The following is a 119,351-nucleotide window of genomic DNA, read 5'->3' as shown; positions in this document are numbered from 1 at the left end:
TATTTAATGCTTGGCGGCGCGCCTTTGCATTGAAAGGCGAGAAATAAACACAATGAATTGACTACATTTAGATGCATGTACTTGTATACTTTCTGACAAATCCCCGATGCCCTGTCAGTGTTGAAGAAGAACTCAAACAATAATTGAATTAAATAAAAAAAAAAAGGAAAAAGAATACTTAAGGGTGCAACTTTGGGATTAAAAAGGCATAAAGATCTTGGCAGTGCATTTCTGCCACATTTGAATTCACACTGTTTGCCTGTAACTTCATGCTAATGATCAAAGTTGGGGGGGGGGGGGGGGGGGGGATTCTCCTGAGTGCAAGTTATGAAGATGAGATGAGGAGAGAGGGAACGGGAGAGGGAGAGAGAAACTGCTTTGCTGCCCTGCTTTGAACACTTTTACACTTTCCAACAAGCTTTGTTTTTTAATTGGCTGAAATTAATCTTAGGGATGTAGATGCCTGATTTGCATTCATTAAAACCCAACCAAAAGAAGTCATGCTTAATTCCAATCAAATTTGCTTAATTATGCATGGCGAGATATTCCCAAATGAGCTGTGGATTTTTGTTAGACCCTTTTTTTTTGTTTCCTATAGCAAATAAAATGTAATGAAGCTGTCTTTTTGTGTTTTACTGAATGTTGAGGAGCATACGAGGAGCACCTTGAGCCTGGGCTGAAAACAATATTACTGCTAAAGTAATTATAAGAATCTGCATTTTTCATTGTTAATTGTGGATGTCAGCATCATTAATTTTAATTTACGGCAGGCAATAAAATTAAGAATACTTTGTGCTGATGTTTTAAATCATGCCTGTGAAGGGGACACATAATGCAACTTAAATCTCAAGTAGATATTGATTGGGGTGGATGGTCTTTTCTATGAATCTTAAATAGGCAGACGCTGGGAATCTGCTTGAGACTTCACTTTTACGAGTTAACTCCGGCAGCGGATAGCACAAGTGCAATACAATTAAAGAAGTGTCAGTTTATGCACACGCGCATGTGTGCGTGGTCTCCCACACACACACACACACACACACACACACACACACACACACACACACACACACACACACACACACACACACACACACACACACACACACACACACACACACACACACACACACCACACACACACACACACACACACACACACACACACACACACAGACACACACTTAATCAGCTAACTGCCTAACAACAGAACGATGTTGAACCAGATAACAGCTCTCATAAAGGAGTGAATGCAATAACAACATAATCTAACCGTGACAAACTTCTTCGGGAGGAATCCAGCATGAGAACACACGTCTCCACCGAGCTACCGTTTCGAGAAAAAAAAGTTTTCCACAGTGCTGGTTTTGACAGTCCTATTAATTAGATCGTCGGACATTGTCAGATTGTTTGTACAGACAGAATGAAAGTCGAATAGAGGAGTTTGAGTCGCGGTACTGTACTGCACGCCGTCTATGGGGGATGACATTATGTGTTTCTGCTCCAACACTTGATTTATAGCTTCATTTGGACCACGCTTGTACGAAACACATCCTGCTGCTGCAGGAGCTTTAGTGCATTGTAGTCTGAAAACAAAGGAAGAATAAAATTGATCTTTCTGGACACACACAAAATCAATGAATGGCTATTTCCTGTTCCATGGCATGTTAGTCCAACTGACTTGCTCAATCCTTGAACTTTCCTTGAGTCCTCTTTGCTGGACAAGAAAGGTCTTGAGAGTTCAGTGGAAACTTGAGATGATGTCATTTCAGATGCTTTGGATCAGAGGATTTTTCTGTCAACTCTATGCCTTGACCCTGAAAAGAGAATGCTGAAAGGGCCTTGGGTTTAGACGCTATCATTTGCTGATTTTAATTGATGAGCTTATTTCATGTTATAATTATCATTTGAATTTTAAAGTAGCCTACTTTTCAATGAACTGGCACTGATGCAACTCTTACAATCGCAGCAGAAACAACACAAAGCTGCCCCCCCCCCCCCCCCCCCCCCCCCCCACACCTTAAATATATGTCTTTACATCATTTGCTTGAAATCCACATGTTTATTCCAGAGGATGTGTTTGTACCTGCGGTACAATGCATCCTGTTCTCCAACAAGGTGATTATATTTCCATCACAAAAAAAAAAAAAAAAACTCTACAGTGACGTTCAATTGTTCTCTTTCAGGCTGGCTGTTAGCCAGCAGCTCCTTCATGACACATGGAGCTACTACTATCAGCTCCCTTCTCCTCTTCCTGCCTGCCTTCCTGCCAGTGACTGAAGCAAGTCACTCTAATGCAACAATGATGGTGATTTCACTCTGCTTATCGAAGCGAGTAAGTACTTAAGCAGCTGCTTGTACTTTGATCCAATTTACTTCCTGAATGTGTGCTTCCTCATGCACAGTAAACAGGCCTGCCTAAGTTGTCATTAGTTCAAAGCCGAAGCAAGTACTTCACATGATTATTGTTTGCTAATTTTCTTTTTTTCTTTTTGTTCCACTCTGTACAGTAGCTCTGTTAACAGAACTGAGTTAATGGTAGTGACAGGCCCTCTAAAAATGGGGCATATTTCCAGTATCAATTTGTATGTTATGGCAATGGCTCTAATTCAATACTGCCGGCAGAGCTTTAGAGGTTGAATAGGGAAGCCATAAGCTGAATACTGCAACCTTTAACATCATTGTGTGTTTGACTCATCTCCAAGGACAGGACAGATAAAAGATGATCAGTAAGAAAATTGATAGCACTGATTTAATAAACATCCTCAAAATGATCTCCGTGACCTGCAGGTAGTGCGACAGTCACTCGTACTTCGCCTGGGTTAAAGAATCAAGTGAGATGATTCATTTGAGTGACTGAGGTAGTTGAGTTTGATGGATCATTCCTAAAAGCATCATTGCTAATCTTCAGCTCCTCTTTTTTAGGTTATTCACAGATCAGTGAGTTTTCCGGCTAATCCTGGACCTGACGCTGCTCTTGTCTGTGTACATGGTATTCATCATACTCTGACAGGGAGAGTCCTTCAGACGACAAATAACCTTCAGAGAGAGGAGGCAGGCAAGCAGTAGGTGTGCAGTTATTTTGGATACATTTCACAGTGGAGTAGGAAAGCTGCATGGGGAGATGTATGGTGTCCTTGTTGGGTGCGAAGAGATGGACCCCTCTCCGTTTCCTAGCATAATCATTCTGAGCCTCAGCCATGCCTTCGACAACTCAATCAGACAGCCCTCTACCTGTAAAGTGGCTGGGTTGATTTGATTGCCATTTTTATTGGATCCCGGTCACATAAATCAAACCAATGGGGACGGCTGTACAGACGTGACCACTCGTCATTCGCTAGTAGCCTTGGAAACATTGTTTCGGGGGCCGCGTGGCTGTCATCGGAGGTAAATCAGGGGTCTGAAGTTTCTCTCCTCCAACACAGGAGCATTGAGTTAAATCATCTTGAAAATTGATGTCACTGTGCCCAAGTGTTTTCACCTATCCCTTCGATAGAGTCCCATCAACTGGTGACAATGTCAGCACTTTCACCCTTCTTTCAAAAAAAGGATGCTTTCTGTCCTCGGGCCTACACGTCTGCTGCGGCTGATAAGAGCCGTTAAAGTTTTGACCTTTTTCATTAAAGATATTTATCTGCTTCCTTAAAATGTAATAAATGTTTTGCTGCTAATCTCAGCAAGCAGTGCCTTTAAACTTTAACTGGCATATATGTGACAAACTTTCTCAAGTAAACTAGTTTGCGACGGTCTCCGTGGAAGCTCGGTTACCGTCAGAACGACAGGGTCCGGCGGTTAGGCCGATCTGGACCGTCACAGTAACATATCCTGTAAAATAAAGGAGAACAGTTATTCTTGGCGGTAAACTCAGAGACCCTGTCTTTGGAAAGTTAATCCATTGTTCACTGCTAAGCACTGTCTGCTGAGCGTTTTGATTCAGTGCGAGGTGATTAAGTCTATCATGTCCACCAGCGCTTACAGTGGGAACATATTAGATTAAATACAGGTAGCTAATTTCCTCCTCTGCATGGGTGAGTGGGAGTATGAATGAAAGTGATGTAAAATTAATTTAGACCTCTAAAATTTTGATCACGCCGAGGCTATTTTGGTTCTCATGATGACAAGTAATAGGAGGTTGTTGCTTTCTAACCTCACAATATTACCGCGTTTGCCTATAGGGCTTTCAGGATCAATTTCATTCAGCATAAATATCACTTGATCTGTAAAACAAATTAGAAATAATAAAAGCCATAAAAATGCACCCAAGCTCTATTGAGATGTCCCTCCTAGCCATGTGTCAAGTCTGAAGACATTAATGATACACGGAGGAGAGAAAATTACCATCTAGGATACGTCCGAACCAGTAAACTGGTAAACAAGCTGGCCGTTAGGAGTGGGGATGATTTGAATCAACAAGGGTGAACAGATATGGATACTCGGCGCATTAGTGTTAATAGGAATAGATTATGGAGGGATTTCGTGGAGTGACCTTCAGTGCACTAATTGAAATAGTATTCCGAGTCAGCAGTGGAGTAATCAACTTAAACACAGAATCATAAATCATCATGAATAGCGCTGTCACAACCAAGCCATTAGCCTCGTGTTTTTTCCCCAGCAACCTCATGAAAATATCTGCCACACCGATCCGTAGGTTAATAGGAACAGAAATGGCATTTAGAGTCTATTTGGATCAAATGTACTGTGAGCTTGAAAGTAGAACTTTGCTAATTTGCAGGTAATGTGAATTGATGTAGTAAGGGTTGAAGATAGTTCAGGCAACGAGTCAACACAATAACTCTGGGACCTTAAAAAAAGAAAAACCCGCAAGAGGTTGATGAAGCCTTGATCATAACGCTGCTTTGTGACAAGTCTTCCCACTATGTGACCAAGAGGCCCAGCGGTGGCTTGATATGTTATCAGGCAGGGGTTAGGTAATCACGTTGGCTTAGCGTGACCTTTGTCTTTTGTTATTAATTATTTCTGACAAAAAAGCAATAAACTCTCGGACTATAAAGCAACATTTGTTCTCTGTAAGAATGTGCAGCCAGCGACTTCAATGACCGTTGGACAATTCATAACAGCACCGCGACTGTGGGTCACACTGCAAGTTCTTCATAACTGCTCCTCAAGTCTGATCCACAAGACGCAAGTTTATTGACTTATTATCATTTAATGCCACATTTATTTCATGTATTGATACAAAGTGCTTTGTCAAAGTTTACAACATCTATATTAATATCAACAAGTGTCCTCGTGGTAAATAGCTTTTTAATTGCAACTAAAGTGAACGAATTAGATACTAAACAGTCGTTTAGCGTCAGTAAAACGTCTTTCACACAACAATACCCAGCAAACTTGTCAGAAATGCTGATAAGAGGGCCGATCCTGAGCGCTTACACTGCATTAATCAAATAGCAGGTCTAATTAAAAGCGCTTTAAACAAAGCTTTTTTTCTAAATGTTGCTCAGGTATGGCAATAATTTTTGATCAGCCAAGCCTGGAAGACAAATAATTAGAACTGCCACAGCGGCCTGATGAGTGATGTCAGCATCTCCGAGTGACCTTCCCCTGCTAATTAATTTTCATTCCAGGGAAAAAAGACCCCGTTGTTGCACATTATTAATTGAGTTCATGAAAAGATGCACCTGATTAATTTTTGTTGATAATACTTGTCATTCTGGCCGCCGTTCGTAATCATTTTATGGGTTTTCATCTTAGTGTTTTTCAAAGTTGATCTAAGTCATCTTTGCTGGAGATTAATTTGTCCAAAGTAGAACTGCCCCGTCCCAAAAGACAGTCGGGCCCCAGTGTATCTCACTTAGACACACTTAGCATAGTAAACGCATGGTTGTTTGGTTTTTTTTTGTGTGTTTTTTTTTCTTTGTTAGCAGTTGTTTGTTTATATTTTCTTCTAACATATTCATAGTGGAGACATTGTGAGAGTAACAATGAATGATTAACCTTAACAATTAATCATTAACTTTTATCACCAAGAATATGTTAAGAGTCTATAAAACTCTCCTACCAACAATTTGTATTCAGAAAAGTTCTCGCACGCAAAAACCTGAAGGAATGATGTTTTATACATGTTTTAAATGTTACAGAACAAGGTATTTAATGCAGTACATAAACGGATGGATGCGTGTGAAAGCACTCAAACGTCAAAACTCGCGAGCAATCAATCTGTCTCAAAGGGCCATTAGTTAGTGTGATAATGACATGTTGTTTTCAGTAATTGAGAGAGCTGCATTTCATCTGTGAAGGAGTGTAATCCTGCCTTCCAATAGCCCCGTCATATACTCTGGGGATGGCAAACTTGAACCAGAAGGACTGAATAGACTCACTGCTGCTTTACTTTAATTGAAAATTTAAAAAAAAAAAAAAAAAAAGATATGTTGTCTGGTAAATTTTCAGGAAGACATAAAAAAGAATATGAGTTAATTTTGAAATGTGTAACATTCACTGCGCTTGTCACAATAATCTGTAAAGATTTGAAAAGTGAATCTACTGCAGTGATAGGTGCAGTTTGTAATCGAGTATTGTCCTGAATTAAAAAAAGAGAAGCGGTCCGGATGGCGAATGGACATTTGCTTTTACTCTTCATGCTCGACATGATCAGTCGCACTCGTCACTTCACTGGAAGGTTCTCGTGCACCACTGAGAGCAAGTTGTGGGTTCAGTATCTTGTATTAGAACCCTTTGCACAAGGAGAGATGGAGGATCGAACCACAAACATTCAGACTGGAAGACCGTCCACCTGCCTCTCTCTTTTTCTTTTTCTTTTTTTAACCATTGATTGCGCCTCTCCAGTGGCGTAATCTGCCCAAACTACAGGCAATAGTTCTGTCTGAGGGTAGAAACCTCAGTCCTTCTCCTTTTTAATCTACAGTACAAACAGTTTCACAATTCCCCCCCCCCCCCCCCCCAAAAAAAAATCATCACTCCATTCATTTAATTTTAGTTTTAAATGTTGCCTCAGTCCATTTTAAATTAGCTTTGGCACAAAGGAGTAAGTTATTCGAACACATAGGGCTTCTCTTTGTTAAACGTGTGCTGTTTCCACAACACACGGTGTCCACGGACAATGACTTCTGGACGTGTTCCTGCAGCCATGCAGTGGTTTCCAGGGCTAATTTATTCCGGTTCTGAAAGTCCTGTTGCCCGAGGGCTGGACGAGCAACAGCATCCAGTCTTGACCTTTAGTCACATCTCTTGTGTCCAAGATTACCTGGAATATCCAGAATGATTTCAGTGACTGTAGATGGAGGGATATTCAAAGTCCTTACAGTTTTACATTGAGGAACATTTTCATCTTGATCATTTCAACACTTTCAAGACACAGACTTGTTTGCCAATGATTGAGTCTCCTCCAGAAGTTACCTCTTAGAAACGCTGCCTCTCTAGAGATATCTTTTATACCCAATAATGTTAATAACTCGAGGGCAACTCACCTAATCAGTTCCCTTTTGTTGCCCCTGCTCCAAAAGTCCAAGTTTTGTGGCACTGCCATTAAATTCATAATAGGCTTACATTTTAATGAAATTGTTAAATGTCAACATCTGCTATGTTCCCGATGTTACGTTCCCAATAAAATATGGGCTAATCATAATTGTGAGTCATTGAAAACTGCTTTTATTTCCATTCGTGACAGGAGCCTAACCTTTCTGGAATTTGAGGTCTCTAAAAAGAAGACATTGTCATAATTAAGGAAATAAAAGAGCTAATTTGGTACCTGCAGTAATAGTAAGATGTCACATTACACTCGACTAATAAAAAGCAATATACTGTTGTGGTTGCCCTGTATCATTTGGTATTAATGAAAATGGCAATAACCATCAACTACAAATACAGTCAACAGCTTGCTAACAAATGTTTTTTAAACATTGTATTTTGTTGAACGTCTAACAGCATTTCAGTAGCTGCGATTCTGCAGATATTCCATCTTTAGTAAAATTACAGGATAAAAGACCCAATAAAATGTGTACTTTATGTGAATGTTAAAAGTAGGGCCTGCCTATAAGGCATTGTACTGTACAGTAATGGTCACACTGGAACATATACTGTGTTTTTGAGTTATTTTTCCTGGTTATATGGTTACTTTAGTAATGTGTCTTTGAATACCATCATCTGGAAAAATGTCATCCTGTTCTCTCTGATACTTTTGCAATGCAGTCTTTCATAATTTGCTTTTCCTTTGAAGAATATATATATATATTCTTTACACAGTCAATTGTGTTCAAACTGTAGCCAGGCAGACCCCCCATAAATACTGAGTAGGGTCCCACCATGCTTGAATTCTTTCCACATTAAATGCTATTCTGACAGACCAGGTATTGTTGCTCGTGTAAAAACCCCTTGAAACATCAATTCATCGTGCCAGGTGGTATTACAAGAAGATATAATTAAACCTCCCATCTGCCAACCAAAATAACCATGAAAGGCCATGCAAAAAAAGAAATTACCTCACATTTATTGTTATAGCGAGTGATTGAATCAGTCATTTACTCATTTTCAGGCAGTAGTATGAAAAAAATATCATGCTAATTCATGTAATTTGCTGCTTTAAAAAAATATGCAGCAAGTTTCTTTGTGGTTTAAAGGTAAATTGGATTTTTTTTAAAGAAGGATTTGGGCTGAAAATGATCACTAAAACAGGCCACAACATCACAGAGGGATTAGTTACAGTTGTAGTTCCATCAGGTTCTAATGAAGCTTGTGAAGCAATAACGTGCCATTCATCCAGCAGGCTGGGAGTGAATGACAACTGTTAGTTCGGTTAATATGTTTTTGTTGATCATATCATTTTCACTCGACATGTTTAGGGAGTTTACGGACCCCAGGTGATTGATGGGTAGTTAGTTCAGAGATTGCTGGATCAGACCACAGGAAAATGTCACAGGTACACCTGGTTGGTAATCTGCATCTGTTCTAAAGACCAAAGCTGGAACGTTTGTTCCAGTTGGTTTTTCAAGAAGCCCAAAAGCACATAGGCAAATACCCAAATGAAACAGTGTCATTATAGGTTTTAATTTTCAACAATTAGATTTAAGTTTGGAAACATAATGAACATTTTTAATTGAATCCCATTACATATTGGACTGAGCCAGTGATACCGGGCTAAACTTTCACTAGATAAAAGTCAATAATATGCATCGTTATGCAGTTAGTGGCTTACTTAACCACATTTGAATTTTCATTTTGAGACTATCCTTCATGGCTACTCAAACATTATATTTATTTTACTCACCATACAGGAAAGCAGAAGTTTCGGTTGATATTTCTGTTTTTTGCTTTGGTGCGGAGGGAAGTTACAGGGCAGCCACTAAAATTGGAATAACACCTGATACACACAAAAAAAAAATACCCAACAACAACATGCAGGCAGCCCATGTGCCTCTGGTCAATCAGCTGATTGGTTAATTTGTGTTTCTTCCTGTGTCAGATGGAGGCGGGGCTAATCCAAACACCTCGACAGGTGAGCGAACCAACGTGACAGTTGTAGATTAATATTTTGGATAAATTACCGACACAATTTCCTAAAACATGAAGAAGTCTCAGTCCAAAACACTGTATAATATTATTATTTTCATTGGAATGTCAACAATCTTTGCAAGTACCTTTAAATAATGACACTGCCTGCACTATTTGTGCCAGAAGCCATTCTGAAATATGATCAAGAGTTTGTCCCCTTCAGTTATAACTGGATAGTTCAATCATTCTTCCACACATGTGACTTGAGCTCCTGGTCGTTTCTATTTAGACTGGAAGAATTTGTTCTTCAATTTTACATTAACAGAAACTAATAGTTAAAATCTACCATGACTGTGTCAAGCTCTTTTGAGGTGCATCAATTGCAGTTTTTTGGAATATTTCTGACATTTGACAAAGAACAGAACTTTACTCATTTTAAGTGGCTGCTGAATTCCCCTTATGTTCCGCATCATAAAACGTAGCTCGGTTTTTATTGACGTTTGCATTTCGTCTCCAATAATGAAAGTCACAGAGGAGTAAAGACGATACACTGAGTATAAGTAATATGTGCACCAATAATTAAGAAAATAATGCAATGATGGCATCGGGTAAACAAAAACAAGGTGATCCGAAAATACAACAATTCCAATTAAAATTGATTAATTTATCTACGAAACCACGATTGGTCTTCCGGAGTACAGAAACAGTTGCATATAAATTAGTCTCAGAATGTACAGTGTATAGTTTGACTCACACAAGTAAAAGATTTCATTTATTGATATTGTCAAGGATGATTAAAAATATGTTTTGAGAACTGAGACTATTCTTGAAGAGGAATTTAAGACAAATCACATATCATAATTAATGTGTATCTAAATCTCCAAAACTTGATCAATCTCTGGAGTTTCTTGTGACATTAGTTTATTTATTGATTTTTTTATTGATTTTTAGATTCTAAATCTGAGTACTGTAATTCAATCCAGGTTTACTTGAACTGAAATTTATGCTTCATTGTGTCATTGTTTTTTATGGAAACAAAAACAGGACAAATCACCTAAAGTTTAAAATATTAATACAACAAGATGTTTATATTGACTTAAACTTTTATTGCAAATCATTCCATGCGCTGTAATTGAAACATTGAGAAAAGAAAATCCACAGTATTTATTTTTAATTCCTTAACTTAAGCACCATAACTATATATTCTTTATCTTTTTATTTCTAGCAAATAGAAACGTTTCTGAGGATGCAGAATCACATCCAAGGATCAGGACTGCGAGAAGGAGAAGGTTCATCCATCGTCATCAGTGGAATTCAAATCTGTTCTCGTGTGGTAAGAGATGCAAACTTTAATTTGTCACATTACTAATTCCCAAAACTGTAAACTCAAGCATGCATTGCATCCCCCCCCCCCCCCCCCCTCCCTTTTTCTTCCTAATGGAAAATACCTTTACAGCCACTAAAGCCTGCTATTGTACGATAAGCTGCAAATGTTGAGAGGTGTCTGGAAATCCATTTAGAATTAATAATACCAAAACCATTCTTGTTAATGAAAATTTGTAATTTATCTGAAGAGGCTCGGAGTCATCTTTGAAATGCAAGATGTCACTGAGCTGGCATAAATGAAGGTTTTAATGGAAATGTTGACAGTGCTGTGGTATTGTTCTTGACAGTAGAAAATGATGTGAATAGCATTGCTTGTCATTGTTGTGAAACTATTAATAGATCTGTAATTATAGTGGGCAAATTGTTGATTTTTATTATTTTTTTTCCTCTGTGGTATTTGATATGCTCAGCACAATGAGGAGATGAATTAGGACTAATAAACAGGTCTCATGATTCTGTCTCTAATTGGAGCATCATTATATCTCTTCCAGAGAGATGCCCACAGCTAAAGCCTTTAACAGCACTATTTCAAACAGGACACAAAGGCCTTAATGAATACTCCTGTGACTTCACACTATCTCTCACAAAGGGAAGCACATATTCTGTTTTTATCTTACACATAGTTTCCTGTAATTGTTGGATTGAGGTGCTAGATCAGCTCTGCTTCCCCTGGAAATAATAATAATTATAGCGAGGTTGTGTTTTAGGTTAAGGAACTAACAGATCATTTGAAGAAGTGAAACTTGAGACGGTGGTGACATCCCCCCTGCATTCATTTGCTTCTGTACAAACCTGCATCGCTTGTCTGTAAATGAAGGGACTGCTGAAAGAACCTCACCGGTATTGGTACACTGTTACGTTAAATGTTTTACAATGCCTTTACATGCATACTTATGCATTACCATTACAACACAATAACGGAAATACATGGAGCAAGTGTAATGCATGCTCAGGGAATGTGTTCAAATCTCCGGGTGCCATTTGCTCCCATCAGTGTGGCTGATAGAGTCATTAGAGAGCTGCTGCGGCTCGGCTCTGGGGTCTCTCTCCTCTAAATGGCTCTGTTGGATGGGTGAACAACCTTCACATGGCTCTGTGGCCTCAGAGCACTTCACTAAAGCTAATAGGTCATAGCTGTAGAGATGGGTGACAAAAGCACAAGTGTTAACAATGGATAATGTGAGAATGGATTGCAGTTATCTGCCACTTTCTCTGTTCCACAATTCAAAGTGTTTTGCATTGCCTCGAGTGAATTTTAAGTGCAAGAAACATTGTTTTTTTTTTCCTATTTCCCCACCGTCTGCAGTCACAGCAAGGTTTGGGAATTTTGACATTATACGAATGACCTCCATGCTAATGGAGCAGCTTCTTCTTTATCTATTAGTGACTAACGTGATCACCCTTTGGATGGCTGCAAAACCAAAAGTGCTGAAATCGTCTAAATGATGAGCTGAAGGATCTTTGGGTTTTTGCATATCACACCTCCTCTATGGCTTTAAGAAAAAGGGTGATGGAGGTCAGCTCAATATGCATATAATTTGTGGTTACATTTGAAGTTTGGGTTTTAAGCTTCTTGATGAAAGAAAGCTATGAATAAATGTAATCTTTTCTCTCACATTTGGTCATTTGCTGAGCGCTTCGAAAAAGTCTTTGTATGCGCTTTCACTATTAACATTCGTCACTACTGTACTTTGAGTTTCATTGTCCTTCTGAAATACCCTGAATGGGCAAAGTGACTTAAAGATACATATTTACGCAATTTGTGTTATCCATCCATCTTCTGTACCTCTTTAGCCAACCTCAGGGTCGCAGAGCACTTCGGCCGATCCCGGATGACTGTGGGTGAATGCTGGGTCCATGCTGGGCAGGTCGCCAGTCCATCACAAGACAAACACAGAAAGAGGGTCACTGGCTCTCAAATTTACACTGACGGGGTCATTTAAAATCACAAAATGGACTCAAATGCATGTTTGTTGGATCGTTGAAGGAAGCCAGAGTCCCCGGGTGTAAACACCAGGAAAACATGCAAACTCGAGAAGGCCCAACTCAAGAAAGAACATTATTATTGTTGAACTCCATGGCTTCAGGCTTCAGACCGAATGAGAAAAGTTTAAGCTCACACCCGGAGAAGAACTTATTTGTTGAGCAAGGCAAAAAAAAAAAAACAACGAGACGAGGGCAGACTGTCAAAGGATTGAACGCCATTCATCTGCTAACCTGTTCAAGGTGTGCCTGGTTGATGTCCCCCTCTTTGGTGGGGAACATATGTCCACAGCAGCTGTGCCACCATGAATAGGCAGTGATTGTGTGCTCGCTAACTGCATTCCTGGGAGCCAGGCCAAGTCTGAGTGGAGTGAGCTGTCCCATTTTTTGATACGAGCGTTCCACCTGATTTACATGTTTCTCTTTCCAGACCAATAGCAGCCATTCACTCAGGCCAAAATAGCACCTGACTCTGAAGATCTAATTTTTCCTCAGACCAAAGATGCTGAAGAGGTGATAGTGGGACATTCCAGATGAAGTGTCACGCAGCAGCTGTGTTACTGTATTTTCCCACTGACACAGTTTTCGAGAGTTGAAGCACAAGGTTCAAGTGTTCCGAGTCTTGTTGTAATGATGTATGATTTGTCCTGGACAGTCCAAGTCGGGTCAAGCTATTTCTGTTTGGTCTGAATGAGAGCAGACGAAAAGTGTTCATCTTTTATTGTGTGTGTGTGTGTGTGTGTGTGTGTGTGTGTGTGTGTGTGTGGGGGGGGGGGGCTGTTCCTGTGGCATCATTTGACGTCGCCAAATGGGTCGGCCAAGTGTAAGGACGGCAAAGAAAATATCAACTCAGAACTTAACAGTAGATGGCAGCGCTGCTCGAGTGTGAGGCATCACTGATGTGAAAGTAGCTACCTTATTGCTGGAGAATCAGCATTAGTCTTCAGGATGCCCGCCGGGGGCTGCAGGCTGTTCTTTTGCCAATATTACTGAAGATCTTGACATTTTCCCGCAGATCTAGAAAACAAAGTAAAGACATTGAAGTTGCTTGCTATGTCAAAATGGAGGGCATGTTTTTTTGGACACTGTATTTTCTGTCAGTGTACATTTTATTTTGAAAATAACAGGAAAAAGGTCTAACTTTGAGTTCCTCAATTGTACTTCTTCTTAAAAATGTTCGGCTCGTGCCAACGAGACAGTTAATCCATCACTGCCTCTTCAATACCATTTGAAACTGACCTGACTAAGAACCTGGATGGTCACACACACACACACACAGACACACACACACACACACACACACACACGCACACACACACACACACACACAGATTCACAAAAGTGACTAATTAACCAATAACGTTGTAATAATGTTTTGAGAAGAAACCAGATTATGTGAAGGAAACAATTCACATGCAAGAAGAACATACTAACTCCACATAGAAAGGCCCCCAGGCCCAAACTTTGGCCCTTCACCTTATGAGGTGTTGCTATAAGACTATGTGAACATTGTATTGGTCATCCAGACCAAGCAAGCTGAGTGGTGAACTAGGTTGGGTTAAACAGCTGTTCTCTGCAACTACAACCTACTTCAGTCAACCAGATCAGCCTGTTAATATCAAAAAATCTATTTCAATGGAGGCAAACAGCGACAGCATAAAAGTAACTAACAAACATGACTTTATGAGACACTTTAATAGAGACATCAAACACGAGCATGTGTGAAATCAAAAGACTCCAGAGATTTCCCAAGTGTTTTAAACTTTTTGAAAGAGATGAGATCTTTTACCTGAAGATCAATCTGTACACTATTCAAATGCTCCTTCAAACATGAAAGAATTTCGCATTCCGATCAATTTTCACTTCAGGAAACAGCAACTGGAAACAGTGAAAGGATCCGAGATTGTTTTGTCAAAAAAGAGAAGATCCACATGAAGGAGGACAGAGTTGGTACCAAAATCCAAGATCCTCTTTTCAAGGTAAAAGGTGACCATGGTGTGCTCGCTTTAGTGAGAATCAGTGTAATAATTGGTGACAGCAAAGAAGAGGACCAGCAGCCACAATTGTTAAAAAAAAATAATAATAAAATCATAAAGTGCAATTACAGATTTTCTCTCATTTTTTTATCTGTTCAGTAATGAATAAATTGTATCTATATCCAAAACAGCCAACGAGAGGTTATACAGTTTATCAGTGGATAAAGTAAACAACAAACAGGATCGTTTCAGCTTGCATGACTTCATCACCCCAAATAATTGCCTTTGGAGACAATAAGCCCGGCAATGTTGAATATTTTATCAATAGATGCAATGATTATTTTGGAATACGGCATTCATCCCCACTACAATGAACTGAAACACACCTGTAATTGTTATCAGACAGTGGCGCAGGAAAGCCGGGCCTGTTAAGGCAATCTAAATGTAAACACTAAAAGGCAGTTGCGAGATGGAAATGTCGCCTCTGCGTGGGCTGATGTCTGATCACAAACAAACAATAGACATCTGCAATATTTCTCCGTCCTATCACCATCCTCCATCCCGCCTGGAACAAGGTCAATAGACGAGCTCCAAATGGGACGCTGATCCCAAAATAACAATTCCCAACTACTAACACCCCCCCCCCCCCACACACACACACACACACACACACAGACACACACATATTTACACACGCACACACACACTCGCTAAAACACAATCACACAATCAAAGCCTTACTGCCTTTCCTTCATTGTTTAATTTCTGCCGGCTATCTTAGATATCTCTGCGGCTGTTCTTATCTTTGACCTTCAGCTTGTTGCTTTGTCGTCACCCCCACCCAACACACGCACGCACTCCACCGCACGCACCCCACCCACCTACCTGCTCCCACCCCCACGCCAGTGTGCTGCGACCTTCAGAGGGGTGTCATTACTCCCTGACCCATTTGACGATCCCCTCATGTGGAATGTGCATATGCCGAATCGCTGTGAATCTGCACAGTATGGGGTGAGGTGAAGTACTTACAGAAATATGACTTGACACGCTTTATCAAATGGGGAAAGATGAAGACGAAACAGCTGCTGGTGCTGTCGTAAGCAATCTGGCCGTGATTGAATAAAAGTGTCAGGAAAAGGGCCGCTTGATGGTCTTTTGTTCTCCCCCATCCAGCTTGATGTTAGTTTGAGCTGTCAGGAGGGAATCACAGCTGGGTGATTTATCAATACTTGGAGTGACCTTGTAGCCACACTGCTGTGTGTGTTTGTGTGTGTGTGTGCGTGCGCGTGTTTGTGTGCATGCGCCCGTGTGTGTGTGTGATCGCTCGCATCCGTGTGTGGCTCTCATGGATTAAAAAGACACAAAGTGGAATATTTTCAAAATAGTTGGCACACATCGACAAAGACTTGGCTTGACTTGGAACAAAATTCTCTCTTCTCTTAAACACAGTAAGTGGATTGTTCTGCCAACACGATAAGGGTATTTTTCTCAACATCAGAGCAGTCAGAGTACCACCAGCAAATGTTTGGGAGAAGTGTGTTCTTTTTAACTCACTCTGCTTTTGAACTTTTTTTCTCTCTCTCTCTCTCTTTTCTGTTTAAATCTCTTTACTTTTTTCCTCTAACCTGTCCACACCAGCTCTTCACCTCACTACTTTCTTTGAGATGTACTTGGACAGCCTGTTTTCACAGCAGCCATTGACTGTCTCTGTTGTGATTAAGCAGATGTTTTATTGCAGACTGGAACAGTCATTACTGCCATAAACCCATCTGTGGAATTGCTTTTTATGCAAATTCACAAAGCATCTGCATAAATAAAGTTCTAATTAATACCTTTCTGCAAACCTCTGCGCTCTTTGATTCCTAAGTGTTCTTAATTGTGTACAAGCAGGTAGACAGTACAAATCAATGCGTACAACATGCGAGGGTTTTGTTCCTCGTGTTCGCCATTTGCATTCTTTAATCATATTTTTTGGTAGCGTGGAGAAGCAAATAAATGTTGTCTTGCAGCGCTTTGCAGATTGATAGATTTTTATACCCATACTGCTGAGCTGTTATTTAAAAGTACTGTATATTTATACATAATTACATTTTGACAACCCAACATGGTTAATTATTGACATGTTGTTGATTAAGAAGGAGCTGAAAGCAATTGCAATCAGGGATAACATTTATGTGAAGTTGCAGCGAGTAGCATTTTTAGCTCCTGTTGTAGGTTACAAGGGAAATAAAACAAAATCTGCTGCTACCGGTTGATTGGGAACTACTGAAGAGTAAAGTTTCCCCGAGAACATTAAGGCTGCTTTATAGATCCCTTTGTTGTGAGGGTGCCAATGGAAGCTCATTAATTTCCCCAGGTTTTTAATGGGGAGTGTTGAACATGTGGCAAGAGTTGTCTTGGTGGGACTCTTATGAGTTGCACTTCTGCGGCTGAAAGGATGCTATACTTGTTAATTGTAAAGGTGTCCTTTTGCTAAGTAATCGTGCACATTTTATTGTTTGGAGAACCGTACAAACCAATTTACTTAAGCAGTGTGTTTGATAATTTATCATTTAGATTATAATTTGCTTATTTTTAATAGGCCATATAATGACAATCTAGTTTGTTTGCTGTAAACTTGCCAATTTTGTTTTTCATCACTATAAAATATATGCAGACGTGATGATTTTAATTTTTTTTTTCTTCATTCATCCCTCTAAACTTAATATCTTTTCAAGTGAGTCACCTCAGTAAGTAGCCTTGCACTACCCCAGCGTGGGTGTGGGTGCTCTCGTGTCCAGTCAATAAAAGGGCCAAAAGGCACTTAAAGAGAACTTGAACTTTCAGCATCTGTGAAATCTGAAGAAGAAAGAGAATGTTGTGAATAAAGAACGACGTTGTCTAATGATTAAAGGAGGCATCTGAGCCATGAGGGAGGAGGAGGAGGAGGAGGAGGAGCTGTCAACGAGGTCATGGAAAAATGAGAAATGGCTTCAGAAAGCATGTTGGGATGAAGGCAGGTTGTTCAGCGTTTAACTTTTATTTCACAGGTTTGAGGACCTTTAAACCAAATAGGTGTGCCGCTTGCTATCGAGCCCCAATATTATATACGTGTGTCAAACAACTGATCATTTTGAGATAACTCACTAGGTGGCAGTGTCACTTTTTAAACACAATAGCTCTGTACACTCCAGTGAAAGGGGCAGATCTCACCTTTAATGTGTGTGAATTTATGCTCGTTTTAAAAGTACTAAGTGTGAGACGTATATAAAGTACTTTTTAACAAATTGTAAGTGTTCACCATTAATATAGACCTCTGAGTGATTGTGTGGCTGCCGTGTGTTGTTTCGGTGCACAAAAGAACTCACACGTGACTCCGGGTGGAGTGTGAATCAAGCTTTGCCATTTAGAATAAGGTGTGGAGACAATATGGGGAGTAACAGGGTGACTATTCAAGTTAAGGAGACTGTATCTATCAAGAGTTATCAGTGGGGAAACAAGCTGTGGTTCTGAGAAAAAGTAGAGAATTGGAAATGAGTCAATACACTAAAAGAAGGGATAGATTGGGGGACCTTTTCTTTTTCTTTTTTTTTTAAACAGAAACACTTCTGCTTGTTTAACCACTTTTTGATTTAAGTCTGCGGCCACTTTTACTTCAAGCGACCATCACCACAGGTAAATAAGCTAAGGAATCATTAGATAGCATCTATTAATGTGATGGAAAGAGTAAAGTGTCGAGAAAAGAGGAACAGCTGAACAAACCAAAAACAACTCGACTCATCTGTCAAGCGTGGTGTCGAATCTGCTCCGATTTGACTGCCGAGACAAGCAGCAGGGAGAAAACAAGAGGTACACGGGGATATGCATGCTCAGATCCCTCCGCATTAATTCAGAGTCACTGAATGAGATTTGAGGGGACTTCACTTAAATCATATATTTTCACCGTTTCAGCAGTCGTGCAGCACTTTATACTGTGTGACACTCATTCACACACCATAGATGCTCAAGGACACTTCGGCGAGATGGGTTATTGTTTTTGAACCACCAAACTTGTGATTGAAGATGGTTAGCCCGACCAATTGAGCTGAAATAGTCAGTGAAGTGAACCTATTTAAAATTGTGGCATTTCAGGTATTATTATTATTATTATTATTATTATTATTATTATTATTATTATTATTATTATTATTATTATTATTATTATTATTATTACTGTTATTACTGTTATTATTATCATTACTATTATATTATTATTATTATTATCATTATTATTGTTGTTATTATTAATATTATTATTGTAGTTGTTATTATTATGCAATCTATTTAACTTCACCTCTTTGAACTTAATTCATTAGCCTGAAGAAGTTGTGTTTCAAAAAGAAGAAATAAGGAGAAGAGCCCATTTCTTTCACAATGCAACGCTGACCAGGACTTCTTACACAGCACAAAAAACAAACACAGGTTATGCTACTCTGTCTCATCAGCTAGTGAGATCTAGCAACTTTTAGCATAATGAATTTAGCAGGGATGCCTTCTCTACACAGTCCATCAGGCCTGCCATCTAGGAGATTAAATTATGTCTGTAAGCATTAAAGCTTTGATGCTGTATTTGGGCGGCGTGCATGCATCCATTTGCAAAATTCTATATAACAAAATTAAAAACATGGACACCTATGGAAAATGGCTTGGCACTAGCACTTAAACCCAACCACTCCAAACAGTCTGCTGACTAATGCATTTCTAATCATTTCTGTGATCAATGTTAGCCACTGTGCAATAAGATTAATCAGCCATATGCAAAGCTAGGATCACCTTGAACGCGGCGAGATGAAAGCAGAAAAAGGAGATAAAAGGGCTGAAAGGAAGTGTTTTGCTATTATGTATGATAAGCACACCATACAGAAATAAGGCACACCTGCATTATTCACGTTTTTCATGCCGTTAGTTCTGTGTGTATTTCGGCAGCATTACACCGTTGTGCTTCCCTCAGCTGTGCTTTGGCATCTGTGCATGGCCATCTCACTGCTGAATAGCTGCCTGATTATTCCAAATCTAAGGGAATATTCAAACAAGGCCGATAATGCATTCTTCCATATGATTCTCCAGAGCTGGGACAGCTGTTCAGCAGCTTTCTGTGCCATGTTCAGAAAAGGACAGATTTCTCCGCTCAATTAATAGGCCCCATTAAAAATCAGCGAGAAGTTTGACAAATGAAGCAGAGATTGAGTTTGTCTAAGGAAGACGGCTGCGAAATAACTATCTCACATAACTAATAAATAGCTGCATGTTAAACAGAATGACTGGCAAATTAATGTTTGACTCCATAACCAGTCGCTACACAGGATATCATTCATTGACCATGTAAGCAAACTGGGCTATTATGCAGACATTTGCCCCCCCCCCCCCCCGAAAGCACACAAAGCTTGCACTATTTGAGGGCGCACCGTTTACATTTCTGGACAAAAACTGTCAGTAAGTTTCTCACAATGCAGTCATAAAAATTAAACAGATTACAAGCGAGTCAATTTCACAAACCAGCCCAACAACACGATAAAACTTTAATGACAAGAATTTGTCAGCTGTATCGGACAGGAGGAATTACTGGAGATCAGTGCCTCTTTGTTCGCCTCGCTTTGGCCACACGGCGATCTGAGAGTGCTGCCGCGATGCCGGCGCCTTGTAAAGTTTTCAACTGGCAGATGAATTCTTTCAGTCTTGGCTTAACCCCTCCTCCCTCCTGCGCTCCTGATTCAGAACAACGGAGAGGTTGTCTGTCCAAGGACACACCTGTAAGGTGCAGACCCTCGACAGGCTTACCTCAGTGGCCTCTCCTGCTGTACTCAAAAGGCAATTATTCCTCTCAGAAGATAGAACACTGTCAACTTCAAACAGGAGACATTCTTTAGGCAGATTAGACTAAAATTATGTTTTATTATTTGGGCCCTGAAGAATGAATTGGACTCTATTTGGCCGTCTTTGTGGTGAAATCTAAGACAGTTTAAATGGCAGAGGTATGTTTGGAGTCAGGGTAATACTCTGGTGTCTTTATGAAAGGGCAACAGAGAGGATCAGATTAGAAGCTGAACAGCGAGAGTCTTTCAGTGCGGCTGTGCTATCATCTCTGTCTTCTTGTCTGTGCCTGTAGAGAGGTTAAATTAAATGGCTGTAATAAATGTTTTGGTCTTGCTGATGTGGTATGGCTGGCTATCAAACGAAAACACTGTGGAGAAACGGCATGGTGGAAGATCAGAGAGAGGAACAAATGGAGGGTGGGAGAACTATGTCAGCACATTACCAACATTAGAAACGGACTTGTTTTCACTTAAACCTCAATTATAATGGTGGCTCCAGAAACAATTATATTGATGAATGCTTTCTAAGTTACTGTAATTAAATTATTCCATTTAATTAACGAATTATATTGAATTTCTCCCCAGAGGACGGCATTAGCCTCATCTGCTGTTTTACAAACAGGAGTACTCTAATGTTGTGTGCTATGGAAATGATTACTAATGCCTAATGAAACTGTGTCAGATCAGATAAATGCTGTACACAGTCAACAAGCCAAGTCTGTAACACAGCCAAACTTGAGACAAAACAATAAAGCCAAAGAACAAATTATTGATTGTATTTTTTCAAGGGCAGGCTTTGTAAAGCTGACATCAAATGGATTATAATGCTGAGTGCCTACTTGATGTTCTAAAGAGAATATAGAATGTCAAACAAAATACGCACTAAGCAAGCATTAAAAAAATAATTGACCTTGTATACATTTATGAGATTGTTTTTAATTTCTAAAGAGAATAACCTGTTGTTTTTCTTAAATATGTACTTGTTTCTTTCATCCAAACACATTAAAATAACAAAGTCTATCTTTCACGAACAGAAACATTAAATATAGGCGTCAATTTATGGTGGGAAAAAAAACCCCATTCAATTGATGTTTGCACGCACAGGCTATTAAAGATAATCACACAATATATGGAATTGAAAGGCACACAAAACAAATCTACTCTGATGGTTCAGCAATATAAAACTGCAGTACGTAAAAGGACAAATGGGACAGAAATTTAACTGCAGCTGACCATTGCCCTCTGGTGGGAGTGCCAAGCACCTGCTTGAAAATGACAAAAAATGGACCAGAACTGAGATTTCTCAGTATTTCCTTGTGGTACCAAAGCCTTTACATTTAACAGCATCTTCAGACAAACGAAAGTAAAGACCTGAATGAATACACACACCAGTGTTACAAATAAATTCTCCTATACGTAACCAGAATTTTTCAGTTTCTCCTCTCTATTATAAAAGGCAGGAGAAGGAGAAGAAATCATGCCTACAGAAGTAATGTGGCGCACGTGTTTATTGTCCTATCCCCTCTTGGCTTGGCCATATTAGTCCATGCGAGAGGAGAGAGGAGTTGTGATGCTGTAAGCACATACCGCGCATTCTCTCTCCTCCACTGTGCAGTTGTTGGGCATATTGTGAGGTTTTAATACGGGGGGATATGGAGGAAGGCTCGGCTCACATTCGCTGTACGGGAAGAGCCACGGCCAAGAATGACAGTTGCTCCTCTTGGAGCTGAGACATACATGGATTTAAATTGCACTTTGAAAGGTCAGCACATGACAGGCAATCAGTCAGCTTCCAATTGGATGATCAGTAGTCATTTAAATATGGTTAGGATTTTTTTTATTTTTTTTTTTACAGTTTGATCAAAAAACTATGAATATGTACAAAATCTTGGGGGAGAGAATATTAGTCAGGCTTTTAAAATGTGGTACCTTTAATATCATGAACATAAATCAAGCAAATAGAAACAATCTGCTTTGATGATGATCTAATTAAAGGATTTTTGAGTGAATTTTTAAGTTTAAAATTTTTTTTGAATTCGAGCCTTGAACACCTGATAAACTGTTTTTACCACAATTATAATAATTAACAAAAAAAAGATTTGTGTTCCGAACTGCATCAATCTTTCTGTCTTCAATTCATTCAAGTGTCATGTGTGATCCTATGTAACCCCAGTGATACTTATTATTGCAACGTGTTCAGTCTTGCCAATGATGGGTGTCGTTGCATCATCTAAATAAGAGGACAAAAAGTGCCAGAAGAGGAAGAAGAAAAATAAAAAGCTGGGAGTGGCCTTAAATGTCACCTCAGGAAGAATTCTTACACACACAGTGTGCTCTTCTTTTCTTTTAATGAAATGTCACTGAGCTTTGTCTCTAACTATGGCACACCCGTGTTTCCAGTTCCAGCATGTTGTGGTGGAACCGTCACTGACATGAGGTATAGGCTGGTTAATACTTCGTATAACCGTGTGGAGGGGAAAAACCTGAACCCTGACAAGTCAATTCAGTTTTGTTAAGCTGCGTTATAAAGCTCCTGCCATTGTGATCTCTGGAGAGCTCGAGCCTGGATTACGAATTCTCTTTTATTGCTGCGCGGAAGCAAAAGAAATAAGAAGCAAAAACATCTCATGTCAAAGTTCCTTCAAGGTCACCTCAACAGGTATGTAAAAATACATCAGTGAAGTAGCAGAGGTGGAGAAAGTACTGGAAGTCTGTGCTGTTACAGGCTGAGATCCTGCTTATCAAAGATTCAATGTACTATTGTTGAAAGAATACTCATGTGCCCATGTATGATTTAATTGTTAACTACAAGTATTTGACTGAGTTTAAGAATCGACATCAACACAGTACTTAAACAATGAAGTCATTTTCTCAGTTAAAAGAATGAATATATTTACCATGAAAATTCCAGTAAATAGGTTTGAGTACATTAATTTGTTGGCATACTCTGTGTGATTTTGAAAGTAGTGAAGTGGATTACATGCTGTAAATCATAGTATACATAAAAACACATACTTGGAAAATATATGCACATTAAAGTGCAACTACCTCAAAGTGTCCCATTGATGTAAATACTTATAATTTAATTATTTTTTTCTTTTGAGTATTTAGTCTTATTAAAAAGTAAGCGCTTGTGCAGATGATCTGTTTCACGTGATCTCCAGAGTTGTGGAGTTTCTTTCAGGTGTGCCTGCACTTTTGGTTCTACTATGATATGCAGTGTTTTGCTTGTAACGCTGAGCTATTTTGATAGAAACTTCCACTGCAGGACTGTATATGTGTGCTGGCTCAGGAATGTTGCCATCAAATATGCAGTCCTGACAGACAGCTGCACCGCAGTGGCGTTTTTAACATGCCACCCCAGGAACCAATGGCCTCGTTTGTCTATTGAAGACTGAAGAAAAACCTGTTGGGAAACAACATGTAATCAGGGTCCATTTCTGAAGTCTTTTGATTTGAAGAGGCCACCACCGCATGCCCTACGTGACCCCGGATACTCACGGATCTGTTTGATCTCGTGGCTCACTTTATTCTAAGGTCTGAGGATAAACTGAGCATTTAAGGCTACGAGCACCGGACGCCCTCATCGTCCGGAGTCGACTCTTTTATCCTGACGCGTTTGGCGTTATTTCTACCCCGAGACGTTCCGCCTCACCAGACTACCACAGGATTCATTACACTAGGTGCATCCGGAGTGCCTGCTCGCCCTGTTTATTTGGTGCCTGTTCCGCCCCGCCCTGCAGACGCACTGGTATCACGCCGTTGCGTAATTTGACAAGCCAGCGCAAAACAGGGAGAATGAGCGTTTGACAGCTGCCTCTTCTACTCGTGCAGATTGTTTTGAAACGAGAGAGAGAGAGAGAGAAAAAAAAAAAGATCACATATGCTAAATCTATTTGATTTTCGGATAGTCGAAGATCTCTGTTTTTATGGCCGCTGCCGTGAGGAATAATGTTTGCGTTGCTCCGGGGCAGGACGCGCAGTTTCTCCGTAAAACCACCGCAACACTGACAGCCGACTGTCTGAGAGCTGAAGATCGTGGACAAGTGCAGTGTAACACTAAGGATGCCATCCCGGGAGCTTCCTCCTTTCACGATTATAATTTGGTAGGGAAGTGCATGCTTTTTGTTGTTGTTGGTTTTTTTTTTTTGTGGCATCTCGCCGTCATGGTGTTTTTACTGATGTCCGCATGTTTGACGCACGGATCTTGAATATTGCTGATCGAAGCAAGAACTTGCAGATTTCTCGAGTGATTATAATCCCAGCAGTCTATTGATCCCAGTCCAGAGTGGCGGGTGAAATCGCGAGCTTTGGATGCATGTGGTGCGATGATGACTTTCATTGACTCAAGGGTGAATTGCTTGGCATGGCCGGGATGTGGAGCGGTGCGCGCCGCTCCACAAACTTGTGAGGAAGATGCGTGGCGCTGCAGGAGCAGCTGGATGTGCTAAATTCAGACGTGTATTTCGAAACAGCCTCAGACTGGAGAGCTCTTTCAGAAGGGCGTCTGCAGATCGTAAAGGGTGGGGGGGGGGGGGGGGGGGGGGGGGGGGGGGGGGGGGGGGGGAGTACATCTTTGATGTGGCAGTGTGTGTACACACAAGCAGGCCCCAAAAAGCATCCTCAAATTTATTCAACCCCCATTTAGGATTGTTATTCTGTCGGCCCTGTCATTTCTTAGCGGGGGAATGGTGGTGAATTCTGATTGTGGCTCTGCATTATTAAGCACTCCTGCATGGTCATTGAAATTAATATTTAAATTAAGATGTGCTGCCACAGTAGGGGGGTGCATGATAAATTCAAGGTGGATCTAGACTCTCCCCTCTTCTTCAAAGTAAGGATCCAAACTTTAAAAAAAAAAAGCATCCATGCGAGAAATCAAGCGTTACCCTGCGGCTGACCTGATGTGTTCTCTCTGCTTTGCTTCGCAGTGCAAGTCAGAGATGGACAGCTACTTGTGTCCACACCAACAGGATGTAGTGAATCCCAAAATGTTGTGCAGGGACGGCGCTCTGCCCCTGGAGCCGCCGTTCACCGAGGACTTCGCCTCCCCTTACAGCGTCAACATGAGCCTGCTCCTGCCTGATGTCACGTACCTGCACCCCGGCCTCTGCAGGACCATGAGACAGATCAAGACAGAGCCGTCTCACCCTCTCATGCATCCCACCTGCCAGAGCAGCGGAGCACCGCCACCACCAGCTCTACCAGAATACCCCGCCGGGGTTTTCAGCGCAGCCGACACGACTAGTTGTAACTTTTTCATCAAGCAGGAGATGCCAGATTTCCAGGACATTCCCCTGTTTCAGCTTTTGAACTCTGACTTGGAGCAGCTCGGCCACGGATCGCAGGTGAACTCCGTCCCCGTCGCTCCGTTAAGCCTCCCCATCGGGAATGTCCACGTGGCCTCCATGCAAAGTTCTGCCAAACAAACAAGCAGCTTGCAGAGCGAGTGTTTTCCATTCAGTCGGCATTTAGGCCAACAACTGAGGTCGACCTACCTGCCACCTTCTCCGCCAAACTCCGAGCCTCCCAGTCCAGACAGGGGCAAGGAGGTCCTTCACAATCTCTCCCCGCCTCCTTCCTACGAAGCCAGCATCGCCTCCAAGTTAACTTTCCAGACCAACAACGCCACTGATCTTGGACAGACATCCAGCGTAGCTTCAATCAAACACCAAGACCAAAATACCCCTGCTGGATTCGCCCCAAGTCCAGGATCCGGACCAGTTCAGACGACACCCAGTATCGGCCCAATGTCCCCAGAGCTGGCTCAGTCTGCTCCGTTGAGGTACAACCGTAGGAATAATCCTGATCTGGAGAGACGAAGGATTCACCATTGTGACGTCCCAGGTGAGACTCCTGTCCAGTCTGCACAACAACAGTAAAGCTCACTTTAACTGTTCATTCAAACGGGAATGTTTTTTTTTTTTTATTTCAATGTACGCACTCAAAATACATGACGATTTTCTTTCTTTCTTTCTTTCTTTTTTTTCTAGGGTGCAAGAAAGTCTACACAAAGTCTTCTCATCTGAAAGCCCATCTACGGACCCACACAGGTAAAGTGTTTGCAGTGGCACTTTTTTTTATTTTTGGGGTGAAAGCAGTCATGTTGCCAGGCAGAAGAAAATGCACTTGGCATGCAGATGCATTCTGTCTGCTGACAGACCTGGCCCACATCTCACTGCTGTCAAATCACATAAACCCTGCAGCTCTTGTAAAGGGGGCAGGGAGACAGACAGGACACAATGTGATTAATGGCTCACAGTTGAGGTGCAGCGTCAGTTTTTTTTGGTTTTTGTTTTTTTTTTCTTCGCCATCAAAACCTATTAATACACCTCATTTAAAATGAATAAAGAAATCTCTTTTGTCCTGATTTGATGTTATTCAATAAGGGGGAATCTATCGCCCCCCCTTAAAAAAAAGAGTGCAATTTTCCTGCCATTTCCTCACTTTGCCTCGTCTTTCTGCTGAAGGTGAGAAGCCGTACCAATGCTCCTGGGAGGGATGTGAGTGGCGCTTCGCTCGTTCTGATGAGCTGACGCGCCATTTCAGGAAACACACCGGCGCAAAGCCTTTCCACTGCACTGTGTGCAGCCGCTGTTTCTCCCGCTCCGACCACCTGGCCCTGCACATGAAGAGACACCAGAGCTAGGGGACGCCCCGCTCAAAAAACATGTCGGCCTTTCATTAAACATGGACAGAGTAGCAGCACTTACATATCTGCAAATAAATTAATCAAAAACTGTGTTGTTTTTTTTATGTTTTTTTTTTTTAACTCACTCAATGCTGACCCACAAATCACTGAATTAAAATTTTTTAATAAAATTGCCTTATTTTCACTCAAAAGAGGGATCAGTCACAAAATAACTGGCCATTGATGCCTGTAAATGAATTTGTGTTCATGTTTTCTTCAGCATGTATTTGAGCAGTTAACTGGAAGGATTTGGCTCGAGCCAGCGAAGGTAACATGGAACGTCATAGTGGAGCCACATCATTAAACCGAGCTCCGAACACGACTTCAACACTGCCAGAGTTATGGTTTACATCACCGCCCATTAAAGTACGTTTTGAGCATTTCACTGATAAACGAGGAAACTGGATACGTGATGATAATGGCATTTATTTGGACAGCTCTGTAAATGTAAGACAGGCCTCAAGCAGGGGCTGGTGTTGAATCCAAATGTCTCTTCTTGTTTTCACTCATTCAAGTTATTATTTCATCCCTGTGGCAACGTCAGGCACCCGGCAGTCTTACAGTAATTTCACAGCGATGAATGCTCGAACATAACGTACAACACTCGGGAACATGACATTACAGCAGAAGGTCAGAGTTATTTTCTCTCTCCTCTCCGTTGCCAAGATGAACAAATCCGAACTTGATCAATCTTTTTTTAGGCCGCAAATGCAATTATTTTTAAAAGCGTAATCCAACTTTTTTTTGGGGGGGGGGAGTGAACACCTGCTCAGAACGTCTGAGAAAATGTTCTTTTTCTTGGTCTATTCAGCACATCGTCAGACACCTTCTGGAAGTGCCTTTAACTTTTGTTTCATTGTCTTTGGATGGCTGAAAACAAACAACAACACAGAACTACTCTGCTGGGATAAAAGTCTTTTATCAGGTCCAATGTGTTTGACTGGCTGTGTGCTGCCTCTCCCTCTTTATTTCCACGACTCGGCAATCTGTACCACATGACCAAAACTCTCCATCGTTTTAAATACGGACATCAACTATTGATTTTTGTAAAGTCTCTGTGTTTCAAGTTGTATATATATATTTTGTATCTGTAATTTAAAGATACAATCAATTGATTGTTTTCTGGGGGTGTATAAAGATTTTAAACTTTTCTTAAAGAATTAGACGGTTTATTTTTATTTTTGTTTGATGAAGTCCAACGAGGATTAAATTATGAAAACATTGTTTGTCTACACTGTTGTAACAGGGAGTGATACTGTTAAAATACAAGACACACACACACACACACACACACACACACACACACACACACACACACACACACACACACACACACACACACACACACACACACACACAAAGGAATATTTTGTGTCCAAGTTAAGAGAAAACATGTAGCCTAAATTGGTGAAAGTGAGCGAAAGTGACCTTCACAGTGCAAATAAAAGTTTGTGTCGAACATTTCCTGGTTCAGTCTCGTTCTTCAAAACGTCACCGTTTTCTTAAAAGCTCTCCAAGTATCGGTGCTGTTGCCTTTTTGTTTTCAGTGAACCTCAGTGGAGGTAGTGGGATTTAGGACGAACAACAAGTTTTAAATCTGAATCATGACTGTAAATTGTAGAATTTCATTTCACGTTGCTTTAGACCAGGGGTGACAAACGCATTTTAGTTCAGGGGCTACAAACAGATCTATTTCACCTTGAGTGGGCCGGACAGGTGAAATAGTGCCATAATAACCTTAAAATGTGAACATTAAAGTTTTTCTTCGTTGTGGTGCAGAGATGTGATGAAAATGTTTCTATTTTTGTAAAACCAATGAAATATTATGGTTAATTACTAAATTCTCAACATAAAGCCTATTTTAATGATAATTTCTGGTGCAAAATACAGTGAAAAGCCCCCCAAAAAACTTCCCTAATATTGGTTTCATTCGGATATTTTTAAAAACTCACCTTGACAGCATGGCTTTGAGACTAATGATCGTTTTCTATCTTTCACGGCAGCATTACTGATACCTCAGTTGTTGTGTCCTTGACTCTTAAAGAAAACTCAGTGTCCAAAACTCAGTGTTTTGTTTGAAGTTGTTACAATCAGCTTGGTGGTTTAGCCGGATTGGAGCCTCTTGTGGCCGGTTTTGGCCCACAGGCCGCATGTTGGACCCCACTGCTTCTTAGAGCCATAATATTAGACCTGTAAGTTACACATATTAAAAAAAAAAGTGAAAAGTGTACGTTATAATGTATGCATTCAAATAAAAACGGAATGTAAATCATTTTTTTCAAACCTCAAACAGTCCATATTTAAACTACAGCAGATGTTGAATGTTAACGTTTAAATATGATGGATATTTTAGCTCATCTTAACTTGCCTTCAAAAAGCCCATTAAAACTCAGTGTTTACGTGAAAGCATGTTCTAACTATCCGCTTTTAATTTCCATTAACTCATCCCGATAATTCCACTGGAAAGTTGACAATTATGCTGATTTTAAAATTTAACGATCGTGAAGCGCCGTCTTGTCACAACGTTTTGTAAATGCCAGGGTAGTGAGGACTTTTCGGAGAGTAACATTTATTTCTTGTTTGATGCAGAATTCTAACTGACCAACAGGACGACATTCAATGTTTGTGGTTTCCAAGAAGAATTTCCCTGTTTAATTCTAACCATGAGACAGTTTTTCCATTTGCTCAGAGATTTCTCCAGATTCATTTGAGGATCTTCTGACAGCAAAATGGAGCTTTCAAAGGTTTAAATAAAAAAATTTGTAAACATTGTACAGAATCTCCATTTGTGGGTTAGGGTTTGTAATCAAGAGGGATTGCTGACGGATCAAAATGAAAAAAACGAAAATAGCAATTTGGAGAAATATTTACAAAGTTTTAATGAAGGCTTGTTGAACATTCACCGTGTTCAGGAAGACTTCTTGTTTGTGTTGTAATGTTGGAAAGCGGCCCTGACATGAGTCACAGTACTGAGGGAACCTGCACAGACCACAGAAGATGTCTCAGCTTGTCCCGGGTGCCGAGGAAGTTACCTTTGGGGACGGCTTTTTATTTACTCTGAGCATTTTTTTCTCTCTCTCTCTCTCTCTCTCTCTCTCTCTCTCTCTCTCTCTCTCTCTCTCTCTCTCTCTCTCTCTCCGATCCACTTTGCGTACTGTACAGCCTGGCCTGACTCAGTACACTGTGTCGCGAGTAATCAATCATGCAGGTGATATACTGCGCTCCAAAATGCTTAGTGAACTGGGAATTGATTGTAATCATCTGAATCCTTTTGCTGGCTGACAGAAACATTCATCCACCGCCGGTTATAATATAGTACCGTACAGGATGTGCAGGGCATTTAACCTGTTCTCATAAAGTGTAATCACACGTGAGGGCATGTCGGGTCTTCAAATACTACTTCCTGCTGGTATTGCATAACAGCAACAACCAATCTTTGTCACTGAAAAGTACTGAACTAATGTTCTTTGAGCAAAAATAAGTAGCTGCTTTAGAAACGCGACTTGTATGTGATGGTGCGTTCATATGAAAGCTGCAGATCTACAACCTTTATGAGCAAAATAAAATGTGTCAAAAGCAGTAAAACCAGTTTACCCTTTAAAATTAATAAAAACATTTATAAAATATTTTTTTCCATATAAATAACTGTCAAAAGGACAGTATAGGCATTTTAATTCCTTTTTAACAATTTTAAGCGTCACGTTGTTGTGACTGTCGGACCGTGAAAATAATCCTCCGGCGGTGCAGGTTAGTGACGTCAGCCGTGGTGAAAAAAACTACACATTTCCGAAAATGGACTACAAAAAGCGCCTTTCTACCACTTTCCCCTGTGGCTCCAACCGCTGATCTCAAATATCTCAAAGTTTGAATTAAAATTTAAAGGCGAAGAGGCTGCCAGGCCCCGAGGAACTAAAGTGAAACGGCTGCCGGGTGAATAAAGAACCAGTCAAACTGAGAATAAGCTGCACAAAAAGTTTACTTTACAACATCCACATAACATTCGTAGTTGGGATATGGGTTTTAGATTATTGATTATTATTAAGTTGTTCAAGGCATATTATTGCATTGGCAAATTAACATGATTTGTGTTGAGTCATCGTGAGTTTCCCTGAACGCTCAGATGAGCGGGTCCCTTTAAATGTTGTCGCTGCAAGGAATTGTGGGGCGGCATGATCTGATCTGGTCTCCTGTAAAGGAAGCATCAGTGTTTTCTAGGATAAAGGAGGTTATAAATGAAGCATTGAGCCTCCTTTCCTTAGCTTATTGAGAATTCCAACGTTCCTTATCATGGCCGCCATTTTAACACTTCTGGGGTGAATGAAAAATGGATAGGGAAGGAGATAGGAGGGACTAGTAGGACGCACCCTGTGTCTCTGTTTGCATCTAAAGGAGAGTAGGCGGATAATTACTTCACAATTAGTGACAACATGTTTTTTTCAAGGATTCTGATTGACTATCATGGCTTCATGCTTCTCGTTACACTGCCCCCTACAGGTTTGGCTGCTCATTGTAGCTCTGAACCAGGAGTCTAGGCAGGTCGGTGTCAATGAAGATTTTTTTTTGGAAACATAAAGGGCTAAAATTTACTTTTTTATGTGTAAACGTAGCCTTAAAATGGATGGGCAAGATGCACGTTTGCAGAAATTATGACGTCATCGGCCATGTCTTCTTCTCCGTTGTTGGTGTATGTCTGTGGCAGAGGTACAGTGCCACCTATAGGTCTGGTGCTACACGGTTTTGTGTCGTTTTCATGGTGTCTTGTGGGCGCAGATATTTCCTGCACCTAAGCATTCTGGATGAGAATTTCTTTTTTAGAATGACGGGGACAAAAAAAGTAAATTTTAGCCCCATTTTGGCAATTTTATCCTTTTTATTTGAAACCCTTTTTAACCAGGAGAAATAAACTTATTTTGAAAATGAGTCTTCAAATGCAATTTAAAAAAAAATGCTTATTTACATAGAACTTTGTGAAAGCTGCAGGGAGCCGTACAGAGGGGCCAAAGATCCAAATGTGGCTGTAGAGACGCAGGTGACTCCCTGTCCTAGAGCTAAAAACGGACACGTTCAGACTGAATGCGTCCACTGGGAAAGTGGGACATTTTGAAGGGATCCCAGAAGTAGGTTTGACATCAGTCAGGATGACATTTATAAATGTTCCTTCTTCACATTCAAATACGTTGCTTCCATCTTATCTTTGAGCATACACATAAAGAAAAATAATGACACTCCATCTCTGCACCTTCGTGAAAATAAACTGCAGTTCGTCACTATAAAGCAGGCGTGTCAGACTTATTTTAGCTTTGGGACCACACGCAGCCCATTTTCATCCCGAGTGGGCCGGACCAGTAGAATATTCACCTACAAATAAAAAACTCCAAATGTTCACATTTAGTGAAGGATGATTGAGTACATAGAAAAGTCTGCATTTATTCAGATATCTTTTCACAAATCCCGAGTTTATAGAATTAAAAAATGACTTTGTTCCTCATTTGAGGGTCCAAATCTGCTGATAAAATGGGCCCACCTGGTCAAACCATGGCGGTAAGACTTGAACAAACACAACTTTAACCACACAGACTGATTACTGAGGTTTGAGGTTGGATACAAATATTTAACACCTACATGGGTTATGAATAGAAAAACATGCATGGGGCCCACTTGAGTAATTCATATGAACTCCACTTGGGCAAACATGGTCATGATCCTTGTTTCTTGTGTTATTTAGTCGTTCTGACACTGTCTGTGGTTTCAGGCTCTTTGATTAGTGTTCTCTGCTCGGATGTGCTTCACCTGGTGGGTAAACAGTGTGTCGGGCCACACCGTCACCGTGATCTCCAATCAGCTCAAAGACTTTCTGATTTTGGTTGTTTGGGTTCGCGATTCTTCGTGCCGGAATAAAACGAGTTTCTGTTCCACCAATGGTGTAGCCTGGCGTCCCGAGTCCTCCTCTGAATAAACCCTAACAAACACAATTACTGTTGTGAATTCCTCTCTGGCTGAAACTGTGCTATCCACTGTGCATACTGTACGATGGAAACAGACAAAACCTGATTTAAAAATTTGTTTGATAGATTTTGTCATTTAAATGCCATCTGGCACGTTGGAACTGATTGGCTGACGGGCCAGTTCAGGCCTGCAGACCACACGTCTGACACTCTTGCTTTATAGCAAACCGGTTTTATTCAGATATATTAACAAGAGAAAACAAATGAACGGCCACGCTGCAAATGTGTATAAATGCAGTGTTAAAATAATTGTACCTCCTGGGCTTCATTTCATCCTTCTCTTGGTTGATGTATTTGACGCTGAGCTTATTTGTCTCTGTGCTGGACCCTGCAGACGGCGGCCATTATTGTCATGTGAATGCTGTTAATGTTGAAAATGGAACATCCAAACTGGTAAAAATCCCAGTTCCCACCTGCAGGGATTGTCTCTTTTTAAGGACGTCTTGAAAAGTCTGCACAAGGTGAAACACTTCTGGGATACATTAGCTGAGCTGTCACCATCGTGACGGTCAAACATCAGCTGATTTTGCCTTGCTGAGTCGATCGGTCATTATCAAATTATTTTCACCAGTGAGCTCAAAGGAACAAGACAGGGTGAGGCAACGACCAAGTAATGAGGAACAAGTTAATTCAAACCAAAGTAATTGTAACTGCGTCAGTAGCAGTGAGTCAGTAGCGCCTTACTTCCCAAACTAGTTGTGCTGCAGTAGCGTGTCGCTGCGAAACCCTGGATATTAGACTTCCTTAAGCACGTAATTCAGGCACCTTTTTCTTTTTCCTATACGTCAACACATCAAAATGAGTGGAACAAGATTTCCGTCATGTTCCCGCCGGGATCAGATGTACTTTGTGTACAAACTACTGTACCGTACATCAGCTACGATTTAAAATGGCTTCGCTAATACCAAGATTAGGTTTCTGAATGCCAGTGAATGCGTGTACAGGACTCGGATGTCTAAAGGACATCGAAACCACATGCCATTCGTCTCAGTCATAGATAGCAACCAGGTCCATCCCCAGTCTGTTACATACAAAATGCAACTTTATTAACCTTCATGCCTCCATTCATATTAATATACATGTATATGTTTGAACTTATTTTAATTTCACAGCTCCATCCATATGAAAAATACAGAGAAAAAGGCAAAACACTGACTGGATACTCAAACAACTCTCGGAGAAAAGAAAAGTGTAACAGAAAAGAAGAGGACACCTGTTTTCTGAAGTTTTGAAAAATACCAGGATTAAAAATTTTGTCTTTTACAGATGTGGAATTCTCTGAGCAGAATCTCCCTTTTTGAAGCAATGCTGAGCAACATCACATTTATTTTCTCAAAACGGTAAGAATGAAAAGATCTGAATATATTTACACTACACTCACTTTACATAAATACAGGAACAACGATTACTGTACGTAATATCAGCAAAACTTGAAACATAGGCATTGGCTTCACTACTTAAAATTTTTCAAAACCAGGAAATCAAAAAAGCAAATGTTACACAGAAAGTAAAATATATATTGAACCGATAGAAAGTGTAGGATCAGTTTTTCATTAACAAAGGCGTCACTGTTCAGGAGGAATCCCAGCCACAGGATCTTTTTTTTGTTTTGTTTCGTCGTGTTGTTTTTCCCTGTGAGTAAGATTCCTCATTATCTTCCGTGGAATCACTATGTCGAATTGATGTGCTGAAGCTGAAACGTCGAGAGGCCCTTGTAACTCAGTTTCATTCCCCTTGGAGGAAGTGACTTATTGCAAGCAAAGTAATAAATGTGTGCTATAAACAGCCTGTTAGAGTGTTATGGGAGGATGCTGCATTTGACACAACGGTATAAGGCTCAGTGCGAGAAAAGAAAAAAAAAAAAAAAACAAAGTTCAACATTAGAGGTCCGACTTGCATATTGGTTTTTTTTTGTTTTTTTTCCTGTGCTTTATCCAAAAATTCATGGTTCCTTTATTTGAAATATCAATTGGAGCACACGTGTTGAAATCGAAACTCTGCACAGAGCAGTTTGTATTACAAGTTTGTGATATGAGGCACTATTCATTATTATTGCATAACTTTGACCCTGGTTACCGTAACAAAATTATGCTTCAAAATGAGGAAAGAGATGCTGAAGGGAAATACAATACACCCTGTCCTACGGAAACACCGTCTTCAAGTCTAATTGAATCGTTTTTTCAAAAACTGGTGTCTTAAGGCATGCAACATCACATACTGAATACAAGAGTACATGTGTTGTTGATATGTGCTTGATCGGGAGAATTTCTTGTCCGGGTATAGCAAAATAGCAACACAGGGAATTGAGTACCTTTATATGGTCAATGTATATAAATAATTTGTAGATTATAGCAACACTGGTTCAGCCTTTGAAATAAAAGAAATGAAAAAAATAAAATAAAATGATTTGATCGTGAATTTTTAACCACAAACCCCCCAAAAAAAGCAAACTGCTATATAACATCACATATGATAATTTACATGATGAAATACCATTAGCCCCATTTCACTGTATATCAAATTAGATAAATTACAGTCTCTGAAAAAAGACTTTACATGTATAAATGTATCTCCGGCATCTACTAATCAAAAGCCCTATTTTTCCAATGTATATACAGGCTGTAAAACTTTGTAATAAGTTTTTTTTTTTTTTTTTTATCTTCACTATCACATATATTACAACATTTCAAAAGATCCTTTTTACAGAAGAGAAAGAGTTATATGCAATGACCAAGTGCCCCTCAATCATAAAATGTTCTAATACATTATATGGTTGATAAAATATGATGATGATTATTTGTTTATAAATTGACATCTGAAATAAAATATTTTTTTTTCCCAAAAAAAAAAAAGAAATCATACTAATAAACAAACAAGGTGCTGATATGCTTTTGCCAAAATGATAATACAACTGGGCATTATGACATGTGCACAAAATAATATACATAAATAATGATTACATACATGACCATGGTGTGTTACGGATCAGTGAGGGCGTCACACACCGGGGACGCACGAGGGGAGATTACTTCATGGGTTTGGCTACTTTACTGAAAGTCAGACTGTTGAATTCAAGTGTGCAGGTGTGTGTGTGTGTGTGTGTGTGTGTGTGTGTGTGTGTGTGTGTGTGTGTGTGTGTGTGTGTGTGTGTGTGTGTGTGTGTGTGTGTGTGTGTGTGTGTGTGTGTGTGTGTATTTCAAGGTACCATAATCAAAAAAGGTTACCGTTTTCTTTTCACTGGCTTGGGTCCAATAAATGCATTTGGCAACACTATCAAATAACATCGGTTGCCCCGGGGCTTCGAGTTTATGTCTGAAGCTTTTACTCGGCATAAAGAGCACTAGAAATATCTGCGGAAAAAAAATAATGTCTGTTCCTGGGACTATAAAAAGATATTTTTTAATTTGAATTTGCTGATTGAGGTTAAGCAATGTTCTCTAAGAGGTTTTTTTTTTTTTTTTTTTGCCAGTACCTGCATTTAAAAATGTACTTTCACTGTGCATACAGAGTTGTGAGCGTGTGTGTGTGCAATTCCTGCATGTTTTAAGAACCAAATCCCCGGTAAGTCAGACCGAAACGCTCGAATATATAATCCAAAAGTGAGAACTGAGTGAGTGAGAGAAGTGGCTTTGTGTGCGTGTGTGTGTGTGTGTGTGTGTGTGTGTGTGTGTGTGTGTGTGTGTGTGTGTGTGTGTGTGTGTGTGTGTGTGTGTGTGTGTGTGTGTGTGTGTGTGTGTGTGTGTGTGTGTGTGTGTGTGTGTGTGTGTGTCAGGCAAACCAAAAATGAAAAATCCGATGGGAGAAAATCAATAGCTGGGACTTGAGAGACTGTGCTGGAGCTCGGGGTTGGGCCTGTCGGGGGGGGGGTGTGTGGTACAGGGGGAGGAGTCAGCCGGGGCGAGAAACTTCTCCTTGGATATTGACATCAGCAAACAGAACAAAGAGGAGATTTGGCGTTTTCTCCTCCTCACTTTGCTCCAGATATATTGCTCTTCTGTTTTGTACCACGATGCCTGGATCAGCCTCGGCCTATGGTCAAGTGCTGCCGTGCTGTGCAAAATACCACAACACACACGGGAAAACAGAGCTGGGTGATTTAAAAACATGACAGATACATTAGGACAGACTGAAAGTGTGAGTCTGTAAAGGTGCCTCTTGTTTTTTTTTTTTTTTTCGTTTTTTTTTTCTTTCACATACTGGAAATCTCCTCTGATTGTTTCAAAGTTCACTGTACATGAGGGGTTGTATTTTTCAAACATGAGCAATAAGCAGGCATTTAAAAGAAAAGATTCAATAAAGAAAACATTGTCTTACAGAAAGTATATTTATCCTTTAAGATTGCACTTTACTGATTGCTAATCACAGCTCAAAATCCACCAAAGATTTCTTCTTTTTAAGAAAACTGTTTTAAGAGGCTCAACATAAAGAATAGCACTGATGAGATTTGTGAATGGATCACAAATGGAGTTTTTTTTTGTTGTTTTTTTTCCTTTGCTGGTGTGATGATGTGAAAGTCCCGTTTCCATCATTCAAAATAAAGCAATTTGATGTGTTGATGATCCAATCTGGTTGCAGCTGTTTGAGTCACTGTTGTTTACTTCTTGCTGGAGATGGAGGGGAAAGTGAAAGTCCAGCCCTCTTGGAGACACTAAGATGGGACGTCTCTGCTCTATCAGCAGACTCCGGGGGGGGGGGGGGGGGGGGGGGGAGAAACCATCCATGATTAAATGGCGCCCTCTGCTGGTCTTCAATCAGACTCACAGGGAGCCACAGCAAAAAAATTCAAAAATCAAAATACTGCCCGTAAACTCCCAACAACGCCTAAATCTTCTTCCTGTGATCCAGTCCAGGTCTAACTTCTTCCTTCTCGTGCATCCATGAGGTCTTTCACATTATGAATGCTGGAAAATCAGCCATTTCAACAATAATGAAAAGAAAGATACCAAAAAAAAAAAAAAGACTGTTGCAATTGCATTTTTTTTTTTTCACTGTCCAAATAAAGAGTGCGAGTTCATCTTAAAAATCAAAGTAACACATTTACGAACAGTGCTGTAAAAGACAGTTCCCTATTATACTCCAAACAATGACAATAAAAGATCCTGCCGTCTTTCCTTCCAACCCAGAGAGGATCCAGAAGTCACCCTGTTTTTGTGCTCCGACAGCCCCTTCGTCCATCCGTCTCCCCCAGCGCCTCGCGAAGGGTGTGTGTGTGTGTGCGTGTGTGTGTGTGTGTGTGTGTGTGTGTGTGTGTGTGTGTGTGTGTGTGTGTGTGTGTGTGTGTGTGTGTGTGTGTGTGTGTGTGTGTGTGTGTGTGTGTGTGTGTGTGTGTCCGGGCCAGCTGAAAAACATTCACAGGGAGATCCCGCTCCCCCGGCTGCCTGTGTGTGTATCAGTGTGTGTTTGTGTGTCCCATTGCCCCCTCTCTCTCTCTCTCTCTCTCTCTCTCTCCCTCCCTCTCTCTCTCTCTCTCTCTCCCCCCCTCTCTCTCTCTTCCTCACCCTCCACCTGCCTCACACCAGCATGTGCCTCCGTCGGTGCAGGGCCAAGTGGTCAGATCTGGAGAAGCTGCGGTCACAGTCTGCACATTTGAAGGGCTTCACCCCCGTGTGTTTTCTGTAATGCCTCGTCAGCTCGTCGGAGCGGGCGAACTTCCAGGTGCAGCCGTCCCAGGTGCACTTGTATGGCTTTTCCCCTGCACAGGAAGACATTTATAGATTTGGGAGAATCGCAGAAACGTGTTTTAGTCTTCAGCGTTTTATCACTTACACACAACATATTCAAATGAACCTATAACATGTATTGACCTCAGTGGACGTGCACACGGTTTATTGCTTTTATGAATTAAATCATCATAACAATCACAACAAATTTGCTTTGAGGGACAATTCCCCTGAAAACAATTACTATTTTGAAGTTAAAACACTTGTATATTGGTGGGTGATTGTCATGAAGCTTTAATCAGCATATCTGAGTATGTTGGGTTTTTTTCCGCCTTAAACACACATTTAATACAAATTATGCATTATATTGTTTTTAAAAAGAGAATGAATAAACATCATATTTTATCATTTAATTATGATTTTCATCATTATTAAAAAATACTCTAGATCCCTTCACCTGCTTTTCTTTTTGTTTCAATTCCATTAAGAGTTTTGTTTGTATTAAAAAAGAAAAAATCACAGTATTGCATAGAAAAAAACATATATTTATGATTAAAAGTGATATTTCTTGTGTTTAATAAAATAGAATGTTGTTTTCAAAAAAGTTTTTTAACTTTCCTCACTTCTGTAATCTGATTACATTGCCCTGTAATACCTGCACTGTGCCTTTAAACTAACCGAATGCTCCCATGATGCATCACTCACAGCTGAAATGGGCGCAAAGTCAGTTTATCTCCTTTTTTTTTCACAACATGACAAAATAATCAAATTAGTTTTTTGTTTTTTTTACATTCATCAGAATTACTAGGACATATCATGTAAAATAAGTAATTAAATGAAAAGTTTCCTCACTGAAATAGTATAAATTAGAAGCATCTCTGGCTGTAATTCACTACATTTCTATAGCCAACACCACCAAACCTGCAAAAACTAAACAATTCTGAGCATCGAAAGTCGGTGGTGAATTCCTTCTACAGTGCAGCACATTTAATATTCCTTAATGTAAAAGAGAGGCGCGTTGTCTGATTCAGGCGCACACTTTCCTTTTTGATTCACTGTAAACGGAGTAATGCATCAGTTCCTATCTGGTAGTAGAGTTTTACAGCTGTGATCTTTACGGTTCACTGTAACACCGACATGAAGCAGAAGATGAATCATCTAAAAAGCCATATGAGGCTGTCGTCACAGTTTCCATGACTAATAATAGAAAGTTTAAATCCACCTTCACATTTCGGCCTTAAAACAAGTCAGGTTGTTGCTTTGTGAGTGTAAACAGGTGAGGCCTTAAAACAAGTCAGGTTGTTGCTTTGTGAGTGTAAACAGGTGATAATAACGACAGAACTGAGGAAATACTGAATAATTCCACCAAGTAAGCACTTTGCGTGTTATAGTATATATGATATGTATAGTATGTTGACAATCACTGTCAGTTTATTAATATCTGGGCTTGTTGAAATCATATTGATTAAGAATGTAAGTGTGTTTAAATAAATGCATATGCAAGGATTAATTGATTCTCAGGTATTAATCACTAAGCAAGTGAAGTAAAATGCTGAAAATGTATAGTACAGAATCATCTTTACCAAAGTTTCAACATCAAACACATGAAATTCTCCTTGGGTTTTTTTTAAATTCATTTTAAAACATTTCATCGTGTTCGTCTGGTGTCAGTGTTTTCGTGTTATGAAACAGGTTAAATTTTAAGTACGCCGGTTCCTCTGTCCAGTGTGTGACTCCGAAGTAATTTTCAGTGTGACCAGAACACACACATCACCAGGGTTACACATTTGCAAGCACATTTCACCGAGTCACACAAACAGGTAAATGTCACCCCACTTAGACTGGAAAAGACAAAAAGGCATAATGCAGTGAAGGCACGCAAACACAGAGGCCCACTGACCTGTATGTGTCCTCCGGTGTGCTTTTAAATGTGAGCTTTTGGTGTACACCTTATTGCAGCCCTCAAAGTCACATCTGTGGATTCTTCTCTTTTTGGAATCGGGGGACTCTGACCTCCGGGGGCGCCGTATGCTGTCAATACTGAACGGGGACATGGAGCTGCAGGGGGGACAGACAGGAACCAACAGAGAGGCGCATTGAGAGACTGTGGAAATGACCCGTCTTATCAGTAGTGGGCCACTTTAAAAAAAAACAACAACAAAAAATAACATATAGCAGTGTGTTTGAAACGTGTTTGATATACAGTATATTCTGTAAACTGGAACAAAACAATCAGATCAACGATGATATAAGGCCAAATTTCTTTGTGACAGAATATTAATTTTATATAAATTACCATATAGATTGGAAAAAAATTTATAAATAAAATCTATTTCAATGACAGGTCATGTATACTGTAATGTAGATTAATGCTAAAGTAAGTTGACATGTATGTAGAGAGTCGATCTTATTTAATTAATTCTGATTGAGTTGAACTCGGGGCTGCACAGGGACGCTGGAGTTCGCAGGACAAGGACCCCGGGTGGAGTTTGCATGTTCTCCCTCTGTCTGCATGGCTTTTCTCAAGATACTCCGCAGTAAGTCAACAGGGTAAAGAAAGTACAAAAACATGCACACGACTTGAACTGGTTGCTCGAAATGACATAACCCGAGAAAAAGGGAATCTGAGGAGAAGTCCTTTCAACTTAATTGAATTTGCGACATCAACAATCCAAATTCAAGCCAGTGTTTTTACAGAAATATATCTAGTATTGGAGTTAAAAAATATTTGTTCAAAATACAAGAAACTGATTTTTTTTTCCCCCCCAGAGCAGGAATAATGTAAGTTATGTGAGCCAAACTGTTTAAATTCACTCACACAACAAAAAAAAACATCTTGTCATCTTCAGTGTTTCATTCAGTATTTCAAAACATTAAATACTACAATACCCATAAGCCATCAGCATTCCCGAGCGCCACAGGGCGATAGAATGAAGACATACAAAGAGGAGAGGGATATTGCTGCATTCGTCCAAGATGAACGATGATCAATCTATTAAACATACACTCCAGTTTAGTCGGAAGAAAAGTTCACTTTCATGTAAAAAAATAAATAAATTAGTTAAAAAAAAAGAACAATCTCACTTGATCAACATAAATAAATTGGTCAAAAAGTAGAATATTCTTTTTATCAGTGTATGTATGATTGTCCCATAATGCACTGGTGTTCAGTCCAAGGTGTTCTGGCGTAAAGCAATAGAGAAAACAAATGTTTAACTAAGTGTTGCAGTGGCTTCGAATGCTGCCTCCTAACAGGAATGCTGCAGTGTTCAGGCCTGGTGACTGCCGGTGCCTTAATCCGGTTGTTCTAAACCTGCTCGGGTTCAGTTTGCACTGAGCGCTTTTCCTTACCCTCCAGAGACATGCATGCTCGTTTAATTGATGATAATGAAGCTGCAAAGGTTAAAGCTCACTGCTAAAAACCATACTTTACTTAATGCGTGCGTCTTTCGACTATTTTTCGATCAATTTACTTTGTAGGGCAACTTCATTAAAAAAAAAAACTAACAACTTTCCTGAAGGATGTAATGAAGCAGCGAAGTAAAGACCACATTCACTGTATTTTGCAAATGTTTGTCCCTCTATTTTATTTGCTTTTTGAGTTCCTCCACTTTGTTAGTTGCACTGAAGCAACAGTGTGTTTTTTGATAATTCTCAACTATAAAAAGTGAATAGAGTATAGACAAGAACAAATCCTACAATTTACACTGTAACCAAGGCTGATTGGGTCAGTGCTTTCTAGGTTTGTTTTATGCTTTTTTTTTTTCTTCAAATCAGCTCTACAGGGTGTTTTAGGAAAATTCCATGCTGCATGTTGGTCAAATCAGTACACATTGCTAGTAGTGTGTGTCGTCCCTTCATACAGAGTTCATCCAAAAACTGTTTGTTTATATGGTATATGAGAAGTACGACTGAGCGGTAAGACTGATAACAAACACAAGATAAGATAAGAAGGGAATTCAGTTATCACAGCAGTTCCACATTGCACAAAAGATACGCTCAACGTAATGAAGAAACATAAGTAATATTATCTATTGTCATCTAATAACTTTAATTATGTTGCGTGCCTATTTACTGTTGGCACTCACTGAAAAAATACTTTAAATGATAAAGGTCAGTACATACGTTTTCTCTGATAGTTTAAAGACATCAATTTAAAGATAAGTAAGGACTTTGGATGGATGGATGGACTTTTCATGTAAGGCGGTAGAACTGCATCCTTACCAGCAGGTGGCAGTGCAACTCTGCTGTAGACAACCTCCGAGGAAGCGGATGAGGTTAGAAGGCTGATATTCTTTTTGCTCCAATATTTTCATCAATCAAACGTTGATGAATAAAGAAGTGTTATTTTCTCCATGTTGTCCAGTGAGGTTAATAAATCCTGAGTTTGTTTGTTTGTTCGTCATCAATTAATCATGACATTTCCTCTCCAATAGGTAATCAATATCAAAGGTGATTGTATAATTTACGTGTGTGTGTGTGTGTGTGTGTGTGTGTGTGTGTGTGTGTGTGTGTGTGTGTGTGTGTGTGTGTGTGTGTGTGTGTGTGTGCGTGTGTGCGTGTGTGTGTGTCATATCTTCAAAAGCAGGTTCACATCTCTTCATCAAATACTCTGTGGTACACAGACATAGAGGAAATGAGCAGAAGCAAAGGGCTGTGGTCCCGGGTCAGCAGTTCACGTCTCACCCGTGATCGTACCAACGGGCACCTTCTCCACAGCGATAAACTCATGACTGCCACACACACACACACACACACACACACACACACACACACACACTCAGCAAACTGGCAAGAAAAGGGCGATACGGCAAGGATGGAAAACAAGAAGCTCTCTGTTGATGAAAACGGAGGAGTAAACACTGTGGGGTGTATCGAACCGAGCTCCGGAGCAGCAGTGACGCTTTCCCCTGTGAGACGCAGGTAAGAGGGTGCAAGAGGGGGGGGAGAGAAAGAGACACTGGAGGAAGTAACAGGCCCTGCCAGACAGTGACTCCCCCCCCCCCCCCCCCCCCCCCCCCCCGCCCACACACACACACACACACACACACACACACACACACACACACACACACACACACACACACACACACACACACACACACACACACACACACACACACACAACCCACATCCTGTCTGTCTCTTACATTTGTTAAAAGCAGACTCAAACACACTTCACACTCCTGATCAAGTCACACACACACACATATAGCTCCACTAGTAGTGTATACACACACACACACACACACACACACACACACACACACACACACACACACACACACACACACACACACACACACACACACACACACACACAGAAAAACACACACAGAAAAACACTCATACATACAGATCACCTGTTACTCTTGGCCTGCCGCCAATCTGAAGCTGTACAGGAAATGAGCGTGGGTCAGATATGAGGTGAACTCTGACTCCCCTCTCATTTCTCTCTTTGTTGTTCTCCCACTATATGTCTCTCGCTCACCAAGCACCGAAAATACCATGCTGCAACGTGATGTCAAAGCAGAGGCATAGGTTAAAAAGATAAATAAAAAATTAGTAATGAGACTGAGGGATTCGGTAATCAAACATGTGTGTACGTGTATGCAAGCATGTGTGTGTGTGTGTGTGTGTGTGTGTGTGTGTGTGTGTGTGTGCGTGTGTGTGTGTGTGCGTGTGTGTGTGTGTGTGTGTGTGTGCGTGTGTGTGTGTGTGTGCGTGTGCGTGTGCGTGTGTGTGGAGCAGAGCCAGTGGAGGCACTCTGACATGGAGCAGAAGACGGGGGTGTTTACGTGAAGTGACTTCATCATTGTGATATAATTTCGGAGTCCAACAGCCTCTAAAACAAAGAACAAGCAGCATCATAAAATATCGGATTCAATGCGATTCACCTGCTTTCCCCACTGCTGGTGATAATCCTGTCGTCACTATGGATCCATTTCAGGAGCTCAGGGACAGATTCCTGCTTTAATCAGTTACGGGTATTTATAGGCATTCGGGGGTTTTCGTAAAAATTCTATAAAGCGAGAAAAACACTGGTCCTGGTCGTTACACGCCTCGACAATCACCATCGAAACAAAGCTTTAACATTGACAGATATCTCAGTCCACTCAGATGACATTTTAATGGGCCCGGCGAGAAAATCACGCCACAAAAGAAAAGTAAGAAAATGCAGTATGAGTAATTGAAATATCACCATAAAAGTGAAAAGCAGGATCGAGAAGTGAATTAAGGCAGCAAGATGAATAAAACGGAACATTTAATTTCTGGGTCTCGGCTGCAAATCTGCGTTAGAAGAACTCAACATGAACGCCATGTGTTGTGGATTACATGGGAAGAACTGAGGATCACAGGAATCGTCGCTTTGAATGACCTCGCATGAAACCTTTTATAGAAATAGAGACGGACAGTCACATTGAGTGACAACCTCCATCTTCTATATCCCTCCATCCAGTGCCGGGCTGCTGAACCCAGCTAACAATGGGTGAAGACGGGGTAAAGCATCACACACATCCACGTCTACGGGGAGTTTAGAGTCAGCAATTAAGCTCAAATGCAGTTTTTGTGGGAGGAAACTGGAGGACATTCAAACACACACAGAGCTCCAGAGCACCAGAGGCAACCGCCCTCCAGTTTAAATGAGACACATTGCCAGCTGAGAGACGACTGCAATATTTTATTTCATCAATTTACTCGGATAATACAAAATATAATTTCCTGGCTATATTAACCCCGAGGAAACCGGAATTTATTTGGATTTTATGCTTAGAGAACGAGTGAGTGCTTCTGCATCTTTTTCCCCCGAGATAACCTTTACTTTTAATATCTGGTAGTATTTCAATATTACTGTGTGTTTTTGAGTTCTATTTATCTCTTTTCTGGACGTTTCTAGATATCGTGAAGGATTTTGTTGTTACGTCTCAATGAGAATGAAGGTAAATAAGTATTTTTAAGGCTTTACTGAATTGTTCATTGTTGGTCTCTCTCTGAAAACATTGATTACATCAAAATATATAAAACTAAGTAATTGAGACATTTTAGGAATCTCCAGGTTGTTAATGTTGAATAAAAATATTTTCATCTTTTGACTGCAGCTAAATACCTTTCCATGATCAAATCTGTCCCGCTCATCTCCAGAGAAGATGCTCAAACGTGAACTTCTACTTATGTCAGCGGAGTGACTGTAAGTAAAAGTTCACAGCTGTTTATACCAGCCAACGTCGGTTCTCGAGATCAGCTGGTTTCAGGCAGGCTTGGACATGCGTATGATAGAAAAGTCTCATTCAGAGGACGAGACCAAAAAAAAAGTTATCAGGTATAAAAAGCACTAACAGTATCTCTTTCTGTCTGTGAGGCCAAAGCTCACTGTGTTGTAGTTTCTGGGTGACAATGAGTGTGTTGTACTTCCTCATGAGAGGCCGGAGGCAAACTCACACTCCCTTGAACCCTGAGTCACCACGGCATTATCGGCGGCATGAAAGAGTCTGTTTGTGTCTCCTAAAAGTAGCAAAGGCAAATAGGAAGTACAGATGAGAACGATTTCAAACAGAGTTGACCTCAGTTTCAGTTCCTTTGTTTCTCTGTTTTTAATCCGCTCTTACATCCACTGCTCGCCACAAATGCGACGGGAGGACGAGGAAGCAGGCGGGGAGCGAGTGTGCATCCCCCTGTAACAGGGATTTCCCACAATACAAATACAATACACATTTCTCTGACGGCACCGGGGTCACAACACTGGTTTCAGCACAATGGTGGCTCTGCCTGCTCAAACAGACCCTGGGCAATAATGGAATTATCAAGACAGTGTGTGTGTGTGTGTGTGTGTGTGTGTGTGTGTGTGTGTGTGTGTGTGTGTGTGTGTGTGTGTGTGTGTGTGTGTGTGTGTGGGACTACCCACTGGGCATTCCTGTACCTGTCCGAAGATACCACCTCTCACCTCGCCCTCCTGCCCTCCCTCCACCTGCTCTGCTCTGTGGCCCCTGGGCCCTGGGGGACCAGCCAGACTTCAGCAGAGACAACCCTTCCAACACAAGCCCCTGCCCCCAGCACACACACACACACACACACACACACACACACACACACACACACACACACACACACACACACACACACACACACACACACACACACACACACACACACACACACACACCTATCTCTCTCACTGCCTTCCTCTTTTTCAATCGCACTCTCCCACAATAGCCTATCCACAGGTCCCCAGGGAAACGCATGAATATGGAGGAGGCTGCCCAAGAAGCACATGATACACACACACACACACACACACACACACACACACACACACACACACACACAGATGCACGCATATACACACACACACTCTCCAACTCTCTCCTTTCACTCATTTATTTATATATGGATACCTGGATTGGAGGCTGCAGGCACTCCCATCCTCCGCCCTTACACTCCTCTGTGGTGCTCTGGATGACTGCTTGTGTAAATGCGCTGCCAAATTATATAAAGCTGTTCCTTCAACACTCACAGTGTACACATTTTAATGAAAAGAAAAGAAATATAGCAACACAGTGGACTGACATGTTTATAAGCCGGCTTCTGTTGCAGTGCAGATGTCCATAGAGTGCATGTGTTTGTGTCAATACAGAATGCACATTCTTCCTCTTCGCGGCCAAACCAGCGTGTAACTCAAGAAGACTACAGACTGCTTTGTTTTTCACAGACAAACATGCAAGTCTGTGTTCCTGTTGACAATGGCTGACCTCCTTCTGGAACCAGCTGTTCTGTCCACTGGGCGGGAACACGTGCATGCATACAGTACAAACAGGCATACACCGGTGGATTAATACTTACAGACTTGCACACATACTTCTTTCACACGCACAGTCGCATGCACAGCGTGCACACTGGAGCACAGCTTCCACACAGCACAGTCTGCACTTTGCACACAGAGACGTGAGTGTGTGGGCAGGCCCTGGCAGGGCATTGCTAAGCCTGGCCGGTGATTTATCTCCATAGTGAAAGCTTGGGCAGTGAAAGGTTGGGTCCTGCCAACCTCTGTTCTCCTCTGACCACCCGGTGCCCACGTGTGGCACTCTGGGGCACGCCTGTCCCTTTCAATAACCTGCACCGAAACCTGAGACCTCCAGTGACTGTGTGTCTGTGTCTACAACATGGCAACCTCTTCCTATTCTACTAAATTAGCATAGGAACATTACTTCTTCTTTTTTTTTATTTATTTTTTTTATTAACAGTTGACAAGTGCCAGTACCAGAACTAATTACCTTAGAAATAAACAAACAGACAAACAACACAATTGTCCACGGTGACAATGTAAGCCGGAGCATTACTGCCAAAACACATGCAAGGAGTTAGGTTTCGTCAGCCTTGTTAATGTTGCTACATCATTAGTAGGATTCTCACAGAGTCCAGGAATATTTTCCTTACAGTTAGTCTAAATAAAAGTCCTTTGGGTATTAACTTGAGTCTGGCCAGGCTGGTAGCTATGACTGTTCTGGGTTTTATGGGCAGCGTAGAAGGAGGACGGGGCAGAGCCAAATGTTTTTCCTCCGTCTGATTTGCTACGTCTGATCATCATACTGTAAGCTGTCATCCACTGGAGGGGAAGTCTTTTCATTGCAACGCAGATGGACTGGCACCACAGGAGTTTGATGTCTGTAGGCCGAGCGGGGCATGAAGTATATGTGAGCCATATGCATACAGGCATATAGATGCACACCCACGCAAACACAACCGAGTGTGTTGGAGCAAAAATGCATAATGTTCAGCTTTACAGCAGGTCTGATAAAAATGCTCTGATGCAGGGAATCAGAACATTTTTGTGGACCTCTGGAAGGTGCAATTGTTCATGATAAACCTACTACTAACACTGGGAATGATAATCAATGAAATGATGAATTGAACAAAAGAAAAACTGCAAAGAAGATGATAAAAACCTAAAAAGAAAAATCTTTAGTGCCCTTGAGCAAGACACTGAACCCCAAGTTGCTCCCAATGGAGGGATTGAGCACCTTGCATGAAAGCCACATCCATTGGTGTGTGAATGTGTGTGTGGGAATGGGTGAATGTGATTAACAATGTAAAGCACGTTGGGATTTATCAAGCTGTGGAAAAGTGCTATAAAAAAGTAAAATCCATTTTGCATTTAAATGGTAATTACCAAATATTTAGTTCAGTCATGATATGAGGAAAAGTTATTAACACAAGAGTTTAATCCCAATATTTACAAATTAAAGAATGTATAGGAAGTTAATACAGTAGCTTGATGGTGCTCTACCCAAAGTTGTTTTTTTGTTTTTTTCAACTAAACTGATATAACTGCTATAAATAGACACACATTTATTTTCTGAGAGCTTTTTATGTCAACGTAGAAAAAGTCAGCACAGACATTTCCCAGACACATGTAGAGATTAGGATACTCACTCTTGAACAGCGCGGGCTATAGACAGCGCAGTGGAGCCGGTCTCATTAACACTGTCCAAGGTCACGTTTGGCAGGTCATCGTCATCACTGTCACTTTTGATCTGCCTTGGTGACAGGCCGTTGGGGTCTGTGTGTGCTGCGAGGATGGGACACAGACATGGGAGTCAGGCACATGACACTGGAGCTGCCGCTGTAAACTTATAAGGCATATCACATTGTGTGTGCTGGAGAGTGTGTCTAATGGTAATCAAATGATTACCTCCTCGTATTAACACTTCATTAATTCCACCCAAAAGGATTTTATAATGTTTTTGCCTCGCCATCAGGAATCTAGCCCCGTCACAAATTGCCATTCATTCATCTCGGTATGTGGTTGTGCCAAGATGTTCTCAGGACTGTCAATCAAACTGAATAAACGACAATGAGCCATGACATCGTATCCAGTAACTGCACACTCACGGAGGAGCAAAGGGACATGAAGTCACCAAAAGTTTTTGTCAGCCTCTAACTATAGAGAAACAAAGCTGGGTGGAGAACTGACTGGTCAGGTGAGTTTGTGTAAAGATAGATTTTGTGACGTCTGAAAGTGCAAGTTCATGCATAAGGGAAACTCTGGCTCAGCACATCTGCAAAATAATTATTTCATTTAAAGACAAACCAGGTACATAAACCACTTAAAAAGAACAGTAAACTGGATTCATTATCGGAATCACAGTCTTTCCTAAAACATTGTTTATGAGCAAATACACTATAGAACTGTGAGTGGATTAATTTTGGTTTCCCAAGATATTCAACTAAGTTTCATCTTCGACACAAGTTGTGGCTATTGTCTTTTGGACAACTCTCCGGATATATTGCCTGAGCCTGCAGCCGTTCTGTCTTTGCTGTCTCCATGGACACAGACTGTGAACATCCTGAACAACTCGAGAAAGGAATAAAAAGATTTATATGAAAACCTGCCGGAGACTCCTTGACAAAGAAAATGTACTTACAACGAACATGGTTTATTAGATAATTCAGTATTTAAGAAAAGTAAATAAAGAATAGGCCATATAGAAGCAACATAGCTATGATCACAGCGCTATTCTTCTTTTTCTGAAGACTGGACACACTGAGATATAACGGTATTTTCCTCTGAGGTCTGCAACATCCCCATCTACTGTAAGCCGGGTGCTTTTATAAGCTATCAGGACTTCACCTCCTCTGCGCTCTCAGCTGAGACTGGGGCCATAATGGCCCATAATAATGGTCTAGAGTTAGGAGCAGACATGGTGTTATTACTGGAGGGAGGGGGTTGGGGGGGGGTGGGGTGTAGAAATAATGCTGCAACTCTGCTGGAGCTTTTGCTTTTAAATGTTTCCATTGTTGCCGTGTAGTAGCAAAATGTAGACTGGCCACCAGCTCGCCTACCCTATGGAAAACCTGTAATTAGCTCGAAATGCATCGTGTGTTGAGAAAGAGGGTATTTTGAACAAGGGACACAAAGGAGGAGTGGTGGAGAGGTGGGCAGAGCACTGGATTTCTTTCTTTCTCTCCTGTTGTTTCCAGTCAAGCCCTGTTTCCATGGTAACCTTCTGCCGGAGACAGGGAGACAGCAGTGAAAGAAAGGGTACCCGCCCTCTCTTAAAGAGGATGGCCAACCTGTTTGTATGTGTTTATGGGTGTGCGCACGCATGGGAGAGTTGGTATGTGTTTGCGTGTTTGAGGACTGGAGTGTTTTTTGTATCTGTGTTAGGAACTTCAATAGGCACACGAAACTTCTCATGGGCGGAAAGTGGTTCAGTTGGAGATTTGCTGAATGTCAACAGCTCTTTCATTTGCCTACCATAGAATAGAAGCAGTGGAAAGAGAAAACGGACACTGATCAGCCATAGCATTATATCCAAGGCAGGCGAAGAGACTAACACTGATGATCTCTTTATTCTGGCACCTGCCAGAGGCCAGGAAATGTTAACAAGCAAGTGGATATTTAGTTCTCAAAGTCGAAGAAAAAGAAGGAAAAAAAAGAAAAAGGAAGCATTTAAAGATTTGATTTAATTTGACAGACCAGATTATAATGGAGAGATGACTGAATCTGAGTTTGCTCCTCTGGGGTTTAGAATGGTTAGTGTCTCACAAAAAATAAATCAGCGATGGTATCATAGGTGACCAAGGTTCATTGAGGGGCACACCTGATACAGGCGCCCTGCTTTGTCCCAAACCGCTGCAGAAAAGTCACCAGAAGTTACTGCTATTTAAGGCACAAAGTTGACGAATTACAAACACAATTTGTTGCACATGTGGCTGCGGATCAGTCAGAGTCCTGCCCAGCCCCATGATAAACAAAACTGGACCACAGGGCAACGAAAGAAGTTAGTCTGGTTTGGTGAATCACGTTTTCTATCATATGGATGGCTGGGTGTGTATGTGTGTCACCTATCTCAGGGAGCCATCGAACCAGGATGTGCAACAAGGAAGAGGCAGGTCAGTGGAAACAGCCTGATTATTTGAACTGCCTTTGGTCCGACAATCTATGTGGGTGCCTATCAGACACAAACCACCTGCCAAAAGCACTGTTGCAGATTGTTTACACGCTTTTCTGCAGGATGGAGTCCTGCCACAGAGCAAAATGGTTGAGGTGATGGTTTGAAGAATACAACAACTAATTTGACGTGAGGCTTTAGGATCAAACTTTCCAGATCTCAATGCAACTGAGTGTTGTTGTTGTTTTTTTTTAATGTGCTGGACCAAAAAGTCAAATCTGTGAAAACCTCACCATGGCTCGATGGGTCAGGCAGGGGTCGCAATGTTATGGCTGATCGGCGGAGATAATGCAGGACTAAGAAACATGCCACGTCCAAACAGAAATATCCATCTTTTTGCACTTTAAGAGCAATCACTCCCTAAATGTTCTGTTTGTCTTCAGGTTGCTATCCCATTAAAAAGTAACTGGATCCACCACACCCAACATTTAGCACTTCTATGCATCCAGTTCCCTTTGTGCTTGGTGCCTTCAGAGTTGGGTAAAACTGTGTCGTGTGTATGTGTTTGTTTAAGTGCCACCCATCTTCAATATTCATCCACGCCCTCTTATGCAAGTCTTGTTTTTCCTGTCCTTCCTTCTTCCTCTCCTCTCACTGGGAGCAGACATGTAGCACTTAAAACACCCATCTCCGAGGACCACCCCACCCATTCCAGAGAACATGCTCTAATTGCACAACTCTATTTGTTTGTTTGTATGCAGGAGACATGCAAAGGTTTGTGAGTAAGCTTAAGAAAGCACCTTTTTTTTTTCTCCTTTCTTTTTTTTTCGCACAGCCAACAGTTGCCCTGTGTGCAGCTCCAACTTGGCTAGAAACACCTACTGTAGGCTCCTTTCCAGTGGTTGGCAGTAAAACCACACCCAGAGAGAAAACCAATAACACAGTCACAGCAAGGCCAGAGAGGTCTAATAGTCAAACTACCCCAGATGTTTGTTCCTTGATAGAGGAAAATATACTTCCACAAGAGTCCATTAGCGGCACAATCTGTAAACCTTATCTTACTCTGAAGGGGGAGCATGGGGAAGCGTGAAGCTATCTCTGAGGGCATGTGCACAGACAGCCTGCCTTCGCAGCACTGTGTCTGCACATTCTTTGACTCAAGACAGTACAGAACATCTGGGTCAACAGTTAACTCCTATACACAGCATGTCACAAGGATGTCTCCTATAGGTTCAGAAGAGTAACGCAGCCAAGTCAAAGCTGCTTAATGTCTGTTTATGTCGCTCATAGTCTTTCATCCAACAAAAAAAAAAAAAAGAAGCTGAACAGCATGAGGTGAAATTATATACAGAAAATTATATAGAAAAAGTAAGGGAAACATTTGGAATTTGTGAGTTTTCTTCAGTGATTGGCTTAAAATGTTGTCTGAGCTACATTGATGTCACAAATATAGACAAACACAAAGTGCCTAACTTTAACAATCATAATATTTCACGTCTTTTTTGAATATATCCAATAAAACATGCACAGTGCACAAAGCTTTTATTTGCCACTTCATTTTCTGTAATGGTTCCCAATGAAAGTTTTATGGCGCTTCATTTTCACCTGTTAGTAACAGCACTGAAGGGCACTGTGATGGCTGGCTAGTTAAAAATATCTGTCTGTTTTAAGTATTTTATGGAGAAGAATTTATTTCTAATGAACAATTTTATAAAAGGTGGAGTCCCGTTCTATGGAGGATGGCCAAATCAATTTGTTTATGCTATAAAACAATAAAAAGAGGACTGTATTTCAAAAAGCTGCATGGAATGTGAATAATAACATGATGCTATAGAGCAATTACTTGAAATCTACATTTTATATACAATATAACAAATATGAGATGTTGAATGTTGAGCAGTTTACTATATTAGGGAAATATTAAAGTCCTTTTAAAATTGAATGGCAGTGATATGGTTAAAATAAACTGCTGAACGAGCATTGTGTAACCATTAAGGTTAATTGGCAACAGGCCAATACCATAAATCTTTTAGAAAGGCATCAATGTTCAAACATAGAGTGTAATGGTTAAGCAATAGGAGGAAGATAAGTTATATAAAAATGTTCCTCAACAAAATAAATTGGAGAGATTTTAAAGATCCCACTACAGTACATTATATCATCAAACCAATTTAGAGGAATTGAATATCTCTTTGTACACATGGGACAAGGTCAAGAGTTAAAGCTGAATCTTGTAATCTGCAGGCCCGGAGGCGCCAAATGATTATGTACTGGAAAATCACAGCTTGGGCTCCGAAACTCTTCCAAAAATCATTGTCTGTTATCACAGATTTTCAAGCAATTTGCAAGTACCACAGTGCTAGTGTTAAAAATGTATCTAAGGACGCCATATGTCTTCTCAAACATTTGACCACACAAACAAGAGACGTTTCATAATAAGCCCGTCTCAACTTTTCTGACATGTTTAACTGTCATCCAATTCATTTTCTTTGTTTTCATGAAACGGTAAAATGTTTTACTGTTATCATCCTATATGCCGCCTGCTCCACTGTGAATGGAGCATCGGTTTATGAGGTTGCAATGCACCCTGTTTTGAACTTTAATAAGATCTGAATTGCAAATTTACACTTGCTCAGTTATTAAATCAGCACAGCTATAGCGTTTCCTCTTGACCGCAATGAAAGAGGTTAAATCTGAATCCCAAAATAGAAAAGAGTTTCCACATGGAGACGGGGTAAGCTGTGAGAGCAGGGACTCACCTTTGCCCTGGCTTTTGGCCTCGTCCAGCAGAGGTAGCATGATGGCGTTGTTGAGGCTGGAGGGTGAACGGACGGCAGTGGTGTACATGAGGGGCAGTGACTGCACCACAACCGGGATGCGATGAACATGGCTGGTTAGCTTCCCTGCTCCTGGCAGGCTCAGAGGACTGGATGGAGGCGGTGGCACAGAGTGCAGGATGTGCAAATAGGGCTGACCTCTCACCCCTGTTCCCGGGGCGACCAGAGGGCCTGGCGTGAGCACCGATGAGGCTGAGGTGATGACCGATGGAGAGGAGGAGGAGGATGACGACGACGATAAAGAGGATGGAGAGAAGGCGGATCTGAGAGGGGACGATGAAGTCGTGGTGGATGAGGAGGAAGGGCGGGGCTTGTTGATTGACAGGTCGACGGGCTCAGTCTGCGTGTGGAAGTGCAGGTCGTGAGCTAGCAGGTCTTCTGGGGGTTCAGGTTTAACTCTGCTGAGGAAGAAGGGGACGCCGTCCATTGCAGAATAAGGGCGCACCTTTGGTAACTGTGGAAGTGAGAGAAACATTGATGTTACGTCTCAGTGATTTAAAAAAAAATACTTCCACACATACATGACACACAGGAAAGATGAAATTAGTTACTGAAACTTGTCCATCCAACTTCTGGAGCTGATCTAAGCTGACGAAGAATTAAAAAAGGTTCACCTTGTTCAAAATAAGTCCTACATGATTATACATGCAACCATCCGTTCATATTTTATACCACTTTATCCTCTATACGAAGGCCGGTTACACCCTGGACAGATCACCAGTCAGTCACACAGCAAACACAGAGAGACAAACAAACACACCCACTCACGTTGTGACCGTGGGGCAATTTATGAGCTGAGGAACCAATTAAGCTTAAATGCATGTTTTCAGGAGGAAACTGGAGTACCTGGACCAGAATAAACCAATGCAGACGGACAAAAAACAAGCAAAGGCCAAACAGAAATGCTCCAAGCCTGAACTCAAACTGAGGAACTGCTCAAAACAAATCTCAAAAATAATATAAAAATGTCAATCCAACCAACCTTTTACATCTTAATGGACACCGAAGTTAATCTCATCCAACTACGGGTGACGGCAGGGTAGACAGGTCACAATCCATCAAAGTGTGAACACACTCACACTCACACATATTGGACATTTGTGAACTGAGCAACCAATCAATCTAAAATGTTTTTGAAAGAAACTAGAGTGCTCGGACCAGAGAAAGCCAACATTATACTACAACCAGTGAATTGTTGAAACCAAATCTAAAAATGTCTTCAGAATTCCAATAATGTGAACTCTCTCCAACCATTCAGCCCTAAAAATGACAAATTGAGGAATTGTCATGAAGGATCATCGCTTTGCTGGAAATATTCAGCTTGAGGAGCAATAATGCGGCGTGATAAAGTTGTGATGACATTTAAACAGAGAGAGAAGAAAGAGGCGGCTAATTTCCGTATGTTCATTCAAGCATTCAACTCCTCCCGTGAACTCCACTCAGCATGATGTCACGAGCAGGAGTAAAGATAATGTCTCTCACACTCGCCTCCTTTCAATCACTCTCTTCTCTTGGCGTGGGTTGCTCTCTCTCCCTCTGTCTCTCTCTCTCTCTCTCTCTCTCTCTCTCTCTCTCTCTCTCTCTCTCGTTTTCCTGTTTTCCATGACTCCCACACAAGCGCAGCTCTCTTGGCTCCCCCTTGTATCTCTCCTAAATCTCTTTTGTGACGGTGGAAAAACATCATATGGGCTCAATTTCCTGACCGTCTCTCTCTGTCTCTCAGCGATGGGCCTCCTAAGGCCAACGCTGGTGGCTCAGAGTATCCCTCAACACGTCTTTCACTTAACGCCGAGCAGACTGTAACACAACCGCCCCGTCTGTCTGCGCAAGTTTCAGGAACCTGTTTACTTGGAAAAGATAATGGAGAACATACACGGGAGAAAAAGGACACTCACCCCCGCTACTATTTGTTTCCACGTACACCCAAACTTTGACCCGCTCCTTCATGTCACTGTCTGTCTCGCGGTGCCAAACTAAGCAAGGCTGAGTGTGATGTGGCTCATTCACGCTCATTGTGTTCAGTGCGACAATGATCCTCACAGTGGAGCCCTTCGGAGTGCGAGTCACAGTTAAGGCCATCGGGGAGCGAGCACATCAGGAGCGCTGCTAATCAAACAGGGGAGGCTCATCAAAGACGCAGGAAAAAAGCTTCGCACACACCAACGGCAGCTGCGAAAAAATGTTCTCCGCTGTGAATATTCACCCTGACTTTTGTTTTTGAGACTCGCATTTCTTTCCTCTTATGTAATGCTGACTGAGAGTCGATCTGTGGTGAATTACGAATGTTTCTGACTGGTTTGAGTGTGTGTGTGCGTGTGTGTGTGTGTGTGTGTGTGTGTGTGTGTGTGTGTGTGTGTGTGTGTGTGTGTGTGGTAGCCCACTATTTTTACTCCAGACTTGTATACTCGTTTTCAGCCTACAGGAAATGTTACGACCCCATGAATCAAATAATGGCTTCATGGTGTTTAACCCTTTCTGAGTAGGAAAACAAACCCTGCCCCATGAAATGTGCCCCATGATGACCCCCGGACCTCAGTGGGGTTCAGCTCGGGGTCGCTGGCATCAGGTCAAGACTCACAATGTGTTAAGGGCTGGTTTATGCCTTACCACCCACCCTGTATTTTCAGTCTTTGTCACACTTCATTTGAGAAACCACTTTTTTCTGGGACGACATTTGATTGAGACTTTTATTTGTGGTACGATACAAATAGCTTTTTTACAGACATCAAACTTTTAATCCTGGTATTTGTGAAAAAAAAAAAAGAGAAAATGAAAAAGAAAAAGATGATCATACTTCTTTTCCTAAGACGGCGATATCATCGCATTTTCGTCATCTAAATTAACTATTTCATTTTATTAGCAGTAAAGCTCAGAGACCCTTCTCCAGAGAGGGATTTACCATTTATAGCTCGTGGTTATAAAGTTATATTAAGCGGAAAAGACTTTGAGGTTTCAATCAAAGAATCAGAGCAACAATGCACATTTCACTTGGAGAACTAATCTCCTTTAATAGAGACACATGTATACAATTAGATCTACTAAAGTCAATAATAGGACAACGTTGAGTCGAAATTGTCATGAGGAGCCAGAGTGACAGTAAGGAGTGTAAGGTAGGGGTCAATTTGTACACCTGTGGAGTCGAGATGTGAGCGAGAAGCAACAAATGAGTTCATAAAAGAGTCGCTGACGGCAAAGCCAAAATGAAACATCCAGTGCTAATCAGCTGATGTGACGTGTGCAAGACCTCTCATCCTGGCTTATTGCTGCAGCCCCGTTTTGATGTGCAAATGAGGAGTTATTTGTCCACTAACACAGAAAAAAACTGAATCTCGGGATGAGGGGGCGCATGACAAGTGTGTGAAGCAGTTTTTGCGATCTGCGTTCACGCAGGATGTGATCAGTTGCAGTAAAACTAAAGTCCGAAACATGATCACGTAACACTTAGCAGCAAAATCTGAGAAAATAGCCTTTGGGTCACATTGCTGCATAAACACAGGGGATTGAACGACTCCCTGACTAGTCTTTTATACCGTCTTTAACCATGTTAAGGCTTGAGGGGCCTTGTTCACTTAATTAGCATGTCTCCTATGCACAGGTACAACATGCAAGCTTCATACAGAATAGACCGTAAAGAATGCAAAGCTATACCCTAAATTAAAACAGCAGCAAGATAAGTTCCTTCAAATTTGGAACCTTTTAATCAACTACATATTAGGAACTATTGCTAACTATTGCTTGCTTGTTTGTTGTTTGTATTTTCTGTTTTTGTTGCAAATAGTTCGGGTGGGGTGGGTGTGATAGGTTTTGTTATTTGTTGTTGCGAAGGAAAAATAAGAAGCGAGTTTGGGGGGAAAAAAAGAAAAGAGAAGAAAAGAATGGAGCCTAAACTGAGACGAGGGATATTCTACCTGTGAGTCAAGAGCGACCACTACACCAGGGATCCATTATGATTCAGTAACTTAATCTGTCAACATTATTTCAAGACAAACAAATAGAAATAAGTGTTTCATCAGACAGAAATGCATCATGCAGATGAGTGTAGTCTTTTGTATTTTGTTGTGAATATTGTCTCATGCACAGTTAGAAGTCTCACATCCACCACACACACGTCTCACTTGAACATTCATGTAAAAAGATCTACATTTTGCCATATTGTTATTTTTCAGAGTGTCCAAATTCTTATTAAATAGTGTGCATAGTTGCATGGGATTCTTTAGCGATAGCATTTTCAATGGGAAACATGTCAAGAGAAATATGATGGACAGAAACAGTCAATATGTCTATTTGTGAGGTTAAATGTCATCTCAGCTTCCTCGCATCAGCTCCTGGTATAGCCTCTTTTGACACAGCCTTAGGCGACCATCCAGCAGCCTTTTGCACACGATCGCTCCGTTTCCGTTTTCTGTATAAGAAGTGAGTGTCACAGGCTGCCTGGAGCTACACAGCCTAAAGGCTTTGAAGCCATTAGACTTACTAAAGCTAACCTCCCTGTTTTGGAAATACTGTGTTTCATAGTCAGTTCATGTAGTTGACTCCTAAAAAAGAGGGGAAATATATGATGTGCCAACCAAAAGGAGAGTCAATTAAACAAAAGTTATTTTTATCTTTTCAATTCTGCAGGCGATGTACATATATATTTATATATATATCACATTTTTCTTTTTTCATTTAACCTAATACAAATAATGTAGCTCAGGGGTGTCAAACTCATTTTAGTTCAGGGGCCACATATAGCCCAAGTTCATCTTGAGTTGGCCGAAACAGTAAAATAGTGCCATAATAATCATTACACTTAAAATGTTTTCTTCATTGTGGTGCAGAGTATGCACGATGAAAATGTCTACGTTTTGGCCATATCAAATAATTACTAGTGAAAATGACTACAATTGTAACATAAAGACAATTTTAATTATACTTTCTAGTGCAAAATACAATAACACGATCAAACAACTTGTCTTATAATTATTGCATTTGGTAGCTCTCTTTCATGGCAGCATCACTGATCTCAGCTCGGCTCTCAGTAGTTTGTTGCGTCCGCTACACTGAAGACATTTGTTTTTCAAAATCTGTGTTTTCTTTGGAATTTATACAATTTGGCCCAAATTGGAGCCTGTTGCAGGCCTTATATTTGACAGTGATGTAGATGATGTTTAATGACAGAGTGAAAAAAATTCCAAAGTGGTAGCTATTGCAGAACAATTTCTAATTTGATTTTAATGAATAGCATATGATGTAACTAAACGTGAACCACAATTGCAAAAGACGATGTTTGGTCAAATTTGTTAGGTTTGAATTACAAAGAATTCTCATTGGTAATTTGATCAAATGTAACTACAAAGTGTGCAAAGTGGCCAACAAATTGTCAGGTTGTCATCAAGACATCTAGTTTTCAGATTAGACAACTAAAAATACAGGTTACAGCTACAGCTGGTTGCCATAATAAAGCATAATTATAGTATAGCGACTCAACAAGATGCTAAATGTGGTTTCCTTTGGATCGCATGTTCTGTTCATATTAGGAAAAGAAAAACACGTTTTTTTTTTCTGATTCTTTATTACTTAATTTTTTTTTAAACGTTACACATGTTAGCTAATAGATAGAATTCTCAGATTGAATTAAAAAAAAAAAAGTGTTATCGGCTGTATTCAGAAGCTTTCTGAGCCAATTTAATTGCAATATGTGAAAATTTGTGATATGGCTCGATCCCGAAAGCCTGTTTCCTTTGGCTACTTCTGTTAAGAATAAAAGCAAGGAAATGCTTGTGTTGAGAGGTTAAAACAAAGAAGTGTGTTGTGTTACACAAGAATGCAAAGCAGAAACTTGGTTGCATTTCAGGGTCAGCTTTTCAAACATCTCAGCAACCAGAAATGGAAAACTTATGCCACCCCCACCATCATTTTGACAGAAACACACATGTACACATTCTTAAACACACACACACGCTGACACACATATAAAGATACGCTCGACCCGCCCGCTTGCCTCTGTCCTCATGCCATTGTCTTTATTAGGGGATACTGGTTAGCAGGGCAGATTTTCCAGCCCCTTGCAGGCGAATCGTCTAACGAGGCAGACCATTTCCAGCAAGCCCTTGGCCCTACGCCACCCAAATGAAGACCACATTTCGGCAGCAGCCTAAACTGTCTGTCTGCGTCTGCCATCGAAAGGGAAGCTCAGTCTGTTAGGGCAAGATTGGATCTCGGTGCACTTCAAAGCTGTGTGGGCTGCAGTGCTCACATCCTGTCTGTGACTGACATCACTACAAGGGGGATGATTTCAAAACCCCAGGTATTAGGGAGCGGTGCAGCAGCCCGGCTCTCAAACCCTCGAGACACATTTGAGAGCAGGACACCCAGAAGGTAACCACCTGATGCTCTCTTTGTCAAAGCCCTCGGATGCAGGGAGACGGATTCATTTTTTATCAACACAAAGCACCTTCGCCGCCAACAAACACAAGACCTCAGATAACCCGGTGGGTTATCAGTCGCCGGTATTTTTCAAATCCATCATGCGTAAACGCTCTCGGGCTCATCGCAACATCTCACGCAACTTCTCAACGTGTTCGAGCTGAAGATATTATTGATATGTTATGAATGAAAACCGATAATATGGGACCACTAATTCATCATGATTACCAAGTGGTCTGCACTCACTGCACACACAGCTGTGGCAGTAACACAGAGCCTCAGTAACCTAGCAACAGCTTCACCATAACAAGACTACTTCTTTATTTCTAGGTACGTCAGACCAGAGAGCACTCATACGGTATGTGGACCATGAAAAACCTCGCAGGAGGTGGCTTGATTGTACCTCACATGGCCGGTGTGAAGAATTGCAATGGACATAGAAATACATTAAATGTATCCGCAAGACGCAGCTTTTGGAGTAAAAACAAAGTCATCAAATACACATAGCATTGCTGCTGCTAATTCATCAGCACTGGCGAGGCTTGTGGTGACAGGCCCCTCTATGTGACAAATTCATATTGAGTGATAGAAGCAACACAGAGGTGACATGGAGCTCTGTGAGAAAGTAGAGGCATGTGTGAGATACAGTGGAGGACGAGATGAGGCTGCGATAGTGTTTGCAGAGGAGAGTGTGCAGCGTGGTGTGGTGCATTTGTGTTCGCCGTGTGCGAGAGAGCGAGATCATTTGTGTGCGTTTGTGAAAAAAGCCTGGCAAGGGAGGATAAAGAGAAACTGAAAGACGTAGAGAAGCAGGAACAGACGCAGATAGATAAGATTAAGAGTTTCCCATGCAACCCTACCCCCCGAGAGAAGTGACTACATCTGTGCAAGCACCCCCAGCACGGACTCTCTGCTGGCTCCAGTCACCTCCCCAAAAGACCCCAATGCATTCCTGCTCCAGCTGTGGCTCTCCTCCCCTTCTTGGTTGCTCCCTTCACTCTGCTTACTACCATGCTCTCCGACCACTCCTCTCAGGCCCCATGCTCACTCTCTCAGTCACTCACTTGCATAGGCCTGGGAGTGATTATCGTCCCATTGCCGGGAGGAGGAAAGAAGGAAAGGAAAGCAGGAAAAAAAAAGAGAGGGGGGGGGGATTGTCTGGAAAACAACTGCTCTCTTACCCCTTGTTCCGATTCCAGGGGCTCGGCTTTGACTCGGACTGCAGGCATTCCGTCAAGCATTAACATCCTGTTTCTTGGGCTGCCTGTGAAGGAACACAGAGGAGGTGTAAGACGGGTGTTTCAGCATGACTAAGCAGGTCCCACACTCAGTTATTCACACATGGACATCTACAATGTTGTGCTTGCACCCACTGAGAAATAAACACATTTAAAATAGACGCAAATTGATGTTTCGAAATCATCAGAAGCTGACAGACACAAAGATGCACAGTAACTGTGTAAACTCAGCCAGTGCTCAGCATGACTCCCTCTCCTCCGTAATAAAAATGTTCAGTTGCCTGGTGGACTGCTGTGGGGCTAATAACACTTCATAACACTGAAAAAAAAAAATTCCTCTTAAGACTTCAATGGGATACGTGCACATGCCTTGATGTGCAGTTTCTCAGCAGCAAGGGCATCAGCAGAATGGGACACCAAAGACACTCTGAGCACGTGCAGAATGAAAACAAATGTCTGTTTAAATTTCTGAAAACTCCTGAAGACATTTTAATGCATCGCTGATGATTTATGCAATAATAACACCACATGATGCACACGTACACGGAGTCGTCCGCGTTCATCTGTCAATTGGGCAGCAGTGCCCAACTCCTCAACTCTCCGCTGTGGCTTTAAGAGAGATAGCCAGATTGAGCCAATGACAACAATGCGTGTTCCGTATCCCTCAGCTGGGGCCGACCTGAGGTAACCCTCCCTCTTATTATTTTAGCAGCAGTACATGGAAGAATGCAAGCAAGGCAAATAGACGCTAAACATCTCTATTACTCTACACTGCTGGCACCAGCACCGGGGTTGGTTGCCCAATTGTTACAGTCAGCAGCACCGGGTCCATTGTGACCGTTAATATGCTGAGTAAAAAGCTCAGCCACTGATGAATGTCATATATTATTTCTATGTGCCTGCCTGGCGGACCATCTAACAGCATCAAACACCTCGACATCCGAACAACCTGTCCAATAATCAAGCTTTCTTTATTCACCAATTAAATCCACTTGATCATAAAAAAAAAGCATTTCTTTGGTAAAGTCTTAGAGCAATATCGCTTAATACCATGTACTGTTCCTGTACCTCGCAGAATGTCACGCAAAAGGCTAATCCTGACTGCGCTTGTGTGTGAGGGAGGTAGAGAAGGTAGAGAAAGAGGGAGGATTACCTCCCTCACACTGCAACCCCCCCACCCCCCCCAGATCTCGCCTCTCAGGTCTAAGTCCCTCAGGTACCCTGGCTGTGCTGCTATTGTATTGTTGTCCAGGATGTCCTTCGGCTTCAGGTCTTGGTAGGCCCAGATAGCGTTGCCATAGTAACGGCGAGGCGGGTGGAGCTGCAGCCTCAGTCCAGCCTGGAGACATGTGTTGAGGAGCAGGGTAAGAAGTGCACGAAGAGAGGCAGAACGTGAGGGTTTTTATTCTCATTTATTTTGCCCAAGATGAGAATCCTTCTGGTTTCTGCATATATTTCTTTTTACCCCAGAAGATTTTGACTCCTATCCAGAAGAAACATTGGAAGAGGGACTGTTCAGATTAAATCTTCATTTCTTCTCTTAGAACAAATTGTCTGGAGGTTCATTATTGAGTTTCACAAGTTTCCTTACTTACTTTTCTCTGTGCTACTGGAAACGCAAGAATCCAAATACCTCAAGACTTTGGTAGAGCACATTCTTGTGTAAGTTCTACGCCTCTGAAAGCAATGTTTCTTCATATGGCTAAAGACCAGCTAATCCATCCGTTTATGAGCACCTTCCTAATGAACTCGTCTGCACAAGGCTATTCATAAAGAATCAATGGCCTCTACTCCGCTCACGGCTGTAATGACCAAGAAGCTGACTGCATTGAGAGAGACCCCACAGCTGGACCAACAGCTAAGAGGGGGTCAACCGCTTTTCATCTGGGAGGATCACCTTTGTCGGTTATTATTTGAAGATTACAAATGACAGAGATTAAAAATAAGAACAAGGATTGAGTGTGAAATGAGGAGATTTTGTTGAAGTCGATAAACCAAAGCGTATCTCGTGTGCTCTATCACTAAATTTGGTCTGCTGTCGGCAGGCTCAGGCAGGCAGCAGTGCTCTGTCCATCAGCTGTATGAGGCACTGTGTGTGGGAGGGGGGGGGGGGGGGGGGGGGGGGGGGGGGGGGGGGGTTAGAAGGAAACAGGGTAGATTAAGATCACCTTTCCATTTGCTGCACTCAGAAATGAAATGGCCATCCCAGGTGTGTGGGGGAGTTGGATGGAGAGAGGAGGGCAGTGGAGTGTTGAGGCATCTCATTTCTCCCTCCTACAAGCCCTCCCGTCCCCAACAATATCCCTGGAAGGTAGAGGGAGCAGGTGATGACTGAGAACAGCTCTAACAGCAAAAACGCTCCGGTCATATACATATTTTCATGTTTTCTGCTCTTGTTGTGAGTCTGTATTCACCTATATCTGTTAATGCATTTCCAAGCATGAACCGAGACTCCCACTGCATATCCATACCCGCGACCCCAGGTAGGTACTATATCTCGCATTTGGCTGATGGCTACTGACTTTGTGCTGAAACAACTAGTGCTAGCGGAAGACTTGCCAGATTAAAACTGAACAAAACAGTCAGAAAATCTCTGACCTTCCAAGTACATGAGTGACATTAAGCATTCTACACAGTCATAGAGAAAAAAGCATGTACAAAGCCAAAACAAGCAGAAAAGCAACTTTATATCTGTAGGACCAGCGTGCTGCAGACATTTTGACATTTAAATGGAATGTGTTAAAACAACTGTCTAGTTTCAGTTACACATGTTAAAGGTAAGGGTTGGAGATTTGGGTGGGTTGCAGTAATCTCTGTGGGTTTGTCAGAGTGTAAACAGGGGTGAATGATGGGTGTTCACATGCAAAGCCATCGAATACCTTTTTTTTTTTTTCTCCAGTAAAAGTTGGGCTTCAACAACCCCATTCAACCAGATTTTGTGCGCGACCGTGCCTCTGCTTTCTCTCTCATCTCTGGCTGTCATGTGGACCTACTTGTACACACACACCCTGAAACACACTGCAACAGACGGGCCCCGCCAATGCTTTGTTCCTATGTCGAGCGCCCAGAGCAACTGGGTGCATCTGTGTCACAGAGGCTGGACCTGCTGCCATGGGCTGGGGGGGTGGGGGTGGGGTTGGGGGGGGGAGAAAGGTTAAAGGAAGGGAAGCATGCAATGAACTGTGGGAAGAACATGTGGAAGGATTAAGGTAGGTGATAGCGAAGGAAGTGAGAGAGGGTTGGGGGCCTGTTGAGGGGCACAGAGTTGCTGGCAAGAGGAGTGGTTGGGGAAGCAATCAAGGGGAGTTGAAGGAGGAGGTGGTGGTGGTGGGGGGGTGCTTAGTGGGGGGGAAGGAGGGGAAGGGCAGGAGTCAGAGAGGCAAGAGAGGGTAGAGAGGGGATATGGACCAGAGCCAAGGCCCGGTCGAGCGCAAAGCACACGGTGCAAGAATGCCAACAGACCCCCCTCCCATCCAGTCCTCCAGCAAAGAGAAGAGGAAAAAGAGATGAGGGACAAAAAAGAGGAAAATATGAAGAAAAAACATTTGAAAGTGTTTCAAATGAGAAGTTAATTATTATTCAGTGCTTTATGTACAAATGCATAAAAACACAAACAGAGCTGAAGGTGATATTAGATGGGCATTTCCTGTGTTTTGCCTGCGCCGTCTGCCTCTGGCCTCTGCGCCGTGGCTCACTTCCCTCTTCTGTGCCCCTGGACACCCCAATGTGACACATTGGCCTGATAACGGCCTACAACCCGCACTCTCCACTTCCTCTCTTTTGAGACAAGTCTGTGCAAGAACTTTGTGAAAAGCCAAAGCTTTCAGCTGAATATATTCACAACATCCTCAGTGAAAAGGTAACCAAGAGAGAGCTTGACATACAAAGGGACTTGGAGACACTTTTGTAGACCTTCAAATATAAGGGTTTAATATATATTTAATGAAAGCCATATTGATCTTCTTTTGCTGGCAGTGTAGACACAATACAGCCTCGGCTGAATCACAGCTGATTTTCAGTCTCACTCTGCTGCTGTGCCTGTTCATGACCTCATCTTGTTGGCCTGATTCTGGTGCTGAGAGCCTTTCAAACTGTTCCCTGCAGAGTTAAGACTTAAAGAGTAACGGCATCCAGGCAAATAATGGCACTTGATTTGGTTGAAGGTTCAGAAGGCCTGAATCTCCAACCTACTCAGGCCAGTGCTGCTTCAGAAAGCCAATAGAATCAGTAATCCTACAGAAATAATAGCGTGGCGCTTCAGACATGGAAGGTTGTCCAGGCTTAGCAGGTGATATGTATAATCCAAGGGTGGCCAACCCGCACAGTGATCGACCGCAACGTCCGTTAGATAATAACCATGGGAGAACAATAAAGGAATAACAGAAGATGATAAATTAACAGAACTATTAGGTATAACTACGCTAGAAATAAAGTAAATAAAGTAACGTCTATAATCGTCTGCGCTGATCGCCGGTGCTAAACTATATTTGGCAGGTTGGGCTAGTTAGAGCGTACAATGGCAAGTAAACCAAAGCTCAGGTACAGATACACCAGCACGGAGAAGTTGGAGTTAATTGGTGGATTAGACACAGACACAGATACACCTGCTGGGAGCAGCTCGGTAAAGTTCCGGCATCAATAACTCTTTAACTAAACGTCCTCAACACACAATTGACGCCTCTTTCCCGTCGGTGTGAGGTAAGCAATATGCTACAAGCTCAATTTGGTGGAAAGTAATTGTCTTTGGAGCAGCAGAAACAACATTGTTCTCTATGAGCAGCCAGCTGTGTGACCAGAGTGCAGGGACCCTCTGCAAATTACAAACTGCTGCAAAAGCGGAGAAAAATACCACAAAAATATCTAATAACGTGACTAGTTTTGACTGCAGTGTCAACAAACTCGCTGCAGCCTTCACTTGATCACACTACAACACTTGATTTGATAGTGATATGTGGTTTGTAGTATGTGTCTTCGCTGTTGTAGCGGTTTTGCAGTTTGCAATTTGCAGACAGTCCCTGTGTATTTTTGTGAGCTGAGGGTGAAATCATTCCTATTAATGCTGTAAATCCACGCCGTGTCGACTGTTGTCTAACTTTTTTAATCCCATACGGAGATGTTTCATCCATTGTGTATGTATTTTCACTTTATGTCATTTGATTTCTGTGTGAGAGAGGGAGATTGTTTATAAGTTCACGTGTTTGATGTGGCTCTTTGGATTACCATCGCAATTTTTGTGGCTCTTGGTCTCTCCCTGGTTGGCCAAGCCCTGACATAATCAATGGATGGTTGAAAAAGCAGTTTGATGAGAAGCTGTCTGATTACCAATGTGTTAAGCATGACATAACAATGGAGCCTAGAATTCTCATAATCCAACTGAATATCTAAATATTTTTTGATCATTGGACACCAATTTGTCAGTGTTTTAAAACATTGTTTTTATAGTTCCATGTATTTATTTTTTTTCTAGGTACAATTCCCTATCTGTCCACATGTTGAAGTGTCCTTGAGCAAGACAATGAACCCCAATGTGAATGTGATTAACAATGTAAAATGCTTTGGGGACTGCTCAAGTGTGATATAAGTGAAATACATTTACCATTAAAAACAAACAACATCAACAAAAACAATGATTGATTGATTGATTGATTGATTGATTGATTGATTGATTGATTGATTGATTGATTGATTGATTGATTGATTGATTGATTGATTGATTGAAATGTTTATTTCGAATAAGGTACGAAAACAAATAAGGAATAAAAAGAAAATTGATGAAGTACCATTGGAGTATATAAAATATTAAACACTGATCACAATTTGCAGGTTCAAGTTTATTCCAAATAGGGTATTCTTTCATCTGAATTTCTATAAAAACATATGAAAGTCTGTTGTCATAATCTATATACACTGTTAAGTTCTACAGTCTGACAGTATGATGTGTTTTTTTGCTAAAAAAAAAAAAGTAGGTTACCCAAAATAGGACCTAGTGGACACATTAGGTCTATGTTTAAAAAGTGACACACTTTTATTCTCCTATGCTGTCACCAATTTTCAGATAGTTTTACCTCATTTCGTTCATATTTCCCAATTGGAAGATTGAGTCATGTACGCCAATGTGTTAGTTTCAAAGAGATACAAGAAAAGAAATGGAGAAGTTACTAAATATACTCATTTGGCGTGTCAGGACTCTTGCTTCATCGCAGGAATGTCTCTGGTTCAAGTCCTGATTGTTTGTGAGGGCTTTTCTGTGTGGACTTTCCACTTTGTTTACTCTGGTTTCCGCCCTGTCCAAAGGCATAAGGTTAATTGGTGACTTTTAATTGCCCATGGGTGTGTGCTGTCTGTGTCTCTGTGTTTGTCCAGTGATGGACTGGCGCTGTTTCCTCCCTTCACTCATAGCGAACTGGGATCGGCTCCAGCGCACTGCAACCCTCGAGTTGGATGAAGTGCTTGAGAAGATGCATAGATGGATGGATGGATTTCCTTCTAACCTGTAAGCACATAATCGAGGGCTAATCTTACTTGATACGACAACACTTGGTGACGATTGTTCTTAAAAGCTGAGCGGTCTTCGCCTTGATCACTGCAAAATGAATGAAGCTGTTGGAATTTCCCTTTAACGATATTCTACACCAAACAGTGCATACCTGACAGTGTTGAGGCACAAGGTGGGCAAGTGTGATTTCCTCTCAGAGTTCACTCCTGGATGTACTGACATGGACATAGTCTTTTTTTTTTTTTTCCTAATCATTGCTGGCACTCTGTGAATGGTCTCAGAATTTCCATTTCATAAGCCGTATTTTCCTTGGCAGGAGCAGCCAGCGAAGTCTTTTGGATGCTTCTGGGACATTTTTGAACAGGGCTCAAGAGAGCAGAGTGCCGCTACCTCTCCGCTCATGAAAGCCTGGACTTCTCTGACTGCCGACAAGTACAATGGCAAACCACAGCTTATAGGCATTGCCTCTTAAAAAAAAAAAAAAAGACAGAAAAAAGACAGAAAATAGCTCCCTTTAGGGTTAAAAAGCCCTTAAAAGATGCACTCAACTCATGTTATTTTACCTTAAAACACCCTGCCAATGTCCTCTCAGGAGGAAAGCTGTTCCGCGGTGGAAAAACACTTTTTTTTTTTTTTTTTTTAATATGAACATGGATATTAAAAGGCAGAAGATTCTGGTCTTGTAATGAAACAATTTCAAGCACGTATAACTTATCAGGTCCTGCGAGCTGAAAATCAGTGTTTATGATAAACACCTAAATGGCATATAAATGATGCAAGACAAACCAGAGTCTGTCACCCGCAAATAAACACGACGCAAACACTGACACTGAGTCATCGCTCGACGGTTGTGCCTCGTATGATCTTTGTTAAAACCAGTTGTAAAGAGGATAGTGTCAACAAAAGACTTGCAAAAAGTGCGAGAGAGATTTAGTACAGAATGAGGAAGATCTACAGAGGGACACCAACGCCATTTTCACAGGCTAAATGCAAATGGAAACGGATGAGTATTGATTACATCGATCCACGTGTCAGAATCAACATCAAGCTCCATTGTGGTGAAACCAAGCTTCAAGAAATCCTCGCACGAATGCACATGTATGTCCTCATCCATTAAAAAAAAAAAAAAAAAAGAAATACACATTAAATCATTACATTTGGAATTTTTCTAACAGCAAACTCAGTAATTAGTTATTATTTTGTCAAACATGGAAGTCTGAGTGATGCAGAGCTGGTGTGACTTAAGGTTAAAGGATCCCGGGGTTATTGGGTTTGATTAGGTATTCAATGTGAAAATGAGCTCTGCAACAATTCAGTGTGACGTTTTTTTTTCATCCCTCCACAATGACTTGATTATGTAAGTCGCCTTTATGTCTTTTCCCTTCATATGCAGCATACAGCGTGTGAATGTATTTGATGGCAGGACGGGGATTTCTTGCCTTGCACATGTTGTTCAGCAAAGTCTTCTTCTTTTTATTCCGGTATATTTATGTCGCACCAAATTGCTGTGAGGACACAAATCTGTTTCCACGGTCACACGGTGGTATTCACCTCAATTTTGGGGGGCAAGTATAAAGTCCCTTTAATGTAGATACACTGACTATAATGCAAGTTTCCATGAAATTGTTTTATGTCAAGGCCCTTTAATGTGATGGAAACATGACTGTGTGTGTGTGTGTGTGTGTGTGTGTGTGTGTGTGTGTGTGTGTGTGTGTGTGTGTGTGTGTGTGTGAGAGAGAGAGAGAGAGAGAGAGAGAGAGAGAGAGAGAGAGAGAGAGAGAGAGAGAGAGAGAGATGTAGAGGGATGGAGAGAGCAGTGAACTCATGTTGTTCTTTCCTGAGCCAAGAAGCACAGCACCTGAGAGGAAACCAGCTCCATTTATAGAGAGCTGATACCCATGCAAATACACGCACACACACTCACAAATATACACACACGCGCGAGCAAGGCCCACGGAAGTTCCCATATTCTGGTGGATTGCCCTTGGGTCCTTGCTATTTCTGCCAGGGGCAGGGGGATCCTGTGTCAGTAATCCTGTCAGGATGAGGGGGATGAGGTCGCCGGATGCAGCGCAAGTCCACTGCCCTCACTGGGCGTGCGCGCACACACACACACACACACACACACACACACACACACACACACACACACACACACACACACACGGCTGAGTGTACACGATGTACAACACTGTGATTGTGTTTACACCACAAACACGCGATATTAATTAACAAACTGTGGCCATGAACAGAAATAAACAAGAAACAGCAGTGAGGGGAGAAAACAATGACCTCCGAGCATTATTTCATGCTTTAAAAACCAGTTCAAACACCAGATTTTAATTTTAAGGGGATGTCAGGCCAGAACAAAGAGTGCAAGTAATAATACTTTAAGCAGCTACGTCTCCAGCGTCTCTTGTTAAATATGTCAAACGTTTAGAAAAAAAAAAAAAACCTCAACACACATTATCTTTTTAAAATACCAGCTTTCACTCGAACAAAAGGGACATTTTCTTTTTTTATAATCTTTTTTTTTTTTTTTCTTTCCGTGACTCTCTGTCATTGTGAAAGATCCCCACCTCCACCAATACCACCTCCGTCACTTCAACATCTTGTGAAACTGTGGGAAATGAAGAAGCTGTTTATTCTGAGAGGAAACACTCAAAACGAAAAGACAACTTGGTCGCTGTCTGGTTTGTCGCTGTCTGTCTGAGTGTCAGATGAACTTCTTCTAAAGCTGACTTCCTGAGCCTCTGCTCGAGTCTGCAATCTGGTTAATGCACACACACACGCACACACTCACACACACACACACACACACACACACAGTCACAAACCGTGTGACTTCTGTTTGCCCCCACAATGAGCCATATCTGCCTTCTACCTCCACATTAGGAGACAGACACTCACGTACACATGAGCTCGCTCACAGTTTTGCAGCTCAGCCCATGAAAGAAGAATATGGATGCCCATTCAACACAACCAGCCACCCACATACACCTACAATATGCACACGCACGAACCCTGCAAAAATACACACACGCACACACACACTCCTCCACAGTGCTCCAGAGAAGAGGTAAACAGAAGAGTCTGACATCCTCTTGCATCATGTGCCTCAAATGCAGCAGAGAAACAGCTAAACAATCTGTGACCGTGACAGCTCTAAAGTAAGGTGGCGTTACTGAAGTGAGCTTCGACTGAGAAGTCAAAGCAATTTGTGACACCATTCTAGACAATTTATGTCCAATTGAGGACCATTTTGATGTAATCATGAGAAAGAAGAAGTTAAATATGCAGCACGTGGGCTGGACTGAGTTCAACGCCAAGGAAACCACAAACGGACGCCATTAAACAGCTCCTGAAGACCCAATTCACTGTGAGGTCTCCTTGCTTTCACATAATATAGTGACCTCTGAGGAACACACACACACACACACACACACACACACACACACACACACACACACACACACACACACACACACACACACACACACACACACACACACAGTCAGTCACCTCAGTAAATGCAGTAGGGTCAGTGGCTGTGCATCTAAAATAGCCTCTGACACAAAAACCTCACTTGTACCAGCGGAGGGGGAGGTGGAGTCAGTCACACCAGGATAAACGTGTGAAGTACTTGGAACAGCGTGTCAGGAAGATATTGGGAGATTTTTTTTATTTTTTTTTTTTACATGTTTACAGTGAAGTTAACGCGCCATAAATGTACAATAAACATAGAGAAGGGAAAAAAGAGCGAGAGAGAGAGAGAGAGAGAGAGAGAGAGAGAGAGAGAGAGAGAGAGAGAGAGAGAGAGAGCAAGAGAGAGAGAGAGCGAGAGAGGGGAAGGGAAAGAGGTTTGCACCGGTGGATCAATACAAAAATGCACTCGGTGACTCTGGATGAGTCTCTTATTTACACTCAGTTCGCAGGTCCTCAGCTAAGGTGACCACACTGTAGTACTTAATCGTCTCAAGCTGACAGAGTTACATTGCGGGCATGGTTCTGCACAGAGTTCCCCATAAATAAAATAATATAAATCCAGTGAATACTTCCTTATGAATGCTTCATGAGTGCCGTGACAGGAAACCACGGAAAACAGAGAAATATCAAACATTGTTGACAGCTTGTGTTAGGAATAAATGCCCATGAGGACATGTTGCAAAGGTATAAGCAAGTACCGCAGCCGCGGCTCCGTTCACGGTTCCATGTTATAGCTGGTTTCTACAGACAGAGAACAAGAGGTCACAGTGAAACTCTGCTCCCATCTCCTGCCCTAACAGAGCGATGGGATGCATTAGATTAGCATCCTTACAATCCCCTGCTTCCTTCCCACCACCACTACCAACAACCACCCACATACTCTCCCCGGACCCCCAAGGGATGACAGTACACTCCTGCCCTAATGGGGAATTCTTTGACTAGGCTACTGCCTTTTATCCCCCCTAGGCTCTGATAGCGTATGTGTGTGTGTGTGTGTGTGTGTGTGTGTGTGTGTGTGTGTGTGTGTGTGTGTGTGTGTGTGTGTGTGTGTGTGTGTGTGTGTGTGTGTGTGTGTGTGTGTGTGTGTGTGTGTGTGTGTGTGTGTGTGTGTGTGTGTGTGCACTTGTCTTCCTGTATGCCTGAATGCGATCCCCCTTCCCCCAACATATGCACTGTGTACATACAACTCACAATAGCCGGTCTTCTGAAAGCATCGCAGCACATGTGCACTCACATGCACTCTCAAAGATCGACCTACATGTTTTACAATAACTGTGCAATGCAAGCATGCAGGAGCATCAATACACTGACTCATCGACAGTATCAACTGTAAACAACTCACGTAGAAATAATATCAGCTCAAGCATTTAAACACACACTTGGTTTTTTTTATTTGTTTTTGGGTTTTCTTTACTTTCTTTTTCTTTGCCCTTTTTTTCTCACTTGCTATATCTGCTGCGGTACAAACAGCCGCATGCATACATACACATGAACAAGTATATAAGCATATTCCTTAGTGTTTAATAGTCTCGCAGAGTCCTCCTGATGCAGCATCACGGAGTGCCTACCCTATCTCACCTCACTTTGTGCTGACACAACCAAATCCGCCCCAATACCCAGCACATGGAAAAAGACAATCACGGACCAATCAAAACATTCCAACACACTGACACTCATTACATCAAATGTGTGCTGTTATTTTTGCTCACCGAGTTTTTTTCCCCCTGGTTTGACCCATTCCAACTCTCCAACGCCACTCAATAAAAGCCAGCAGCTGTGTTTACCTCTATTACTCATCTACTCACGCCTTCACTTCGATTATTTTTCCTCTCCTTCGCAGCCGATACTCCGCCATACCTGGTGCAAGCAACGATCGGAGAAGAGTTCGGGTCCGTAGTGAACCTGAGTTGGGCTGCGTAGAACGCCACAGCCCTCCCAAATGGATCCCACATGCTGTTTGCATAATTTCCTCCCCTAACAGTTGACCTACAGTACAACTGGAAACACAGTTCACTCTGATCCATGCAGCATCCTCACGCAGGTCTGCTGAAATCATCTGCACAGAGGCTCAAGAATAAAAAAAAAAAAAACTCCCCAAAGATTCTGTGAAAGGAAACTGTTTGAAAAAAAAAACTAAACAAAAAAAAAAACAGGCCAGAAATAGTCCGAAAAGGTTTTTGAAAATGCTGACTTTGACAGCTCTGCTTTACTTTCTTAGCTTCCTTCCTTGTCTCCTTTCTACTGTCAACCAACCATATTTGGCTAGAGTAAATTACGTTGAAAGAGGAAACATTATCAGGGATAGAAAGGACTTGCAAAGACATACCTTTCCATCTGAGCCATGGAAAGATGTCAAACGACTTTAAATCAGAGTCTGGGGGCAAGTTGTGCTCGGTGAGTCACTTCCAGTAAGCACTGAGTGTGCTACTCTGGAGTTGGTGTCATTGCTCAAACCGAGAAAAAAACCCAAAACTTGGCTCAACGTAATGGTCAGACATCACTTTAAAATCAGCTTCTCCTAAAGTATGTTTGTTGTCTGACGGGTTTACTTGGTAGCCAAAGAGAAGTTTGGTTGCTCAACAGTAGCTTGTTATGTGATTGTCTTTATAGGTTTTTAACAAAACTGTGTGGCAACGACTCAAAATTCTTCACATTGATGTTTGTTGAGCTGTAATCGCTCCTGTTAGATTGTACTTTTTTCACTATTTACACTTTCAACCTCAGAGCCAGTAGCTGTTGCACAATACTTTCCATTCTCTCTCTCTCTCTCTCTCTCTCTCTCTCTCTCTCTCTCTCTCTCTGTGACTAAACACACATGTACTCCATGTACACCCTTAACTCAATTTGGTAAACAAATGTGGGCTGGACACTCGGGTCAAAGGTTGAATCCACACACGAAAACCAAGAACATTTTGTCATCCCCTGACATGATGAAATAACAGGGCAGGGACTTCAGCTTGTAAACATCACCTACAAATATTATGAGTTCATCCTCAGGAAGTTTAGCACTGCTACCACTGCATGTTTTATTATTCTGAATGAATCATCGGCACAAAAAAAACTCAATTTTTGACTCTGATTTATCCCGTTTTTGTCGAAACTAGTGGCTCCCTGCCTTTCCTGCTAAAGCGTTAAACTGAAGCCAAATGCTGTCATCTATATATCCAAAGGCTTGAGCCGTTTCCCTCTTGATCATTGATGTCAGACATACAGCCCGTGAGCCAGAAAGGAGCCCACCAGAGGGTCCAGTCCAGCCCCGAGGATTAATAGTAACTACTACTCATAATTTCTCCACGGTGGAATGAAAGTTCTTCAGAATGTGTTTTGTAAAAAGCTGAATTAAATGAAGTGATGTATAAATCGTGCTTCTTTGCACTAAAACAAGAGACCATTATTAATTACGGTTGGTCATGAGTTATTAGACCATTATTTGGCTACTTGACGTCCACGCTCTATGTTGCAGAAAGTCTCTTATCGTGGTTTTCTTTGACAAATCTAATATTTACAACTCTGTGATCTCTGGCAATCCCCTGAGGGAGTCACATACCCCCGGTTGGAAACCGTTTAAGATAGTCCTATTAAGTTATCTTTTTGGCTTCTGCCTGTTTGCTTAAGCTCATGACAAATATAACAATGTGCGTGTGGGTGTAGTTCTGTGTCAGTGGTCAGTTTCATTGCCGCATATACCGAACATACAGCTCTGGATATCAGGTGCCACCCTTTATAAACAATACCTGCCGTTTGGACACACGTTGTGATCGTATGAGACTTCTTTAATTATCCTTCCTTCCCTCTTGGGCCTCGTCTTACAGTTGCACAATTCCAGTCACACAGAGCACCATAGCCTATCTGCAATCCATGATGATACACTCCATAACACCCACTCGGATCAATAAGCAGTCAGTCAATATGGCAGCAGTTAACCCAGCTGATTAGGGGTAATGCGGAGGATTTCATCTCCCTGAATACGAATGTGAGCCTACATGATGTTAGCATGAACACAACCCGAGCGCAGCACTTCTTCCTGAGAGATTCAATCTGTCAACACAGGCCCAATTTGTGCTTTGTGATCTGTGGCTGACAGAAGATGCCTTTAGTGGGGGAATCCTGCCCAGCAATTAAATGTCCTGGGTTGAGCAGTGTTGATGGACAGATAGAGCCTGTCCGTTGGTGATTGGCTTTTTAATTGAGTACCCCCCCCCCTCACCTGTACTGATCTCTATCATAAACCCTTGGACCGTGTCTCAGAGTGGGGGTTGATCCATTGAACGAATCAGAGTGGCAGGAGCAGCAGCAGCAGCAGCAGCTTGGTGCAGTTGTGGGGATGAACAACAGGAGATGTGAGGCATCCCTACAATTCAAATATCTACTGTTATTTCAAGCAAAATCACTGTAGAAGTCAATCCAGCAAATGTCCAACATAAACATGCGATTTGTTATAATCATGACGACCACGATTGTTTTATTGCTGTAACTTTAAGGGCCATTATTGTGAGCGGGACATTGGAAGTCTCTGAAACAAAAGCAGTAATTTTAACATAAATGTTATTTCTGTAGCAAAACCTAACCAAACATTTAACATAGCAGCACTGAAAATGACCATGTGTCCCCAGTGCTGTCAAATAAGTCAGCGCAGGCATGTGTTGGTCTGAAGAGGAAGGACGGACGACATGTTTCTCACTTACGTGAAGCCGTGAAAATGTGAACATGCACCGTCATACTTAAATAATTTAGGTGAAGTTGCCAAGTGGAGCAGTAGCCTAAAGTTTGAGTGAAGTTTGCTTGTTTGAATCTCTGGAGCAGGAGATTTGGGTGGGTAAGGTCAAAGTCAACACTTTGTCTCCCACCCTTATTGCCACTAAAGCTGCGACTGCTCCCCGGGTGCTGCACAGTGGCGGCACGGACGGATAAATGCAGAAGACAAATCTCACTGTACTGCTGTGTACACAAGCAGAATGAAGGCATGTCTTCCTCCGTCGCGGCGGGGAAAAATGGCTTGCTGAGAAAACAGTTCAAAAGGAAAATTAAGAATCATTAAGAAACGCTGCATTAAGCATTTAGAAATGCTGATTTAGTTTCACTCTGTAAATATCTAAGATTTGCATTTTTACAGTTTATTCAATTTAAGTCTATTAGTCCATTTTTCTAAGTCACACGTTCAATCTCATTTTCGTTTCAACTTACTTCACAAATCTCTCAGACGGCAGAAATATTACGGTTTTCATCTCTGTACATTGCTCAGATAATCACTGTTTAAAAGCGCAGCTAATGGAGGTAAACGGAGCATGTAAGAGAATTGCATTGTTTTTGAAGCTTCACGTGGCCCCAAATAAGCTTTTAATTTGGAGCTGATAGACTCTGAGCTCGAACATTGAGTAATTAACTAATTGGCTGGCACACACGCTGCGTTTTGGTGTATCAATATCAGGCGCTGACTGCTTAAACGCTGCAATGACCGACAATAAAAAGGTTTTTGATATTTGGTTACACCATTTGGAGTGAGAGCAGTCCTGAGAAATCACTGATTTGATTGCATGCACACATTTCAGTGGAGAAATGTTCTTCCTGACTGTTCATGTACAGTGTGGAGTCTACTTTACACGTGTGATAATATCAGCCTATTCATTCATACCCGGGCTGAAGGCCCTTTTGTAGATGGATATAAGTGAGACTTTAAATGGACACTAATCTCCCACACTGAACATCCATGAGCTGCAGGGGGTCTCATCCACACACTACCCCGCCCCCTCCTCTTTATGTCTAGATAGCTGTCGATAGAGCAGATTCCTTTATTTTATTTTTTTAATTTATGGCCGAAACCCTGCTCCGAGACAAACAAACATCCGCAGGGTAACACATACTTACAGGCAGGCCTCTCCACATTGTGAGGGTAAAGTCACAGAGGTCAGTGCTTAGTTTCCACATCAAACCCCGGAGCGGAGGGCAGAGTCTCATCCCCCTCCCACCTTTTCTCTCCTGCCCTCCCACTCTGCCCCCCCACCTCCACACAGACACACAGAAAGACCCTCCTCCTCCTCCTCCTCCTCCTCCCCCCTCCCTGGATGTACAAATGCCTTTGCTGTCAGCTCTGCCCGGGTCCCCTGTAATTGAAAATAACAGCCAAGGGCCAGCCCCCGGCCACTCTCCCCATCCTGGTGGCTCTCTGCCTCTCTGACAGCCACCCATCAATACCAATGACTATTACCCTGGAAGTGAGAGCGCTGCCGATGACATCCAAGACACCACCCCTGCAACACTCCCACACACACTCACTCTCTCACACACACATACACACACCCCAGTGTCCTTCCTCCGCTACCCGAGCCTCCTAATGTTTAACCCGTTGCTAACAGCCTCGTCTCTCTGTTTCTAAGCTTCACCAGTAGGCTTTGGTAGGAAAAACAAGCCCATCTCTCTCTCTCTCTCTCTCTCACACACACACACACACACACAACAATGTTTCACACAAACGCACACCCACCCACTCACACACAAACACACGTACACAAAACTCTCTTAAGACATGCACAAAACTCTGACAAGCTGCAAACTTTTCTCCACTGAGAAGTGCTGAGAGAGTTTGTTGCAGTGCTGTCACACTCTCGGATCCCCCACCAAGAGGCTCAGTCAAGTCTTATTTTACAACACTCCTCCACTGTCCCAGCTGATCTGCCTTCAAGTTGCTTGGACTTATTCCAGAAGAAGAAAAGAGTCAAAGCACAACTGGTGCCAGCGCAGTGAAGTCCAGGTGCTTGCCCATGCCAACAGTCAGTGAGAGTATAATCACTTTTATTTCTTGTCATGACAGCTTATGAATTCACATTTGGGGATAGGTGTTAGATGTCCAGTCAGCACCACGCAGGGTCTCTTGTTTCCCCCCCCTGCACTGACAGACACCAAACACAATGCCATAGGTGATCTGAGTTGTCATCTGCTTTGACAGAGCAATGACAGCTGAACCAAGCGCACTGAACACAAGCACAAAGCCCGGCAACGTGACAAATGAAGCACAGCAGCAGCAGCAGCAGCAGCAGCCAGCGCAGGAACAGGACAAGAAAAATGCACAGACCTTGTCAGAAGCTGCAGAGCCGTGGAGACTGTTTTCCTTTTCTACAGTCCTCTCCTGTCTCGTCTCCTCCTCTCCCGCTCCTCTCCTCTCCTCTCTTCTCACTCTGTATGTACGCGTGTGATAATGTGTGTGAGTGTGTGTGTGTGTGTGTGTGTGTGTGTGTGTGTGTGTGTGTGTGTGTGTGTGTATGTGTGTGTGTGTGTGTGTATGTGTGTGTGTGTATGTGTGTGTGTGTGTGTGTGTGTGAGTGAGTGAGCGAGCAGCTCCCTCCCCTTCTGCCTCTCAGCTGCTCAGCTCAGGCAGTTCTCAGGAAATGAATGGGAGCGCACAGAGAACTGTTGTACTTGCAAATGACTTACCCCGAGTCACATGATCCGCTAAATGTAGGGTGGGCCGGTGGGTGGAGGCTTCATAAGCAAAAGGGAAGACAATATACTCTAAGCTTTAACAGCATGCATCGAATTACAAGGGGCCCCTCCGAGGAGGTTTCCGACGCGTCCGTTCTCAAACAGTCCGAAGTGAGTGTGCGCCCCTCCCGGAGCGCGGCGGAGAGCCCCGGGCTGGGGGCGACCACCGGAGCACCTCCCCGTTTAAAGGAGACGGAGGGGACGAGGATCTAGTTCAACTTTTAGCTGGTATACAACACGCACATTTAACCTCACAGCAAACTTGTCTGGAATTCATATTTAGTGTTCAGTCCTTCCATACGCGGACGCGCGTAAAGAACATTTTACGCACAGTATAAACTCATTTAATGAGCAATATTTCAGAGGATTCTGAGTTATAAATGATTATTATTAATAATAATAATAATAATAATAATATGCTTTTTTTTTTTTTTTTTTTTTAAAGAGTCAAATTCTCGATGGTGCCAACTTCTTAAACTGCAATTTCATATTTAGTCGGTTTGTGAACAAGTTCCATATAAATGGACATGAATCAAAAATTTTATTTTCTTTACTTGAAAATAAAGTTTGTCAATATGAACAATGTTGAACCAAAAACAAGCACAGTTTATTTTCTGCCAGTATGTAAAATATTTATTGATTTATTGTGGTATTTTAATCACTTTAAAAAGAGCAGACAGAAGTTCAGAGGTTACAAATTAGCTCCTTATTTTACAGTTTTAATAGATCATTTATATCTTTTTCATTACATACTCATTGTATAATTGTAGTATGACGCAATCAGTACACTTAAATTAATTTATGCATCTGTTTATTAATCTGTTTTTGACAAAGTTTTGAGAAGCCAAAAGGAATTCATGTTAAAATCATAGACATTTCCGATTATTTTTATATTTGAGAGGATGCTATTTATCTTCAAAGTTCTATAACAATGACATGAACAAATTGAGCATACATTCATTTTTGCAGTGTTGTTTTCAGGGTAGATTTTATCATGTAATGAAAAGTTGATAATGACAGCTTTAAGTCTAAGACATCTATTTGTAAACCACAAGACATTTCTGTACGACTCCTATTGTGTCTTTGAGTTCATAGTTTATCCTCTTCTGAATAAAACATATTCCTGCCCGTCACATGAATGACCAGATCTGCATAACATGTGGGATCTGTTCCTATTGTAACAGTTTTGTAATGATCATGGGTTCAGTGCCTGAGCGACTTTGTCGGTTTAAGTCCTTGTGTTATCAGGCACGATGAACGATCTCTGTGGTATGAGAGGTTGATGCTGATGCTGCTCAGACTCTCTCCCCAGGGAGCTCTAATTAAGGTAAAAGAAGCAGGACTCATCTGCATGACTGATGGCGCTCACACCACATTACATGGTGCCAGTTTCATTGTGAGGCTGACAGAGGAAACCAGAGCAGGAGTCTGGAAGAGGAAGAGACAGAGAGAAAAAATACTGTTAACCATTGTACAGTGAGCCTGACCCAAGCGCTACCCACTTAATATCCATCCTGTCTCACTTCAGATACTGTATGTCTTCTGTTTGCAGTCATCAGAGGGTAGAGTGGCTGGATGGAGGCAAGAGGAATGAGTGAAGTATAGATGGAATGAATAAAGACTAGAATAGGCTTGATGGAGGAATGACTAATGATTGTACACGGGTGAAAAACGGAGAGGAGGGGCATTCGATGTCCAATGGGGAGAGGCGTTGTCTGGGTGACTGCATGAATGGAGCAGAGGAGGGCTCATCTGGCAGTAATGCAAAAGGTAATGGTATATAATTTCAAACTATGAAGCTGCTTGGTTTAGTGGTTTAAGAATGCTCCTTTCAGGGTATTTTTCAAGCGCGTTGATTGGGAATTTTGTGCTTGATATGTGTGGATATGTTTCATTACTATGCAATGATCAATACCGTTTCAAATAACAGCTTACCTCCATCTGTTTTGTTTAGTAACATAACAAATTCTCTTTTTTTAAATGAGAAATTCTATTCCTTTCTTATCACCCATATACTCATAAAGAGGCTTTTTACTTGATGGATGGATGGGTGGATGGATGGATGGATGGATGGATGGATGGATGGATGGATGGATGGATGGATGGATGGATGGATGGATGGATGGATGGATGGATGGATGGATGGATAAAAAGACACTTGAATCAAGACATGGATGTTGCACCACTAAAAGTTTAAAACATCAAGAAGGATACAGTGAGGCTGAATTTCTCCACATATCCATGCAGGCGGTTGCAAAATGCCACACTCGAATAACATGGGCATTGTACTGTATTTTGCATTGAGAAGCATATGGAAACTGACTTAGTGTTGAGAAATGTACAGCTCGCACTGGTTTTGTGAAACGTACTCATACTTCTTTGCACTAAAACGAGCAAAACCTTGAAATGTGTGTTGATGTAACGCCAGCCTGAGGAAATAAATACTGTATATGCAGTGCCATTCATCCTATGGATAATTCTTTGCAATTTACACACAAATATAAGAGTTAAATACACATCTGAATTTAAATGCACTACAAAAGTAAAGAGAGCCGATGAATGACTGTGAAGAGGTAAAACATCTGTGCATAAAGCTTCCCGCCATCATGAAAAGTGATCAGGAATTCAACTAGAAATGGTCACTATTTTATTTTTGGGGATTTGCCATAGTTGATAAATCTAGCTATAGGAAGTACAAACAGCACAACAAAAAAAATGAAAGGGATGCATGTAGTGTACATATAAATGTACATAAGTACATATAAAGGAGACCTGACTTCTGAGAAGAAATACAGAGTGAATTCAGTGTGACGTTTACTTTTAACCATGTCGCCAAGTATCCAGTGACTCCCTGCAGTGTGACACAACTACATAGATCTCACACACTCACATAAATACACACTTTAATGTGGAGGTCACTGGTCTGTCAGCTTTGATTGGTCTGGTACAACAGAACCGGCAAATTACAAATTAATGTCATTTCAAATTTTCTGAGAAACTAAATCTGATTGGAGTGCTGTGAGGGCCGTGTGGTTATTAGGTGCTTCCAAGGCTCCGTGTGTGATGGAACGCTAATGTAACATCAGCCGTAAGGCCCACTGATGATCTTTATAATGACATCCTGAGGAGCTCTTTCAAATGAAATCCTCGCTGTGTAACTGGTGCCCCAGGAGTCCTGGCAAGTGTTGAAGGAAGGCAGGCGGAGTGGAGCACAAACAGGCGCTTCGAAGGAGGTGGAAGGAGGAGGAGTGCGGACTGAAAAGAGGGGGAGGAAGCTGTAGAGATCATTCGCAGGGAGCCAGAGGAGCAGATAATGTGAGAGAGGATGACGGGAGAAGGTCTGAGGGACCTGTGTGGGGTGGGGGGGGGGGGGGGGGGGGGGGGGTATGGACGGATCACGCATGCAAAGGGAAGTATGAAGAAGAGCATGGAGTGCTGGAGTCAGGGCTCTGCGCTCCATCCCAGAGCTCGGCAAGGTTTACAAAACACCTGAGACAAACACCTCTCTCCAGGCCACGCCAGCTCCAGACAGGTTGGTTACATGGCACCTTGGGGTGGGAGCAGCTCAAAGACAGCGTGGGTGTCCGGGGGATCATTTGTGGATCGGCATAATAAGCTGTGAGACATCAAGAAGAGCATTATCATCACACTTTCCTTCCTTGCATCATCTGACCCAATCTCATCAAATTATTGTAACACCATTCATCATTTAGTCACACACTACAAAATGTCTACACTGAGGGGGCGGGCATCCTCACTGAGCAATGGAAGCCTGATTAAGTGTGTGTGTGTGTGTGTGTGTGTGTGTGTGTGTGTGTGTGTGTGTGTGTGTGTGTGTGTGTGTGTGTGTGTGTGTGTGTGTGTGTGTGTGTGTGTGTGTGTGTAAATGATGTAAACATGACAGAACTTCAGACTCAGACAAGAAGCTGAATGTAACCTGTTACTTCACAGTTCAGAAGAGCGAGATGGAAAACATCCAAACAGTATTGTTGTCCTTTACTTTACTTTCATTAACTTTTTTTTTTTTTTTTTTTGAAATTTGATTTATTTCTTTTCCTCTGCTCTTTTTCCTCTTTAATTTCTCTTCCTTCTCTTTCATCCTTTTCTCTTATTTCTGCCCTTTGCTTTTTGTCCCTTTATTGTTTTTATTATATGTTTTCTGTTGTTCCCTTGTCTTCTCTACCCTTTCTTCCCATTCGTTTCTCTTCCACCTTATCTTCCCATTTCAATTATTTCCTTCCCTTTCATTTGTTTACATTCCTCTTTCTTTTCTTTTGTCTTTTTTCGCTTTCCTTTAATTTTTCTCCTTGCCTTTCTATATGATTATTTTCCTAGTTGTTCATTACTTCCCATTCTTTTCCTTTCTTCTTTTTCTTTCCTTTATTTTCCTTCCCTTTTCCACCTCACCATTCCTTCTTAACCATTTCCTTCCTTTTCTTTTTTCCCTTTTCATTTTCTGTCTATAGAATCCTTCCCCTTCCCTTCCTTTGATTCCTTTCTTTCTTCCTCTTCCTCTTCCTTTTCTTTCCATCCATCCTCCATACACATTTAATTCATTTCGGGGTTGCGGCTCAGGATGGGTGAAGTCAGGTTACACTCTGGACACAGAGAGAACATGCAAACTCTGCACAGATAGACCTGGTCCAGAGTTAAAGCGATGAGACGAGTGCAAACCACTATTGTCCCCTGTTCTTTCCTTTCTCTATTTTTTTCCTTTTTTTTCTTACTTGTCTTTCATTCTTTCTGCTTTATTTATTATTTATATCTCCAAAAGACAATTTCAAGCTAATTTTACAATATTTTGATCAGGCAATGAATAGAAAAAAGCAAAAGTAATGAACTGACAACAGATGAATGTGAGAAAAAGAAGAAGAAAGAAGAAACGCAAAAATGCTCTGAGGAAACTCAAAGCAGCAAATCAACTTGAAACCTTGAAACTGGGATGTACAAGAAAAGATATTCATGCAGTCAGACAGCCGCGGTTTGAAGGCAATAATAGAGCTCACCTCAGGAGCATCTTTGCAGTTCCACTCTGTTCCCACTGTGAGAGCACAATACACACAATGACAAACGCTTGCTCTTAACTTCACAAGTCAAGGTGTTCGATTCTCCAAAGGGAAATCAGCGCCTCTGTCGGTTCGCCTTTAACAATAATGGCAGTGTCATCATCTTCATGGAGATTCAGAGAAGTTTGAGGGATGGTGAACAAACAAACTCCTGCAGGTTTGAAGAGACACTTAGGATAAAGTACTCAATCGTCGCCACACAATCTCACAAAGCATTTTGAATAAACTGCTTAAATATTTTTAATATTGCTCAGGTGATTCTTTATTTTTTTTTATTGTAACTTAACTAAATTGTTTATCACTTTTTACTGTAATTCCGTCTCACAACAGGTCATCATGTGTGCTGCTGCATGTTTGAATTCAATTCCTTGTATATTATGAGCTGTCGCAGTATACGAACATCTGAAACTGTCACTCTTGAGCCGTGACATGCGACGCACAATGACGAGTGGCTATGTTTGAAAAAGTGTATCTGTCAAAGTACAGACGCGAGAGAATATATGTGTTTAATGACATCAAGGTCACTCTCAAAAGAGTTCATGTGCAAAAAAAAACAAAAAAACTAGAAGAATGTAAGAATGTCCTGAGGCAACTTCTGCAGGTTCACAGGTGAGAATTATTATTTGTTAGAATTTCACACGTTAACATAAATATTTCAATTCCACCTTTAGCCTTCAGTAAAATAATATAGTGAACAATTATCAGCATGGGACTGCACAGTGGTGTAGTGGTTTGCAGTCTTGCCTCAGAGTCAGAATATCCTCAGTTCATCGCTGGACTTGGATTTTCTGTGCAGTTGTAAGTTGTGCGTGCACGCGTGTTCAGCAGGTGGCTTCCTCCAGCAATCTAAAGACATGCGTGTGAGGTTATAGTTATATAGGGTCTCCAAATTGCCCTTAAGCACCACTCTCGTCTCAACACCAAATAATCCCCAGTTTAGTTGTTTGTAACATTTTGAGGCCTTTTGGTGCAGAGTTTGCATATTCTCCATTTGCGTTCATGGGTCTCTTGGTACTGCCCCCCCACCCCCCCGTCTTTTGGCTTAATTGGTGACCCTAAAACTGCCCGTGGATGTAAATGTAACTGTATAAGTGTGCATGGATGAATTAAAAACAATCACAGTGCAGAACAGACGAATCTACAGATGCTTTTGATGTTAAAACTTTCTGGAGAAGTTTGGCGGTTCAAGCTGCTCAAGCAGTTCAACGTGAGTGACCTCCGAAGAAGTTATGCTGTACCAATTCCACTGCATTCATATCGTCTAAAACAGATTGAAAAAGGGCAGAGGTAGAGGCTCTGTGTATACGTCACTCTGTGACAGTGAAGGTCAGCAATCCAGACGAGTGAACGAAAAACACAGTCAAAGCAAAGGCAAAACTTGAAATACATTTCTGCAGCAGAAACCTTGTCAACTCCCCGTGTGAGTGGAGATTGTGGGCAGTGGCGGACCTGGCTGGTTTTCCGCCCCGGGCAAACAACCCCCCCTTAAGTACTCATACCCAAGTACAGCTTGGACAGGCCGCCGGTCCATCACAGGGCAAACAGACAGACAACAACACACTTGCATTCATCACTCCAGACAATTTACAAATATTAAGTTCCCCAAGCCCAGACCTGAACCTCGAATGTTATCACTGTGAGGATAAAGCACTAACTGAAACACAGAGCGGAGGAATTTACATTATTTCGGTGCAGAAATGCATTTGACTGAGTTTGTTTTCTTGTTGATTTACATCCATAGTTTCATATGTGCAAAAAATTTGTGTGCATAATTCCTGAAAAACCTATATTCCTGCAATGTCAGTTAGTTAGTTAGTTAGTTAGTTCGATAGTTTTCTTTCAGTTGCATTCATACAAGCAGCAAACAAGAACATTATTACAAGAAATGTACCGTCCAGCAACTGAAATAGGAATCGGCTAAAGCCCATGGCTTATTTTGCCAATCCTGTACTATGGAAGGATTTCAAACAAGGATCAATAATCAAACACAAAACAAAATGACAGTTAAAGTTAGAAATCACTTTTTGGATAATGAGTAAATATCAAATTAACAATTCACAGCATAACCTTTAATTATTTTACATATTGAACTCTTTTTGAAATCACACAGAGAATTACACCTTTTCAGTTCATCTTTAAGTCCATTCCATAACCTCACTCCCAAAACTGACACATCCATATTTAACATTTGTTCTTACTTTACAGGTTTCAAACATTAACAACCCCTTAAATTATAAATTGCCTTTCTTGAAAAAAACAAAAACGTTTTGAATACCATCTGGAATGCTATTGCTCATCACACGGAAAATAATTTATAATGTTTTCCAATATATAATATCCAGAAATCTTAACGTGGATGATTGTATGAAAAGTTGATTGGTGGACTCCTGGTATCCAGCTCATCGCTCTTTTCTGCAATTAGATTATCGGCTACCTGGTTGATCCTGCCAGTAGCATTTGATTGTCTCAAAGACTAAGACATGCAAGTCTAAAGCCTCGTTTCCACAGTGCCCCTTGGTGCCGGTACGGGTCAGGTCGGAACCGGTTGTTGTGCGTTTCCACTGACTCAGAACCGTTACCAACCGGTACCATTGGTAACCATTTCTCGCTACCCCTCCACTTGGGGTACCAGGCACAATGTGCCGGATATGAGGGGGAGGAGCTTCAACACTGCCGTCTGCTCATTGGTCCGTGACAACCGCTGTTCTCCCAGCAAGCAGCCATTTCCAATCAGTTCTTCTGCAGCAATCAGGAAACTTAGTTAAAAATGTCCTCCTGTTATGGCGTCACATCCTGCATGATTACGCAACCGTTCATAACCCCGCCTACATTTCAAACCGAACCCCGTGTAATGGAAACGCGGCACTGATATGGGTCTGGTTACGGATAGCCGACCCCACCCGACCGGCACCGGCACCAAGGGGCACTGTGGAAACGAGGCTTAAGTACTCAGGGTCGGTACAGTGAAACTGCGACGAGCTCATTAAATCAGTTGACAATGTGAAACACAGTAAATATATCTGCCTTTCACATAATCATAAATCCATACAAACCAAACATGTCTGGACCTTAATTAAAAGGCCAACGATTACTCTGATTCTTTAAGATTTCTGATTCTGTCTCAGTGCTGCAGCTCATAAAGACTGGCTTTTTTTTCTTCACATGATGCAATCCCTCAGTGTTTATGAAATAATTCCATGTAAATTTGTTGATTTGTTTCAACAGATTGCAGAATTCCGTCACTCAAAGCTGCCAAATGTAAGTTTGGAGCTTTGAAGTGACTGAAGTGCATGGAGCTCATGAATGAGTATAGCTCCAGTGTAACCTGCTGTCTGTTCCCTTTTACAGAGACTCCCAAAACGATTGCATCCATACTGCTTCTGCCACACGGGTGTTATAATAATGAACCCTGCTGAAGAAAGCGATGACTTAATTATTGATAGGTACATATATTTCTACATCTATTTATTGAAGTGCATCTGGGGTGAACTAATAGATTCATTCTACTCATGTTGCACTGTATGGTTTGTGTAAATGACTCGTTCATTAAGGAATACACGGAAATCATGATAATATATTGTGCTTGGGAATTAAACACTATCCGGGTGGTAATGTTGAACTTTTTTGAACTGTAAATAAAAACATCTCTGCAACCACTGGAAAAACGCAGTGAGATTTAGTTATGACAAACTTAATACGTCGAGCAAATAAAGATGAGCAAATTAGTAAGAATTTCAAATTGACAATAAAATAGAGCGAGTGAGAATTACCACGAGAAATCCAGGGGAAAGGCAACACATAGAAATGGAGTGCTTGGACATCTGCTTGCTCAAGGGCCTTCCCTGGTTTGGTGGCTATGCATGCATATGTGCGTATATATGTGTGCGTGTTTGTCCAGGCGTCCGTACACCTGCACAGACTGAGTGGGTTGGCTCAGTGGGCTGGCGTGGAGCTTCGTGGATCCCCCTCCAGGCCAGTTCTCTGTCAGGCCCTGCCAAGGTCAGCTGCCTGCCAGTGGGTGGGTGGATGGGTGGGGGGTGGGAGGGGTGGGACGGGGGCTAGGGGCGGTGGGAGTGGGGGGTGGGGGGGTAGGAGTGGGGGAGGATCAGGGCGGGGGACGCTCGAGCTCCATGGCCACCGGGGCCTCAGTGCACTGTGTCTAATAGCAACTCCAAAGCTCACATATGCACACACACACACGCAAAACCTCACGCACACACACCCCTGGAGGTAACTTTAACACCAACAGGATCACACTCAGAGTTGCAAACAAGTGAGACTTGGTAGGGACATGATACAGGAAGGCGCTCGTATATAGACTCTTTTATTTCACTTCGCATAAAAGATAAAGCAACAGAAAAAGTACCAAAGAAGGAAATAGTTTAGCAGAGTTGAGCAAGAATACCAGAGCTTAGGAGAATGAAAGGGTTGCTAGGAAAGTAACAAGGAGACCTGTGTGCTTTAAACTGCTCGCTCCGTATTATGTCCATTCCTCAGCTATCCATTACCTGGATCGTCTTACTGGGCGGCTGGACCCAGGGTGGAGCCTGCGATACCGAAGCCATCCTGAAAGACTTGACTCACTTGTGCACACACCAAATGTACCGCAAACAACATCATGAAAAGTTTGCAATTAAAACATCAGGCATTAACAAACCTAGCAGAAAGACTGAGCACTCCGGTGTGTGTGTGTGTGTGTGTGTGTGTGTGTGTGTGTGTAACCTTTAGAGACGGAGTGATGATGAGCGTGTCACTCTGGTGTTCGCTCACCGAACGGACTTCTGAACTGAGTTTTCACTACAAACTCCAACGCACGGCTCCTGAGAGATTATATTCCTCATGCAGCGCTGGAGACACCTGAATTGTCTAGAAGCACCGAGGCAATTATCCACTGCCACTCCTCCACATTCCCCGCTGCTGTCGAGCCTGTCATCAACACTACTACGTGTGTGTTGTGTGTATGTGTGTGTTGTGTGTCTATAACTAGCAGGGGCTGATCAGCCACCAGAGCCCTCTGTGTTGCTCTTTTGTTGCTCTTTTCCCAGCCAGCAGCCCTTTGGTTTTGTGGCAGAGAGACCTTGTGTTGTTCCCTTTTGGCAGCTGGACCCCTCCCAGGACCCCTCCCAGACCCGTCCACCACCATCGCCACCTCCACCTTCTTATACTCCCCCTCACCTCCCTCCATCCCCGCTCCTCCCTCCCAGGCGTTGGGTAGAGAGGGAACAGCCAGTGCTCTCCAAACACAAGGACAGAAGCTGCCAGCAGGTAGCCATGGCAACAGTTTCTCTCTCACCCGCCACTTCCCCGCTCGGTAAAAGGGAGTGTGGAGAATCGCAGGGCCCCTCTCTCCTCTCCGCGCTCTCTCACAGCCTAAATTAGACGGGTCACAGTGTTTTTCTGGCACCCGTTTAAATAATCATAGAGATGGATGTGCAAAGAGAGAAAAGGATGAAGAAAGCGAGGTGAGGCGGGGGCACGCCGGGGAAGTAGAATGGGGGTGTTAATCAAAAAGAAACAGATTGCTGCACAACAAATGATTTTTTTAATTTTTTATTTTTTTCCAGACATACGACTGAGGTGGGTGGAGACGAGGATGCTTGAGATATTTGTGAGCCGTGATGCAGAACTTGTCAGGCTATTGCAAGTGCATGGAAGACGGCTCAAGTTGAAATCATTTCAATTGTGGCGTGTCGGCGAGCGGATGTAACGTCTGGGACACTAATCACTCCCTCGTTCCAACTTAACTGTTCACTTTGAAAGTGCATTTTCCAGATCGATATCTGAAACTTGTACTTTAGTTTCTGAAACAGCAGCACAAAATTCATGAGCAGCTGTGCTTATCCGGACCTCTTCAACTCTCGTTTGCTCATATATGCCCCTGGCAGATATACTGTACTGCAGGTCCTGTGCACTTCTCTCTTTTTTTTTTTCATGAAGCACACAGACCTGCAGCAGGCTGATGTAAAGCTCTCTGTGTCCTTCTGAAAGTTTATGTATCTACGAAGAGCTGCAGATATTAAGAACAAGAAATTGTGTGATGGAAAAACCTGAAATGTTTTCTTTTCATGAGCGGCTGCCACGGGCTTGCTCAGGCTTAATAGCATGCTGGCTTTTGAAAATAATTCAACCCTGCTTATTTTCTACTTGATTTACTCTGTGCAAGTCTTCCCTCGTCAGGCCAGGGTTTTGATATCAAGCCAAAATAAATCAGTTTCCCGTTTCGGTGATATGTTGAGCCCGCACCAACAACAGAAAGAAAAACTTTACAATGCAGCCACAGGATTACATCACAGCCAAACAATGTCTATTTTTACTCCGGCTAAAGTTTTTCTTACTTCCAGGAATTTCCAAAACAGGAGAAATCTGCAAGATGGAGCACAGCGCTGCACAAATTGAATCAAGCAGCACTCATAAAAGCCGGGTCAAAATGAGGATTACACATCTTCCTGGAGTGTTTGGAACTGAGATCTTTAGATCAAGGATTAGGAGTCCTCGCAAAAATAACTACATCCAGATTTCTGTTTTGAAGTTCATACCCAACATGACATTATTATAAACTCAAACAAAAACAAACAACTAATTATGGCTTGAAATTAAATTACATTGATAGTTTAGGCAAGACAACAAGTTAAGATCATTTCCAGGGTTTTTTTTTTCATGTTCAACAACATGTAATACATGATTATCCATCCATGCATATGTTCTCCACCACAGTATCCAACAGGAGGGCAGGTTAAACCTCGGACAGATCAGCAGTCCATCACAGGGCAAACACAGACAGTCAATCACACACACTCTCGTTCATACCCATTTCTGCATATATGTGAGTCACAGTCACCAGTTAACCTCGACACATGTTTTTGTTTGAGAAAACCAAAACACACATAAGCATAACATGGAACCCCCACACAAACAGGAACCCAATCCTGCCCTTGCAAGAGGACATTCCCAACAAAAACAGAAATAAAAAATTCTGTTGGATTATTTTGCTTGTCTGATACATGTTACGTATGTAGGGATTTTTTTTCATCATGTGCAAATGAGTCAATCAGCAGACACTCTCATGCCTAATTTATCTGTCCACATTATTAGAATAAATGATGAAAGTCTGTCACACTATTGCACTGAAAACTCTTAGTGAGAGGTCACTGACATGATGTTCAGGATCAGCCACGAGTGTCTTGTAGATTTGTCGTGTGTGTGTGTGTGTGTGTGTGTGTGTGTGTGTGTGTGTGTGTGTGTGTGTGTGTGTGTGTGTGTGTGTGTGTGTGTGTGTGTGTGTGTGTGTGTGTGTGTGTGTGTGTGTGTGAACGTGTACACGCTTACAAGCTTGCTTGACTTTGCCACATTGATACCAGATGGCCCTTCCCATCATGGCCAATGGAGGAATTCAGTTGGCAGGACCCCTCCTTGTTCATGGTCAGTGTGTGTGTGTGTGTGTGTGTGTGTGTGTGTGTGTGTGTGTGTGTGTGTGTGTGTGTGTGTGTGTGTGTGTGTGTGTGTGTGTGCCCCTCCTCTCTTACCACACACTGACCTATTTGTATTCTGGGCAGAGCAGATGAGGCTCCAGGCCCACTGCCCTGTTCCCCTCTAGCCTGTCCCCTCGGGAGGGCATCTGTGGGTCTGCACTGGGCAGATAGGGCAGACCCATCATGGCAGCACTTTAAAGACCACCTCACTGGTCCGCAGAGAGGCAATGTGTTTGGATGTGGGTGTGTGAGGGGGGGTTTACTGTGCTTGCCTGCTGAGATGTCTCTTCTTCACTTCCTTTGTCTCAGCCCGGGTTGTTCCCTTTGAAATGATCTGACTCCTGTGTGAATCTGAGAAGTCATGATCCAGTGGAACTGAGTCAGTTCATCGGAAACCTAAAAAGAAAAAAAATGGAATAATAAATGACAGCACGAGTTGTTGAGAGTGTGCAGCTCACACTGACTCGTCAGCCAGAAGGGGCACATTTCCCATCTCCATCCTCTCTGAGAAGATGTGTGGTCAGCCCATATGTGTTGTGTGAATGTGTATTTCAATGCAGACTTAAATTGGCTCATTTAAAATCACCCGAGCATCGCTGATATCCCCCCCCATTTATAACCCCCACCTCTATCTATACATCCATTCGGCCTACAAATATTTGTTTATTTGCAGTTGCGCACATACATCCAGGAACTGGAAAGTTTCTACACACACATGCAGGCAGAGGGTGCCGAGCCATAAAGGAATGCAGAGCGGTATAATCACAGCATCATCAGCTCCGTCCTCTGAGAGAGCGGGCCAATAATGCCCCTCTAATTGAATAACTTATCCACAGCTATTTCCCAGGGGGCCGAGCTGCAAGGCACTGTCGCTGAGAGAGGAGGGGGGGGGGGGGCAGATGGTGCTGAACGGAGCAGATCAGCCGCCTCCAAGTACTACAGTGAAAGGTACAGCGAGACAAACACACAGAATCACTCAGTACTGTACTCGCAAAGGTGGCACCTTCTTAAATTCCATATGTCCAATAAATAAAGAAGCATAAATTACTGTTTATGCGCAGAACGGCTGCACCTGATGAATAACCCTGAAACTCCTCTGACTATTAAAGCACACTGCTCCGCCTTTGTTTAATTTTCTCTTTCAGCACTGTTCAATCTCGCTGTGGATGTGGATGAGAGCAGGGCTCTTCTCTTATGTGATGCTGAAAAGCTCGCTATATCCCCAGGCCTGAGGGTGAGGATAATTCCCCCTAAGACCTCCCAAAATCTGGCTCCTTGTTCAATCACCCTTGGGCTCACTACAGGGGGTAACTATACATTCTGTTTCCTTTTCTCCCATCAGACGGCATACCTCCCTGGGAGAGATCACACACATGCTGTACATAATACTTTTCAACTAACCCTGCTGGGTTTCGATCATTGCCTCCTACTGATAATCAGCTCACTGTGGGAAGAAAAAGTATTTTTCAAGCTGATTAGAGTCCTTTTTGGGGGGGGGGGGATTTGATTTGATTTGAAGCTTTTATTTCGAACATGTAAAAAATTAAAAAAATTAAAAACAAAACAGAACATCTAATTACATAAACAATAGAAAAGCATCAACTCTATATGTGCTCCTGTCTTTCACGAAAAGGAGTAGGAAGAAGACGTACTTATTTAATCCTACCCCTTCACATCATTGCCGTTCATATCTTCATCACTTTCAATGCATTCAATCCTACAATATACTAGAACAGTTAAGACACACCTATCACTCCAACAGCACTACTTGATAAACAAACAATCCTCATGTCATCAACAAGCAGTGTACCTCGCCAAGATCAACTCTTTACATCTCTTTTTGAGTTGGCACGCATTTGACAATCGTTTAATCTCTACACACAGTTTATTCCATAATTTTATGCCACAATTTGTGACACAGGAACTTTTAAGGGCGTTGTGGACATTATGAGTTTTAGACTGTAGCTCTCCTCTTAAATCATGACCGTTTTCTCTGTTAGAGAACACTTTTTTTTAATATTACCTGGTAATAAATTATTCTTTGCTTTATGAATTATTTGAATAGTTTTAAACTCCACAAGATCCATAAATTTTAACATTTTTGATTGAGAAAAAAGTGGATTAGTATGCTCCCGAATGCCAACATTGTGTACAATTCGTATTGCTCTTTTCTGCAGTATGACGAGTCTTTTCAGGGAAGTTGCATAAGTATTTTCGAATATTTCCAGACAGTAAGTTAGATAAGGTAGTATCAGTGAGTTGTACAGAATATAAAGAGATTTCTGGTCTAGCAAGTACGTAGCTTTGGCCAGGACTGAGATGCTTCCGGATATTTTATTTTGAAATTGTTTTATTTGAGGTTTCCAGCAAATTTAGTCATCAATCAGTACTCCTAAAAAATATTCACCATTTCTATAGCTACACCCTCTATCTATACTCTAGCCTGATTATTTAGTTTACATTTTCCAAAAATCATAATTTTTAGTTTTAAATAGATTTGATGATCATTTATTTTTATCAAACCAGAATTCATTTTTTTTCAACTCTGAGGTGATCAATTCCAAAAGTTGCTGTAAATCCTCACCAGCTCCTAAAATACTTCAGGTGTCATCAGCAAATAATATGAATTTCACCATTTCAGAAACTTTCCAGATGTGGTTGATGTTCAGTATGAACAGTTTTGGTCCTAACACTGATCCCTGGGGGACGCCACACACAGTATCCCCATGTTCAGAGTAACAGTCTCCCAACTTAACAAACTGTTTCCTGTTCTCCAAATAGCTTCTCACCCAATTCAATACAACTCCATACTTCTCCAGTTTATTAATTAATATGTCAAGATTTATGGTATCAAACGCTTTTTTTTAAATCAATGAAAACTCCTGCTGTGAGTTTTTCATTGTCTATAGAACTTTTAATCTCCTCAATGAGTTAGATTAGAGCTTGTGCTGTCGACCGGTCGGTTCTAAACCCAGATTGACTTTCTGAGAGGAAGTTGTATTTTTCTATGAATTTGTCTAATCTATCATTAAAGACTTGCTCAAGTATTTTAGAGAATTCAGGAAGAAGAGGAACGGGTCTGTAGTTTGTAAAGTTGTGTCTGTCGGCGTTCTTGTACAGTGGTATGACCTTGGCTGTTTTCATTAGATTTAGAAATTGCCCTGTTTAAATGGATGAATTAAAAATGTAGGTTAGTGGTTTGGAAATACCCGCAATGACTTTTTTTAATGACAAACATTTCTTTTTCGTCAGTGGCATGGAGAAACATGGAATTTGGGTTTTTATCTACTAATATCTCAACACCTTTGGTGGGAGCAGGAATTCTTTCTGCCAGGTTTGGTCCTACATTAGCAAAGAAGTCATTACATTTATTCACCACCAAGTCCATATTATTGATCTTTATATCATTTTCAGTAAAGTAATTTGGGAAATTGTCCTAACTGGGAACATTTCTAATAATACTTCTTAATACATTCCAAATACCTTTAATATAATTTTTTATCATTTTGTAATATTTTATTATAATAGTCCTTCTTACATGGTCTCATTATATTAGTTTATGTTTATTTTTATATTTCTTGTATTTATTTTCTGCCTCAATGGTTTTAATTTTGATAAATTCTCTATATAATGTATTTTTCTTTTTACATGCATTTATTAACGCCTTTGTGATCCATTGATTATCATTATACCTTCCTTTACTACTGCATTGTTTGATTGGGCAGTGTTTATCATATAGTAACTTAAATATATTCAAAAAAAAAGTATCATAAGCATTGTCAATATGTTTTTCTTTATAATTTGCTTCCCAGTTATATGACTGCAACTCATTCTTTAGTTTATGCAGGGATTCATCAGTTCTGACTCGCCTGGAGTGACGTTTATTGTCTTCCTTTTAAATCATATTGTACTACATCCACATAGTATGTACATCACAGCTGAGTGCAGTGGAACGATGCCACATGCAGACAGCACACGGCACTGGACTGCACAGAGAGCTTGCGTCCTGATGATTCAGTAATTTTTTTCACAGCTAACTAGCTGAACTCCTGTCTGGTGAGCTGTACCTCATCAGCACGCATGATACCTACTCAGGTCAATACCTTTATGCCCACAAGCGTAGTTGAAGTCAATGGAATTTTTATTAGGAAACAATAATGGGGGGGTGGATGGGTGGGTGGAGGGGGGTGGGGGGGGGCGTGGTATGAGGTGGGGAAACAGAGCAGGCGAGGTGTAGGGAGAGGTAGTACATTGATTTACCCTTCATAGTTCGTTGCACTACATTTACCCAGCAGAGTGCTCAAATTAGTGCCCTCCAGCTCTCTCCCAATTAGTTTCCACAGAGACGAGGTGTAAAGCCAGTCACTGGCCTCATTACCTCGCCTCTCTCCTCCGATTGCTCTCCCCCATACCTCTCCCTCTCTGTCTCTGACTAAACCTTCCTCAAACTCTTTTTTGGTATGTTTTTTTTTTTTTTTTACTTTCCCCCTCCATCACTCCACTTCAGCCTCTCTCATCTCCTCCACTTTTTCCATTTCAGTCCTCTTCACTCTTCGCTTTATTTGTGCTCTCTCTCTCTCTCTCTCTCTCTCTCTCTCTCTCCTTCTCACCCTCCATATTTTCACATTGTGTGTTTACAATGTGGAGCAAACTATATTCATCCCCAGGAACATGATGTGTGGATGGCTATGAGCCCTGGCTACCTGATGAAGAATATTTTTCCATCCTTGTGACTCTACAGAACTCTTCATCCGAGGATGTGATGTACAAACTTCCGTGATGATGCAACACTGGAATCCTTTCAACATTTCTTTTACACCTAAACAGACCTTTTGTGAAACTTGCTCTGCAACACACATCACCTTTGTTGTCCACAATGAAGCAAAGGGTTTTATAAAATTGCATGATGTTATGATGTTTTATAAAAAATGTGTATCCTGAATGTGTAATAACATTCCCATCATGCCTATGGGCCTTATTTTTGTATTTCTTCCATAGTGAAATCTCTGATCTACATTTTATGTTTGTCTATATCTGCCTATATCTGGATTGCAGGCGAGGTATAATCGACTACTGAGCTCGCAGATGTTTGACAGTTTGTGATTCTCTCCACTGTGAATTATTCATATGAATTAGAATATGTGGACATTTTTAAAGAGAATTTGTTCAATTTGCTTTATCGTATGTGTACCGAGGACCTTCTGGTAGAGTTAATGCAGAATTACTGATTTGGAAACGGGTCACTTGATACCCACGCAGAGTAGTATGCAGTGGTTTAAAACACCAAAAGTAACATGTGGCTACTTTCAACGGAAATGTAATCTCACAATGAATATGGGATACAAATACAACACTCCATCCAACTTAGGGTCACAGGGTGCTGGAGCCGATCCCAACTGACTACGGGCAAACAAAGACTGTAGACAAGTCTGCAGTCAACTGGATCTTCTTTCTCTTTGTTTTTTTTTTGTTAAACGAATCTTGCATTGAATGGGAAATTACTTTTAGAAAATGTTGACATTGACAGAAATTATTGTTATTATTATTATTATTATTATTATAATACTGTAATTTTCATACGTAAAGGAAACTCAAGCAACTTCTTAAGAAGGTAACGAATGCAGACATGATGAAAACTCAACATAAATATACACAGAGGAAGAAAGCAGTATGGCCATGAACTTGTTGATAGTATATTCTTAATGCATTTATTCAGAATTTTTGGTGCATTGCAGTGCAGGATTTTGAGCAGAAACTGCCGGTGACGCTTTGTCGTTTCCCTGTTTTGGGAATTTGGCGTTGGAGTTCTTACATGTGTACAACACTGTACATGTGGTCATGTGCGATTTTAAACATTGATGTAGTCTGCAATGTACATTACGCCTCACGGGTGCTTCAAGGCTTCAGTATTTCAAGAAGAAATAAAGAAAGTGTGTTAAGTAATCTGAGGCGGTGTAGCACTTAATCCATCCGGGGTCTGTTCCACTGTAATGCTTATCACTGCTCACTGCAGGAGCCAAACCAAGTTATTAAATAGTACTATAGAAATGACATGACATTATTCGAGATATTCCCAGCGTTGTTATCCACACGGACATGTCTCAATAACTCCTGGAAGGATATCCATAAAACTCTCTGGTGATCCCTTGACTTGTCCCCCAGGGCCCGACAGACCACTGAGCATGACGAGAGTGCGCTTGTTTTTAACACTTTTCCTTGAATCAGGAATGCAAAACAGGACATGAAGTTTCTGTCTGTGGCACTGTGATGCTTAACCAACAGCTGTTTACTGGCTCTCTATTTATTTCATCATATTCGCTGCAAAAATAATGAAACTTCTTTATATTAAAATGTGAGGAGTGGCTTTTCCTGGCCAAAAATAGAATTAATTTTCTCCAAAATAAAATAGTAAGAGCACTTTTCGTAACATATCCTTGGTCTCGGAAAACAGACAAATATTGCCTGCAGAAAAGCTAATACCATTTCCTCCCCGATTGCACCCCCAGCAGTTTCCCCTCACCTCCATCCATCCCCCCTCCCTCCCTCCCCCCTTCTGTGTAGAAACCCACAGAGAATCTGGGTGAGGTGTCAGGCCAATGTACTGCCTGCAAACAAAAGGCGCCCTGTCCACCCCAGACCCAGATGTTCCTTATTGATCCCCCTGTGGATTTGTCTGAATGTAACCGCTCCAAACCCCCCCCCCCCCCCCCCCCCCCCCCCCCTTCACACACACACACACACACGATCACACTACTTACAGTGAGGGCGCATGTGTAACTCTCTGCTTACGTGTGTGGTCATGCATGTCCAGTCATGCACAGCAAGATGAAGCTCGAAGTGCCTTTCCCCCCTCTGAAGTTGATACTGTAACAACCAGCAGCCGGGGACTTGTAACCCACTCCCTCTCATTCTCTCTCCCCTGTCCACTATCCACTCCTCGACAGCCCCTCTTGGCTGTTTCTGGTTAATAATGCAGCATGTCTCACTGTCTGATGTTGCATTGGGTTGCTGTGGCACCACAGAGAGGCTGCCTACCTTTTCTGGGAGACGCTGCAACCGGTTGCCAAGGAGTTGGTTTCAGGGAGGAGGCGAAAAGAAGAGGGAGTGTAAAGTCTGGCAGAGACTTTGTAAGAGAAAACAGCAAAGACAAAGAGAGTGAGGGGAAACAGACCCGGAGTGAGACAGGGTGAGAAAGAGTGAAAGCGAGAAAGCATATGAGTTTGGCAACAAAACCAAACAAGGAGAGCTCGAGCAGCCAAAGCTCCTACTCAGCTATTTCTCACTGCACTCGGTCTTCTTCATAATGATAAAAAGCAGACAAAGCAGGTGAAATAATACTGAGAGATGGTTTAGCATATAAGAGAGCAGAAGAATGTCGCTGAGGTTTGTCAAATATCTGCTGCATTGAGGAGTGTGTATGGGTTTTTTTGGGGGGGGTTTGGGGGGGTTATACTGTTGATGTGAAAATTTGACAGTGCGAACTTGGCAAGGTAAAACGCTCGCTGCATTCCCACAGGGAGACATTCAGGTTAACATAGTCACTTTCTTTGTAAATCGTAAAGAAAAGGAAATAAGAAGAGAAGGAAAGAAATGCCATAAAGTATTAAGATGTGTAGTTTGCAGATTGTATTGTGGGTGGAACATGTCATTCACAGACACCACAGTGCATATTTATGTCATTACAAGCAAAGACATGGTTCCTGAAGGAATTGATGGGTTGAGCAGCTTGTCGATGTTTCAGTTAAAGGTATTTCCCTGCAATCATCAGGTTTATGGCTTCGCACACACACACACAAATTCACATATACAGATACACCATAGCTGCTTAAAATGAATGTAAAAGCTGACTCTACGCCTGCAAGCCTTAGCACAATATTTTTGCGGTCGTTAATCTGATTCTGTAGCAAGGGTAACGCAGGCAGGGTTGTGTCAGAGATGTCTCTTTTTACCAGTGAGCTGCTCCTACATCAATGAGATTGTCTTTATCTGCCTGCTTGCAGCTTGGGCTCAGATTCTGCCCTCTATATACGGGTGCCGGGTTGTGGGAGGCATGTGGGCGAAGGTGCGTGGCATCCGGCCTAATGCACAGCCTGGAGAGAAATACTAACACTTCATATTCACTGTGACTTCAACACTGCCACAGTTGAGGCTCTCACATTTGGATAGAGACTTTCAGTGAATGAGTCACAGGTTTGAAAGATATTCCACGGGACATGGTCTTCTAATTTTGTTGTGGTGTGAAATGAAAAGAGTCAAATGAATGCCGAATGCAGGCATCCATGTTGTTTAATCAGCCGCACAAGAGAATGGCGGGCTCAGCGTCATCCATCTTAATAGAAAAACACCGTTTGTGAAAGTCTTGCCACAAAGTGCTCCTCCTCAGACTGCCTTGTGTTTGACTCAGGATATTCCCCGCTGCACCACATTCCACTGTTGTTCCGTTATTCTGGACTGAGTCCCTGCCTCTTCCTGCCAAAACCCTCCCATAAACACACATCCACCCCTGAAGTCTTCGCTCTGCGGGGGGCATTCCAGAAGTGTTAGCTTTCCCGAGCCGTCCTCCACGTTCAAAGACACGCACTCGTATACAAAACATCCAGACACACTGGGCTGTTACCCTTGCCCTAAAAGCCACTGCTTGATGGTGACTTCGGTTGGATTGATTACATACTTCTCCCATGTCTAACATCTTCTGCTATTGCTCAGTAGCCACCTTCTAGCTCAAGTGGGAATTCATTATCAGTTGGTTCATATATGCTCTCTTGAGAATGTGAAAGACGCTCCAATTTGCATGAAAAAAACGTCCTTGTAATTCATGCTTTTGTTGCATTGGAACATCCACAGCCTGCAGCCATCCATATTCATCCACCGATAGTGTTGTTTACATGTTACAATGCAAAAATTCTATTGAATATTATATATGGGATTAACAAAACCTTTTAAACTTATGGCATGAAAATAATCAGGAGAGCACATTGTCACGATTCCTGCTGGCATGTCCCTCCTTGTTATTTGGCCGTCCTCTTTATGCATCATGCAGTTCATTGTTCATTTTGAAGTAACCCAATTCTGGAGAGTTTTCTCGCTTGTCCTGCTTGTGTCTTTAATTCAACTTGACTTTTAGTTGAGGGTTATTACTGTTACTGTTTACAGTTCTACTTACCTTAGACCTCATATTTCTTAAAGATCACTTTTTCATCCGAGCACACCGTGGTATTGTGCACATAGGTTACCTTTCTAACTTTATTACAAGAGCTGATACTTCCTGGTGGCAAATCTTCTCTTCTCTTCTTGGTTTTCAAGGTACTGGAGAATGCGAATTACTGCAGGGTGAGTTCACAAGCCGAAAGTTCCCCTAAGACACATGGTTTGGTTACATGTATTTGCTTTGTGTTTTGGCCCGTGCTATCCAGGGTCACCACAGCAAATCGTGTGATTTCCATGTTTGATTTGGCAAGTTTTCCCCTGGTTCCCCTCACAGACACAGCCTGAACAGTTGAAGGTTAGGGGCCTTGTTCAGGGACCCACAGCGATGACCTGTCAGGAGTGGGATTTACTGCCTTTAACGCATGGAAAAAAAAAAAGATAGGGATAGACCTTAAATGGTATATTATAATTCATTCTGGACTACTAAATACTACATTGTGTGCTTCTTAAAGTAATATATACTTCATTTTCACCTTGACATTTTTGCTAATGCATCCAATATACTTTCTTGCTTTGTTAAAAAGTGGTATTTTCTGTTCTTTTAGGGTAATGGCTTCTTTTCATTAGTGATTGGTTATCACTTGTACCTGTACCTGACTCACCTCACCCCAAACTTCACTACATGTACTTGTTTATGCCCTCTGTAGTTTCACATTACTTCTATCTGCACCCTAAGCTGAGCATCTGTAGACTCTGAACTCTGAAATAGTTTCTATTATCTTCTTTTTAATTTTGAATTGAATATTAAATGCGTATTTGTTCTCTACAGGCCTCCTATAGCTCAGTCCCAAGACCTTAGAACGTCAGAGTCACACATAAATTGGCGTTGGAACAAGCATGATTGTCAATACTTATATCAAAATCAGCACTTTCACAGCAAGAAAATGGGATATTGTTACAGGTTTGAATTCTGAACGTGCGAATTTGCCAAACGGTCCACAGGAAAAAAAAAAATTCTCTGATAAGTGTGTTCTGACCTGTACATTGTCATGGATGAAAGACTTATTAAGTGAACCCAGTGCCCCACTATGTTGTTGTGGTATTTTGTCCAAGTATATTTCATTATCTTAAAGTAAATTTATACCTCCTGACTGTGTGTTCATTACTTTATGTCATTTTAAGAATGAGACCTTAATCATAGTAAGTGTTTATATTAAGTACTGCATGAACTTTTATGTAGATTTGAGTAAAAGTGCCACTTATTGATCAAGTAATACCACCAGGAAGGCGTCTGATAGGCTGAAAATTCATTCTACAAGGACAATATCTCCAAACAGACAGCTAATATCATCAAGATCTGTAAGCACAAAGAAGAACAGCAGGTCCTGGAAATGATTGTGTGGCCTCCACAGAGCATCTCTGTATCTCAACAGAGTGGAGTCTGTCCCAGGTTACAATAAGAGACGGAGGGATTTCATCAAGCCGACATCCACAGAACGTCTGTGGTTGGATTTGTTCTCTAAGATGTTTGGAACAAACTCCCTGCTGACTTTCTTCCAAAATCGTGCAATGAAAAGAAACAGTTGGAAGATTGTTCACCAAGTGATTTTCCTTGTTTCTTAGGAGCATAATTTTTATAGTAATTACAGGTGTCAACGATTATTTGTGTATTTTATGATTTTGTAATCTGAACAATTTATTTGATTTTAGATGACACACTCCAGACACTATCAGATAGATAAAGGAACATTTGTCAGTGAGTCTTTGCAGCCCTGCGTTCATCTCGCCTCTCCTCTTTAGCTGATGTGCATGATTTGAGAAAACCTGATTTATTGTTGTTCAATTTTATCCTTTTAATCTAACATATTCCTCACCTTTAACTCTCCTAGGTTATCAAAAAAATTCATGGCAGATTTCTTTCAGAGTCATACATATTTTTCTTTCATTGTACAGTGACCTTATTGACCTTAAAGTATCACTCCCATGATTTAGTTTTTTTATTCAGTCTGTAAGAATAAACAGAAATGGCCTTCAAAGACAAATGGGTAGGTTCTTATCAAATACAACTCAGACAACATGAGCTTCACTCTGACTGCATTTTGTTCCAAAAACATTCAAATCATTCATATTTAAAGGCATTCTTGCTTTATAGCACATTTTTATCTACAACTTATGAAAATGTTTTCACACTACTGTGGCTTTTTTTTGAAGGTTTGGTTTGGAACATCCCCTCTTAATTTTTACCCTTGTCAACCAACATTGGGACGAGGGTTATGTTTTTGTCCACGTGTATTTATTGGTTTGTACGTATGTATGTATTTGACCAACTTTTCGCAAAATCTACTGAACCGAATGGCATGATATCTTCACGGATGATTTGTCACCATCCAAGGACCGATCATTTAGATTTTGGGATCAATCAACTCCCAGAGAGGTAAAATATTCACTTGGTTGTGGACACACTAGAGGTCCTCTGTGAGCCGTCAGTCAGCGCTGCTGTAGCATGGCAGCTGCCGCAAGTCGCCCACTAGCACACAGCAAACTCGTAGCTAATATCGTGGTTCAGCAAGAATCCAGAGACACCGGTGTGAGCGCATTGACTCGGGTAGTGGTTTATCCGTGTGCCCCCGCTCAGTGTTTCGCACTGTTATGTTGCTATCTGACAGGCTAGGTAGCATCAATATGAGCATATGCTAGCAATGCTAACTCGGTTCTGCAAACAAATGTAGTGCTGACGAAGGATTGCGCTCTACCGAGTGTTCTATTTGTGTATGTGGTAGCCAGCTGCTAATTCATTTGATTCAGTCAATCAGTGTAAAGTTGTGGTGCATTTTGTTAACGTAGCGGATTCAAACAGAGGCAGAGCAGCAAATAAACGTTTGACAGGATCAAAACTCTGGGTATTTTTTTGTATTGTAAATTTCAGAATTGAAACCAGAGGCTTTTTTTTTTTTTAAAGTATATCTAGCTTGGATTTGGTTTTGAGTAATTCGTTCAATAAGCTAAGAACTCAGAAAGTGGCCGCTTAGGGAAGTCACAGTTCCTTGTTTGGAACTTATTAGAGTTATTGCAGCAAACCATTATCGACAAATATCTATGACATTTTAACGTAAAAAATATTACTACGAGACCAACCTGTTCACCCATCCTCATGTACATCCCCCAGAGGATTTCATCACATCAGAGGGAGCTGCAAAAAAGAAAAAAATCTCAGTTATGTCTTTGATTTTTTATTAGATAAGTGACTATATTTCCTTCATTATTTCTTCCTATGTACCCTACTAAAATGATTACTTACAGACATTAACACAAGGCATCAAAAAATAATTATGCAATTAGGTCCTGCTTATGTTTAATTTTTAGAATTTGTGTCGATAATGACAAAACTTGACGCCTCTGTTTCAAGCATCTTATATGGTGACAAACAGTTATAAAATTCTTTTGCCTTTTTGTCTTAAATGTGTGTTTCTCCATCAATGCTTTTTTTGTTTGAAAATCTGTTGATTGACGAAAAATTGTGACTCCCTATTAACAATAGTATCCATAATACAAGTGACAATAGACGCATTGAGGCCATGTTTACCAATCTTTGTTGCTCACATTACATTGTAGGGGAGCAAATCTGAATGAGACGTGTCAAGTAGATTTCATACCCTCTTACAGTATGACTGAGAAAAATACCCCGTGTACACACATGTTAAAGCTATAAATTGTAAAATGTAAGTGAAATATAAGTTTCTTTGTTTTACACTTTTCCTACAGTTTTATTATGAATAAATAACAAGTCATGGTATTCATCTTTTGCTTTTGTCACATTGAAAAATCTTGGCTGTGAATCATCCCGGAAATACCCTTTCAAAAAAGCCCCCAGGTATAAAATTTAGCATTTTCAAGTATTCCAGTGATGTTGTTGTACGTTGCTCAGGTCGAGTGATCTAGATCACTGCACATCAACGAACAGGTTGCTCTGGTAGGCAACAAACCATGAACAAAACACAGCAAATTGATAGCGAGTTCTTTAGTAAGCGGAGGTTGCAGTAACGAGGCCAGCATTTTTAGTTCCTAAAAGTTTTAAGGAAATTCATGCATAAACGTCGTTCATTCGCCGTACTGTGCAAACTGGGGACAGTGGACACAGTGCAAAAGACATCAACCTCCTCGACTCAGGTCAGAGAGGTCAGAGATTGAGCAACATATCCCCAAAACACACTCACAAAAAGTTAAATAGGTTGTTTGATAAAACTCTTGTATCATTACTGTTTCTGTTGATATTGTGATAAAAGTATTTTTTTCACAACGTCATCAAGTTGAATTACTGATAGCATGACAACAATAGATCGTATTTTCAGTCAGTCATACAAAAATCTGCAAATACACAGAAGTGATGCCCTAATATAATACTGAGGGGTGGGCAACTTAACGCCTTGACGAAATATAGAATATTGTCATGGTTCATGTTTCGTTTCTTGTGTTCTTTTTGTGAGTCAGAGGCCACGTTTACACGTACCGAGGTTTTAACGAAAACAGATATTTCCCCCTCTACGTTTACCAATAAACCTTCATTGACACGGACCTGCATATACAGCTGGTTCAGAGCTACAATGAGCATGGCAAACCTGTAGGGGGCAGTGTAACAAGAAGCATGAAGCCATGATAGCCAATCAGAATCCTGGAAAAAAACATGACATCACGAATTGCGACGTAAATCTCCGCCTACCGCCCTTTAGATGCACCCAGAGACATGGAGTTCTTCCAGATCTCCACTGTGGTCGGAGTTTTCAGGAATCATCGTTTGAGGTGACTCGTAGCCGCGTTTATGTGTATATTCAAGGTCCAAACTCAGAGAAATATCACCCTTTTTGTAAAAACGCAGGTACGTGTAAACATGGCCTGTCTCTCATCTCCTGCTCCTTGGCTTCCTCTCCTCGTGTCTGATTGCTGCTCTGTCCTGACGTCTTTCACCTGTGCCAGAGTGTTTGATTGTCTTCAGCTGCTGGCTGTGGTGAATGTTGGGCGTCTTTGCTCTGGTTGTTTGTCTGTCTGTGTTTCTTTGTTGGTATCTCTCCAGTCTCTCAGTCTGAGTTCTGCATGTTTTGACGTTCCATTGTCTCATTCGATTCTCTTGTGATCTTGACGACTTTGTGATCTTTGACTTATTTGGATTTTTGGTTTTCATTTTTTTGCTTCAATAGAATGAGCTTCTGCCCCACCAACGGCAGTGTCTGGCATATCCCAGCAAATATGGCATTAATGCTTCAATTAACCAACATTGGGATTTCTTTTTAAACTGGTGTTGCATATTAGCTCTGAGCCAAAAACATAAAGACACCAATCATTAGTCACCGACAGGCCTGGGGTCGATGTCAAGTCCCATTTCAACCAACCAGAGAACTGAATTGACACTAAAGTGGAGAACAGTTCCAGACTTCTCAGACTTTTAATTTCAAGGTTGATAAAACCAAAGTCACGTATAACTTCTGCAAAGTTTCTTATCAGAGTACATCAAGTCTTAAGTATTATCAAATGCAATATACACCAAAGATGCCAGGACTGCACGTCCCTATTTGCAGAACACACACTGTGTGTAAGGCCTCCCGTGTCCTGCTCGTCGAGTGATTGATAATCATTCTGATTGATCAGTTTCCTAAACAGACAACCAGACCGGTGTGGACACAGCAATTAAAATAAACAGTGTGTAGAGCAATACAAATAAATTAAAATGTCGCGTCATAAGTGTTTATCTATGTTGTTAAATTTCATCTGTAATCATGGCATGATAAAACTGTGCTTACTGCAGTTTGCTTCCAACTGCAGGCATTACCCATCCTGAAACGTCCTATTAAGGACATGACCACTGAAAATCTCATCTTCATGTGCAGAATGTGCAGTTGATAATGTCTGATTACGTCAAATAGACCAAAACAATATGTGTGCATAACAATTCAACTATTCAACCTTTCACTTAAAAATTACTGTGTAAAAGAGAACAACTGCTCTTTAAAAACATTTCTGAATAACAGTTTTTTTTTTTTTTTATCTTTGCCCAGCGATAATTAGAATAGTTGTTTTCTTTACACTTACACAGTAGATATATGGTTTATTTTTCTCCTTTTTGAAGCTATCTCACGATGTCAGGTAGACTAATAGAAATCTTTTTTTTATTTTCTGATAAAAGCTGTGAATTAGAAAGAACATCACAAGGAAATACCATTTCTAATGACGAAGTCCAAACGTCCCATGTTGTGTGATGTCACATTAGCATCGGAAAGATCCCACTTTCCCAGTGGGATGCACTTCAGGTGTACTTGTCCCATTAGGAAGTTGGACTTTTTACATTTTACTTTTACTTTACTCATGAAAGCGTCATAACCTTGTGTGTTGTAACCACCAAGTGCTGGCTGACTTGCTTACCAGCTCATTCACCAAGCTGTTGAGTCATTAAAACTCCGATATCTGTCCTAATGGAACTGTGTAATGAAAGTATTGATAATTTATCACTGTTTATGAACTTCGAACAGCGCTGCCCAAGAGGACAGTATGTTTCCTCAGGACTGAGTTACTGTTTTCTCTGGACATACCGTTACTGTTATCTCAATCCAAGTAGGGGGACAAGACGTATCCCAAGTGGGGGACTTCTTGTCTCTGAGGGTCCTATTCCCAAGGGATGAAAAGAGAGAGAGGGACCATATACTTGGACAAACAGCAACGGTAATGCATCCGCTGAAGCAGACTGTAGTGAAGAGGGAGCTGAGCTCTAAAGCAAAGCTTTCTGTGTACTGGCCGGCCATCATCCTCACATTTTGTTCTTTGTGACCACAAGTGTGACATTTTGAATTCACAGGGCTGAAATGAATTGGAAGGTGGCAACCATATAGAAGAGACTCATTATTAAGCTGCTATTCGTGCAGAGTGGGAATATGATAATACCGACGCCCCTTTTTTCATATCATAATTTTTTTTTTTTACATCATATTTTGTTTCCCACAAAAATAGAAAAGGTATCGGTAATGGATTGCATGACATCACATTTACGAGCAGCTGCTGCTTCACCCATCGCTTGACTTTACAAATGAGGCCTGTTTCCTTGACTCAGTTCAGCTAGAGTGCATAGACCTTTGATTGAGAACATTTGTGAGTTGTCTTTTTCTCATCATAAGGAGGGAGATGATGTGTTGAAACATTTCTCCACTTCACGTTAATGCACCGCATTTCTTAGCAGATTTATTCTGTCAACGCTCATTACTCAAGAGGCAATCCTGGGAGGAACCTTAGCACTTGTTGCTCGGCTCTATCAGTAGTAATTGAAATACTTGGTGTCTTTTATCAGCCTGGACAGTGAAGATTAAAAATGTGCTGTTTATTTTGGTTCCACGTGTATCTAAATGGCGCATTGACATGATTTTCGGGTCTATAAAGTCGGTTGGCATCCACAGTGATCTGCTTTAATTCTGCATGCCTGGTCGGTCCTTTCCACACAAATTTGAGTAAATTCCTACTGTGCAAAAGTTTTACCTCGCACACCTTTTTTGGCACTTTGTCCTTTAAATCTGTGCACATATGGTGGCCTGTATGTGTTCAGACAAACTCTTGAGGTGTTCCCGAGCGAACTCTGCACATCAATTATTCAGTTCGATCACCTCGCCTTCCCACTGTCTCCTTCTTACTATTTCTCGGTGCTGTAGAAGGACCTGCTCTGCGGTGCGGGCAGCCAGGCAGGAGAAGGTGGGGGCAGCCCTGTAGATAGCCTGACTGGAGCCAGAAGAGGCCTGGAACAGGAGTGTTCATTAAAGTCCCCCCCCAAGAGCACAGGAATAGGAGAGGATAACAAGACCCTAGGGTGGCCAGTGTGGGCCTTCACTCCTCAAAAACCATAAATGTATTCCTCTTCATCCAGACAAATCCAAAGACTACTGTGTCAGCAAAAATATACACACACACATCCACCCTTTCTGGAACATTTGATTCTGTGCTCTATCTTTTTTTTTGTTGTCTTAAATTATACATCATGCAAAATTTAAAGCTTGGTATTAAGAAAACTTTATAACCTCTATGTAGTATGAGTTGCATCGCTCTGAGACTGCAACATAGTGACCGAGCCTTCCGGATGTGAGGAAAGAAATTTGGATAATGCATACTTTTTATTGCCTAAATCTACATATATTGTTTAAAAAATAAAGATATTTGTTGATATTTGACTTTCAACAAGGAAATGAGGCACAAAAAAAACCCCAATGGACAAACATTGTAAACTGAGGTTAGATACAAACAAACAACCCACTTAAAGGGCAATGGAATGCTTTGACGACAAATACTTACCTGGGCAAACAGTATTACGGATTATATACTCTAAATTAGAGAAACTGTTTGGGCTAACTTTGCCTACAAGTGGAGACAATATTCTGGATTTATCTGGGAGCACATCCAAAGCTAGCCTTCATGAAATTTCATTGATTTAGTAGGAAAAAAAATGAAGGACAACAGTAACCACTCACCATTTCACAGTCGATTATGTGCCCAAGCATTACTCGCCCAGAAGCAGTTGCCTAGCAACCAGTGGAGACCTCACAAAGTTCCTGGTCCTGCCCAAGAAACAGGGGAGATCTTTATGCTAAGCTAAGCTAAAGTATCTCTATCACGCTGTAGCTGCAGATTATGGTAGGTATTGTTTGTCCATTCACATATGGCCAACAATCACTGCATTAAAACTACTGACCAGTGCCGTGAACAACATGCAGTATTACATCCCACTGCCATTGGATGCGTTTGCATAATTTACTAGGGCAGGAGTCAAAGCAGAGGTTGGTGCTCTTGGGAATGTCCAAGAAATCTTTGGGTCCTGCCGTCCGTGTAAATGTTACAGTACTGCATACCACATAAAATAACATTGTGGCAGAGCATGTACACTGCTTCATGGCAGTGGTAAACCCCACTGGCAGCTTGGGTGTACGAGAAAAAGAATTGTGTGAGAAACATGGAAAGGAACAAGATAATGACATAGTCCCAAGATGTCTAACTGATAAATAAACCGTAAAGGCTCCCAGTGGAAAGTACCGAAAGATCGGCTTCTAATGTCTAATCCAACACCAAAGCTTACCTTCGGAGGATTTCAGGAGTCAGTAACGCAAAGAGCTAAAGCAGGTTTGGCAACACATGGAGGAACTGTAAGTGGTGCTAAAGCTGACAAATTACATCCTTTCTTTCAGCACCAGGGTAGGAGCAGCACTGGCAGTTCTCTTGAATCGTTGTTGACATGCTGTGGCCCAAAACACCAAATTAAGTTAATGCAAATCATCCTGATTATTACACAACAGAGTTCTGAACAGCACAAAATAAAACAAACCCTACACGGATTTCTTCTTAGGTAGCTGACAAAATATTGGTTTGTCATATATTGTCAATATTTATGAGCTATGAGGCAAGAAAAAAACAAACATTAAATGTATAGAATTTGTCTTTTTCTTTATAATATTTCCCCTGTAATGTGTTGTGGACTGAGTTTAGGAGGGAATTTTGTTTGAAAGGTGATCCTATGTTCAGGAATTATGATTTATGCATATAATATTATAATAAATGATGGGGTCATGTCACTGAATGATCCCCAGGTCTTGTTTCTTACTGTGTGTTTATGCATGTTATTCTAACAAATAAAAACAGACAAAGTATACAACTTACTGAAAAGAATTGCTTGATGGTTTATTATTCTGCAGTTGGCCTACTGGCTATCCAGTAACTCTCACTCCCATGTATGGGGGCAGAGGTGGAAAAAAAAAAAAAAAAAGCATTTAAAAGAGTCGTAACTAGCTGAATGACTCTCAACGTTGGCTGTGCTGAGTGACGTTATGTGTCTCTGGGGTCCATGAGATCTAACTGCACAGGACTGTTGTTCTCCCTTGACTGCCTGCCTGTCCTGTTGGACCCCATACCTCGGTTTTCCAGAAAGACCCCCAAGCGATCTTGCATTCAGCCAGGCTGAGCAGCAAGCTGAAATTAAAGCTGTTTCACTGTGGTTAGTTAAATAGTTGGACAGTGAGAGCATGGGGTGGCCCCGAGTCAAGGCTGAGGCTGTCTGGGCGAGTGAGTGGAAATATATTTTTTTTTAAAAAGAAGAAGAAGAAGGCAGAGTTTGGGAGTGGAGACGGTAACATGCAAACGGCAGAAGTACAGGAAACTATTGGTGACCTGGTTAAAGAGTTTCTGGATTTTAGTGAGCAAAAGCCACAAAGTACAGTAGATGTGGGTGTATTCTGTCGTACTGCAAATCTATCACATTCACTGTCACTGCTCACTGCAGCACAGTGGAAAGGAATGCATTACATAAGATGATAAGATACTGTTCACTGGTCATCAGAGGAGAAAGAAACTTTAAGCAACTACCTAGTTTAGAAGAGAGCTCTAACTTCAGTACTGTACTTGCTTTAATAAAGACGGCATCAGCTGAAATATGTGAATATCTTTCCAGTAGCTATGCAATTAGTTGGTGGAAATCAGCTAAAAGTGCTGATCATCTTGTAGTCCCAGTGTTAAATGACCCACGGCAGGACTTCAGCTACACAGTTGGATGTGTTTATTGAATTATGTAACTGTTCAGCATAAATGTGGGCTAAGGAGCAAGGGGTGGAACTACGAGGTGCTTCTACCCCCCATGGCTTGCTGGGTTTGACCACAAGTTCAGCCCACATTCTTCAGCCTCGGATCACTGTGTTTTGGAGAGATCTGTCTGCTTTTCATGAAACATGAAAAAAAAAAAAAAAGAATCAATCAAACCACTCTATGTATCCGCAGTAGGTCTCACAGTAGATGATATCATCCACAGGCCCTATGTCTCTCCTCCAAAACACATACCAAAAGTATCATGCGTGATCATAATCACAATATTGCTCTCACTTTTATTTTCTATTTTTATGCATGTTGGATGCTGGTCAGAAGACATTTTTCCAAACGTTTCCAGGCTACAGTGATTTGGCTATCCATAATGACTGGAATGGAGGAAAGAGAGCGAATCCCTCAGCCAAGTTCCTTTAAATCCACAGGGGTGTAGCGTATGGATCAGTCTTCCAAGAGGAACAGGAGCCAAGACATCTGTGTGACTAGCAAGGACTGATCCCCTCTACCAGAACACTGGGAATAGGAAAACCAGGATTATCTGGTCGCATTGCATATCACGGGCGTATATTCTCTGCACAATCATACACGCCCTGCCTCTCTGCTATCCAAGTGCTCCGTGTCAAATTTATAATGCAATTTGAATAATACCACCCAATTAGCATGTACTGTTTGATGCACACACATATTTGTAAGGTGGAACTTATTGTGGACAAGCATTGATAATCATATCTGGTATTGTGCGGGAAGGAGAGCACTCGGTGACAGTGTATGTTTGCCTGCACTAATCTAGTCTGTGTGGAGGTTCTCATTATCCTCCATCCACTGTGTTCCTGTTCAGTGGGGTCTCTGTGCCCAGTTAAGAGTCCCACTAGCCTGAGGGTGAAAGGATGGTGATGGGGATGACAAGAGAGCAGGGCTTAACTGTTTCACTGTATTATGTTTTACACTTGCAATACTGATGTAAAAGAAAAAGATCATTTCATCACTGCATGCAACGACATGATTATGATATCCGCCATGTTTTGGAGTTGGGACTTGCAATTGTGAATGGAGCGCCTCGCGCAAATTCAAGTCAAACTATGAAATCAGGCAGGACCATGCAATACTCTCAGACTGACACTTAATTACTTTGGGTAGAGTTGCAGGCTGTACATGATATCTTTGTCTATTGAATACTATGTGAAGTTACAGTACTGTGCATTAAAGCGTTCACAATTGTTATTGCCATTGTAATGGTATTTTAGTGTGTTACTACTGTAAATCTGTACCGTGGTGTTATTGCAGTTGCAAATGTTACTGTAAGGTTGTTTTTGTTTTATTTTTTTAAATGAAACCCCTTAGAAATAGTGAGCAGAGAAGCGATGGCTAGCTTCATATCATAAAAACCTTTATTAAAGATGGAAAAAAAAATGTAATATTTTTGGAAGTAAACTCACTGAATCATCATTGCTTGTGCTGAAAATGTTCTTAGTCTGCACACTCAAGTCTAACTTCCATAATTCATGATGACCAGAGATGTCACTGGCAGAACTAAAGCCAATCCTAGATGACTATCGGTGGCCCAATCCATCACAGAACAAAATGTAGAGAGACAAGAGGTCACACACACATTCACACCTACGATACCCAGGAAGAACAAACCTAATGCAGGGAGAACATGCAAAGTCTTTCACAGAAAAGCTCAGAGGCTCGGATTTGAACCAGGGATCTTCTTGATGTGAGGCATGGCTAACAGACACGTCTTTTCTTCTAAAATACAATCTATGAGAACAGTAATCACGTCAAATAGGTTCTCAGCCGTTGTTAAACACGTTTAATTCAGATTACATGTGCATTGAAATTTAAAAGCAACGTTTAACTCCCCAAAGAGAATTTTTTCACCACAATGAACAAAATTAAACTAGATGCCAACAAGAAGTGTGCAGGGTGGGCTTTAGTGCTTTAAAAGGAATCTCCTGCATTTTGGATTACATAAAGTCTGTGAGTTTATTCAAAGACGATGGCCACTTGGGGACCTCACATCTTGTGCACCACATCCTCCTGGTTCGCCAACAAAGGGCCTGCAAAGTGATAACAGAAAAAGGACAAATGGTATTTGGTGAAGTGAATAATTACCCAACAAATTATGATATAATTTCACATGCACGTGCAGATAACCAGGCTTGTTGAGTCCAGTATTTCTATTTCTTCACAAATAACTTCCTATGAAAGGGACACAAAAACCTCCCTAAACGATCTACACAGTGTTCCTCTTGCAAGCTCAACAGCTGTCTGGTGGATAGAAAAGGCTTCCATGCAATAACATTCAGACTTCGTTAGTCTCATTTCTCTTTGGCAAAAAGCTTGTAATGTAAATTTAACACGAATGGCATAAAACACTGAATATTGTACTTACGCTGTCAGACTACACTGGCAGGATGGATGGCAACTTTAAGTATTTTTTGGCAGGAGACAAGCAGCAGGCAGTAAACGCTCCCTCCACTTTAGTGTTCGCAGGTTCAGAAAACCAGGGAGAAAAACTATGTGTTCAGTTTGCATTTGATCTTCCTTCAATTTCAAATAAAACAAGATTGTGTTATTTTGGGCCTCGGTTCGAATCCGTTTTCCTTGAGCAAGTGTTAATTGCGGAGCGGTATTTGATGCAGTGGTTAGAATGAGTTATTGGTGAGCTCAGGTAGAATTTCACCATCAGCATGCTGTCAACATTTCACGTGTCAGAGGTTCCATATATTCAAATAGATTGAGGCAAAGTGGAAGATCAATGTGCAAATTTTACGTACTTCGGGAGAAATTTACCGAAGTGTACCGTGTACAATACACGATTACATGACAAGAGTCTGTCCTTACATGCGAGACAGTACAGGAATGGAAGCTTGTGTTCTCATATGTGTGACCTCCTGTGTCCTAGAATGTAGCCTCCACCCAACCACACCCCCTCCTCTTGCTACACACACACACACACACACACACACACACACACACACACACACACACACACACACACACACACACACACACACACACACACACACACACACACACACACGTATTCCAACCTAGACAGGCCAGGTTGCCAGAGCTACACAAACTCCCACCCATTAGCGGCAGGATTCCAGGATAACCATGGCAACCAGTCTCTCACCCCCGGGGAGACGAGCAGCAGAACTGAAAGGCTCCATTCAATTTCCACATCCCAGTACAGCACACACAAAAGGACACACATGCACTCTTTTCACACACTAACACACACTCACTTGCGAGCACACTCACACAGATCCGTGCGCGCACGCACACAGACACGGACACGTCCAACGCAACCCACTTGCTCTAACAGCCTCGCAGTCACTCCAGCCTTCCCTGCCTGCCTGCCTGCCTGCCTGCCTGCCTGCCTGCCTGCCTCCACTGGGGTGAGTGGGAGCTTGTTAGAGAGCCCGCACACTACATCCTCTCACCCACGGTCCTCGAATGCACATATCCACAGCACACCAGTGAAACATTAATTACACCTCACTCATTGTGATTAGACGCACTTTCAGTGGAAGTCGACAGACTTTATTGTATGCGCTCTGATGATCTTTCTTTAATCTGGAGGCACAGTGCATCTCATCAAGCATTGTGCCAGGTCACATCATTTGACTGCGTCGGGCATGTGCATTCGTGTCTGTGCCATTTTGTAGATGCAAGAAGGTGAAATTCTTAAACAGCTCCAGAAGAACCCGGAGAAAACAGGATGGTTTGAAAGAAATTGATGGTGCCATCAGTTTTACTGGCTAATTACGATGTAGTTATGGCTGGTGACACGTGCACATGACTTTAGTGAGAGCAGTGGGCTCCGCGCCCCCAAGTCTCCTCCATCTCATACAGCAGAATGTACTCGCTGGGTTTCACCAAGAAGAGAGAGAAAAGGTTAATGACGCACAGTGGGAAATCAACCTCTAAGTATCACGGAGAGCATCACAGGAAATAGATAGAGAGGTATGGGAGTGGAAAGGACTGGAAATAGTCAATGCAAGAAAACAAGATACTGAGAGAGAAATGAAGGATAGCCAAGTGAGAGCAAGAGTAGAAAAAGAAGCAACCATACAAACAGAAATGACTGACAGAAAGTGAGGAGACACAGGGTGTTGATTATCTCTTGTTCACATTAGAGCCCACACAGACCATTAGATGTGAGCCCAGCTTGAATCAATTTAGAAATTATCTATTCAAGAAAATCTTGAGTGGAAAGCAGACAGCACTCAGCTTTTTACCAACACAATGCAGGTTGGCTGCCGCTATTATGGCGACACCAAGTAGGGAGGTGAAGAAGTGTGAGGGTGCAGCGTCTTTGTTAAAGCCGATGGACAGGTGGGAGGACGGGCAGAAATGAGGTCAAGAAAAATGTTACCGAAGGGTGTGGTGTTGTTTTGGAAACAATGTAGGAGGGAGAGAGGCAGAGAGATCCTGAGCGAGGGAGGGATGGAGGAAGAATGGAGAGAGGCTGGCACTAATGACGGGTGCGCCCAGGGCCACACAAGTACAGCTGTCTGCCCTCCCAACTCCAGCAATGTCAGATCAGCATAATAAAACCCAGTGTGTTGTTCTGTGCTCACAGGAACAGCTGGGCGCCTTGGTGGGAAAAGAGTGAGCAACGTCGTGAAAATGTACTCGGTTCCTTATCATCTGTGTATCAAACTTGTTGAAACTCTGGCAACAGCATGAAGCCATACTCACAGCGACGGCGGTGGTACATTTGTGGCTCAAATCACTTTGTTTTCTTCAAGTTTCCAAAAGCTGACGTCGCAATGCATCCTGAGTCACTTGCGATCAGGCCCCGCCCACCACCTAACCTTTGTATTGGTGCCCTCTGTGGCCTTGTGGAAAGGATGTACGTGCACACGCCGAATGATGTCAGGCGTACTTCTCCATCCTCGTGTCCCGCCCAATCCCTCACCACTGATACCATACACCCAGGCCTTACAGGGCTTAACCCTGGAAAAAACCAAGCCGATAAAGTCATCTGGGGGACTGTTTGTGTTGTACTTCAGCTTTACAAATTATCTGATCGTTTATTTGATGGACCTCCATGTAGGAGGATTTCTGCCCGTCTGACTCACTCACTCCTTGTCTGTCTGACCACCCCCTCCTTTTATCCTTCCAACACTCCCATTGTGTCTCTCACTGTCTCTATCTCCTCCTCCCTTGCTTGTGTTAGTCTTAATCATTGCTGAGATGATGTGGGCCAGGCATGGCCACAAGATAATGTGATTAGAAGGGGCTCAGGCGCAAAGTTTGTACTCTGATCACTTCAGTCACTTGGGACTTGAGTTCCATTTGTTGGGGATCTCAAAAGTGGAAAACAGGCTCTTCAGACATGTTATTTATGGTGTTCGAGTTCCACCTCTTCCCTGCTTTGTTTCTAAACGTGTCGGTGTGCGGTGTGCCAGCTCGGCGTAAGACGTCTGCAAGTGTGGGGGCGGGGGTTTGGGGGGGCTGGGTGCATGTAGCACGTCTGTTGTGGTTAAAAGTGCATGTGTGTGTGTACATACGTAGAAATCTGTGATTGCCCTGCATCCAAGGATGCTGCGCGTGTTTTTCAGGCCTCCAGAGGATCCACAGATGAATGAAGCATTGGATCAGGTAAGCCAGGCGTTATTCCCACAGCATGTGCTGCAGCTGGCCCCGGGGAATTTTAGTTTATTTTTTTATTTTTTTCATAGCATGTCTGCCAGACCGCTGGGGAAGAAGGTGAGAAGAGGAAGAGTGGCTCTCGTCAGGAAAAAAAGATGAAGAGGATTTAGACATGACAAGCGTGTCATTAATCACAAGATTCTCCAGGCAGTATTTGTGGATCTACCTGCTCTCGGTGGAAGGAACTAAAGGGATGGACTTGACTAGCCATGGGAATAGGAAGAGTGTGTGTACGTGTGTGTTTAGTTCTGTATTTCTTCTATGGCCTCATTATTGCCCTATTCCTTATTCCTTCTCCCAACCTGGCTCTGGCCGTGTACCATCACCCCCTCTGGCAGATACATCCATGACAGGTACAGAGAGAAAAGCACTCGGCAGGAAGCAAATCTGTCACCTTGCTAACTAAAACATGTCAGTATGGTAGTGCTGTGTGTGTCTAGGTGTACTTGTGTGCATGCCTGTGCTGTGTGGAGAGCTGATTGGAATTCAGACTGTTACAGTTAAGAGTTCATTTCATAGCTTTGGTGAGGGAAGAGACAAGGATGGAGCTTTGAAAGAGTTGAAACAGCCGGAGCATCTGCAGACTTGGGGGCATAAGGGGAAAGGAATCAAGGCACAGCTGAACTATGAGACATGGCGATACGTGTTCGTGTGTGTGCGTGTGTGCGTGTGTGTGTGTGTCCTCAGGGGAGCAAACTCCCCTCTCTGGACTAGATTGAGCCCACCTGGGTCTCTCCCCCACCCCTCCAGCTGTTTCCCTCTCTACCCCCAAATCTTTCCCCATCAACCAAATCTCTATCCTCCAAATCCACAAACTCTTAATCTCTCTACATCTGCCAAGTCCGATTCCGCTCAAGCCCAACAACGGTGTCTTTCTGCAGTGGTTGAGTAACTTTTTTGTTTTTTTATATTTAACAAATTATTGATTTGTAGTGTGGAAAATCGTGTCACAAAAGTTCAAGTTGAGCTACTACATGAATAATTAAATGACCTTTAATACTTTGCAGTGACGGCTGTAGCTCTTGGTTTTCTTCTAAAATGATCCCAGCTTCCAGTCTGCTCTGCAAGTGGAGCAGTATAAATTCCCATATAAGGCAGGGGGACCCTTTCTAACCTCCTGCCTCCACCTCCTCCTCCACACTCGCTCCTCTACCCCTTCACTCCACTGCAGCTCGCTCATACTGTCAGCTCTCTCTCCCCTTTTTGCCAAGACTGGTCAAGATGCAGAACCAAATCAAAAGGGTCGCCACAAAACAACAGCCTTCTGTCCAGCGCAGCCGATTCAGTCTGACGTCAGCATTTCTGTATTTTTATTTCTAAGCTATAAGTTCTCATTACGCCAAACCTTCAGACCAAGCCTCGCAAATCCAATGGGAGGGATGTGGAGAGAGCGGGAAGCAGAGTGGGAGGTAGGGATGGATTGAAGGATGAAGATAGTAAAAATGGAGAAAGAGAGAGAGAGAGGGAGAGAGAGAGAGAGAGAGAGAGCGAGAGGGAGAGAGAGAGAGAAAGAGAGAGAGAGAGAGAGAGAACACAAACATAGCTGATAAGACGTTCGGCAGA

The 119,351-nt window shown here is 41.8% G+C and overlaps 2 protein-coding genes across 3 annotated transcripts; one reads left to right on the top strand and one right to left on the bottom strand.

The window, feature by feature from the left end:
• The first annotated feature begins 22,963 nt into the window (after positions 1–22,963).
• On the top strand, positions 22,964–28,796 carry klf5b (Kruppel like factor 5b). Of its 2 annotated transcripts, none has more exons than XM_080478425.1 (4): positions 22,964–23,303; positions 25,576–26,491; positions 26,638–26,697; positions 27,115–28,796. In XM_080478425.1, the coding sequence occupies exons 2-4, from the start codon at positions 25,588–25,590 to the stop codon at positions 27,291–27,293; spliced, it is 1,143 nt and encodes a 380-aa protein (XP_080334551.1). In that variant the 5' UTR covers positions 22,964–23,303; positions 25,576–25,587; the 3' UTR covers positions 27,294–28,796. The 2 variants fall into 2 exon arrangements, with proteins under 2 accessions (XP_080334551.1, XP_080334550.1); XM_080478424.1 differs by lacking the exon at positions 22,964–23,303 and adding an exon at positions 24,301–24,750.
• An 8,699-nt stretch (positions 28,797–37,495) lies between these two features.
• Positions 37,496–79,809, bottom strand: klf12b (Kruppel like factor 12b). Its single transcript, XM_080478123.1, has 6 exons — positions 79,425–79,809; positions 62,317–62,399; positions 54,650–55,181; positions 49,429–49,564; positions 40,901–41,058; positions 37,496–39,032 (listed from the first exon to the last, which is right to left on the bottom strand). The coding sequence occupies exons 2-6, from the start codon at positions 62,380–62,382 to the stop codon at positions 38,851–38,853; spliced, it is 1,074 nt and encodes a 357-aa protein (XP_080334249.1). The 5' UTR covers positions 62,383–62,399; positions 79,425–79,809; the 3' UTR covers positions 37,496–38,850.
• Between the last annotated feature and the right edge of the window lie 39,542 nt (positions 79,810–119,351).

This window comes from Lipophrys pholis (assembly GCF_963383615.2).
Source record: "Lipophrys pholis genome assembly, chromosome: 13".
Classification (NCBI taxonomy): Eukaryota; Metazoa; Chordata; class Actinopteri; order Blenniiformes; family Blenniidae; genus Lipophrys; species Lipophrys pholis.
The sequence above is the reverse complement of the archived record's forward strand: the minus strand, read 5'-3'. Positions and strand labels throughout refer to the sequence as shown.

Bases quoted from the DNA above. Each gene is read 5' to 3' on its own strand.
- klf12b (XM_080478123.1), bottom strand. From the start codon at position 62,382: ATGTTAATGCTTGACGGAATGCCTGCAGTCCGAGTCAAAGCCGAGCCC. The intron at 55,182-62,316 runs GTAAGAGAGCAG...TCACTTCCACAG, and splicing joins CCCTGGAATCGGAACAAGGG to TTACCAAAGGTGCGCCCTTA. The intron at 49,565-54,649 runs GTGAGTCCCTGC...CCATCCTCGCAG, and splicing joins GGCCAAAAGCCAGGGCAAAG to CACACACAGACCCCAACGGC.
- klf5b (XM_080478424.1), top strand. From the start codon at position 24,574: ATGGCCGCTGCCGTGAGGAATAATGTTTGCGTTGCTCCGGGGCAGGAC. The intron at 26,492-26,637 runs GTGAGACTCCTG...TTTTTTTTCTAG, and splicing joins TCACCATTGTGACGTCCCAG to GGTGCAAGAAAGTCTACACA. The intron at 26,698-27,114 runs GTAAAGTGTTTG...TTTCTGCTGAAG, and splicing joins CCATCTACGGACCCACACAG to GTGAGAAGCCGTACCAATGC.